Raw genomic sequence first — 123,242 nt, 5'->3', positions numbered from 1 at the left:
TTTGGTCTCCAGTCCTAATCAGGACACGAGTGGGAGGCAGCCAATCAATGTGTCTCACATCAATGCTTCTCTCTCTGTCTCTTCCCCTTCCCTTACACTCTCTCTGAAAATCAATGGAGCCCTGCCTTTGTGGCTCAGTGGTTGAAAGTTGACCTATGAACCAGGAGGTCACAGTTTGAAAGTTGTGGGCTCAATCCCCTGTAGGGGGTGTGCAGGAGGCAGACAATCAATGATTCTCTTTCACCATTGATGTTTCTATCTTCCTCTCCCTTCCTCTCTAAAATCAATAAAAATAAAAATGGGGGGGGGGAGGAAGAACCTAGAAAGATAAAATTAAGAGCTTTGATAAAAAGTATTTTTTATTTTTCTTATTACTTTATTTTTAAATAATTCTTTATTGTTGAAAATATTACATCTGTCCCCTTTTGTTCCCCCATTGACCCCCTCCAGCCAGCCCGCGCCCCCCTCACCCCAGACCCTCAACACCCCATTGTCTGTGTCCATGGGCCATGCACATATGCATACAAGGTCCTTGGTTGATTACCTCCCACCCACCCACCCTCCCCCGCCTTCCATCCAAGAGATGAAAAAATATATTTTTAAAAAATCAGCAGCCCTAACCGGTTTGGCTCAGTGGATAGAGCGTCGGCCTGTGGACTCAAGGGTCCCGGGTTCGATTCTGGTCAAGGGCATGTACCTTGGTTGCGGGCACATCCCCAGTGGGGAGTGTGCAGGAGGCAGCTGATCAGTGTTTCTCTCTCATCGATGTTTCTAACTCTCTATCCCTCCCCCATCTTCTCTGTAAAAAATCAATAAAATATATTTTTTAAAAAATCAACAAAAGATGCTCGGGTGAGGATTAACAACAAGAGAAAAGAAAAGGAAAGGAAGAAGTGGGCTCTGCTCTGCATCGCAGGCTTTTACTGGTTGGAGGTTTGACTTCCTTTTTTTGGAAGATCTGACAAATAAAAAGAATGTATACAACAGGAAAGGGGATGCGGAGTTAGTGTTGCTGTTGTTGTTATTTTTTTATTTTTTTTTATTTTTTTGTAGTTTCAGAGAGGAAGGGAGAGGGAGAGAGAGACAGAAACATCAATGATGAGAGAGAATAATTGATTGGCTGCCTCCTCCATGCCCCAGCACACAACCCGGGCATGTGCCCTGACCGGAATGAAACCGCCTCCTGGTTCATAGGTTTGGCCCCCCACCCCTGAGCCACGCCGGCCAGGTGGGAGTTAGTGTTTGAGGGGGACAGAGCTTTAGTTTGGGATGACAGCAAAGCTCTGGAGGTGAGTGATGACTGCACAGCAGTGTGAATGCACTTAATGCCACTGAACTGGACACTTAAAGATGATTAAAATGGCAATTGTATATATATATATTTTTTTTTTAATTAAATCTTATTGTTCAGATTATTACATTTGTTCCTCTTTTTTCCCCCCATAACTCGCCTCCTCCCAGTTCCCACCCCACCCTCCGCCCTCACTCCCCACCCACTGTCCTCATCCATAGGTGCACGATTTTTGTCCAGTCTCTTCCCGCATCCCCCACACCCCTTTCCCCCCAAGAATAGTCAGTCCATTCCCTTTCTATGTCCCTGATTCTATTATACTCACCAGTTCATTCTGTTCATCAGATTATTTATTCACTTGATTCTTAGATTCACTTGTTGATAGATGCGTATTTGTTGTTCATAATTTGTATCTTTACCTTTTTCTTCTTCTTCCTCTTCTTAAAGGATACCTTTCAGCATTTCATATAATCCTGGTTTGGTGGTGATGAACTCCTTTAGCTTTTCCTTATCTGTGAAGCTCTTTATCTGGCCTTCGATTCTGAATGATAGCTTTGCTGGATAAAGTAATCTTGGTTGTAGATTCTTGGTATTCATCACTTTGAATATTTCTTGCCACTCCCTTCTGGCCTGCAAAGTTTCTGTTGAGAAATCAGCTGACAGTCGTATGGGTACTCCCTTGTAGGTAACTGACTGTCTTTCTCTTGCTGCTTTTAAGATTCTCTCTTTGTCTTTTGCTCTTGGCATTTTAATTATGATGTGTCTTGGTGTGGTCCTCTTTGGATTCCTTTTGTTTGGGGCTCTCTGCGCTTCCTGGACTTGTAAGTCTATTTCTTTTGCCAGGTAGGGGAAGTTTTCTGTCATTATTTCTTCAAATAGGTTTTCAATATCTTGCTCTTTCTCTCATCTTCTGGCACCCCTATAATTTGGATGTTGGTATGCTTGAAGCTGTCCCAGAGGCTCCTTACACTATCTTCATATTTTCGGATTCTTTTTTCATTTTGCTTTTCTGGTTGGGTGTTTTTTGCTTCTTCGCATTTCGAATCTTTGACTTGATTCTTGTGCTCCTCTGGTCTGCTGTTGGGAGTCTGTATAATATTCTTTATTTCAGTCAGTGTATGCTTAATTTCTAGTTGGTCCTTTATCAAAACATCGAGGGTCTCATTAGATTTCTTGAGGATCTCACTATATTTATCAGCGGTCTCACCAGTCTTTTCAAGGGCCTTACTAAACTTATCGGCGGCTTCTAGACAGTTCTTGAGAGACCTTAAAAGTGTGGTTTTGAACTCCATATCCTCCATTTCTGTCATTTGTGTCCTGTTTCTTTGTCTCCACATTTTTTATGCTTTCTTGGTGCACCCCCTAGTGGTCTTTGTGCGCAGTCTTGTTGTAGTTAAGCCTTGATTGTTGTAGGTAACACTGGGGGGTATTTGACCTTCAGGCCAACTGGCTGTGAGCGGCAATTGTATATTGTATGTATATTTTACCACAATAAAAAATTTGTAAAAGGAGAGAAGATAAACATGAAATAAAGATATAAATGTAGTAAACCCCGTCTGAGTTCATCATAACCCCAATCACCTACTGAATTGGTCCTTTTTTTGAGATATAATTGACATGCAACATTATGGAAGTTTAAGGGTTACAACCTATTGATCTGAATCACCTACATTGCATTGTGTTGCCATTGTAGCTAACACCCTTATGGTCTCACATCATTGGAATTTCTTCTAATTTGGGAACAAGATCTAGTCTCTGAACAAGTTTAATGTTTATGGTACAGTTTTGCTGTAACTCCTGTGCTGAGTAATGAGTCCTGGGTCTTCAGGACTCATTTACCGAGTGGGTCCCTCTTCACTAAATTTGAGCTCATTGTTGTGTTCACTGAGTTAAGGTCCCATCAGCTGCCCCCAGCACTGAGCCCCGTCAACAGGGTTTTGGTGCAGCCAGGCTGGTACAAGTGCACAGGCCAGCCGAGTCCCCTGCCTGTGGGAAAGCAGGGAAGCAAGGGAAGAAGGAGCTATTATCGAGGACCTTAATTTGCACCCAGCAGTCTGAGGAGTGAAGCAGGAACCAAGCTGGGATTGGTCAAGGAGCAGCGAATGTCTGTCTCTGGCCGCTGCTGCTCTTGGGCAGTGCTCACGCTTCGCCTGTCAGACATGACGACGACTGGCCTTATTTTGTGTTGTTCCCCATGGTCACTGCGTGCCCTGTCCGCTGATGGCTGTGAAAGCACTGATGTCTGGCAGGAGCGGGAGAAGGCCAGGGCCTTGTTGTGACTGCCAGGCCAGCGCTCAGCAATGCCAAGGTCAGCGGGACCAGCAGGCCAGCTCCTATCTCCTTTTCAAAGGTCACGCTCAGCCCTAACCAGATGGTGGCGGACACTGGGCGGGCTGGGCAGGGTCTGCGAAGTTCACGGCTGTGCCCTTGGTGCCTGAGCAGGGCCAGGCACACAGGTGGCCAGGAACCCGTCGCTCAGGCAGGCTCTGCAGGCCCAGAGCTTGGCTTAGATATTTTTCTGGGGAGGAACAGTGTCTCCAGTTGGGGGCCGGGGGGACACCAACCCCTGCACCCTAGTTTTAAGCAAGGAGGGCTGTGATTGGGTGTGGGGATTAAAGAATCTCTGGGGTGTTGTGGGAAAGCAGGCCTGGGGGCAGCAGGGACTTGGGGTCCAGGTGAGAGATGGGGGTTCCTTATGGAGGGGGCTGTGGGCTGGGAAGAATTGGATGGGTTCAAGGGGTATTTTGGTGACTGTTGGGACATGGGTGGATCGTGTGTGGAGGGAAAGAGAAAGCATGGCGCCCAGGTCTCCTGTGGTGAGTGGCAGTGCGGCAGGAGGGCCGGGTAGCTGTGGGGCCTCCCTGGGATGGGGACATGGGAGAACAAGATGTGTGGGGATGACGCTGTGGTCAGTCTGGCACTTGCTGAGTGTGAGGGGGCTTGTAGGATGCACAGGGGAAATGTCCAGGTGGGAGCAGGAGACTGGTCAGGATCGGGGGAGGACGGGGAGAGGCCAGTGAAGGAGGCCAAGTCGTGGGAGCGGACAAGGCCTCCCAGGACAGCGTGTACAGCATGAGGAAGGGAGTGTGCACAGGCAGCTGAGCCCTGGAGGCGACACTTCCTGAGAGCTGGTTTGGGGCCAGGCTGTGGGGAGACAGCGGCCACCAAGACAGATACAAATCCCTGCCCTGGTGTAGTTCACAGTTGTTGAGGCGCGACAAGTAAGTAGACAACTAGCTAATGCAACAAAAATACAGTTGCACTTGATAGTGTTACAAGCTATCAGACGCAGGAAAGGTGGGTGGGAAGGGCGGCCCTGTGAGGGGGGGTCCTGGGAGAAGATGATGTTTGAGTAAATCTGAGGGGGAGGCCAGGGAGGGGCCAAGTGGGGCTCTGGAGGGCGAGCATTCCTCGCAGAGGGAACGGCCAGTGCAAAGATCCTGAGGCAGGATGTGCTGCAGCTTCAAGGAATAGGAACCAGGCAGTTGGGAAGGAGTGAGTGAGGCAGAACGAGTCATAGGAGTTGAAACCAAGAGGAAATATTTTGCAAAAGGCAATCAGTCAATATCATTAGTCATTAGGAAAAGGCAAAACAAAGTTACATTGAAATACCACTTCACATCCAGTAGAATGACTATAATAATAATTTTTAAGAAGCAAAATAAAAGTGTTGGCAAGATTGTGGAGAATTTTGTGCATCATTGGTGGGAATGTAAAATGGTACAGCCACTGTGGAAACCAATGTTTTAACTTTTCCTCAAAAAGTCAACCATAGCCCTAGCTCAATGGTTCTCAACCTTCCTAATGCTGTGACCCTTAAATACAGTTCCTCATATTGTGGTGACCCCCAACCATAAAATTATTTTCGTTGCTACTTCATAACTGTAATGTTGCTACTGTTATGAATCGTAATGTAAATATCTGATATGCGGGATGTATTTTCATTGTTACAAATTGAACATAATTAAAGCATAGTGAGTCATCACAAAAACAATATGTAATTATATATGTGTTTTCCGATGGTCTTAGGTGACCCCTGTGAAAGGGTCGTTGCGACCCACAGGTTGGCGACCCACAGGTTGAGAACCGCTGCCCTAGCTGGTTTGCTCAATGGATAGAGCAGGCCTGTGGACTGAAGAGTCTCCGGTTTGATTCCCGTCAACCGCACATGCTCAGGTTGTGGGCTCAATCCCCAGTAGGGGGCGTGCAGGAGGCAGCCAATCAATGATTCTCTCCCTCTCCCTCTCCCTTCCTTTCTGAGATCAATAAAAATATATTAAAGAAAAAGTCAATCGTAGCGTTACTGTATGATCTAGCAATTCCACTCTTAGGTCTCTACCCAACGGTACTGAAAGCAGGGACTTGGACAGGTACCTGCAGACTTACGTCCACCACAGCATTAGTCACAACAGCCAAGAAGAGGAAGCAGCCTCGGTGTCCATGAGCTAATCAACAGATAAGCAAGCGTGGCCCATCCGTAGGATGGAGTATTATCCGAAAGGAACGAAGCACCGCTATGAACTCCAGCCTGGGTTATCCTCAACAATACTCTGCTCAGTGAAGGAAGCCGGACTCAAATGGTCTCATACTGTGACTCCATTTATATGAGATGCCCAGAACAGGCGAATCCAGAGACAGAAAACAGATGGTGGGCCCAGGTGGGGAGGGGAGTGAGTGGCTGCCGGAGTGACACGCGTCCTTTCAGGGGGAGGAGAACGTTTCGTATTAGAAAGGAGTGCTGTTTATACAGCACATGAATGTGCTAACCGCCCTTGAACTGTACTTTTTAAAATGGAGACTTTTATTACAAAAAAAGTAAACAGGCTGTGTTAACTTTTTGAAAAAAAAAAGTATCTGACTTGCTGATGAGACAGTGCATGCATATTGCACAAAATTCCAAAGCTACAAAGTGGCACAAAAGTGGAAGTTTAATCTCCTCTTCCAGGCCGCCAGTCACTCGGGTTAGCAGATTCTTGTCTGCTCTCTGGCACGAACCTGCGCGTACTAACGTAAGCAGGAAATGCAGAAAGGGTGAAACAGCAACAAAAAAGCGCCTTGGATCCGAGCGAACAGGTTTGGGGATTTTGCTTGAAATAATTGTTCCCCGTGGGCAGAGGAGGCTGGTTACACCGCGCTGGGCCAGGGAAGGGGAGCCGCGTGGGGCGTCACGTGCGCGCCCGCGGGCAGAGGGCAGAGGCAGAGGGCAGAGGGCGCACAGCCCGCAGCAAACTCGGTTAGTCAAAGGGCGCTGGTCGGTGTGTTCAGTGGTTAGAGTGCGGGTTTGATTCCTGGTCAAGGGCACTACCTGGGCTGCAGGTTCACCCCCGCCCCTGGAGGCAACCAATCCACGTCTTCCGTCTGTGTTTCTCTGTCTGTCTGTCCCTCCCTTCCACGCTCTCTAAAAAGTAGGTGAAAGGTGAGGATTAACAAGAAGGAAAGAAAGGGCCGGTTCCGGGACAAAGGGCTGCGGCCGCGCCTGCGCAGAAGGTCCCGGGCAGCGGGGGAGGGCCCCCTGCGAGGTGACGGCGGGTTGCCATGGCGGCGCTGAGCGGCCTGGCGTCGGCGCTGGAGTCGTACCGCGGCCGCGACCGCCTGGTGAGGCTGGGACGGAGCGCAGCCGAGGCCCCGGGATCGGGCCCAACCGCAGACCCGGGAAGCGGAGGCCGCGGGCGGGATCCCCGTGCAGCGGGCCCTGCCCCGCGGGGCTCAGCCCGGCCGAGCGGCGACCTCCGGGCGGCCCCGGCCCCAGCAGCCCTTCGGGGCAGTGCCCGCCGACCTAGCGCCGGGCTGGGCGGACCCGACCGGACCGCCAAGTAGGGGGCGGGCCGGGCCGTCTCAGGACGCCCGGGGCGTGCGCTTCCACCGGCTCAGCCGCGGGGCGGCACCTGCCACCAGAGCCCGCGGACGTCCCGGGTCTGGCGCGGCCGCCAGCTGCCCGGTTGTCCGGGGAAATCTCGGGGATTCGGGGTCTGGATGTTGGCGATGGGCGCAGCCTCTCTGGTTGGGACTGCCTGACTCCCTCCAAGCCCCCATCACCCTTCCAGGGCCACACGGCCTCACGGGCCAGCAGAGGGCGCCCCGGGCGGGGCAGGCAGTTCACGCCCCACCCCTGCTGCTCAGCGAGGCGGTGTAAGACAGGGAGAAGCGGGTGGAATCGAGATGGAAGGTGGCGAGGCTGACCCGGTTCTCCACGCCCCACAGCACCGAGCGGGTTCCTTCTTGCGGAATAATTAATGCAGATCACCCTTTGTCCGCGGGCCGAGGCAGCCTCCCGTCCCCATCTCCCAGCCCAGCCCGGTTCGTCCCGGGTGGATGCAGATCCACGTGTCTGCCTCGTCCGTTGCCAGCGGGGAAGGGAGGCCCGGAGGTGGGAAGTGGGGTTCCCTTTTCTTGTCCCCATCACATCTGTCTCCGGAGGCCGTGGCCTCCTGCCATGAGCCAGCCCCTTGTTAGAGTCCGCGCAGTGCCTCTGGACAACGATGTCCTGTTTTTCCATTCGTCCTGCACGTTTCTTTTTGAACTTTCAGCTTTTATTGAAACCTTGTTGAGTTACCAGTGGTTCTCAACCTTCTGGCCCTTTAAATACAGTTCCTCATGTTGTGACCCAACCATAAAATTATTTTCGTTGCTACTTCATAACTGTAATGTTGCTACTGTTATGAATCGTAATGTAAATATCTGATATGCAGGATGGTCTTAGGCGACCCCTGTGAAAGGGTCGTTCGACTGCCAGAGGGGTCGCGACCCACAGGTTGAGAACCGCTGAGACTCTCCTGCCTGCTCACCTGCAGGCCCCCGCCAGGTGCCCCGCTCCGCCCAGGAGCAGAGCCTGCTGACAGTGTCTGCTTCCCCAGCTCCGGACCCTGGCGTACTGCTCCCAGCTGGTCGGCGGGGTCTTGGTGGAACAAGGCCCGGCCAGGGCAGACGTGGGGGCGCGCCTGCTGGCAGTGTCCTCCCAGCTCAGCGGCTGTAGGACCATCCTTCGCCTCTTCGATGACGTGGCCATGTTTGTGTACACGAAGCAGTATGGCCTGGGGGCAGAGGTAAGGGGTGCAGCCCGCAGGGACTTGTCTAAAGGCAACTGTGCAGCAGAGTCCTGCAGGTCCATGGCCTGAGGCGCGTCCCTATGAGTTGGGGCAGGTGGCAGCTCACCCTGAGCACCTCAGTTTGCCTGTTTGCCAGGATGGTGACTACCCCTCTGGTTTGGGAGAGGGACCCATCCTGCAGCCTGGAGTTACCACCCCCCCCCCCCCCCCAGCTCTGCCCCACCAGCTTCTCTGAGGAGTGCCTGCCTGCTTCCCTCCCAGGGTCCTGTGCAGGGAGCCTGTGGCAGGGCAGGAAGGCTGCGAGGCAGGGGGTCCCGAGTCATGGCTTTTCATGGCCTGGCCCGGGCCCCTAATATGGGCAGTGGGTAGGTCGGGCCCAGGCCCAGCTCCCTCTCCTGGTCCTGCAGGAGGAGGACATCTTGGTCCGCTGTGTGTCTGTCCTGGGCAACCTGGCCGACCAGCTGTACTACCCCTGCGAGCACATCGCCTGGGCTGCTGATGCCAAGATCCTCCACGTGGACGCCGCCCGGTGGTGGGTGCTGAGCACGGCCCTCTGGGGGCTCTCGCTGCTGCTGGGGATTGTCAGGTAGGCGTTGCCGCTGCTGCTGCTCCCTCGGGCTGGAGGGAGGGAGCGCTCATCGCTGGTGCGGTTGGCAGACAGGCGGGAGCCTGTCTTAGGGTTCTGGAGGCCAGAAGCCCAACATGGTCTCACTGGGCTAACCTCAGGCTGTGGGCAGGGCTGTGGCCCTCTGGAGGCTCTGGGAGAATGTTCCCGCCTTTTCCAGTTTCTAGAATTCCTTCCTGCATTCCTTAGCTCTGGGCCTTCCGTCTTTGAAGCACATCACCCCAGCCTCTGCTTCTGCTGCTGCGCCTCCCTCCTCTGAGGTCCCTGGTGTCGGCATTGGGCCCACCTGGATAATCTCCCAACTCAAGACCCTTCACTCAGTCCCATCTGCCACATAAGGGAACACACTCATGGATCCTGGGGATTAGGACGTGGGCATCCTTGGGGGCCATGATTGTGCCCACTGGGCTCAGGAAGAATAACTGTGGCCTGGAGAGGAGTGGCCAGCGTGGCTGCCTTCACCGGGCCCCTGGGTCCTGCTCCCGTCGCCATCGGCAAACAGCCCCAGGTGAAACAGCCAGGAGTTTCCTGCTGGCTGTGCTTCCGAAAGCCGTAAGGTTCCTAGAACTTTAAAATAACGGTTTCCTCCCAAACGTTTTCTTCTCTGCACATTGCTGAGCGGGTTTGTTCAGTCCCTTGGCCCAGAAAACACAGGGCGTGAAGGGCCTCCCGTGGCAGAATTTCATGCAGCAACAGTCTCTTGGGTCCCTGAAGGGAGGCAGCCGACCCCTGACCTTGGCCTGGGGGAGGCGGGCGTGTCCCTCGCCCTGGGCTAGGCCTGCCATCCAATAGCCCTGTTCTCCCCGTTACAGATGCTCTAGTTACACGTTCATCCCAGACAGTCTGGAAAACAAACGAACCCAAAGTGGAAGATTCCAATCACCCACAGGCCAGAGGGGACCCCGAGATCCCGCTGTTTAGACTCTGATGACTCTTCTATCCTTTGACCTCACACTCTGCGGACACATTTTCCTTGCTCTGATCTCCTCGTTACACGGACGGGGCTTGGTCTTGATCATGAGCTCTCCTCATGTTCATGGTCACTGTGTCTGTGACCTTCCCGTGGGCGTGGGGCCCCGACAGGGGCCTGGGCTCTGGATACTCCCGAGGCTGCAGATCCCAGGGGCCTGGCGACCTCTGCGCTGAGATCCACCATTCCTGTTTTAGGGGCGGCCTCTATTCCATTCATTTTAAAAAATAGACTATATTTTAGAGCAGTTTTAGGTTCACAGCAAAATTGAGCTGAAAGTAGAGTTCCCATGTCCCACCTGCCCCACACAGCCTCCCAGCCAACATGGCGTGAGAGAGGGACATCCGTTGCAGTCGATGAGCCTGCACCGACATGTCATCCTCACCCAGCCGTGGTCTACACTAGGGTCACTCTGCTGCACGGTCCCTGGGTCTGGTGAGATGTAACCCGACATCCACCATCACAGCATCACACAGAGCGGTTTCCCAGTCCTGACAATCCTGTGCTCTGCCTGATGCCACTCGTGTTTGGAGCATGTTGTTTTCCCAGGATTGTTCCGTATTTGGTGTTAGCAAGGGTGTGCAGTGGAGGAGCGTGTGTGCTCGTCATGACCAGGTGTCCTTAAGACCCCAGGATGCTGCAGAGTCACCTGGAAGGTTGGAGAGATGCCTGGGGCCAGAGGTTCTGATTCCACTGGTCTAGGGACCCAGCACCGAGAACTTGGTTTTGCCTTAGTTCCCCACTTACCTCACTGCAGGTGTGGCCCTGCGTCTCATACTCTCTGGATGGGCACACAGGGGCTGGGAGATGTGACCAGGACCTGGACCTCCCAATCGTGAAGTCTGGCTGGGTCAGCCCTCCCACGGGCAGGACTCAGCCACCTGCACTTACCCGGCCGCCCGCAGCCCAGGGTGCAGGGCCAGGTGGGCAGTCGGGCGGGCGCTCTGCAGGCCTGAGAGCCCTGGGGGGGCACCAGGGCTGCCTGCGGCCGGCTGCTTCCTCAGCCTGCAGATGCCGGCCCTCAGAGCCCAGAAAGTTGTCAGGACCACCTCCCACAGGCTGGTTGGAGCCATTTACGGCAGAGCTCAGCACCCGTTAGGGTAACCTGTGGCCGAGCAGCAGGTGGCAGAGCCTCCCCAGGGCCCGCACTGGGGATCGAACCCTGGCACGCACCCTGCTGCTCTTGCCCTCCGGCAGGGCCCCTCATCCTCTCTGGTGTTGCAGGTCCCTGTGGGTGGTCCTGAAGCTGAGACAGCAGCTGAGGAGCCCTGCAGCGGCCGTCACCAGGTATTTCCTGGGGAGAACGGCCAACTTCCCTCTCACAGGTCCCAGGAGTTTCCCCAGCCCCCGGGGGTGCTCTGAGTTGCCAGCATTATCAGCCCTGTCCCTGCACAAGGCCCGGGGGGGGGGGGAGGGGCGGTGCCTGGGTCACCGGGCTCACCACAGCCTCCAGGTGACAGTAGCACCCTCACTTGTGGGGACAGTGGGGCTTGCTCGAGGCCCACAGGCAGGACACAGCAGCCAGGACTCGGGCTGAGTCCTCACGCTGCACCCGCAGAGCAGGACCGGAGGACCAGGGCAGTGTCCCTTTCTCCTGGGAACCGCTGTGCCTGGCTCAGGCCTGGGACCTGCCCGGGGCCAGTCCTGCCCCATCCCTGACTGGTTCCCGGGGTCAGGACTGAGATGTGGATTTGAGACTTTCCACACAGGTCTGTGCCCTGGTCACGTGGGCTCCCTCTGGGGGTGGCAGGACTCCTCCTTGCTCACAAACAGGGTCTGTGGTCACTCCCCTCCCTGCCCGTCGGGCCAGCACGGGCACCCCTGGGCCTGCCCTGACGACTCCTCTTTGACCCCACAGCCAGCGGCCCCGGAGCACGCGGGGGGCCGTGGAGGCCCGGATCCAGTCGGAGCTCATGACTCTCCTGAGCAACCTGGCCGACCTGGCCAACGCCGTGCACTGGCTGCCCCCGGGTTTCCTGTGGGCCGGCCGCTTCCCCCCGTGGCTGGTGGGCCTCCTGGGCACCATCTCCTCCCTCCTCAGCGTGTTCCAGGCAGCCCGGGCCAGCGGCTGGGCGGACAAGGCCGCCTCCTGACTGGCCGGAGGTGCACGGACACCGCTGGAACCTGCTGAGGGCCTTCCACGGACAGGAACCACCGGGCAGGCGGCTGGGTCTCTGAGCAAACCAAGGCCAGATGCGGGAGCTGCCACCCAGAGAACACAGGGCGTGACCTGGGGCACGAGCTCAGTGAGGCAGGATGTGGTGGGCTGAGGTCCCTGGGCACTGGGGGTCTGGGCCCTTCCACCCAGGGCTCCCCCTCGCCCCGCCCACTTGGAGGTGGTGTCTCTCAGGGGCAGAGCAGAGGACCCGGGACTCCCATGTAGACGAAAAGGCCACAGCGGCCTAAACAGAGCCTCACTCCCGTCCCTGGCATCCTGTACCCAGATAGGCAGGCCAGGATGGTACATGCCAAACGGGCCTTCAGAAAGCTGACATGAGAATCAATTAAAACTGTGGTGCTGGTGCGAGGCCCAGGGTGTGTCCTTTTTCCTAAACTCGCCAGCTCCTTGCCCCTCCCATCGCAGGCCCACTCATTGCACGCCCTCTCCCTGCACCTTAGTTTAGGGAGGGCGTGCGGTGCCACCTCTGGACGTGACGGCCCATGTGCCTGGGTGGCTTCTCAGGGGACAGAGCTGCAGTGGGAGGCCACACCTCCCATGACCCTTTCTGGAACCCCTTTGGCCGGTGGTCCTATCCGGTGAAGGCTGCTGGGGCAGCAGGCTGTGCTGGCTGCCACCCACGCTGTCTCCTGCCAGGCCGTGCCCACATCACATCCTTCCTCCTGATCCCTGGGAGGTGCTTGTGGTCGAAGCAGCTGACACTCAGCCACCGCTCGGACCAGGGCTCATCCCTTCAGGCCAGTCCGGCACCTCGTAGGGTCCTCGCGGGCCGGCCCGTGTCTGAAGATGCCGTGGCGCTGCCTCCGCCTCAGGGAGGCGTTGGCGGGACCGGTGTGTTTGTTTTCAGTCTGACATCTGCGGCCGGAAGTGCGTGCATGTGGCATTGGTCGATGATGCCCAGCCTGCGCCTGCTGGGCGATCTCCATGTGTCCCGGGACCCTCCACCTTAGTCCCCGTGGGAAAAAGGGAATCAGGCTCTGCCTTACGTCCCCAAAGTGCCTGGAAGACTCACCAAGACCTGTGCTTGCAGTCTGAAGCCTCATGATTTCAGCCAGATGGCTCTTTTCTGGGAAGATAAGTGGCTGGGAACAGCAGGGATGGAGGGCTGCTCGGGGTAACATGGGTGCAGAAGGTGCCCACCCTACACTGGCTCATCTCCCCCTCCCTATTGCAAAGCCGAGCAGCTGGCATGTTCCGGCGCCCGAGGAACCAGCAAGACTAGGTGGGGTCAGAGCAGCACCGCCTGCCCGTCTGGAGACTCAGGGAGTACATTAGGCGCTGCACGAGTGGCCGAGCCACGTGGACACCTGGCTGTGCCACATCAGGCCCCGGGGCTCTGGCTGCTGGTCAGCCTGGGCGCCACCGCTGGCCAGGCTCAGGCACACTGCTGGGCAGCTGAGATGACCCTGCCTGCATGTGGCCACACCCCTGCCCACTGCTAGGTCCCTGGTGGGGGGTAAGGCGTCACTGGTCCTGGGAGCACGTCTGTGGCAAACGGCTCAGGGAGCAGGGGGCCGTCACCCTAGGGCCACAGGGCCAGGCTAGCCAGGGTGGGAGGGCGTGGCGGCATTCCCCAAAAGCTGACCTGCATTGGGGGGTTCATTCTGGGTCTTCTGCCTCTACCTCTGACTGTCCAAAAAGGATCGTGCGGGGACTTCTGAGAGGAACAGAGCAGGCTCCGCTCGCCACAGGCGTGGGGTACAGGCAGCTGGTCAGGCTAGTCTTGAGGCTGCCTCCCTGCACTCCCCGCCCCAGCTACAGGGCAGGAGTGGGGACAGCAGCCGAGGGGGCTCCTAGGGTGTTGTGGGCCCACTGGGAGGTGGGACATCAGACTCTGGTCCTCAGACTCCTGCAAGACCCTGGGTCTGGTCAGACCTCCCTCCAGTTTTCCTGCAGCACCTGGCGTGCGGCCCCGCTGGCGAGGTGAGCCTGGGGGAGCCCCACCAAGAGACGACCCTGCCGCAGTGAAGGACAGCTGCTCCGCCAGCTCGTCTTCAGACACCTTTATTGCTAGAATCGGGCTTGAGCTCTAAGGCAGTTCTGAAACATCCCGCATGAGGACATGCTGCGATCATAGCATCACTGGGTGGACCGAGATCATGTCAAAGTTACCAAAGATGTACCCAGATCCCACAGGAGTAACACTGCTCAGCCGCCAACTTTACAAATAAAACCGGGCCCTACCCAGGAGTCACCGCAGGCTACTGGCCAGAGCATGTGCCGAAGACCTGCCCGCTGCACGGCCTGAGTGGAGACCCCACCACATGCCGAGAAGCCTGGGACATCTCTTCCGAAGACCTGTGTGCCTGAGGCCCAGGAAAGCACTCGTCACAAAAGGACAGGAAGTAAAGGAGAATTCTCTAAAGTGCTCTGATTCGTCTCAGTACAAAAACACAAAACACTGATTACAGATCCAGCACAGACAGGCTCTCGTGTCCAGGGGATGGAGGACACGTCTCTTTGGTCCTTGCTGATGCTGCTGGTCCCGTAGGCAGAGTTGAGGGTCAGGGCCAGCGGGGGCCGGGGCCGGAGTGGTTCTGAACGGCTGCTGTCAGCTCGTCACTCACTGGCTGTGTCACCTTGACCCTGTGGTGCCCCAACTCCTAGGCAGCCCAGGACCCATCCTGCCAATGCTTCGGGAGGTCTGGGCTCTGGGCCGGTGGAGGGAGCCTGGGATGCAGAAAAGTATGTCATGTCCCCTTCCTGCACCAGCACCCGAGCTTGTGTTTGGCCAGAGGTGGGACGTGGCTCTGGCTCAGTCACCACCCTGACATGTGACACCACCCCAACACCCACAGCCTTGCGAGTGGACTGGTGGCCCTTGTCCTCTTCCAGGGATAAGGGGACAGTCCGCTACAGCGGCTCACTGGATGTGTGGGCCTGTGAGGTGGCCACCTGCCCACTGAGGTCTCCAGGCCACATGTGCTCCCAGTGTGTCACCTTCATTGGCAGTGCCACCGCTCTGCTCTGTGTTGTACCTGCATCAGCCCATCAGCACCGGACACCAGCCCTGGGACTTCCTCTTGGAGGCCCTGGGAACACCAGCTCATCTCATGGGGACTGAGGGCCCCTGCTGGGGGCTGGGGCTTTGGGGCGTGCTGGCCTGGCTAAAGCTCTTGAGTTGGCTTCCCCAGGCCGAGCACCTGGAGAGCCACGCAGACTCGGTGAGGTGCCTGGGAAAGCACGAAGATTGACTAGAGCAGGTTTTAAAAAACCCACTAAATTAACGCAGGTTCCAGTCAGACCCCTTCGAGATGAGTTCTGCCCTAAAGAACTCACTCGAGTACAACTGGCCATCCTTTCTAGCCACTCTGCCCTGGGGCCCTCTGTCCCTGGGGCTGTGTACGCCCTCGCCTTGCGGCTCACCATGAACCCATGTACATCTCGGCTTTGATTCTGCCAAGGGAGACAGCTGACACTACCCTGGCCCTTCTGCTGCCCTAATGACCAGTCCAGCTCCAGTGTCTCCTCCTCCTCATACCGAGGTCTGGCCCGTCGTCAGGCTCCGTGTGGGACCCCCAGTCTGTCACTACCTGGGAAAACTGCTTGGAGTGGGCCTCTCCCTACCCAAGCGGGGGCTGCCATTAAAATAGCTCCTCAGTTAGCTTAGGTTCAACCTTCAATTAAAAATGTTCCTTTTCGTATAAAAAAAGGCACCGCTGCTGATCAATCCTACAGCAAGAGCCTGGAGACGACAGGCGGCCCCGGCCCCGGCCAAAGCCTGGCCAGGTGGGCATCCACGGTGGTGTGCTGGGCAGGGGGAGGGCAGCCGGCGAGTCCCAGAGAGCACGGCACCTCAAGCCGCTGGCCCTAGAAGAAGATGACGTCTTCTTTGCTCACTTCTTCCTTGTCGAGTGGGGTAAGGGGCCGCGGCACGGGCAGGAAGGGGGGACACTCGGGGGACGTGTCCTCCACGGCTGGGCTGGGCGCCTGGCAGGAGAGGTCTGGAAGACAGAGGATGGCGGTGTCGGCAGCCACCAGGCATTGCGGAGGCCCTGTGCCTGGGTGGCTGGGCTCACCTTGGGGGGATGCGGAGCGGTGGCTGCTGCGCCGGACGGGACTCAGTGAGCTGTGGCTCCGAGAGGCGTACTCCTCCTTGCCCGTGAGTTTGCTGAAAAGCTGCTGCTGCTGCTTCAGGTCGAACGAAGCTGACAGAGGGAAGAGGGTGCAGCCTGGGTGCTCAGCCTGGCTCCCGCACGTGGCAGCCCCCACCCCTGCTCTTGAGCACTTCCCAGGACACTGTTCCAGGGGGACCCCGCTCAGACAGTAAGCCCCAAATGCAGTGACACAAAATGGGGAGAACAGCCCCCAGCCGACCCCAGGAAGCCCCTAGAATAAGCCAACCTCTGGACCCAGTCCTGGGACACAGGCCCTGCTCTGTAGGTCCCAGGAGGGCTCCCTGACCACACCTGTACCCTCACAGCACCTGAGGGAGCCCCGAAGCTGTGTCAGAGACCCCTGGCATCGTCACCAGTGTCCCTGAGTGACTAGGGTGCTCTGACTGCTGGCCTCTGGTGCCACCCACAAGGCCTGCCAGGCCCTTCTTTCTGAATTGCCAAGACACGCCCTTCCTGGTCCAGTTTGAGGACTGAGGTGGAATGGACCTGGGGTCTGCCAGGCCCATGTGGCTTCCAGAGGATAAACCTCCCCAGGGTGGGGGAGGGGCCTCAGCGCATGGCCAGCTGCATCTCCCGGAGGACGGCCGGTCCTGTGGTTCGTCCACAAGGAGGGGCTTTGGTGTCACTAATTGCCCCGACTGGATCTCCTAGTCCGGGAGGGGCTGGGCCGGCACTGGAGGCCACCGTCTCCCAGAGATCACCTAGACCACCTACTCCATAGAGGGAGCTGGGCCCCACCCGCCACACCCTCCCTCAGCACAGAGCTCACCTGAACTCTCGCTGCGCTGGGAGCCCCTGCTCTTGCCGCCCTTGTCCTTGCCGCCCTTGGTGAAGGCCGCCAGCTTGGTGGGGATCTGCTGCTGCACGGCCGCCTGCCTCTGGATCTGGTTGGTGGTGCTGAGCAGCTGGATAGGCACGTCGCTCCTGGCTGGCCGGCTCTCGGCTGGGGTGCTGTCCCGGCGAGCCACCTCCTGGCGCTCAGGGCCTTCCAGCCCCTCCCCGTTGAAGCTGGGGGAGTGGCTTGGGGGCTGGGCCTGGAAGAGGGACAGAGACACACCCCAGAGACGCTCCTCAGGGAAGCCCTTCCTGGGACAGAGGGGAGGTGCTCTCCTCAGCACCGCCCACTCCCAGGGCTTTGGGGAGAGCCTTGTCCACCCGCCCGGAACCTGGGCCCACAGCTTGCAGCCTCTTAGCTGGGCCGATGGAGCTGCCATTCGCTGCCTGTCCCCTACACACACACACACACACACACACACACACACACACAGAGCTCGCAGCCCCAACACGGGCACTTGCATGGTGACACTCACGCATGCGCTGCCGCCATGCACCCACACCGGCGGCTGCCCGCTCCCTTGCTCACCTCTGTGGGCAGCTCAGGTGGCAGCGCCCCGGGCGCTGTGTTCTGCTTCTTGAGCCTCTGCAGCAGCTCTAGCCGCTCCCGCTCGCGCTGCACGAGGCGCTGGGCCTCCCGAAGCCGCTCCAGGTCGTGCTGATAGGCCCGGCGCTGCTGCTCCAGCTCGGCGCGCTCCTGGGCCAGCTGCTCCTGCCGCCGCGCTGCCTCGCTCTGGCGCTGCTGCAGGTGGGCCGAGGCCAGGTCCAGCTCCTGCCGCTGCTGCTCCCGCTGGCGCTCCCAGCGCTGCTGCTCCAGCCGCAGCTGGCTCTGCAGCTTCTGCACGCCCGCCAGCTCCTCCCGCTGCTTCTCGAAGTTGCGCTGCCGCTCCTGCTCCAGCAGCAGGTTCCCGCGTGTCGACTGCAGCCGGAACTGCTTCTCGCGCTCCTGGATGGAGGCCCTCTGCATCTCCACGTAGCTGTCCTGCTGGGTGATGACCGCCTGGGGAAGTGGACTCATGAGGTGCTGGCCCTGCCCTCTCCCAGATCCCCGCCGCAAGCAGGAAAAGGGCAGTGCAGCCTGTCCCTGCCCACCACGCCTGTACCTGGAGGCTCAGGAGCAGCTGGGACAGTGTCTGGATTCGCTGGACCAGCTGTGGAGAGACAGAGTGCTGGCTTTCCGCCCGAAGCCCTCCCGGTGTGCGTGCCAGTCCCCGGGAGATGGGCGAGCCTGAGCCTACCTCCAACTCCAGGACAGTGGGCAGACGGGGGCCAGACTCAGTGCCTGGGGCCTCCACCTGTGGAAACAATGTCGGAGCACACAGCTGCTAAGGAAGCAAGCCAGACTCCGTGCTGACGAGACTGCCCCAGCACGGGCAGGCCTTCCTCACTGCCTGGACAGTGAGGGCGCAGGGTGGCTCCGGAGGCGGGAGGCAGCTGGCAGGGGCCTGGCCATGGCACTGGCCTCGGACTCAGCACGCCGCCCGGCCCTGCTCTCACCCGACGCTTGGCAAGGGTGGGTGTTCTGAGTCGAAGGGGAGGGAGCAGCCAGCATGATTGGCACCCGTGGCTGTGAGGACACTGACCGCTCATGGCCCCGCATGGTGCTCCTCACCTGTGGGGAGGCCACGGCTGCTGCCCTGAGCCCGCGGCTGCTGCCCTGAGCCCGCCCCCCCCCCAGTCTCCCACATGCCGGCCTGCAGGAGGATACATGAGGCTCACTAGCTGGTGTGCTGCCTGAGACAGGCTATTCCCCATGAAGCGAACAGTACATGCCGCTGGCCGTGAGGAGAGGCTGAGCAGTGACAAGAACTGGGCCGGCGCTGTCCTGAGCTCAGGACTGGCCCGAGGGAGCAACGTACCACCCACGGTGCTTCCTCAGAGGCGCCTGGGGTGTCGCCGAGCTTCGCATCTGCACTGCTCACAGGGTCTTGCCAGTCTCCTGGGCTGAGGTCACTGCTGCATACCTTCTTCCTACAACTGTCACCTAAAAGCCCAGGCCAGGCCCGTGAGGATGCTTGGGGTTCCGCAGGGTCTAGACCCTCCTCTCCCCCCGCCCGAACCCAGGCAGGAAATGGTGGCTGGGCTGCTGCCTTAGGCCTGTGCCGAACCGCGGCATCTGTGGCGCACAGATCGACAGGAGCAGGCCCAGCTGCTGTCAGACATGACCAACACTCAGACGGCCCCTGACCCTGACCATAGAGGGTTTACGAACGCCGACAGGAAGTAGCAGCAGAGACGCCAAACAGCACATGCCGGCTTTGCCAAGGACGTGAGCAAAGGGAACATCTGAGAAGCCCGAACCTGCTGCCGCTACTGGCCTTCCTTCCCGAGGGTCCCAGGGCCCAGCCCTTGGGGAGGAGGTACCACTCACTCTTGCCAGGGTCACTGGTGCTGTCGGAGCCTCCAAAGGCCTCTGCCCTCTGGTGTAGGCCCGCAGGGGCACCCCCCTCTGCCTGGCCACTGGTGCCGCCCAGCCGCCTGCAGATGAGGCTCTGGATGTCCTCGACTGTGGAAGGAGACAGGCGGGATGCAGTCACTCTGTGCAGTCACACTGTGCGTGTCAGGTGTGGTGCAGGGCCAGGGCAGAGCGCGGTGGGGACCAGCCCCACTGACCCTGTGCACTCCCTGCACAGGCGCTCTGCCCAGGTCAGGCCTCTCTGTGGCTAAAGGAGAGACCAGCCCCGTGGGGCAGCATGTGGTAAGGGCATCCTGGACCCTGGGCCTGAGGGTATGCTGGGTCCAGTAAGGAACTGTGTGGCCACTGCTTGTGTGGTGACAATCATCCAGAATGTTAGGGGTCATGGAGGGAGGACTTGGGGACACGGCTGGTCACACAAAGTGCTCTAGGACAAACAGGCTTTGCCCAGGTGAGGCGGTTGGCCGAGGCCCAGGACACAAGAGGCCTCAGGGGCCAAGAACAACAGCCACTGAAGAAATGGGAGGAACACTGCTACGGCTGCGGAAGCCAGACCGAATGGGGGCAGAGTCCATGGGAGCCCGTCTACTGTTACCTGCACTGTGAGGGGAGGGGATGTGTCTGCCTTGTTTGCTGCTGAAAGAGGGTGAATGAGCACGGCTGCGGGCCTGACGTGGGGGCTCAGGAGCTGCATGGAAGCTGCCTGGGCTCTGGCACGGACCCCGACTGCTCCGCGAAGCAGGCCTGGCAGGACGCGCACAGGGGCAGGCCACCCACCGGCCAGCGCCCTCCCCTGGCTGCTGGTGCATCTTCCCACCAGACCCTGGGCCAGCTCCTAGGAGGGCTGCTGGGTCCAGGAGCCCTCGGAAAGGACCATCAATGTGTACGTGTGCGTATTTCTGAATATATCACCATGACACACTACTCAGAAAGGAGAGTCACCTCTTGAATGTGGGGACTCGTCTCTGTCGACTTCAGATCCCTGGGGCCCAGAACAGTGCCTTGCATGTGGCAGGCACCGGGAGTGTCAAATGTGCGAGAAAGTGGTCTAAGTCCACAACCAGGGGCTTGCACTGGGTCTCGTCTAACAACCCTCTGGCTCTAACAGGTGCTGGGGAGGGTGCCCAGCTGCCCAGCCAGATAGAAGTGTGCCCCGGAGCGGGTGGCGAGTTGGCCACACCGGGCCAAGGAACTACCAGGCAGAATGGTGCTGGATAGGGAGGCGCTGTCCCATGAGGACCTTGGGGCAAGGCTACTTACTCTCGGTCATGGCTGACTTGAGGATCCACTCGCCCTGCAGGTTCTCTGAGAGGTCCCCTCCTCGGAAGAGGAGGCGCGGCTGAGCCGAGTCGTCCAGGCCACTCATCTCGGCCATCTCCAGGAAGATCTGCTGCTTCTCTCGCAGGCTCTGTGCGATCTGCTGGTCTTTCAGGCTCAGTCGTTCTGCGAAGCCACGGAGGTGGCCGTCAGGCTCTCTAGGATTGTTCCCCAGGAGTCGGCACTGGGGGGGCCTCACAGAGTGGGGCTGGCCTCCGGGGACCCCTGCTGATCCACCTCACCCCAAGGTCCACTGCTCCCTCCATCCAACCTTTGTGAGGCAGTGAGGGACTGGCCCTGCCTCTGATCGCTTCCCACAATCATAAATAGCAAACGGTGGGGTACGGTGAGACCATTAACAAGCCAATTTTGGGACAAACTGAGAGCCTTGTAAGATTTAGTTTTCTAATCTTGAACGTCCTCCTTCAGGCATTTAGGTCAAACTCCTTCCTACAAGTCTTCCTGTTTTATGCTTGTACGGCTGCCATCTCGGTGACTTATTGGATCAGACTTCCTCACTGGTGATTGTTAGTACATCTACATCAAATTCAGACTTATAAATCCCTCACTCTCTCATCAGTTCCAATCATTTTCCAGTTGATGCTATTGTATTTTGTAGCAAAATAATCATGTCACATGCAAAAACATCATTCTGCATATTTTAATACCATTTTTACACATGCTTTGATGAATCATTTCCTTCTGATTCTGGGTTTTTTTGTCATTCATACAAGGAACTTGCTCACTGCTATAAATTAAATATATTCACCCATTTTCTTAAAAAACAAATAAACAAACAAAACACACACACACACACACACACACACACACACAAAACCATAATTCTGTTGCCACCCTTCCAATCATGCCTTACTTCTGTCTCTCCCAACATTCCCTGGCTGGGACTGCCAAGGTGAAGATGATAATGGAGAGTGGATGGCTCCAGTTTTTTAAATCCTCACCTGCACTGTGAGGGAGGATATGTTTTTTAATTGATTTTAGAGAGAGCGCAAGGGAGAGAGGGAAAAATATTAATCGGCCTTACATACGCACCCTGACCAAAGATCAAACCCACAACCTAAGTGTGTGCCCTAACTGGGAATCGAACCTGCAATCTTTTGGTGTAGGGGACAATGCTCCAATCAACTGAGCCACCCAGCCAGGGCTGACTTCTGGTTTTGATGCGAGTGTCTCAAAGTTAAGGGTGAGTTCAGCTTTTGATTCAAAATGGGAAAGAATATCTTGATAAAAATATATAGTCCTAATTCGCTAAGAATCTTGGGAATGAGTGGTGAAGAGACATCACTGTGTGACTCCAGTCTCCATGCAGGACATATATTTCATTGCTATCCGAGAAAATTGTGAGTTAGAATGAGATGAAATGAATACTTTGCTAGGATTATACCCTCCAATGGGATTTCCTCCCCTTTCTTTTGGACATTTTAATTAATATATTTAAATGTGCACTTCCTCACAAAGAGAAATAAAATATATACTACCCAATTTTATGTACCTATTGCGTAAATGTTACTTTATTTAAAATAATGCCCTTAGTGAGCGGGAAGAGGGAAGAGGGAAGTTGATTGAGACCAGAGTACTAGGCACTGCTCTTGGCAATGACCTTGCTGAAATCTCACAGGAATTTGTTGAAACTGGGAGGAGAGTAAACAAGCACAATGCGTTACACTCACATAATGGAATATTCCTCAGACATAACAAGGAAGGAAATTCTGACACCTGCTGCAAAGTGATGGACCTTGAAAATATGCTAAGTGAAATAAGCAAGATGTAAAAGGAGAAATGCTTATAACTCCATTTATACAAGGTCCCTGGAATAGCCACATTCAGAGATAAGTGACTAGAACAGTAGTTCTCAACCTTCCTAATGCCGTGACCCTTTAATACAGTTCCTCATGTTGTGGTGACCCCCAACCATAAAATTATTTTTTTGCTACTTCATAACTATAATTTTGCTACTGTTATGAATTGTAATGTAAATATCTGATATGCAGGATGTATTTTCATTGTTACAAATTGAACATAAGTATAGCATAGTAATTAATCACAAAACAATATGTAATTATATATGTGTTTTCCAATGGTCTTAGGCGACCCCTGTGAAAGGGTCGTTCAACCCCCAAAGGGGTCGCAACCCTCAAGTTGAGAACCGCTGGACTAGAAGTTATCGAGCTGGGGGAGGAAGAGCAGAGAGTGACTGCTACCAGGGACAGGGTTTCTTTTGGGGTGATAAAAATGGTCTAAAATTAATTGTGGTGCCCTGGCTGGTTTGGCTCAGTGGGTACAACGTTGGCCTGCGGACTGCAGGGTCCCAGGTTCGATTCCAGTGAAGGGCATGTGCCCAGGCTTGATCCCCTGAGGGGGATGTGCAGGAGGCAGCCAATTAATGATTCTCTCTCATCACTGATGTTTCTAGCTCTCTTTCCCTTTCCCTTCCTCTCTGAAATCAATATATATTTAAAAAAAAAAATAATAAAATAAAATAAATTGTGGTGATGGCTGTGATGTGCTAAAAGCCATTGCATGGGACATTTTAAATGGGTGAATTATATGGTGTGAGAATTCTATCTCAATAAAGTAGTTTAAAAAATTAAAAGAGGGAGGAGAAAGCCAAGGTCCCCGGGCCAGGCTGTGGAAGGAGGCTGTGGGTCCTGCGCTAGTACAGGGCCGTGTGCTCCTTCGTACGTGACTTGGGACACTCACCGTGAACTCCCCTGAATGCGGACGGTGGGAGGGGGCCCTGTGTGGCAAAGCAGTCGTGTCCGGAAGGGGCTCTGGGACGCTGTGCCCCTCCTCCCTTCCCCACACCCCGGAGACCACTCTGCACCTCCTGACAAAGCTGCTGCAACAGCCCACAGGGCTGGACCCGAGGCGGCCACAGCAGAACCGGTCACTTGCGCAGTGATTCTCGTCATGGCCAATCCCAATGGGACAGAACAGAAATGCCACTGGTGGGCCCAGGCCTGCTGCCTAAGGAGTGCTCTGCAGGGCCATGTCACCACCATGTAGGGGGCACATCTGTGGGAATGGGCGCCCAGACTCCCTCCCTCTTACCTTGGAAGTCCCTCAGCCTCAGGGCGCGGGCCTCCACCACCTTCCTCTCCTCCTCAGCCTCGCTGAAGGGCCCTTCCTCCTCGTCAGGACAGCTGCGGGGAGGGGGACAGACGGCTGAGAATGCTCACGGGCGGACTGGCCTCGGAACGGGCCTGAGAAGTTTATCTCAGAACCAGCTGATAAGAGGATCTCATTTTGTGGTCGGGTTAGCTGGTCAATGTTGCAGAACAAGGACAGGGAAGAGCAAGACAGCCATTAGCATGAACCTAATCTCAGTGCTGGGATATCACCAGCCACAGGTTTTATTATTTATTTGTTTATTTAAAATGCCTTGAAAGCCATGCCACTGCTTTTTAAATTTTTAAAATTTGATTGATTTTGAGAGAGAAAGACACACATTAATTTGCTGTCCCACTTACTTATGCATTCATTGGTTAATTTTTGTATGTGTCTTGACCGGGGTTCAAACCCGAAACCTTAGTGGATCAGGACGATGCTCTAACCAACTGAACTACTGGGCCAGGACCAGCCACGTTTTAAATGCCGGCCACAGCGGGAGGAAGAGACTGGGGACAGCTCTTCCTAGGGCCCTGCCCCGCACGGAGGCTGCAAGGCTAGCAGGGCTGAGGCGAGGACGGAGCGAGCTCCCAACAGGCTAAGGCTTTGGGAGGTTTCCAGGCACTGAGAGAGGAAGCGGCAGGCTGCCTAGGTGTGGGGGCTGGGCCCCCTTTTCCTATCTGCTGGGTGGACCAGGAGCCAGGCATCACAGAGAACCGCAGGGCTGGGGTCCGAGGTTCCCTGGCCCGGGGAGGAAGGACAGAATGCCATGATCTGCTCCAAGAGGTCTGGCTCCAGACAGGGGCGGGGGCGGGGAGGTGGGTGGTGGTAGGATGGGGACAGCTTGTGTGTCAGGCTTGTGTCCCACCAGAACGGAAGTCAGAGCTGCCGGGCTCCACGTCCCCTGGCGAGACACACTGGGGCCTCTTTAGAGGGGTCGGAATGGTGGCATCTTTGAATGAAGGGGAGGAAAAAGCACAAGGTGGAGAGCGGAGAGGGGAAGCAAAGGTCTCTGTCCGCCTGTGGTTTCTGGTGCTCTCTAGGGCAGGTCAAGGTCACAGCCAAGGGCAAAATGGCCCACGTGGAACACACCGGCCCTGCTCACCTCTCAACGGCCCTTCGGATGTGGGCCATCCAGGCGTTTCTCTCCTCCTTGGAACTGGTGTAGATCTCGTACATCTCAGGCCCTTTCAGGGAGGCACTGATCAGAAACATGGCTTTTTCCTCGTTGGCTACTTCCCTCACAATGAGCTTTTGTAATGAGATGACGGGGCGCTTCGAGTCCTATGTGGGTGGAACAAGGTGGGAGGGTCACCTTTTACCTACTGCAGGGCGCCCCACTTATTTCCAAGCAATCCAAAGTAGAAATATTTTACCATCTGGGGGAAAAAGACACTATTGCTATGACATTCGTGTATCCTTTAATGCATCTGTTTAATGTGCTTAAACAAATGTGTTTTATAATCAGCTAGAGGCCCAGTACATGAATGTGTGCGCAGGTGGGGTCCGGCGGGGCTGTGGGTGGTGGTCGGCGGGCCCCACCCTCTGGTTGAACTGGTAGAACTCCCAGTTGAGGGGACAATTTGCATATTGGCCTCTTTTATTAGGATAACACATGCACACAGCACAAAACTAAACAACAACAACAACACAAACAGAAAAACAAGAGCAGATAGTAACTATGACAATAAATCTTCCTCCTGCCCTGGCCCTAAACACACAGGGCCAACCAGTACTCCCAGTGAGCAGTCCCGTAAGAAGATAGTAAAATACACATTTTCAGCTGGTTGTTTTGGGCTGAATGGTGTTCCCTCAAATTCATACGTTGAAGCCATCACCCCCTGCACTCAGAACGTGACTGCATTTGGAGATGGGCCTTCGCGTGGGTGATTAAGTTAAAATGAGGTCATTAAGGTGGGCCTGACCCAATCTGACTGGTGTCCCTATAAGAAGAGACAGACGCGCGCAGAGGGACAACCATGCGGGGACACAGGGAGCAGACACCAAGCAGACTGCAGCATCGCATCACCCTCAAGCGAGGGCACTGACAGCACACAGGCGTGCTGGAGCCAAGGGCAGACGAGGTTCCACCGAGCAGCCTGGCCCGTCCGCGTGCTGGGAAACCTGGGAGGCTTTCAAATCTGGGAAAGGTACGTGACTTCATAGTTGAGTCAGTGCTACCCTCCTCGTCAGGTGAACCTGGAGGCCTGGCGGGGGATCACGCCTCCCCCGCAGGGAGGTCTGTGCTGTTAGACCCTGAGGACGCGGGGCCCTGCAGGTGAGCGGAGGAGGAAGCAAGTCCCGGGGGCTGTGGGTGGGGAGGGTGACTGGCATCCCAGCCCGACCCCCAGCCCACCGGCTGAGCCCACCGGCTGCGCAGAGCCCGTGGCAGGCGTGGCTCCCACAGCAAGGGTCTCCTGGGGCCAGCCTGCTGTGGGATCAACACGGTCAAGCACAGGGTGGTGGCTGCCTGAGCGTGTTCTCCGCGTCCAGCCGGAAAGTCCCTGGGAAGGGCAGAGGGGCTTTCCTGGCAAGGCTGGGGCCGGTGAGGACCTGGGCGCTTTGACAGAAAGACACAGAATGCAGACAGAGGATGTCTGCGCGAGCCCTTGCAGCCTCGTCAGACCAACTAGACAGGACCCCTGTTCTGGGGAACTTCTACTCCTGCCTTCTGGAACCTTCTGGCCGTGGGAGGACCGGGGACAACACGTGACTTATGGATGGGCTTGTCCAGCCACCTCGCTCTGTGCTGTTCTCGTCTAGTTGTGGCTGCAGCCCGGCCACCCCTCCACCCAGCGCCTCCTGCGCAGCCAGCAGCCCTTCGTGTGAAGAGAGGGACACATACCACAGAAGCAAAGACGTACTTCTGATCCTTTTCTTGTAGCAGCAACAGCACATCGGTCAACAGGACGGCAAGGACATCTAAGGGGAGAGGACAGGAGGCAATGCACGGGGTGCCAGGAGACATGGACCCTGAGGAGGCCTTGGGCACCATGGGAGGGGCCTGGGCCACTCTCAGCCCCGAGCCATGATGCTTCTGCAGGAGCCTGAGGGTTTCCTTTCGACCTCACGCCCCCCCCCGCCCGCCCCCACCTGCCTGGGTTCCCACATTTCTGCCGCTGCACTGCCGGGGGCCCTGTGCCCCGACGCCCCCTGTTGTAACGGTGCCTGCTGGGTCTGGTCTTTGAGGTTCTCTCACTATGATTTCTCAAATGTGAACTCCGCCCCCTCCCTCCTTCTACCTGCCCCAGGCCACCTGGGACCTGAGGTGCTAGACCCCGGCTTCCTGCCTCCTCCTGCAGCAATGCACTCCCGTCCCCTCGTGGCCAGAGCCTCCTTCCCGGGGCAGCAGGTGGGTGTCTTGTCCCTGTGAGTACCTCTCACAGCACCCGAGCACGTGGTACGATCCTGAGTGTAGTTCCGACACGAGCACTCATGCCCGGGAGCACGGCTTCCTCAGGGAGAATCAGACACCCTCTCACCCCAGCCTCTGGCTTCCCCCAAAGCACTTACTACACTTCGCACTACGTTTCTGTTGACTGGTTTCGCTCTCTGCCCGCTGACGGGAGCCCCATAAGGGCAGGGGTCTTCTACCACCCACCTCAGGCCTGGCACACGGGAGGCACTAAACTAGTGGCTCTCAACCTTCCTAACGCCGCGACCCTTTAATACAGCTCCTCATGTTGTGGTGACCCCCAACCATAATATTATTTTCGTTGCTACTTCATAACTGTAATGTTGCTACTGTTATGAATCGTCATGTAAATATCTGATATGCAGGATGTATTTTCATTGTTCGCGACCCACAGGTTGAGAACCGCTGCAACTGTATCTACTGGACGCATGTCATGCAAAATACCACAGACACATTCCATCGTTTGACCACCTGAGGATTTTGCCACTCCCTTTAGGATCTTTACAGATGCTGATGCCAGTGGACAGGCCAGGATGCTTCCAGAGGCTCATGAACCTTGAGCGTGAGATCACGCCATGAATTCTGAAAGTTGGGCTCAGAGCACACCCTTAGCCGTGACTGGGGTGCCCGGGGACACTGAGGTCTGTGTGGTGTTTTCTACCCAAACCAGGCTCTTTGGTGGTTGGGCCACTGCAGGCGCACCCATGGCTTGTTTGGAAGTAACCTGGGCCTCACGAAGCTTTGGATTTCTATTCAAACGTCCATGAGTCCCATGCCCGCCTGGTGTGCATCCCACCATCTCAAATGTGGAGGGAGAGGGTGCTGGTGTGAGCATCTCATTCTCACTACACTCCTGGCTGCCTGTGCTCATCCCGACTCTGCACACAATCTCCCTTCAGCCACAAAGCAGCCAGACCGCAGTGGCTCTGGCCAGCGGCACCCACCAACCCCAAATGGTGCTCACTGACCCAGAGGGCACCCCCTCCTCCAAGATCGTGGCACCACTCCAAGTTGGCAGCACCAATTCAAGGTGGTACCAAACCAAGAAGGTGCCACCGGTCGAAGATGGAGCCACTACTCCTCGATGGCACCAGCAATGCAGAGGGTGCCCACCCCCTCGGACGGTGCTCCTACTCCAAAGCAGTGCCCAGCACCCCCAGAGCGCGCTGCACGCCGGGCAGGCTTTACCTTTCAGGCGCCCCGCCGTGGTCTTCCAGGCCAGAGTGCCTTCCAGGTGCAGCTGCCGCTGCAGCATGTCCTCCTTGCGGAAGGGCAGCCCGTTCTTGAGCTTGCTGGAGGACTTCAGGTCCATCCTCCCCGCGATCTCTCTGAGGCGCTGGCCTTTCTCGCACTCGCTGACCTGGGTGTCCACTTGTGAGATAACGTCTCTGATGAGGTTCAGGGCCTGGGTCAGGTCTTCGTAGTCCTTGGAGCCAGCTGCCACACACAGCAGAGTTAGTGCTTTCCTTCGTCTGCGCTCATGAACATGGCAGAGGTGGACATACTACGGGGTCTGTGAGCTGCATTCCCTGAGGCAGGACTGCTTAGAGGGCCCTCGAGAATCACCTCCCAACTTGAATTTCCCAAGACATCAATGCTTCTCCAAAATACATGCACTAGCCCAGCGCTGGGGTTTTGCCCAGAGTGTCTGTTGAAGTCAGGTGCACTGCCCTGGTAAGAGCAGCCCTGCACAGCTCCGTGGGCACTGCCTGGTCAACAGCCTCCCTGCACCCCTGCCATCGCCATGAGCTAGGGATACGGCTTTCATGGTGGGGAAACGTGCTCATTTTCCCACGCTTAAATCCCCTGGAGCTGAGGGAGCATGGCCAGCACTGCCCTGGCCTTCTCCTCTGCCCTCCATGTTGTAGGCAAGTCCCTCTCATGGCCCTGCCCCTGGACTCTGTGCCCGTCTGGATCACTCAGGAGTGACCTTAACGAGGGCACTTTCTCCATCATTCATCCACTCCCCAGATGCCTGTGCCAGGGGCAGGGGTAACAGCAGGCAAACGAGACTCAGTGCCCATCTTCCTTTGTTGGAAACCCCAGCACCCAACACAGTGGATTCGCATGGTGGCACCTGGCTCATGATCGCCACGCTCAGCTGAACCCAGAGAACCAGGGACAAATCCGAGGGGCACTTATCCAATCCGCTGCCCAGAGGGGCAGGCAGACAGACCCCAGCACCACGGGCAGGGCAGGGGTGGCTGCGCACCTTCCGTGTTCTGAAGGATGCGCTCCACCAGCACGGGGTACTTGGTTATGCGCTGAGCGACCAAAAGAACGCACTCCTGCACGCCAAGGCGTCTCACGATGGAAGAGCTGCCGATTTTCTATGAAATGGAAAGAAACCATGACACACTGACGTTTTATTCCTGCCAAATCAGTGAGTTTAACTGGATCGGATCCTGAGGCTGGGCGCGCCTTCCTCTCCTGGCTGGTGGGGACCTTTTCTCTGCACTTCACCAGGTATTTAAAAGCAGGGAGCCCCTCTGTTTGCGTAAAGGCAACAAAGGCCAAGACAGTCATGCCTGTTGTAAGAGGGCCCCCGAGAGACCAGCTGAGAAGAAACCAGACTCAGCCAGGGGCGGGTATGGGAACCACCTGGAGAGCTGCATGATGCACACACGCACCCTGCATGGGATCCCAACCCTGACTGACGGCTGCTGGAACCTTCCAGAATGACTGGGCTGGGGCCTCCTGAACCGCTCCCTGCTGGCGTCTGACGCACACCTCTGGTAAGAGCCCAAGAACTGGCCTTCAGAAGCCGTTCCTGGGTGGGGACTGAGAGCAGCTCTCCAGAGTGTACCAGCCCACTGTCCGCCTGCATCAGAAATGCCAGCACTGCAGAGAGGACCGGGAGTCCTGGTGGGATGCGTGTGACTCATCAGAACCTGCCCACTTCCCAGGTGTTTCTAGCCATGACGTCGGGTGGCCTGTCCCACTGCTCAGCACAGATGAATTCAGGCCCTGAAGTGCCCTCTCCCTTTCATGTCTATCCACTAGGATGGTAATGGAGTGAAGTGACCATTCGTTAGAGAATGTCACCTCAGGGTACAGGTGCAGGTGGTGGAACCCTCCTGGATCAGGTGGCAGGGGCTGCTGCAGAGCCACGCTGATGGAGCCCCGCAGCCTCAACCAGGTGTCCTGTCTAGAACATGGGAGGTGGGCCTTGCCCGACCCGGCTGACCCAGGCTGGGGACGTATTTTTAGTTCTGAGCTTGAGCGTCCACACACTGATAGGCAAAACATGGGTGTGGGTCATTCCACAGGCTATCAGGGAACAAATGGGGACGAGAGAGGGGAGGAGGCAAAGATTTAGAGTAAGGCACACCTTGCATCAGTCGGAGTGTCTGAAGCCACAACAGGTGACTCTGGAGGGGGTGGCTCCCAGGGAAGGGTGCCCCTTGAAACCACACTGTGTCACCTCAACATTTTGAGAAGGATGGTCAGCGGGCTCTATGCTGGGGCATCTCAGGGGCCACCGTGGTGTGTCGAGGAACAAAGCTCTAACTCTACTTTGCACCTGGGGATTCTCCAGAAGATTCCACTGACTTGTTCTGAATGTGTCATTAAGAATGAAATAACAACTTGAAAGTCATTGATTTATAACGGGCACCTTAATCAAAGGATCTCCAAACAGCTCTGTAGGGGAAAACCTACAGCAAAGAGGATATGTTTTTAATTAAAATTATAGTTCTTTTTACCTTGATCAAGTTTTGAAATTTCTTATTTTGCTGCAGCAACAATTTGTAATGACTGACTGCTTCGTTGTGTCCACTACAAAAGACACCGTATTTCTTTTTCATTCTCTCTCCATTTTCACCTGAAAACTGAAGAAAGACAGTGGAGATGTTAACCACCAGGGAAAGTTTTCTTCCAGCTCATCTGTTTTCTCCTAAAACAAATACTAAGTTCACTTGCAATTTAACTTTCTTCTCTAACACACTCTCAAACACAGCAATGCTTCATTACAGGTGTCTCACGGCAAGGTACAGAAAGGTAAAGTGCTCATGAGCTTTATGCCATTATAGGTGCTGTAACAACTTCCTGAAATCTGAGAAGAAAAAATATATTTAAGCCAAAGAATGTTAGAAAAATTTAAAAGCAAAAGGGGTATCTTCTAATTAATTCCCATGAGCTGACTCAGATCCTGGAGCACTCTGAGGTCAGATGAGGGGTAATGAGATCCTCTGTCAATCTTGGCCAAGACTCAGAGGTTGACTCTGAAGTCAATTCAGGGTCAGCACCCCCCTCCCCCATGAATGGCTTTGGGTAATCAATACGCTTCTAACAAAGAAACACAGCCACCAAGACAAAAAAAATAAAGGCCAGCCAATCAACCAAAGAAAAGCCCAGAATGCACTGCTGGACAGTGATTGCACAAGCGTGTTGCTATTTAGGCGTCTGTGGTTAGACCATTAGCTGCACACACAGCAGGAAGGGCCCCGGATCACTGTCTTCTAGAGAGGCAGGCTCTCAACCAATCGGGGGAAAGGGTTCCTGGGCCCAATTCCAATGTGGGGGCGGTCCCCTCCATAGTAATGATTCTCAGACAACAGCAGGGTCTGACACTGTCTACCTGGAGACAGCGTGAGATTCCACAGTTAAGGGTACAGTCCCTCAAAAGTATCCCTCCCCAGGACACCAGGTGTCACCCGAGCCCCTGACCGACTGGCTATAAACCAGAGGTCCCACCATCCCCTTCTTGGGTTAGATGAATTTGCTAGAGTGGCTCACAGAACGGAGAGAGACATGGTACTTGCTAGATCACTGGTTTGTTATAAAGGATGTAACTCAGGAACAGCCAGATGGAAGAGATGCGTGGGGCCAGGATGGGGAAAGGCGCAGAGCTTCTGTGACCTGCCCAGGCACCACTCCCCAAATCTCCATGTGTTCACAGCCTGCAAGGTCTCCAAACCATACTGGGTTTTTATGGAGGCTTCACTACACAGTTACTATTGATTAACTCAATGACCACTATCAATTGATTCAACCTCTACCCCCTCTTGTTGGGGGTGACGAAATTCCAACCCTCTCATCAATGGTCGGGTCCCCTGGCAATCAGCTCCCATCCTTAGGCTCTTCCTGACAGTTACCATTCACAGACCAGATGCCATTATGCTCTCAGCACTCAGGAAACCCCAGGGCTGGGAGCTGGGAGCCAGGAAGCTGGATGAAGACCACATGTATTTCTTATGAATTCCAATACTGCAGGGAGCCATGTTTTTGTGATTAGGAGGAACAGAGGGGGCGGGGCTTGTGCTGGCCTTGCCCACCTGCTGTACCAGGAGGTCCCCAATTTTCTGGATGATGTAATTCCGGTCGCTGCCCTCTTCCAGGGACTCCTGGCGGCGTTCCTTTAGCCGAGAGAGAAAGTGGCCATGCACCTCGAGCAGGTCGTCTGCACACGGGAAGAGGCGGCTGACGGCCTTGCTGCTGAACTGCAGCTCCTCCTGCAGGGCCCTGGAGTAGACCTTCAGCATGATCTTGAGCGTCCGCACGTGGTGCACCTCCGTCTGTATCAGCTCTGCGGAGACATGGACGACAGAACTTACCCCGAGTGGGAGCACACCCTGGCTTGGCTCCTCGTGTCCCACGGGGGCACTGTGTGTGCTGCCTGCCCACCACGCACCAGGCTGGCTTCTCCGTTCTCCACCCAAATCTTTGTCCCCGAGGCCTTACTGCCCAGGGGCCAGGCCTTCCGGCCCCAGTCCTGCAGGGCTCCCATCTTAAGGGAGCAGCGGGGGATGGAGTGACATCAGGACAGGGAGGACCCACGATGTGTACTGTCCTCAAATTCACAGGAGGGTGTTTTTGTTGTTGTTAATCCTGCCTGAGCATTTTTCGATTGACTCTTAGGGAGAGTGGAAGGGAGGGAGAGAGACAGAGAAAGAGAAATATTGATGTGTGAGACACACATCTACTGGCTGCTTCCCGACCGGGGCTGGGGATTGAGCCTGCAACCGAGATAGTGCTCTTGACAGGAATCGAACCCAGGACCCTTCAGTCCTTGGCCTAATGCTCTATCCACTGAGCCAAATCAGCTGGGGCCACAGGAGGGCTTTGTGCCTAGAGTCGAACAAAGACATTTCAAGGCTGTTTAAGCCAGAAGATTGGATAAACACCACTCCTTGGGGTGTGAAACTCACACATTTGTGCATGTCAATGGCCAGACTCAGACTAAGCCACCTGGCCAGGGCAAGTGAGATTTGAATTCATTGTAAAGGCAAAGAAAGGTCAGGTTTTGTGTTAGAGTTTTTCTGATATTCAAGACAAGGCCTTAAAGCTCTTCAAGATAAAACCAAGGTCAACAGGGCTGGGCCCCAGGTGTCCAGAGGGGCCGGAGGAGGGCTGGAAGCAGTCTGTGTTCGCCCAGCAGTATAGATCAGGTGGCAACTGGCTGCCCAGATGGAAGGGGGGATCTAGGCTGGTCCCCCTGTCCCTCTCTGCAGGATCTGTGGCCTGGCCCTGGACCCTGAGGGAAAGCATCCAAAAGGTTTTCCTCCACAGCCACACCCCACCTTACTCTGGGCCAGGCAGGGGGCTCAGCGTGTGAAACGCAGAAGGACGTGAGTGCCAGTGGACATTACCAAGTGGCACACGGGGGTCTCGGAGCTAGACCTGCCGTGTGGGATACCAAGAGAGAACCAGCATTTCCTCCCAGAATGCCATCAAGGAACAGCAAAGTGCCTCCTCAGGTGACACAATAGTCATTCTTGGGGGATGGTTCCCATGAAGAGAGGACCAGGAGAAGAGCCAGTAACAGCCCTGGCTGGGCTGCCCAGTTGGCTGGAACATCATCCTGTACACCGAAAGGTCGTGGGTTCGATTCCTGTCAGGACACATCCCTAGGTGTGGGTTCAGTCCTCGGTTGGGGTGCGTACGAGAGGCAACCAATCGATGCTTCTCTCTCCCACTGCTGTTTCTCTCCCTTTGGGCCTTTGTCACTCTGTTGAAAGGGGCTTGGAGGGCTAGGGCCCCCAGCACAGCTCTTGGCCTGGGAATGGCTCTGTGCCTTAGGAGCTGGGATTTTCATTGCAACCTACAACATCCCGTCTCAGGACAGTGGCTGCCCATGGCCTGGTTCTCTGACAGCCAGTGGGAAGGAGCGCCTACCAGGAAGCTGGTGCTACAGTCACATGGGGAGAAAGGGACATGCTTCCCAAACATGCCAATCACAGCCATGCTGAGGCCTTCCTTCTCTCTCAGGGTCACCAACAAGGTAAGATGAGTCAGGCCAGGGCATTCGGCCATCCTGACCCTTGGGGATGTTCCTGGCCACCTCTTCCCTGTCCTGGGGAGAGCAGTGAGCGGCTGAGAGTCTCAGGAGGCGTCAGCAGTGGAGCCCAGATTCCAGGTGGAAAAATTTGAAAAAAAGAAAAAAGGAAAGAAAAGAAGGAAATGCCAGTGTGGGGGCGTAGGATTTCTTACCATAAATCACATCCTGTCTCTTCGCCACCTCCTTCTTTTGTTCCTTTGCGTACGCCGGGTCCACAGACAGGCTCCAGGACTCGGCCTCGAACTCATGGGCGTCCGATTCGATCTCACTCCTCAGTGAGGCAGTGTAGGGGTCTGGGGGAAGGGCGGGAGGCCACTGCTTAGCACCTCAGCCTGACTGGCCTTCATCCCATGAACAAACTGACATGGGTCCCAGCATCCCCAGGGTGAGTGGGGACCACATGTCACCAGTGAAGGAATTGGGAAGACAGTACCTTCTACAAAAATGGACTCGGCATTCGAGGATGTAAGTGAAAGGGAGTCGTCAGCTACCTGCTTAAATTTCAAAAATACAGAGTCGGCTTCATCCATCTCTCCTATGACTGGTCTAAAAAAAAAAATCATAAAAACAATTATTTCAAAATATTGAATTAAATATGCACACCCCATCTTATGAAGGCAAATTAGACTGTTAATCAATCTGCTTAAATACGAGTGGAGAACTCTGTGGATTTTAGTATGAGCCTTTACTTTGTCACAAGTCACTTTTGAAAATTAGAAGACTGTCAACACAGCATCAGGACCTCTTCCAGCATAACGACCTTTACTGTTCAGACACAGTCGGGGTGCGGTAAGTGTAAGCTTCCTTTACTGGCCAGTGGCGCCCTCGCCCCCAAATTCCTTCAAGCGAGAGCTCAGAGTTCGTGGACAAAGCCTCACTCCGCGGGGGGTTGGGGGAGAACCCTTCAGAGAAAGCCGATCCAACAAGGATCACACGAAGACCTTTCGGCACGAGGCCTGCTCCCCCAGCACTGCTGAAAGCGGTATCAGATGAGCCACCGGGGAGGCCTGCAAACACTGCGGTGGGCATCAATAACAGGACGCAACCTCCACGGCGACCTCAGTGGGACTTTTAGCCTCGTCCTGAGTAAAGAAAGGGACCCCGGACGAGGGTCCTTCGAGAGCAAGAAGCAAAACCACAGCTTTTAAAAAGAGAAAGCAGTGGCTCTGAACCGGCGTTCCTGGAACCTCACCTCCTGGCCGGGTCTCCCTTCAGAGAGGCCGCCGGAGGGTCCCCTCCGACCGCCACCCCGAGCTCCCTCCCCCTCCGCACCCACAGCAGAGAGGGCCGCTTACCCGAGTCTTGCCCCTGTTCCCGCCTGGCTGGGTGCTGGCTGTGGACTGCCCTTCTGCGAGACGGTCATGCCGGCATTCCTGGAGAGGGCCAGGCTGCCGTCAGACAGGAGCGTGGGTCGCGGGGGCTCCTTCACGGCCGCTGTGACGGAGGCAAGGACAGAGTTGGTGCTGAGGAAGTGGGCAGGGTAGTGGAGGCGCCCCGTCTGGAAGCCCTGCTCTGACTGTGGCCGCAGCATGGACAGGATCTTGGAGGTTAGCAGCTCATTATTTAGAAAGACATTCTCGCCCCATCTCCTAGGAAAGGAGCCACAGAAGGACAGCTCGGGGCGGGGCGGCGCACTGGCCCTGCCGCTGCCTTTGGGATGCGCGTTCCCCATGCTCGCGGTTGGGGCTCCCGGACTCTAGCAGTTTTATGCCTCCGTGAGATCCTTCTGGAAATGTGAAGTGGCGCCTGCTCTTACTGTATTGGCCGCCGCCGCAGCTCTGGAAGCAGGAAATTGGTCCCTACTGTGACCGTTTAGGGTGCAAATCGCGCCACATTTTTTCCTTTGGCAGAATAACAGCAACAAAGCATCCTCCGTGTCAGCGGGAAGTCAAGAGCAGAGAGCAGGTCTGTTCACTGTAGAGAAGCTCAGATCATGAAAAGGGAGCTCCATGCTCGTGTGGCTGTGCTGACATCACACACACACACACACTGAGGCTCAGAGACCACCACGGTGAGGGGCATGCACTGCGGTTCATAAGAATTCTAGCAGAATCTAACCACCAAAGCAGACAGCAGGCTCTGAACCTATTCATAGGGTGACTGTAAACCAACCTAACATGCAACAGGGGACCAGAGGGCTGTCCACTCCCATCTGCTCATTAACTAAGAGCTGAGCTATTAGGAAGCACCTTCCCACTGATGGAAGCAACTCTGAGAACCAAGCTATCATTAACTAGGCTGGGTTCCCTTCCTATTTAACAGGTGAACCATTTAACTCAAGTAGGCTGCCTGGTTAATTTATTCTCAGGTGAAAGCCACATCTGAAAGCTTTGCTCCAAGACCAACAGCAGCATAAGAAGAAATCTGCCCGGTGGCCTTCCCGACCTGGCTCTGGGTCCCCCACCCTCCCATCCATCAAGGTTTCTGGAAGAAAGTGGCTGGAGCTCTGGTCTCAGAAGCAGGGAGACTGTCACCTGGGGGTGGGCACAGGGCTGGCCCTAGAGGAAACTACTTCTTTCAGGAGCTCTGGGGGGTTGGGGGTGGGGGTGGGGGGCCTCGGCATGCTGGGTGAGTTTTAATTTTGGTGGAAATTTAAGGAGCTTGCAAGTGTGCAGGTGGACATGTGTCCAGGGGAAATTTCTGGTAGAGGAGTAATGGAAAAGCTCGCAAACGGAAACTCCACATGCACAGAAAGCGTACTGTCCCACTACTCATTCTTTAACGAGCGTAGCATGGTGAGGATGCCACCTGGGCAGTGACCCCCAAACACAGTGACATCACCATCCATAGCGGCTAGCAATCGCCATGAAATCGAGGCCTTCGGGGTCCAGGGCAGGCATTGCCCGCCATTTCTGCACCACAGTAAACTCCACCCTGGCGATTAGGACCTTCTCGTAGAAATATGAGACAGGTCCCGAAATGCACCCTTTGCTGCACATCCTGGGAGGACTGACACATTGCTCCTGTGACGCCCAGCGTTGCCTGAAGCGGGATGGATTCTACCTTAACCAAACAGTCCACAGAAGAAAAACACTCTCTAAGAAGCACTGGTTCCAGAGGTTGTTCAAGGGTCAACTGTACTTATTTATTCTGATCTGAGTCGGTTTCCCCAACTGAATGGAGGACAGTGCCTCCTATAAAACAGGTCAAGGAACCACTTTTTCATGAAATGTTATTCAGTCGAAAAAAGGAAGGACATTCTAACACACCCTCCATCGACGAGCCTTCAGGCCTTTACGCTCCGTGAAATGAGCCAGCCACAAAAGGACAGTATTGCAGGATTCTACTCATCCGAGGTTCCTGGAGCAACAATTTTCCACCGGTGTGACCCAAGAGTTTTTAAAACATGCAATACCTGGCTATTTACTCAGGAGCACTGACTAAATAAAAAAGTGACAATAGCCAATACAATAGTTCCTATCTGGTGTGAACGAATCAAAACTAGACCTATTTTTTGGTCAGACTGGCAACATGTATGTTTTTTTGGTGTGCCACAGGATTACAGTAATTAGTTTATAATTACTAGGTATCAATTTGGGGGTTACAAATACATTTTAGCAAATAAGTGAATTCATAAATACAGAATATGCTAATAATAAGGATTGAGTATATTAGGTGTTAAATGAGAAGTTATTATATTTTAGAACACCTGTATTTGCTCAAACACACACCACAGAGCACTGGTTTCTTCCAAAAGTATATGAGATGGCCTTTTATTTTGGGGAACTTCTTACAGAAAACTTTAACGATGCCCATTTGGTGGCAATGTGACTTTACTGAAATAAATTCTTCTTCCTCTGCAACAGTCTAACCATCACACCACTCAAGCTACATAAGACTTTTAAAATAAGATACACAGCCACCAATCGAGTCTTTCTGTAACATATGCAGCCTTGGAAATAACGGCTTGATCAAGACATGAATCAGCACCTATGCCAAAGATCAGCGGTATGAAGCATGTCTTTCTGTTCTGTATTTTTGATGGTCTGACATCTGGGGCCCAGCTCACCTGGAAGGACTGCCCCCACTGCAAGGGCAGCCGGTTCCTGGAGATGGTGAGGACTCACCTGCAGGAGTTAAATTCATGAATAAGCAAAGCAGCCACCCAGAGCCCACCTCCCAACCACCTCCTTGGTGGAGCCTCACACTCAGGGTCACCAGCCACCTGCCTTAAGCTTATCACCCGGGCCTGTGCCCCAGATCCCCCTGGGACTGTTCGCAGGAGCCCATCCTCATGCCGTCAGCCCTGCCTCGCCCTTTCCTCCCCAGGGAATCCACAGGCAAGGCCCTGGCTCAGGTTTCCCCTCCCTTCTTCCTCACAGACCCTGGCGCTTCGCTGTGCGGCCCTGATACGGCTACGGTCAGGGTGGGCCTGGAAAGTGCGCGGAGGGAAAGGCCAGCCACAGACCACGCTTTCAGGGTTCCCTCCACAGGAAATGGGCAGAACAGGCGGATCCATGGAGGCAGGAAGTAGAGTAAGAGGTGCCCAGGTCGGGGGGAGACTGGAGGGTGGGTGTGGGGTTTCTTTTTTGGGTCCTAAAGTTAATTGCACTGACTCTGAATATACTAAAAGGCCCTGAACTGTACACTTAAATGGGTGAATTGGACGGAATGAGAATTCAACAGATAAACTCGGCAGGACCAGCCGGCCTTCTGCAGGAGAACAAGGCGTCTGGTTTGTAGTTCAACACACAGTACGCGTTGGGCATCGAGCTCGGGGCTGAGACAGAAACACGCACGCATCCTACCCAGACGCCACCCTGGGACAGCCCCGCGCGGACTTGGGCAGAGGCTGCCCCCACCGTCTGCACGGCCACAAACGCCCTCCAGGGCCTAATTAGCACTGTCTGCCCACCGCTGAGCGGCCATCGACTGGCACACAGGGCTCTTTCTAACGGACCGAGGAGCAGCAGGGAAAAAGCAGTGAACAGTGAAAATGGAGAAAGTTCTTTGCCTGGAGGAAAACAGCCCCCCAGCCCCCATTCTCAGCGACAAACACGGATGGCGGCCTGTTCCCATGATCTTTAGCCTGTTCTGTCTTAGTTTCTTGAACCAAAGAGGAGTCTCTGAGCAAATGTGACCAAGCTGCGTGATAGATGCCAGGGTCCTGCCTGACCAGGCTCCACACGTCCAGGCTCAGGGGCTACTTTCTAGTGCAGTTATGCTCCACCTGCATACACCTTCCTCTCTAATACACAAACACGACCCCATTAGCCTTTGCAGGAATTGTAAGGACCCACAAGGAAATTCTGTGAATGAGATTTAATAGCTACGAATCCTTTGAAAGTCATTTTCTGAGAAAGCTTAATATGGCATATCAAGTGATCATCTTAATTGCTTTTAAATTGTCTTTTATCATCTCAAAACACACTGGCTTCAAGAAAAATTGACTTTCAAGCAATAATTTTATATTCTAAATGGTAGATTCCTCCTGCTGTCTGATGGGGAAGCAGCTGGACCCTGGCACAGAGGTTCCTGCAGTTTTCTGCAAAAAGCCACACGAACGGGCCAGACCAGCAGCATGTTTCGGCAGGAACAGCCATGCCCAGCCCCGCAGCAGTTCCCAAGGCCTGGCTGCGAAATAACTGCTCCTTTCCTCACACTCAGTGAAGTCCTGCGTACCCTCCCTGCCCCCACTCTCTATCTCAGCAAACTTTCCTTTCAGGCTGACAGTGTCGCCCGCTCTGGAAAGTTCTAGCAAGCTCGAGCTATGAGCAAGTGTTAGAGAGACAATTAAAAAACTCTGACACAAGATGAAGTTTTCAGTTCACAGTTCCCGTCTTTTCTGACGCCTGAGAAGAGACTAAATCGATGCCAAGATGACTCATTGATTTCTCTGCCCTGCTTCATTTAGATGTCACACAAGCAAGATGGTATAACAAAGAATAAAACTACAGGAGGAGAAAAACACCATAGCCCCATGGTTTAGGGCACAAAGGAAAAAAGGTGTCTTGTGGCTTAGAAGATAACATGAGCCAGAAAGAACACTCTTTCTAAACCCGATCTTACCCCATAGAAAGTACACGAGCCCCCTACTCCCCAATTATCCAGGATAACATTTAAAACACTGTGGTGTCTGCTTGACTATGTGTGCAGAAAACTTAAAGACCACAGAAAGGTATAAAAGTAGAAATAATCCATAATGCCACCATCCACAGTTAACTGCTGCTAGTATAAATACTTTTATAAGTTGAGAAATAATGTTTAGTAATGATGATTGGGAATTTGTGTTGAAAAATCCTTCACAAATAGCAAAAGGATAATATTAATAGGAAACACATATTTTTTGCATAATCATCATACAGGACATGTGGGTATGCCATTCACTGAGCGATGTGGGGGTTAGGGGCACTGATCCCGGCAGTCAAAACTCTGCATGGAACTTTGGACTCCTCCAAAAGCTAACCACTAATAGCCTACTGTTGATAGTAGCTTCACTAATAACATGAGCAGGTGTGTAACACATACTTTATGTGTTCTATGTACTATATACTGTATTATCACAATAAAGCAAGCTAGAGAACAGATGTCATTAAGAAAATCAATGTAATAATCTGAACAATAAAGATTTAATAATTAAAAAAAATCCAAAAAAAAGAAAATCATAAAATACATTTCCAGTACTGCACTGTATTTATCAATACTATAAGTTTCTGTTGTCTGCTTATAAGATGAATGATCTGTCAGCACCTACATCAATATTGTCCTATGTGATACAGAAACACTGTAGATATTCTATGTATTACTAAGACTAGACCTGGAACATGAAAAGATATTGTGAAAAAGGCATTCATATTTATTTACATATGTAACGATTCAGGCATTGATAATGAAGCAGCAGCAGCAATATGATTGCTTTGTGTGGTCTAATGCAGCGGTCGCCAACCTTTCGGACCTCACGGTCCACTAGTGGTCCGCAGACCACCAATTGGCAACCGCTGGTCTAGTGTAATTGACACAATTGCTTCACGGTAGTAAGAAAATCTCAAAAATATTTTCCAATATATTGAAGTGTACCCATGCAGTCCAAACGCATATTGTTCAAGGGTCAACTGTACAATACCACAAAACCATATTCTGTATTACTCTATGGATAATTCTGGAAGTTAAAATAGAAAGAACAACGACGCCATGTCTGTAGGCATAAAAATAAATCTCAACCTAAACTTCTTGCTTTTCACAAAAATGAACTCAGAATGGACCACAGATTTATACGGAAAACGTAACACTATAAACCTCTCCAAAGATAACAGGGGACTACGGCTTGGATACTGAAGAGTTTTTGATGCGACGCCAAGAGCCCAGTCCACATTTTAAAAAATCTATAGATTGACTTCATCATAACTAAAAACGTTTGCTATGAAAACCCTGTGAAGAGGATAAAATGACAAGCTAGGGGAGGGAGGAAATATTTGCAAACCACCCCTCTGACAAAGAACTCTCAACACTTGAGAGTAAAAATACAAACAGCCCACTTAGAAAATGAGCAAAAGAGATGAAGATACATTTCCCTGATGTAAACAGATGTGTAGGAGGTGTTTCACATCATTGGCCATTAGAGAAATGCAAATTAAAACCACCCTGAGTTATCACTAACAGAACGACGAAAATAAAAACGACTCTAAATGCTGGCGAGGATGTGGAGAAACTGGGATATTCACATGTGTGAATATAAAATGGTACAGCCGCTTGGAAAACATTTGGGCAGTTTGTATAGAAAACGAAATAATTGCACCCCTCAGTATTAATCTCAGAAATGCAAAACTTGGGTCTAGACAAAAACCTGCACAACGACGGTTGGTAGCAGCCTTATTCTTTTTTCTGTTATATTTTTTTTACAGAGAAGAATGGAGAGGGATAGAGAGTTAGAAACATCGATGAGAGAGATCGATTAGCTGCCTCCTGCACGCCCCCCACTGGGGATGCTCCTGCAACCAAGGTACATGCCCTTGATTGGAATCGAACCTGGGACCCTTCAGTCTGCAGGCCGACGCTCTATCCACTGAGCCAAACCGGTTCGGCCAGCCTTATTCTTAATAGCCCCAAACTGGAACAACCTAGATGCCTTTCACTGGGCAAATGGTTAGACAAACTGTGGTCCATCGGTACTACATAACATGCAAAAAGTCACTGTATGATTCCATTTACAGAACATTCTTTTCTAAAAAATATACGTTTTTATTGGTTTTAGAGAGAGGGAGAGGGAGAAAAAACATTGATCGGCTGCCTCCTGCAAGCCCCCTTCTGGGGATAGAGGCTGCAACCTGGGCATGTGCCCTGGCAGGGAATCGAACCGGTGATCTCTCAGTGCACAGGACAAAGTTCAACCAACTGAGCCACACTGGCCTGGGCTGCAGAACATTCTTGAAATGAGAAAATGAAATCACAGAGATGGAGAACAGATAAGTGACTGCCTGGGGTTACTGATGGTGGGGAGCAGGTGTGACCATAGAGCGTAAGTTCAAGGGTGATCTTTGTAGTGATGGATAGTCCTGATCTTGACGGTGGTGGTGATGGGAACCTGCACATGCGATTGCATTTTGCACACAGAACTAGATTCACATTCACACACTGTGCCCGTGACAATTTGCTGGTTTTGATATCCTATATAGTTACCTAAGAAGTAAGTAATGGAGAGAACTGGGTGAAGGGGACATGCAACCCTTCTGTACCCACCTTTGCAATGAACTGTGAATCTATAGTGATTTTGAAAGGAAAAGTTTGAAATAAACCAAAGTACTACCAACAAAAAAAATAGAACACTCACGTCCACTGTCTTAGCTAGCTCTAGCTGCCATACAGTGGGTGGCTGAAGCAACAGAAATTTATTTCCTACAGCTCTGGAGGCTGAAATCCCAGATCAAAACTGGTTTGGTCCTTGGTGAGGACTCTCTTCCTGGCTTGCAGATGGCAGCCTTCTGGTTGTGTCCTCACATGGAGAAGAACAAGCTCTCTGCTGCCTTTTTCTAATGGAACTAGTCCAATCATGGGGCCCCTCCCTCATGACCTCACGTACCCTAATCACCTCCCAAAGGCCACAGCTCCAAATACATCACATTGGGGGTTAGGGCTTCAGTATGGGGAAGTGAGGGGGGGGGGGGGCACAATTCAGCCTATAGCACCCAACAATGAATAAAACCATGCGTCCTGAGAACTCATTTAAACCCAGAGCTTCTCTTATCGCTCACTAGATGGCTCAGCAGAAAGAGCAAGCAGTTTTCTACTTCCTGCCTTCCCTTCACCTCTCAGTGGGAAGACCAAAGGGCACGGCCTCTTAGGGACGATTACTGGAGAAGTGATGGACACATAGCTCAGACTTCGGGCAGATGTTCTCATGGCTAAGGAGGAGGGTCTGAGAATGATTCTTTGTGAGAACATTCAGAGAGGATTACCGAGCAAATGAGAAATGTCTGGGGACCTCACAGCAAAGTGCTTTAATATGGGGAGACAGCTAAGGCTGTGATGAGTATAAAAAGCCATGAGAAGCCATGGGGGGTAGCTCAGTTCGTTAAAACATTGACCCAATACACCAAGGTTGTGGGTTCAATTTCCGGTCAGGGCACATCCAAGAAGAACCAATGAATGCATAAATAAGTGGAACAACAAACTGATGTTTCTCTCTCTCCCCACCCCCTCTCTGTCTCTAAAATCAGTAATAAAAACAAAGCCATGAGAAAGCATGGTAAGATAAATTGAGCAATCCAGTAGGATGTGTGACTGCTTTTTCTTTTCTTTTTTTTCATTGTGGTAAATATGCATCATATTTATCATCTTGACTATTCATAAGTGTACAATCACTGGCATTAAATACATTCACTATATTGTGAAACCATCACCACTATCTTCTCCTAACCAAGACTTCTGCACCATACCCAACAGAACCTGTCCCCATTAAACACTAACTCTCCGTTCTCTCTGCACCAGGATGTGGTAACCACCTCCATGTACTCCGTCTTTATGAATTTGCCTCTTTTGCGCCCCTCCTCTAAGTGGCATCACACACATGAACCAAGCTCAGGAGGAAGCTCTCCGATGGAATGCCAAAGGGCTCTGTCCTCAGCGCTCCTGAGATGAGAACACAAAGGCTCTCATTAGATTCACAGATGACACGAAGCAGAGGCGCGGCCTTAAATGGTGTTTGGAAATGAAGACAGGGAGACGAGTTAACACAAAATGATCCTGACAGGTGACAGTGAAGAAAGTCTCCAGAGGCAGCAAAGATGGGCGGGGTAGGGGCCCCCCCGCAGGGCAGCACAGGTGAAGAAAACGGGGGTTGCTGGGAACCGGCCAGCAGACTCAGTCAGGCAACAGCACGGCGCACACAGGGCCGGTCACCTCAGGTCGTCAATACAGGGCAATTACAAGGCGCAGGGCAGCCCCGCTGCACGTGGTCAGGCCTGCCAGGGAGTTCCTAAAAAGGAGAACTGCGTTTGCAGCAGTGTATTTCCTTTGCTATTTGGAGTCATTAGGAAGAAACCTAGGGTCTAACCAGAGACATGGTGTTTTGTCTGGTATTGTTTTCTTCAGTTCTCAAAGATCTGTGAACAGTTATTTTCACCAAGTTGCCCATGTCAGCTCGGACCTCAGAGTCCCTGGTGCTGTGGCCCAGTTGCCCCTTGGCCTGGTTGGCTTTGGGATGAGGCCAGAATCCCTCGGGGCCACTCTCCCCTACTCCCCGCCCCCACAGCCTAGGCCAGCCTGCGTGCTTCCTTTACCCTGTCACCTGCTGACTTTAATTGCACTGCCTCACTGAACCTTGACCTTCTCGAGGGCAAGGGTCTGGTGCCACTCATCTGTGGGTGTTAGCATTGCCTTTGATCTATGTGCTCTGTCAGCCCGCTCCTGGGTACACAGGGAGGGCAGGGGGCACACAGAGAGGGATTAGGGAGGGCGTCCAAAGGTGAGGGTGTACGCCCAGTCTTGGCTATTTCACTTTAAAGACAATCTGCTATTTAAGGATTATTCTCATTGGTTAAAGAAAAAAAAAAAATCTCTACGTAACAGATGGTGTGGTTGCTGGACTCTGATGGAAGGTGGGGGTAGGAGATGGCCGGAAGTGGCTGCTAACCTTCATGGCTCACGTCTTAATGAACTTTACGCTGCGTGCTGACCCAGCTCCGCCCCTGTCCTGGGCACCCTGCAGGCTGACCTCTCTCAGCCCCCTCTTCTCCTTGGGTCTCGGGGTGGGGGCGGGGTTGCCTGCTGCCCTGGCTGATCTCACAAGGATAACCCTCCTCCGTATGTGCCCACAGACATCCCCACCCTCGGGGACACTGGTGGTGTCATCTGTAATCCCCAAGATCTCCCCGAGGCTCTCCAGCCCCAGAATTCTCTTGCGTTATCTTTCTTTGAGACTCAGAAGGCTCTTCAGAACTTTTCAATACTTCTAGGTGGCTTATGATTTTTTTAAAAAAGTTTTGCCCTAGCTGGCTTGGCTCAATGGTTAGAGTGTCGGCCGCTGGACTGAAGGGTCCCGGGCTCGATTACGATCAAGGGCATATGTACCTCGATTGCAGGCTCAGTCCTCACCCTGGTCGGGGCACATGCAGGAGGCAACCAATCAATATGTCTCTCACCCTCCCGTCCACTCTCTCTAAAAATCAATGGAAAAATATCCTTGGGTGAAGATTAACAACAAACACACACACAAAAAGTTTCGCCCTGGCTGATGTGGTTGTTAGTTGGAGTGTCGTCCCACGCACTGAAAGGTTGTGGTTCAATTCCCAGTCGGGGCATAACCTGGGTTGCAGGTTCGATCTCTGGTTGGGACACATACGGGAAGGTAACCAAGCCATGTTTCTCACATCAAGGTTTCTCTCTCTCTCTCTCCCCCTTCCCCTCTCTCTAAAATCAACATGCATACCCTCGGGTGAGGATTTAAAAAAATGTTGTGCCAGCACACACTAAGAACAAATTCGAGCTCCATGGTGAGAAACCGCACCGCTCCATGAAACCACCTGAAGTTGCTTTTCCTTCTGGAACATCTCGAAGTCAGAGACAATTCCTGGTAAAAAACATATGTGTTGCCAAATAGAATATTAATGTAAGACCTTTATCCTGGCAGAAACCATCCATTCTGTACCAATGTTCCCTCAAGCAGTCTACCATCATTTCGGTGACATGATGTGCAGAAAAATATTACTCTGATTCTGTGTAAGGAGAAAACTGAGGTGGAAATGGGAGAGTCGGGCAGAGAGCTAGATTTTAGTGCCCAACCCTCTAGATGTTGGTTAAGTATCTGGTATAATGCCCAGGAGTGGATTCTCATTTTTTTAAAAATATATTTTTATTGATTTGATAGAGGAAAGGAGAGGGAGAGAGAATCATTGATTGGCCGCCTCCTGCATGCCCCCTACTGGGGATCGAGCCAGCAACTCAGGCATGTGCACTTAACCAGAATCCAACCCAGGACCCTTTAGTCTGTAGGCTGACGCTCTATCCACTGAGCCAAACTGGCTAGGGCTGGATTCTTATTTTTAATAAACCTTAACTTCAAAGATGTTTGGGGGGGATGGGGGAGACTGCCCACTTAATTATTTTATTGGAAAATAAGGTATGTCTCTAAATTAATGTCTAATACTAAGATGGCATTTCTCTAAGTTATTCTTGTTTAATAAAGATAAGTGTGGCTCAGTGGCTGGGCGTTGTCCTGCGCCTCAAAGGGTTGGTGGTCCGATTCCTGGTCAGGGCACATACCCGGGTTGTGGGCTTGATCCCTGGTAGGGGGTATACAAGAGACAACTGATGAATGTTCTCTCTCACATAGATGTTTCTCTCTCTCTTTCTCCTCTCCTCTCTCTAAAAATCAATAAGAAATCTTTAAAAACTAAGGCAAACTGCTATAGGTGAGTCATCTTAGGAGGAAGAAAAGAACAAGGTGGAAGGAACATTCTTGGGCACAAGTCCAGCCAGCTGCGTGTTGCGGCACTGAAGTACAACTGCAGGCCCAACCGCTCACCTGCAGAGATTCCTGGCTGATGAGAAACGGGCCTCCTGAAACACTGATAAGAGCGCATGAAAACATGTCGCCTATGTCACCATTACCTGAATTTGATGCCTCTTGGTTAATACTAGTACAAGAGTGAACTTCAAATGTAAAAAAGGGAAACATTAAAATAAAATGAAAATTAACAGTATTCTTACCACCACTTCCTATGCCCCACTTGTATTTGCATGGGTGTGTGTTTATGATCACAGTGACCACACAAACGCAGGCCATGTTTCATGGTGCCACGGTCTTCGGAAGTACTGCTTAATCATTTGCTTTCCAATTACACACACGAGTCTCAGAGAGACAGAACTATGGAGGCAAAGGTCAGGTAAGCATCACCAGGCTGCATTTCCAAAGTACTGCACGAACTAGTACAGCATCTTGCAGGAAAACACGTACAAAGAAGGAAAATCCCAGAAGGTGACACAATAAAAAGACAGCTAATTGTAGTTGCATAGGATTATGGGTGTTTTCCCTTATTTTTTTATTTTCCTGCAATGGCTATATGACTTTCATAATTTAAAAAAGTTAACAGTAGGAGGAAGCTAGGTGTTGGGTTTATGGAAACTCTCTGCACAATCTTTTTTTAAAACTGTTCTGTAAACCTAAAATTATTTCAAAATAAAAGTCTGAGAAAAAGCTTGAAGCAGGTGGCAGCAATTTTTGGTGCCGCCGAAAGTCAACGCTGCTTCAGTGGTATAAGATCCACTACTTCAGTTTTTCCCCAGTGTGGGCTGTAGAATTAGGCACATTTTCTTAAAAATTGTTCCTCCAAGACAGAGTCAGGTGGACCAGGAGTTTGAATCTTGACTCTGCCACCTGCTATGACCATCTCTTTGGTCTGGGCCAATGACTTATCCCCCCCAGAGACTGTTCGGTCCTCTGGGCAGAACAATAAATGGAATCTACCTCCCAGGGCTCTTGGAGGATTACATGAAGAAATAAATGTAAAGAGTCTAGGAACAGAGCGAGTGGTAAACTGTTAGCTCCCTCTTGCCCAAGCTCATGAGAACACAGACGTTTTCCTGCAGACACGACCGTGGACCTGGGTTTAATACCAGAATACACCTAAAGCACTGGGGAACGGGGGGATGGGGCTGGCTCCTTCCAGCTGACCCCTGCCTGCACTGTCCAGGCTGTCACAGCTTATGAAAGAACTAGGTTTCCCCCCAAGTAATAATAATAATGTTTACAAATCTATTTTAAAAAACTTAAAACACATCTCTTTGTGGGAGTAATGGTATCCAAGTGAGATGGGTCCCCAGCCCAGCGGAGCCCAGGTGGTCAAGGTGGTGTCGTGGTAACAAATAAGGATGGGATTTCCGCTGGGAGTGAGAGTGTCCCAAGGAAGAAGGCAAGTAATTCTGCCTGCGGGTGAGGGAGGTGCCATGGCAGGGCCTCACCTGCACTGGATCTTGAAGGATGAGTAGGAGTCCTGAGGAGAAAGAAAAGGGGAAGGCCGTTCCACGGGAGCGCAATGAGCAGAAGCAGAGGCGACACACAGGGATGAGGGCCAGAGGACGAAGATGGTTAAGGCACAGGGGAGTGGGCGGGCAGAGAGAAGATAAGAAAGCAGGCTGGGCTAAGAGTGTGCCTCCCTAAAGCACTTTTACTTCCTGACCATGGGCCATGGGCCATGGGGCAGGTTGTAGGTCGAGGAGACACACAATCAGACCTGTGTTTTATGAAGGTACGGATGGTGGTACCGGTGAGCAATGAGACAGGGACAGAGAGAGACCACAAGCAGGAAACCAGGTCAGCAGTCTGAGCGCCAGGTGACCACGTGCTCAATGCAGGCAGAGGGTGGGAAGACAGAATGGGAGTCCAGAGGCAGGACCAGCAGGGCATGGCGCTCTCTTAAGATGGGCTGGATGGACGGACCAGGATGACGGGGACATCTGGTTTGGGCCTCTGGGCTCTGCTTTCAATGAGGTGAGACCAGATGAAGCACGGGAGATGGGGCAGAGGAAGACCCCAGAATTCTCACTTCCGACACGGTCACTCTGAATTGTCCCCAGGACACTGGTCACAGAAGTCCTGAAGGTGGCTGAAAGTACCTCTATAATGAGGGTAAAGGTCAACCTGGGGATACCTGGGGGCAACCTGTGTGTAGAAATAGCGTGAACAAACATCCTATATAATAAAAGTGTAGTATGTTGTAATATGTTAAGTGTCTGACTGACTGGTTGACCGTCTGGTCAACCGCTCAACCAGTCGCTATGACGCGCACTGACCACAAGGGGGCAGACGCTCCGACCGGGAAGTTAGCTTGCTGCTGGGGTCCAGCAGATTGGGACTGGGTGAGAGGGCTGGGCACACCCTGGAACCCTCCCCGGAGAACGGGCCCCCATTGGCCCCGATCGCCAGCCAGGCTGAGGGACCGCACCCGTGCAAGAATTCTAGGAGAGAGTAAGATGGAAAGATGGGTGCACCTCGCTCTATTGTACTTCACTGCATGCCCAGTGTCTATCAGCATCAGGGCAAGACCTCCACCAGCAAAAGTGGCAACTCACTGAAGGCTCAGAAGATGATAAGCATTTTTTAGCAATAAAGTATTTTTTAAAATATATTGTACTGATTTCTTACAGAGAGGAAGGGAGAGGAATAGAGAGTTAGAAACATCGATGAGAGAGAAACATCGATCAGCTGCCTCCTGCACACTCCCTACTGGGTATGTGCCTGCAACCAAGGTACATGCCCTTGACCAGAATCGAACCTGGGACCCTTGAATCTGCAGGCCGATGCTCTGTCCATTGAGCCAAACCGGTTAGGGCAGCAATAAAGTATTTTTTAAAAATATATTTTATTGATTTTCCACAGAGAGGAAGGGAGAGGGATAGAGAGAGTTAGAAACATCGATGAGAGAGAAACATCGATCAGCTGCCTCCTGCACACCCCCTACTGGGGATGTGCCCGCAACCAAGGTACATGTAATTGACCGGAATCAAACCTGGGACCCTTCAGTCCGCAGGCGGATGCTCTATTCACTGAGCCAAACCGGCTAGGGCAGCAATAAAGTATTTTTAAATTAAGATATCTATATTGCTGCCTAGCCAGTTCGATTCCCGGTCAGGGCACCACCTGTATTATAAGTCTGGGTTAAAGCAAGAGAAATGACAGGGACTTCCATTTTTAAAGGAAAGGCTGTTGCACCAAAAGATTGGAAAATAAAAATACATTTATCTACTTCTAGGTGAAATCATGTATTTAAAGCATATAACTTTTAAAAATAAAATAAACTGCTGGCTTTTTCCGATCAGTTGGTGATCTCTGAGTGCTCACAGGCTGCAGCCGTCCTGGGCTGGGCGGCCACCTGCCACAGGGCCTATGTGGTTCAAAGAGTGCAGCCGCCCAGCTCATACCCAACCCTGCTTTTACTAAGTACCATGCTCCAGACTCTCTGTCTTCCACTACAGGTCCCTACGGAGGTGCCTCAAAAAATTAATAGAATTGCCATATGATCCAGGTATTTCTTGTCTGGGCATTTATCCCAAAACTATGAAAACAGTAATTTGAAAAGGTATATGCACCCCATGTTCACTGTAGCCAAAATAAAACACTCTGAGTGTCCGTCGATGAATGAATGGATAAAGAAGAGGTGGTACATATACAATGGAACACTACTCAGCCATCAAGAGAAGGAAACCCTGCCATTTACAACATGGATGGACCTTGAGGGTGTGCTAAGTGAGAGAAGTCAGACAGAGAGACAAACCCCATGTGATTTCACTTATATGTGGAATCTACAAAACAAACAAAGGAACATCCAAACAAAATGAAAAAAACAAATGTATATGTCGAAACCGGTTTGGCTCAGTGGATAGAGCGTCGGCCTGCGGACTGAAAGGTCCCAGGTTCGATTCCGGTCAAGGGCATGCACCTGGGTTGCGGGCACATCCCCAGTGGGAGATGTGCAGGAGGCAGCTGATCGATGTTTCTCTCTCATCGATGTTCCTAACTCTCTATCTCTCTCCCTTCCTCTCTGTAAAAAATCAATAAAATGTTTAAAACAAAACAAAACAAAAAACAAATGTATAGATAAAGTGAACAGATTGGTGGTGGTGGGGCATGTGGGAAGAGGGTAGATCAGGGGTGGGCAAACTTTTTGACTCGAGGACCACAATGGGTTCTTAAACTGGACCGGAGGGCCGGAACAAAAGCATGGATGGAGTGTTTGTGTGAACTAATATAAATTCAAAGTAAACATCATTACATAAAAGGGTACGGTCTTTTTTTTTTTTTTAGTTTTATTCATTTCAAACGGGCTGGATCCGGCCCACGGGCCGTAGTTTGCCCACGGCTGGGGTAGATGAAAGGGGTAAAGGGGCTTTGGTAACAAGACTTTTTTGGGTGATTGCTTTGTTGTGCAGGCAGATGTTGAATTATAATGCTGCAAACAGAAACTTATAAAATTAAAATAAAACATACCAAAAACCAGCACTGAAATGGCGAGAGCCACTGGAGCAGGCTCAGGGATGGAAAGCCTGTGACCAGGGAGGCTAGGGAAAAGGGCCCTGCTCCAGACCTCCGGTACGGCTCACCGACGCCCCACACGTCTGTCCTGGCGCGGGCGGTCCAGGGCGTGTGGAAGCACCGGCCTCGGGCAGGCGCCGTGCAAGTGATGGGTTGCAAGCTGAAGTGGCTCCATGCGGTGGAATGATGAATCTCAAGGGAAAGGGTCTGGAGGGGGTGGATCGAAGAGGAAGACTAGGGAGATGCCAAAGGCAGTTAAAGGCAGCCTCCAAAGGGCATGCTCCTGAGACAGGCTGGGGACAAGGCGTCCTCTTCAAGCAGACAGGGCTCCCCAGCCGGGTGAAGGGACTGCAAGTGTGCCTGGGGTGCAGGGGACAAATGTGGGTTGAACAGAAGACATCCTCCAATGCAGAAGTGAAGGGGAAGGTGTGCCAGAAGGTGTAATCTCTCCATTCACTACTGCAGCAAAGATCCCTCCAAACAAGTACAGTTGCCCCTCGACTTACAATGGGGTTATGCCTGATAAATTCATTGTAAGTTACATCACAACTTAGCCCAGTCCTCTGGGCAAAGCCTCTCATTGCTGCTGCCCAGCACCACAGAGTGTATCAGACCATGCATGTATCACCAGATCCAAATTCAAAACTTGAAGTATGCATATTGCTTGTGCACCACTGTAAAGCTGAAAAATCATAAATGAAATCATGGTAAGTCAGGGACCATCTGTATTTGTGGAAACTCAAAAGAACTACCCCTCTCCACACTGTCTCTACTTCCTCTTTCCCCTCTTTCTCCCTTGAATCCACAAGGATCAGATGGCCCCTCCCCCATCTCCACATTTCTAAATCCCTCTCAGTCCTTACTTTACTGGCAAACAGTTCAAGGCAGTTCAGGGCAGCATTAGGAATACAGGAGCTGGAGCTAGACCCACTCAGATCCCATCCTATGAGATCCTGAACCAATGACCTAATTGCTCCCTGCCTCCATTTTCCCATCTATAGAATGGGTATAACAGAAGCACCCTCTTCAGAAGGTGGCTGTAATGGATGGAGAACATTTTGGAATAGGTCTGTCACGATGTAAGCATTGGTGTTGCCTATTTGTACTACTGCTCACTCCCAAGCAGCTGCCAGAATGATGCCGGTAACACCAAGCCAGTGGACTCCTCCTCTGATCAAGGGTCCGCCAGGGCTCCCATCTCCCTCAGGAGCCCTGTTTTACTACGGCCTCCAGGAGGGAACGACAAAATGTGGCCCAGGGCCAAATCCAGCACCTCTGTGAGCCAAGAATAGGTTTTACATGTTTAAAAGGCTGTAAAGAAAAGAAGAAAAAGAATATGTGACAGAGATGGACGTGGCCCACGAAGCCTAACCTATTTGCTATGAGGCCTTACAGACAGTCAGCTGGCCTCTGGGCCCACGGTCCTGCCATCTCCCTGCCCTCATCTCACCATCCTGGCTCCAGCCACCTCGCCATCCATGTCCCTCAGACACACAGCCCCCCCTCTAGGGCTTCTGCAGTCACTGTTCCTTCAGCCTGTCCCCCACTTCCTCAGAGGCCCCAGGAGCACGAGCCCAACACACACCCCCCCTCTGGTTTTATCTTCCTCCAGCACCACCCCCACGTGGATACTACGAACAGTCAGTGCTCATTATTTCCGTGGTTATGTCTATAAAGTTGCTGTGAGCACTGAACTGGCGAATACCGAGCCACTGCTCCTCGAGGGAATGCAAGGTCATGTTTTGGTCAACCACCAACACATCACGGTGTTGCGCGTGTTTTGGTTAAAGATGCCTCATTTAATATCTACTGTCGATTCATTAACACTGAACTGATGGCCGACAGCAGGGTAACTGAGACATGACTGAAGTTTGTCCGACACAAGTTTTCTCTGCAAGGCGCCCCTCAGCCTTCCAGTGCTCCAGAATAGAGCTTCGGCACTGTGCTTGGGCCATTTACAATGAAATCAACAAAAAGCACAACACGTGAAAAGTGCGGCCCCAAGTACACCGCAGGAGGGACCCTCGCTTACAGTTGGATCTGAAGCAAGGAGGGAGACGCCGCGCCCCCGCCCCTCTCCAGCTCCGCTGGGCATGGGCTTGTCCCGTGACTCAAACTTGGAGTTTATAGTTTACCAATGAAATGAAGCTACAGAAAGGTTTATGCGCAGGTATTAGATCAGATTTGCCTCTGGAAACAGTGGCTGCAGCGTGGGGAGTAGACTGGAAGGGGCTGCAGGTAGATGTAGGGAGACAGGACCGACACGGGTGACCTGGGAAGGGCAGACTCAGACTGGGAGATGGAGAGGTGGCGAGTCCCATTTCAGATCTAAGTCACCTAAGCGGCCCATGAGGACTCCAGGCCATGGCAGGTGGCAGCTGACATGGGAGTGCGGCGTGCAGGAGAGGGTGAGACGAGGGATGCCATTTGGGCATAGGAGGTCTGAGCCAAGGAGAAGCTGAGATTCTAGGGGTAGAGAGACTGGTGCAGAGCTGCCTGGGGACTGACTGAATGGGATAAGGCATGGAATAAAGTGTTCTTAGGGTCCCTGCTTGTTGCAAGTGGTCTTGGTACCAGAACAGCCTAACCGCATCCTTTTTAATTTTTATGTTTTGCGGGGGCGAGGGGAGGAGTTGGGGAGGACTGCTGTATCACAACCACTGGCTCAAACTATTATTATTGTTGTTATTATTATCAACTGAAATCTCTAAGTTGCTTTCTCATAGGCTGTCACTTGGTCCTATTTCATTATCTCACACTTACATAGCTGCTTTTTTAGACCTGTCATTCTCAACTGGGGGTGATTCTGTTCCCCAAGGGACATGTGGCAAAGCCTGGAAACATTTTTGATAGTTGCTATTGGGGGAATGCTGCTGGTATCGAATAGGTCTCCACGGAGCATGCTACTCAGCCACAGGATGGCCCCACCAGAGAACTGCCTGGTCCCAAATGTCCACAGGCCAAGGCTGGGAAACGCTGCCTCAGACCCAGGCAGGGAATGGAAACACCCACCACACTCAGTCCACCTTGCTGGCTGAAGCCAATATGCTCAGTCCCTGAGGCTTCTGGGTCCTCATTCTGTGACACTGAGAAGAAGGCCACCCCTCCGTTGCCAGCAGCTTTGAGACACTTCCTGCATCTCTGTCGAAGTTACACTGCCAACAGCCAGTGAGGACGAGCAGAGGATGGAACCCTGGGAGGTCTACCTCTAACCTGACGCTAGTACCCGAATTAACGCCCTGTGGGAACTTTCATCCAACTAAGTGGTGAGCCTGACTGAAGAATGATTAGCTCAGAATTACCTTAATATTTCTGTGGGCTTCTCCTCCTGCCCCGAGAACATTGTGGGGGACAATTTGGTGCTTCCCATTCCACATGTTCCACCTGTTTCCCTGATCTACGGGAGTAGAAGTTTACCGCCTGCCAGTAGAGGAAATGAGGGTGATGTGACATGATTTCTTCCTCGTGATTCATGCTGGTTTTAAAGCTCATGAACGCAGCTGCCTCTTTAATAACTTCATTCTTCAGGGTGACAGGAGGATGACAACAAGTGGGCGGTCTCTAGTTGGGAGACTGCACCCAATTCTGCCTCCTTCCTAGGCCTGGGACCACACACCGATGCCAGCTTTCTGGTGGTGTGCCTCGAGAGTCAAAGGTTGTAGGTATCTGAGACTTGTTTTTAAGTTCTTTCAAGACCCTATCATGTTAGATGCAACTAGTATAGATAATTAAAATATATATATATATTTATATATATTATAAGATAATATAAAATTGATTTCAGAGATGAAGGGAGAGGGAGAGAGAAACATCAATGATGAAAGGGAATCACTGATCAGCTGCCTCCGGCCCCCCCCCTCCCCCCCCAGGAGACTGAGCCCAAAACCTGGGCATGTGTCCTGACTGGGAATCAAACCATGACCTCCTGGCTCATAGGTCAACGCTCAAGCACTGAGCCACACAGCTGGGCTGAGTACTCTTACAATTTGAATTCAATGATAAAAAATAATCCAATTCAAAAATGAGTAAAGGGCTTGAACAGACATTTCTCCAAAGACATACAAATGGCCAAAAACATGTAAAAAGGTGCTAAACATTACAAATCATTAGGGAAATGCGCTCAAAACCACAATGAGATGCCACTTCACACCCACTAGCATGACACAATTTTTTTCTTTTAATTTTTATGTATTGATTTTAGAGAGGGAGAAGAAGGGAATGAGGAGGGAGGGAGGGAGGGAAGGTAGGAGAAAGAGAAAGATCGATTTGTTGTTCCACTTATTTATGCATTCACGGTTTGATTTTTATATGTGCCCTGACCAGGGATCAAATCCACTACTTTGGTGTATCCAGGTGATATAGTTTTAAAAAATGAGAAGTGTTGATGAAGATGTAGAGAAACTGGAATCCTCATATATTGCTGGTAGGCATGTAAAATGGTGCAGCTGTTGTGAAAAAGTTTGGTGATTCTGCAAAAAGTCAGACATGGGCCCTGGCTGGGCTTCTCAGTGGTTAGAGCATCAGCCTGTGGACCAAAGGGTCATGGGTTCAATTCTCGGTCAAGGGCATGTACCTCAGTTGTGGGTTTGATCCCCAGTCCTGGTCTGGGTGCATGCAGGAGGCAAACAAGCGATGTTTCTCTCTTTCCCCCTCCCTGTCTTCCCCGCTTGCACTCTGTCTGAAAATCAAAAATATCCTCGGGTGAGGATTTAAATTTAAATAAATACATGTCAAACATGGAACTACCGTACGACCCAGGAATTCCACTTTTGAGTGTAGACCCAAAAGAACTGAAAGCAGGGATTCAAAGATACTGGTACATCCATGTTCACAGAAGCATTATTCACAATAGCCCAAAAGGGGAAACAATCCAAGTGTCTATTGACGAACGAATGGATAAACAATGTGGTGTATAGGATTCAGCCTTAAAAAGGACATTCTGACACCTGCTGCAACATGGATGAACCTTGAAAATATTATGCTCAGTGAAATAAGCCAGTCACAAAGGAACAGATGTTGTGAGATTCCACTCATAGGAGGTCCCTAAAGGAGTCAAATTCATAGAGACAAAAAGTGGATGGGTGCCAGGGGCTGGGGATTGGGGGAGTCAGTATTTGCAGGGGACAGAGTTTCAGGTGGGGAAGATGAGAAAGTTCCAGAGATGGATGGTGGGGATGGATGTACAGCAATGTGAATGTACTTAATGCCACTGAACTACACTTAAAAATGGGGGGGGGGGGGGGAGGTACAAGCAATGCTGCAGGAGACTTGAACTTCAGAATGTCTACTCCTCAACCATGGTGGATTGAGACTTTTCCTTATTAACATACCTGACAAGGAACGTGCAGAAGAACAGACGCCCTGCACTGTTCAGGCTTGTCCCTGAGCTCACCTGCGGGCCCCTTGCTCGATTTCACACTATTTCCTGGTGTCAGAAAGGAGGCACCTTCAACATCATACACGGGCAGTTCAGACCCAGAAAAAGCACTTGCCTGTGAGTGTTTCTCGTGACTCTGGGTCCAAGGCCAGATGCCGAACTGCTGGGACCCAGCAAGGCATTCCTCGCTCCCCCCTGCAGCCTTGCTAGGAAGGGCGGCTGACTTTCCTTTCAGGCATTTAAAACATAATTATGTTAATTCAACTGACTATACACAAACCAAAATGACGTGGCTGAAAAACACTTTAACGAAAAGAAATGATTCTGAACAGACTAACTCAGCTACTATACATCTGAAATCTTCCCCAACTGGCCTTATTACCTTTTTTAAAAACCTCTGATGGGAGAAATAAAGAGCAAATGTTAGCAGAGGTGGCTGTAAGAAGGGCAGAGGAAATCAAACACTTGACAGAGGCCCATGGGTTTGTCTTTCAGCAGATAAAAAGCATTCAGTTAAAGGCGGAAGGCAGGAAAGACAAATATGCACAACAATGCCAGAAAAAACCTGTTTGCTTTCAATGGCCTGGGAAATTATTCAAGGGCAATGCATTTCTGTAAAAAGACAACTGAAATTGTACCAGTGTCCTTGGGGCTTAGAAAAGATCCTCCACAGGGAGCTCTAAGTGCTAACTCACACCTGTGCCCTTCACCTGTTTCTCACCAGCTTTACAAGGTCAGAGTCATGGCCCTAGAAACAGAACGGTAACAATCATGGGTTGTTATAGGGCAGTGGTTCTCAACCTTGGCTGCACATTAGAATCACCTGGGAATCTTTTTAAAATCCTGATTTCTGGGCCTCACCCTCCGGAAATTGTTTCTTTGTTACTAATGCTGTGGCCCCACCCCATAACAAAGAAACGGAATTTCCGGAGGATGAGGCCCAGAAACCAGGATTTTAAAAAGATTCCCAGGTGATTCTAATGTGCAGCCAAGGTTGAGAACCACTGTTATAGGGGCTGGCAACTGGGCTCTCGGCAAGCCACCTGTTTTGCAAATAAAGTTTTATGGGAACATAGCCACACCCACTTGTTTTTGTGTGGTCTGCAAAGTCTCACATATTTACTACTGGCTTTTTACAGAAAAAGTCTGCGGATCCCTCATAACTGTATCTAATTGGATTGTTCTGGAAGGAGGAACATTCCCAACAATCAAAATGCAGCCTGCTGGGCTCATGGGAAGCTCCCCCGTTTAATCCCTGGCATGCAGAAGAGAATGGAGTAAAGTGGTGACTGACCCTGTGAAGTCATTACTGGATTCCAGAGGCCCAAATACTGCACGCTGGTAGCAAACAGGTGCGAGGTGGTTTCTGCGCATCTCTAAATCCCGACAATCCTAAGGATGCTGGCTATAACTATTAAAGGAGACCAGCAACCAGCTCCTACATTAGGAAAATTCCAGAACGTTGCAAAGACCTTCATTAGTATTCTTTTTAGAACTGCAAAGGTGTGAACTTGAATTTATTTTACAACTCACATCTCAAGGTCAGGAAGAAAACAATGTCATGTGCAGGGCTAGACAGACGGAACACTCCCTCCCTCCCCCCTTAAAGTCTACAAAACTTTTGTATTTGGTGAAAGTGGTGTTTTAATGCACGGAGAAGGAATATATTCTAAAATGTAGAGTACAGGCAAACATTTGACAGGCATCTTTTTATACAGTCACATACCATATAATGGTTAATGACAGACCAAATACATGACCATGGGCTCGTATATAACAGAGTTGAAAAATTCCTATCACCTAGTGACACTGTAGCCATCATAATGTCATAGTGCAATGCATTACAAGTTTGTGGTGATGCTGGTGTAAACAAACCTACTGAGCTGCTTGTTGTATAAAGTACAGCACATGCAATTACGTACAGGACATAATACTTGTCTCTTGATGGTATCATTTTCTTTTGTGCTTGATTTAATCTCAGGTTGTTTTATAAACGTAAGGTAGCCTGCCCTAGCCAGTTTGGCTCAGTGGATAAAGCGTTGGCCTGCAGACCGAAGGGTCTGGTGTTCAATTCCGGTTAAGGGCACGTGCCCTGGTTGCAGGCTCCTCCCCGGCCCAAGCCCTGGTTGGGGTGCATGCAGGAGGCAACCAGTTGACGTGTTTCTCTCACACTGATGTTTCTCTCTGTCTTTCCCTCTCTCTAAAAATCAATGGAAAAATATCCTCGGGTGAGGATTAATACAAACGTAGTGTAGCCTAAGCGTAGTTTTTATAGTCCACAGTAGTGTGCAGTAGTGTCCTCGGCCTTCACACTCACTCGCCCTCACTCACCGATTCACTCAGAACCACTTCCAGGCCTGCAAGCTCCATTTGTGGTAAGTGCCCTTTACAGGTGCACCATTTTTTATCATTTATTTATTTATTTATTTATTTATTTATTTATTTAATTTATTTTTATTGATTTCAGAGAAGAAGGGAGGGAGTGAGATAGAAACATCAATGATGAGAGAAATATTGATCAGCTGCCTCCTGCATGCCTCACACTGGGGATCAAGCCCGAAATCCAGGCATATTTCCCGAGTTGGAATCAAACCAATCTCCTGGTTCATAGATCGATGCTCAACCACTGAGCCATGCTGGTTGGGCCCATTTTTTTTATCTTTTATACTGTATTTTTACTTTCCCTTACCTATGCTTAGGTCTGTTTAAATACACAAATACTTACCACGATGTTGCAACTGCCTACACCAGGGTTGGCAAACTGCGGCTCGGCAAACCGCGGCTCGCGAGCCACATGCAGCTCTTTGGCCCCTTGACTGTGGCTCTTCCACAAAATACCGACTTCGGCACACGGGCCATGAAGTTTCAATTGCACTGTACGTGCGCGCCCACAAGTGGTATTTTGTGGATGAGCCACACTCAAGGGGCCAAAGAGCCGCATGTGGCTCGCGAGCCGCGGTTGGCCGACCACGGGCCTACAGTATTTAGTACAGTAACATACAGTAGGCTGGAGCCTAGGAGCAGCAGGCTGTGCCAGTCTAGGCCTGTGGTGGGCTGCACACCTAGGTTTGTGTAAGTGCCCTCTGTGATGTTCGCACACGACATCGCCTAGCGACACATCAGGTTTAGAAGCTTTTCAAACAAGAAGCTAGTTCTTCTTAAGATCTTCTCCCCTTTCCTCTCTTGACTTACTGGGTTCCCAAGAGTAAGTCCAAGTTGAACACTTAATTTTAACTTTAAAATATGTGAAAAGAACTACATGTTGAAAAGAACCTAAGAGCCCTAGCTGGTTTTGGCTCAGTGGATAGAGCATCGGCCCTTGGACTGAAAGGTCCCACATTCAATTCCGATCAAGGGCACATGCTTGGGTTGTGGGCTCAATCCCCAGTGGGGGGCTTGCAGGAGGCAGCCGTTCAATGAGTCTCTCTCATCACTGATGTTTCTATCTCTCTCTCTGAAATCAGTAAGAATATATTTTAAAAAATAACCTAAGAAATGAGGACCAGTTACTTGTAAACTTGTTCTATTTATGAGTAACAAGACAGAAGATTCCTGAAGATATAGAAGATTCCTGGTGGGTTGAATAGGGTTCCCCCCAAATTTCAGAACCTCAGAATGTGGCCTTATTTGGAATTAGGGTCTCTGCAGAAGTATGAGGATTTCGAGATGAAATCACCCTGGATTTAGGGTGGGCCCTAGATCCAATGACTGGTGCGTCTGTAAGAGAAAAGAGAGAGAGTTTTGGACACAGACAGACACAAACACACAGAAGAGAAAGCCAAATGCATACAGAGGCAGAGACTACAGAGGAAGCCACAAGCCAAAGGAACAACGTCTAGGGCCACCTTCTAGAAGCCGGAAGAGGTAAGGGAGGATCTTCCCCAGAGCCTCCTGAGGGAATGTGGCCCTGCAGACACCTTGATGCCAGACTCCCGGGAGAATATGTTTCTCTGATTGAAAGCTACCCAGGGGGTAGCAATTTATTACAGCAGCCCTAGGAAACACAGACAAAGCTATTAATGGCAGTGCCAGCACTTACTTTTTTCTAAACATTTCCTACTGTATAGTGTGCTGGGATTCCGAGGCTGCATTTTGACATTGTAAACTGTGATCCATTAGTGAGTTGGAAAAAGTTTCTCACAAAATAAAATATAACAGAAAATACCAGTGTCTATCATGAGTAATGAAAATGAGTATTCTTTGGTAAAACTTTGGATGCCCTCATGTGTGCAGGGTCACTGGGTAAAGAATTAGTTTTCATTATGATCACAGTCAACGAAATACACCCATCTAAGGACTGTGCTACATAGAGTCCCAGAAGCCCCCATCTTTGGGCCCATCTATAAGGTGAACATTCTGACTATTGGGAAACAACCCTAGTTTTTAAAATCTCCGGGGACCAAGCTCCTCGGTGATTGGTTAGTTTTCCCATTTAGAAGGCCTTTACATTTCACCTTAACTGTGTTTCTGCTTCCCTTGACTGGTGATCAGTTGTCCAATTCACTAAGTGTTCATGGGACAGCATAGGTAGGACCCAGAGGCAGAGGCAGTGGCCATGACGCCCCTCAACCAAGGAGTCAGCATAGGAAACTAATCAACACCCATTAGAGGACACTGGGTCAGGTCAACTGATGGAACGACACTGCCCCTGGGGCTGACTGGGCCCACCCTGACATGTCCCATGTCATGTTGTTATGGATTTAAAAAAATCGTTAGATTGCTCCACTGTTGTGGTTCAATGGTTGAGCACCAACCCATGTACCATGAGGTCATGGTTTAATTCCAAGGCAGGGCACATGCCCGGGATGCAGGCTTGATCCCCAGTAGGGGGTGTGCAGGAGGCAGCCGATCAATAATTCTCTCCCATTATTGATGTTTCTATCTCTCGCTCCCTCTCCCTTGCTCTCTGAAATCAATAAAAATATATTTTAAAAAAATAGCTAGTTTCAGGCTACCATGTGGATGAACCCTGAAAACAGTAAAAGAAGCCACATGCAAAAAGCCACACACTGTAGAATTCCATTTATAGGAATTTGTTGGGATTAGGCAAATCTATAGAGATAGGAAGTAGACTCATGGTTGCCAGAGGCTTGGGGACAGGGAAGTGACTACTAATGTGTACAGGACTTCCTTTTGGGGTGATAAGAATGAAAAAACACACACACTGAATTATACACTTTAAAAGGGTGAATATTGCAGTATGTGAATTACAATATCCCAATTTTAAAAAGCAGAATGGCTAACCCTATGGACAGCAGGGCTCTCCTCAGCCAGAGGGCAAGCTGGAGGGCTTTCCCCTGAGGAGCTTTTAGAACATTCTAGAAGAGGGAGAAACACTAAAAGAAAAGTTTTAGCTTCCTGATAACAGGTCAGGTGGGGCTAATGACAACTTAAAAGCAGTAATTTACAAGATGTAACATATGATTATTCCTCAAATTTCAGGTTGCACTTCATTTTAAAATATATATATATATATATGTATATATTTATTGATTTCAGAGAGGAAGGGAGAGGAAGCAAGAGATAGAAACATCAATGATGAGAGAGAATCATTGATCGGCTGCCTACTGCACACCCACCACTGGGGATCGAGCCCACAACCCAGGCATGTGCCCTTGGCTGGAATCAAACCCGGGACTCTTCAGTAGGCAGGCCGACGCTCTATCCACCGAGCCAAACCAGCTAGGGCTGCACTTCATTTTTAAAATAAATTATTTTAATTTAGTTTGTACTTCATGAATAAAGTTATATTTTTCAAATAGGAAGAAAAAGCTACGTTTGTTTACTGTTGTAACCCTTGTACCTGACACACAGTAGAAGCCTGGTAATTATCTGGTGAATGAACAAACGAACACACCCAAACATTACTGAGTACTCCACAAGCAATAACCATCCGCTGTCATGCTTCTAATGTTACAGACAGGAAGCTGAGATTAGAGAGTGTAAGTAGCATCTCCAGTGACCTGAGCTCTCTGTTCACAGGCTCATGGGTTTGTGTGTGTGTGTGTGTGTGTGTGTGTGTGTGTGTGTGTATGTGTGTACGCGCACGTGTGTGTAGAAGCAGCCATGAACCCTTCCTTCACCTTCAAAGCCAACAGTGGAGCATCTTCTCTCTTTGACTCTGCTTCCATCCTCACATCTCCTCCTCAGACCTGGACCCTCCTCTCCCTCTCATAAGGATCCCTTGTGATGACACTGGGTCCACCTGGATAATCCAGGAGAGTCTCCCATCGCCAGATGCTTAACTTAATCAGAAACCAAAAGTCCCTTCTGCCCTGTAAGGTCACACATTCCAAGTTCTCAGTGGTTAGGAGGTAGGTCTCTGGGGAGCTGTTATTCTGCCAACCCACTGGTTATGACGTTTCACCAAATCAATGTGGTGGGAGAGGCCAAACATAAATTACGGGACAGAGGACAGAGGCAGATGTCCCTCGAGTCTGCAAAACCACGACTCCCCATGCACAGTGTGCTGTGCAGGGACTTGGGTGGCTGGTAACTGCTGGGAATGAACAAAAAAGCCCACAACTGCAAGGGCACGGACAGCGCTGGCTCCCAGGAGGCAGACTCCTGAAACTGTGGCCTCCGTTAAAAACGCATTAACCAGATCACTGCTCCACTGTCAGACTGACTCCATTTTCATTTCTGGTGGATTCTGCAATACTTAGCTGGCAGAATAAGTATTCTTATACTGAATAAGTATTCAATACTGCCACACTCCTTCTTCCCTCGACCACCAACCTCTAGAACAAACATGTCAAACATACGGCCCACAACGAATATTTTTGTGGCCCAGCCAATATAACGGTATGTAAGAAACATTTTAATAAAAGTTTCATAACTTAATTTTTACAATATCCTGTTATACATAATTATTAACAAACTACAACGTTCACTAATGACTGATGACTATAATCGTGTTGCATTCATTTCCCTTACGCGCCTTACGCGCAGGCGCACCATTTCTCTCCACTAATACTAGCAGCGAATATTTTAGCAGCTGATTGCCATGTCATTAATCTTGAACTGACTTGTTAGGTGTGTGCAACAGGAAATATTTCACTTTCAGAGAACAAGAAAAATAGGTTTATTTGTGTTACACTTATTAATTTGTGCAGTTATTCAGTGTCTGGTAAGTTAATGTTCAAGAAAAAATATGAATTTTTATTAAAATGTTCTATTATTTTATGTTAACAATGACTCATTTATTTCAGTTCTTTGTATTCAGCATGTCTCAATGGAAATAAACCTACGTTTTTATGAAAATTGAAGCTTTTGTTTTTTTGCGGCCCACATACACTTACACCCTGTTTATTTGGCCCGTGTGAGCCTTTGAGTTTGACAGGCTTGCTCTAAAAGGTAGTGGCTGCTTTTTAAACCTTGTACATAGCTTTCTGCCCTGCCCCTACTGCACCCAAAGCGCTACCCCCCTAGAGGCCTTGAAGGCCTATGAAGGGCTATGAAGGGCTACTCTTCCCTGTGCTTGAACCCAGAAAGACCTTGGGAAGAGGTGGGGGTAGTGGAAAAGAGACCCCAGATCTGAGGGCAGGGAACAGTTTCCCCTTCTCGACTGCAAGATAAATGTGAGAAGTGTGAACTGTCATCTACTAATGGGGGCCCACGCAGTACAAGAAAGAGTTCAACTAGCTGAGGACTCAGGGCCCATCACCTACCCGGTCGCCTCTGTCAAACACCTCCTCACACTGTCAACTAAGCCCCACACATCTATCTCCCAACAGACTGGCCTCTTTCCACACTGCCCAGATCCAAGTCACCTCCCAATACTGCTCCGCCTCCAGCCTCCGCCCTTGCCAAGCCCACTGATGGAACAGCCAGAAAGTCGCCTGTAGTAACATACCAGTCTGCAAAATGCTCGTGTCAGCTCTACCCAACCAACAGCATGCTGTCCGACTCAGCCTTCACACATGCTGTGCGCACGGTGCCGGTAGCTGCTGAGCATGGCGGACCGTCACTCCCCAGCACAGAGGGCTTTCCTGCCCACGCCGGGCTATGTCCAGGATGAAGTTCTGACCCCACATCTCTGTCTCAAGCCCTGTTACAATGGACGGCACAGAGGACTTTGTAACCATCTGCTACATGGCAGGGAGCCTATACTTGACTTTAGGAAAATGAGAATCTATTCATATCAATAATCCAGCTACAAATCATGATGTTGGCAAGCTGTCCCCTTTTCTTCAGAGCTGTCTGATCTTTGCCTCTCGGCCTCTAGTTTCCCCGTCTCAAACCATTTCTTACAATTCTGCCTGTGCCCATAGCCACTTCCACTGAGCTCTAGCTCTCCTGCCCCCTCTTATCTGACAGTGAGATGAACCCACATACCACGTAATCCACATTTTTAAAGTGCAGTCAACGGCTTTTAGCACATGCAGATTGTACATCCATACAATCAATTTTAGAACATTTTTTTAACATCCCCAAAAGACACCCTGTACCTCTTAGTTGTCACTCCCCACCTACCTCTCCCTCCAGTCCCATGCAACCACTAAGCTACTTTTTGTCTCTATGGATTTGCCTCTTCTAGATATTTCTCATAATTGGAATCAGACAATATGTGGCCTTTTGTGTCTGGCTTCTTTCACTTAGCATAATGTTTCCAAGGCTCACCCATGTTACAGCGTATATCGGAACTTCATTCCTTTTTGTGGGTGAACAATATTCCACTGCATGGACAGACCGCATCTTATTTCCACTCATCAGCTGATGGACATTTGGGTTGTTTCCACCTTTTGTCTACTGGGAACAATGCTCCTCCGGACATTTGTGGGCCGGTTTTTGTGCGGAGGACTTAGGTTTCCATTTCTCTTAGGCACGTACCTAGGAGTGGAATTGATGGACCTTATGGTAATTCTGTGTTGAACCTTTTGAGGAGCAGTCAGATTGTTTTCCAAAGTGGCCGTCCCACTCTACAGTCCCACCAATCGTGTTGAGGGCCTCACTGCTTCCATCTTCCCGTCTCTCGCTATAGTCTTGGATTAGGAGCCCCCAAATGGACACTGCAAAGGGTCACAAGAACCTGCCATTGATCACATCCTGGAATTCTGAAAGCCACAGAGCTGACGCCTTACTGCTCGGGACGCCCAACAACGCTGAGTCTTTTGCGCTACTTGTGTCTGGTCAGTCACTGTCCACTTCACTTAGCAGAGAGCACACGGACCTGCACCGTGGGTTTATTCTTCTTTCTAAATTCATTTTCACTTTGCAAAATAACCTCAGCAAATCAGTTATCCACACACAGCACATAACTGTCCTTGGGTGCAGCGTCCTGCCTGATTCCAGCCCTCCACCGCACGCTGCAGTGGAGAGGCAGCTGCCCACCACATCTCTGCTCTACCTTTCCTCCTCTGATACCCACCCCTAAGAATGACCAGCTGATAAAATGCTCTGGAGTTAGTGCTAACAGTTGTACAACTCTGTTCTGTACTAAAAACCACTGAGGGGCACATTTTAGAAGGATGGATTACATGGTGTGTGACTCAGTAAAACTGTTACGCTGAAAAAGAGCGACATGATTTTAACACAGAACCTCCCCACAATGTGTTAAATGTGCACGTAAACCTTTAGAATATTTTTTTTCAAAAGATGATGTAAATCAGTGAAGGTATTTGCTACTTTGAACATAACCAACTGCAACTTTATTCTCAGTGGAAACTAGGAACCTATCTAAGAACAAAAGCAGAGAAGCAAGCAAGTTGCGTTTAGTTTACACCCAAAGCAATTTTAACAAGAATGAGCAGAGCTGCAGGGGTCCTGACACGGAGCTCTCGGGAGGACACTGTTTTCCTCAGTGTGAACCTCCCCCATCACCCACTTCCCTCCTCCAAAGAGGCCCCACAGGCAGCACTGGAGCTGTGACGGCAATTATTTTGCACCTGGAGAGGGTTTTGAAAACGGCAGCTCTATGACTTTCAGGGGGAAAGTAAAGTGTAACTAACAACAAAGAAACCACAATTGCTTGAACTTACTAAGCTCTCCGGGCTTTAAGTTATTTTTGAAAAGCTGTGATGAAAATGTTCGAAAAGTCAGCTGGAACTTGAAGAAATGGAAATAGGCCCGGGGAGGAGTGAGGAAGAATGAAGGAGACTCTGACTTAAGGATCAGAAATATGCTGAACATGTGCAAGGTAAACACCCAGGGAGGCACGGCTGCTGACCACAGCCCTGGTCCCGGCGGCTGGGGACAAGGAAAATGGAAATTGCTACTGTGTGACGAGAATAAAAATTACATCCGGCTCTGCCAGAAGCAGTGTAGGCACAGGCAACTTTCAAAGTGGGGCATTCTCAAATCAGCTTAAGAAAAGAGAAAGGAATCACAGAACCGCTCTGCCTTTAACATATGGCATTTAAAAGTGAAAAGCTAATTGAAAGGAAAACAAAGTACCTTTACAACAGTGGTTCTCAACCTTCCTAATGCCGCGACCCTTTAATACAGTTCCTCATGTTGTGGTGACCCCCAACCATAAAATTATTTTCATTGCTACTTCATAACTGTAATGTTGCTACTGTTATGAATCGTAATGTAAATATCTGATATGCAGGATGTATTTTCATTGTTACAAATTGAACATAATGAAAGCATAGTGATTCATCACAAAAACAATATGTAATTATATATGTGTTTTCCGATGGTGTTAGGCGACCCCTGTGAAAGGGTCGTTCGACCCCCAAAGGGGTTGCGACCCACAGGTTGAGAACCACTGCTTTACAAGAACTAAGTTATTATGCCTTCTGGCTGCTTGCTCTTATTTGCTTTAAAACAACTTTTTTCCCCCTCTCTCTCTCAAGAGGACCTGACCGATAGAAACTGTAAACTCTTGATGAAGTGTAAACTCTGACCCAGTCCCAACAATCACCGAAATGCTCACATTTTCCAGACCGTGTGTTACCTGGAAGGGCAACCTAAAAATACAACCTAAAGATACAGGGCATGCGCATGTGCACAAAATAGACATTTATTGAGCATTCATCATTTGCCAGGCACTCTGCTACGCGTCTTGCACATATTATCACATCAAATCCTCAACTAGTCCTTATTCCCGGCTTAAAGATGGGGAGACCGGGGTTCGGCGAGGTTACAGGGCTAATTTGCGGCAGACACTGGGACCAGAACCAGGTTGTGATCTGTCACTCCAGCCTGTGCTCTTGACACTTCCCGTATAGCTCCAGGATTAATCACTCACCCGGATACATGCAAAATCACCCCCATAAATCGCCCTGGGCCACGGGGCTGTCGCCCTGTCCTGAACGCTCCCTAGGCAACCAGAAGAGAGGGTCCCTTAACCTGCCGGCTGGGGTTCCGCCCCCCCGAGGCCCGGGGGAGCCGTTTTCTTCCCTCCGTGGGTAACGCTCCAGGAGAACGTCGACCCTCGGGGTCAGGAATCTGAGCGCTTCGGTCTCAGCGGAGCGACAGGTGGGAAGAGCAGGTCGGCGACCACAGACCGCGCCCACGCCAAGGGCCTCTCCTGCTGCCCGCAACGAGAACGGCATCCACCGTCTCCATGCTCCCGCCAGACGCCGGGGGAGGAGCGAGGGGTGCGTGCGCCCACAGCCCATGCCCTTTCGGGGCTGGTTGCCCCCACGCGCGCGGCAGAGGACCTCTGCTCCGGGAGGTGAGCTCTCCGCGGAGGACTCCAGCCCCGGTGCTGGCTACGGTGACGGTTCGTATCGCTTCCCTGGTCCTGCCCCAGGTGCCCCTGGCCCTGGAGCGATGACCTTCCCCTCCCGATCGAGAGGACGGGGCACCGTCCAAGGGCCGGGGCACCGTCCAAGGGCCGGGGCTCGGAGGGCACCGGCGGGCATCGCCGCCACCTCTGCATTCGCCGCCAGCTCGGAGGCGGCCGCCCCAGTGCCCGACGGCGCCCGCGGGGCCGAGGCCTCCCCCCGGAGCGCCCGTCCAGCCGCCCTCACCTCGGCGCGGCCCCTCTCAAGCCGCTCGCGGGCCGCTGCACAGCCAGCCTCCCGGCGCCGCCGCCGCCCACCCTCGGTGCCGCCACAGCCGCTCGCTGCGCGGAGCCGGAAGCGGAAAGCCGCGCGGCGGAGTCGCGCAGGCGCGGCCCCGCCCCGGGGCAGGCAGAGGGTGTGGCCTTGGGGGGCGGGGCTCGCGGCTGAGCCTGGAACGCCGGGATTGGCCAGCCGCCTGTTCGTGGGGCGGGGTCTGCTGCGGAGGGCGGTCCTCGGGGGCGGGTCAGCGGGGCGGGGTCCACCGCAGCCCGGCAATTAGCTGGGCGGGTTCTGGGTGCGAGGACAGTAGGGCTGGCGGGCGATGGGGGGTGGATCGGGTGCTGGGAGGTCAGCGGGCGCCTGGGGACGTTGGCGGGTTGAGGGCGAGTCTGAAGGCAAGAAGAAGGGAGGGTACAAGAAACGGAGCGAATAGATCTGTCACCTATGAAGAAGGGTCGGTGTAGACTACAGACAGAAGTGCCTGAAAGTCAGGTGGTCCCAGACACCTTACCATAGGTCGCCCAGCGATCCCAAACATGCCAGGCAGACACCCAGGCAGGGGCCATCAGATACTTTCAGGCCAGACAACTGCTCAGACAACCCACCTAGGTCTGTTAGAGCCCCAATACTAGCATTCAGAATCTGAAAAACGTGCCAAATATCCCCAAAGTACCACACACCTTCATCCAGGAGCCATCAGATACCCCCAAACAGGCTTTCTGGCACCCAGAAACCTCTGAGACCCCACATAGCAACTTTTAGATCCTCTCCCAAAACACAAACCAGATTCCCTCAATACAGATCGAGCACATACTCTGAAACAGGTGTCCAGAGCCTGAAACACAGGCCAGGGACCCTCACACAGGTGTTCTTAGATATGCCTTCCCCAGTGCCAGCACCTGCTCAGGTACCATCAGACATCCTTGCCCTGAGGCTGCTGGTCCCATCCAGGTCCCTCACAGGTGGGGCCTTTGGGCGGTAACCAGGAGAGGAACCAAGTACCTCTCACCCAAGGTTCAAGCTGCTCCGCCAGGCCAAGCTTTCCCCAAATCAAATTCAATTCGACACATACGCACATATTCTGTGGTCAAGAGCCCTCACTTCAGAAACTGGGGGTGAGGGTGGGGGATCCTCAAATGACCTGCCTTCAGTTTAACTCTGGTCTTTGTGGTCGAGAGAAGAAGCATGCCGAGGGAACTGGAGAGTCCAGAAGTGCAAGGACACACTTCATCAGACACCCAACTCTGATGTAGGCCAGAAGCCCCAATTTGGGTCTTTTGAGGTCCTTATGGGTCGGTAAATGTTCACTGTCTGAATTGCTATGTCTTTTGGACTTTACCCTAAGGCACTGGGGAGCCATTGGAGATTTTAAGCAGAAAGAGTGGTATAACCCTTATTTCTGTAGCCATCTTGGTTATAGAAACCTTCAGGTGACATAGCTCTCCCTAAAGGTAGAAACTGACTTTTCAAAGAGCCTGGCAAGGAGAGATATCTCTTGTCTTTTACCCATCCAACCATTCTGTACCTACGGAGTCTTTATCATGGGCCATGGGCTTTTACTAAGAGCTAAGGAGACACAGAGAGCGTAAGTCTACAGCAGCATTTCTTAGTCTTAGCATTATCGACAATTGGGCTGGAAAAGTCTCTGTTGTGGGGGCTGCCTGTGCATTGGAGGATGTTAAACAGCATTCGTGGCCTCTACCCATCCTATCTAATAATAGACAAACATGGTAATTGACTGTACCTTTGCTACGTCTTCCATTAGCTAATCAGCATGATATGCAAATTAACCCAACCAAGATGGCGGCCAGCAGCCACACAGCTGAAGCGAGCAGGAGGCTTGCTTGCTCCAGTGATGGAGGAAGCCAAGGCTCCCCGCCTGCTGCGGCCTGGCTCTGAGCTCTGAAAGCAACAAAGTTTCAATTATAGAAGCTAAACAAACCCCAGATACCTGCTTTCAGCAGGCCGTGTCCTCAGAGCTAGAGCAAGCAGGAGCCAGCTCTCAGCTCCAGTGATGGCAATAAAGTTTCAATTATAGAAGGTAAATAAATCCCAGAATAAAAAAGAAAGAAAAAAAAAAGAGAGGCTGGGAGCTTCTGTCACCGGCCAGCCTGAAAACAGCCCTCAGCCCCTCACCCAGACTGGCCAGGCACCCCAGTGAGGACCCCCACCCTGAAGGGGGTGTGACCAGCTGCAAACAGCCATCAAACCCTCACCCAGGCTGGCCAGGCACCCAAGCGGAACCCCCACCCTGATCCGGGACACCCTTCAAGGCAAACCAGCCAGCCCCCACCTGTGCACCAGGCCTCTATCCTATATAGTAAAAGGGTAATATGCAAACTGACCCTAACAGCAGAACAACTGGGAATGACTGGTCACTATGGCACACACTGACCACCAGGGGGCAGATGCTCAATGCAGGAGCTGCCCTCTGGTGATCAGTGCGCTCCCACATGGGGGAGCTCTGCTCAGCCACAAGCCAGGCTGATGGCTGCCAGTACAGCGGTGGTGGTGGGAGCCTCTCCTGCCTCATCAGCAGTGCTAAGGATGTCCGACTGCAGCTAAGGCCTGCTCCCTGCTGGCAAGTGGACATCCCCCGAGGGCTGCCGGGCTGCCAGAGGGATGTCTGATTGCCAGCTTAGGCCCAATCCCTCGGGGAGCAGGCCTAAGCCAGCAGCTGGTCTTCCCCCGAGGGATCCCAGACTGCGAGAGGGCACAGGCCGGGCTGAGGGACTCCCCCTCCCCGAGTGCACAAATTTTTGTGCACCGGACCTCTAGTTAGATATAAGTAGCACTCCCAGGCCTGACCATCAAAAATGCCTGCAGGCATTGTCAAATGTCCCCTGGAGGACAGAATGACCTTCAGCTGACAGCAACTGCCCTAAGAGACACTCAGACACATACAGTCACCTGATGCAGGCTTCACAGTGGAAGTGGATCTGCACTATGTTTTAAAAGGTGAGTAAGAGTTAGGTGGCCCAGGGAGTTCCAGGAACAGCACTGAATGAGCAAGCACTCTGCATGGGCAGCCACAAGACTCCAGGATGGCTGGGCTTTGGAGCCAAGGTGGCTGAATAGTGGGAGAGAAGGGTGGAGGGGTAGGCGGGGTCAGACCATGAAGAGCCTCAAAGGCCAAGGCCAGGAACAGGACTGTCTGGAATGGTATTCCTTTAGAGGGTTGGTCTCTGGGAAAGCATGTCAGCTTTACCCTGGAGACCCACCTTCTGTAATTACCTGGAGAGTGAGTCATTCCCTATTCTGTTTCACTTACTGTGGGGCCGTTTCCTCTAGGGGACAGAGAGGGATGTGTGGCTTTGAATGTCTCCCATGGTAGATAAGCTTGTGGTGAGTTATACCTGGAGGTGCCTGCTCTCAGCCTGTAGGAAGTGAGACACGGCTGTTCTGGCTTCCTGTGCCTCTTTAGACAGGTGTGTGGGGCTGTGGTAAAAGCCTAGGCTTAGGGTCTATGCTTTAGATGCTAGTTTTGTCCTCACACAACAACAAATAGTGATGGTGATGATGATGATGATGATGACGATGATGATGGTGATGATAGACCCTACTATTGCCCTTCCATACCAGGCACCATGCTAAGTGCTACCTACCTACATAATTTCTTTCACACAAACTCAAATCTTCCCTAAGCTCAAAGGGTTATTTTGAAAATCAAATATCTCCAAGAGCTGGAGCTTGATTTCTTCCAACCTGAGAGTAGACCCAACTGAGTGACTGGCTTCTAACCAATAGAGTAGGAAGAGGGAAAAATAGCAACCTGGCAGACGTTACTTAAACTAGGGCATGAAGGTTAACATCCCCAGGAATGTCATGATCATAGCACTTGCCCTCTGATATGATGAGGCAAGAGGTTCCTCAAACCATAACCCTTGTGTCTAATTATGAGGACACATCAGACAAACCTAGACTGGAGGACACTGTACAAGGCACATGGCTAACACTTCTCAAGACTGTCACAGTCATGAACAATAAGAAGAGACTGAGAAACCGTCACAGACCAGAGAGACGGGAGGCAGGATGATTAAAGATAATGTGTCCTGAGTTGGATCCGAAAATAGGAAAAGCACCCTAACGGAAACAACAAAACAACAACAACAACCCGGTGAAATCTGAAGTTGGAGTTTGGTAAGTAGTATTGTTCCAACGTTGGTTGCTAAATTGTGACCAATGTACTGTGGTCAGCTATAATAATAAAAGGGTAATATGCTAATTAGACCGGACATCTTCCAGATGTCATCCCAGACGTCCTTCCTCACGAAGCCAGGGCCAGAGGGAAGCCAGCCCAGGCCAGCCGCGGGAAGGGAAGCCTACTCTTGCACGGATTTTCGTGCATCAGCCTCTAGTACTAGTATAAGAGGTTAACATTGGGGGAAGCTGAGTGAAAGGTATACGGGAACCCTCTTTATTCTTTTTGCACCTTTCTTTAAATCTAAAATTAAAAGTTTAGGGGAAAGAAGGGAGTCCCCCATGGAGGGATAGGAGGAGCTAGTTTCGTTAAGCATCCTAAGATAGTTGTATACTCTTAAGTTGGGGTATATTGCCAAAATGCAGCATAATATTCCAGCTACAAGTTATAGTTGGGTCATTTTGAAACCTGACCTGTTGGTTTGTTGTAATGTTGAAATCTCTGCATAGGAGCTAGTTCCTCTGGAGTATATACTTAGTGCTGATTTTTCCTGTAACAAAATAAAACATTAAGGTATGGCTCCTGCCCTGCCTTGCATTGTATTCTAGACTTGGTGGCTCAATGGTTTCTGTTAGCCACACAAAGCAATCAATGACAGTGTCATGCTTGTACCAAAGAATTAAATCTGATCCTTAATATCTAGTATTTCACCAGTAAGTCTACTGGTAAGAGATTATAGGTAGCCAGTCATAAAATTTGAAAATAAACTCTAGTCTCTCCTTAGCTATTTTAGGCTTTTATAGAAAGCAAGAACTCATTGCAAAACATTTTTACAAGTTTGAATGCTTATAATTGATCCAGGCAAAACATTTTTGCCTGGTTTAGAATTACTGGTAGCTTATTTTATTTATTTACTTATTTATTTTAGAGAGAATGGAAGGGAGGGTGAGAGACAGAGAGAGAAACATCGATGTGAGAGACACATTGATTGGTTGCCTCCAGCCCCAACTGGGGCTGAAGCCTGCAACCAAGGTACTTGTACTGACCCCTTTGACCGGAATCAAACCGGGGACCTTTCAGTCCCCAGGCCCATGCTCTAACTGCTGTGCCAAACTGACTAGGGCACTGGTAGCTTATTTTAAAGCAAAAGCAAAACAATTATGAGTTCACTGTCTTCAGAACAGTTTGAGAAAATATGGTATAAAGGTGTTTACAATTTCCTGTTATTTTAAATGTTATTATACAGAGTTATTATTAATATCGTTTTGGTGGGAAAACCTTAAAAATTGCCCCAAACATTGATGATAAAGCACATCAAAGAACAAAATGCTTTGACATATTAAACTTCTGCTCTTCATGCAGCTGTAATTAAATTTTCTTTTTTTTCTCCATGTCTTTTTTTTTTTTTTTTTTAATTGAGGTATTTATTTTCTTTTAAAATATAAAATTTCGGTTTTGGTAGAACTAAAAAAATTAAAAGATTATTTTATTATTATTAAAAATTGAATGGCGTGATGTGACAGTGGATTGGTGACCAGGGCTGGGCTCTGGGCTGGAATGCGGCCTGTGTGACCCTGGGCAAACGCTCAACTGCTTTGGGCCTCTCTTCCCTCACCTGTCGAAGGGGAAGCACAGTGGTGAGGGCTATGAGGAATCCGCTGAACGCACAGGGTGTTCGGGGGAGTGTAAGCGCCCAGTGATGTAATGTTACCCATTATTTCTATTATTTGTGCAAAATCTGTGATTGTAAAGTGGCCTTCAGGAGATTAGTCCCTGTTGGAACCCTCCTCTTTCAAGATCACCCTGGTAAGGGGTTTATTGATCTGCTGGCCAGGGTAAGTCTTCTTGGGTCTTCCTTGCTACAGAGTAAGTTAGTTCAAGGGCCAGCAACCGTTTCTGTCAAGAGCCCCACGGCAAAGATTTTCACCTTTGGGATCGATCCTGCTGCAGAATACTCCAGCTCGCCCCTGTAGCATGAAAGCAGCCGCTCCCTTATGTCCGTCTATGGATGGTTCTAGAGCTCACCCTTCTTTCTGCTGACTCACCAACTCCTTGAGTCAGATGCCTGAGACAGGGCTCCTGTGATCCAGGCCCTCCAGGAAGGCCCCCTGCAGAGCAGGGGAGTCAGCAGACCAGGAAATCACCTGCTGCTTAGAAGCACTTCAAGACCAGAAGTTGTCAGTGCATTTTGCACTTGCAAAGCCCATGCCAGCCTCAGCCAAAGACAGGTTGTGTGTCAGAAAGGGGCCGGAGCGCCTTCGATGGACAAACAGTTCAAAACCGCGCACTCCTGACCACCGCACCAGCAGCAGGACACCCAGGGCTCCACACGAGGCGGGAATGAGGAAGAAGGAACTAACGCTCCAACGTGTGGAGCCAGGAAAGGCAAGAAGTTAAAATCCACCCTAAGCTGCTCTGAGGGTGGAGGTGTAATTTCTAGGTCCTGCTCTCCATCTCTCTGGCCCCTGATTCTCACCCAGGGCAATCCTATCCTCCAGGGAACATGTGGCCATGTCTGGGGCCATTTTTGGTTGTCCTGACTCATGGGAGGGATGCTGGCATCTCGTGGGTGGGGGTCAGGTATGCGGTTCAACATCCTGCCGTGGCAGAGGCCATTCGCTCAGAAAAGTGCCTTCTTCCCGAGCCCAGGCCCCTGCTGGCCACGCCCAGGATTTAACAAGACCCGACTTGTGCCTGGCCAATCGGCAGGGCCCACAGCCGGCTCCCTTCCCCTCACTATTCTCACGGGGGGCACTCGGTTTCCGGTCGCTGCGGCGACTGGAGGCCCGGGTCGGGTTAGCTAACTCAATAAAGGACCTTCTGCTTTTGCATCGGACTGACTCCCTGGCATGGTTTCTTGGGGATCTTGAATTCTGGGCATAACATTTTGGGGGCTCGTCCGGGATCCCCAACACCATTGAGGGGACTCCCAGTCCGGAGGGCCTGACTGACCGCGGTAGGTCTTGTTTTGTTTGTGTCGTGTCGCGTGTTTTTTGTTTTGTTTGTGTCGCGTGTTTTGTTTTGTATCTATCCGGTGTGAGCTCACTTCTGAAATCTGTAAATGCCTGTAAATGCCTGTAATAATGATCTGAGTGGATGCACGGGATCAATAGGCGGGAGGAGCCGGGGGACTTCCCGATCTTCCATCTGAAGGGGTATAGCTTTGCTTCCGCGGAGTCGGAAGGTCTGTAGGAACCCCTCAATCTGAGAAAAGGCGGGTCGCTCCTGCTGGTTGGCGCGCAGCCATCGTCTAGCTTTCGGTTTTTGCTTCCATGGAGTTGGAAGGCTGTACTTTTTTGGGCCCTTTAGTTGTTTGTGTTTCCGTTTTATTTTGTGGACTTGCTGGATTAATAATTTCAAGGAGATTGGGGGAGGCTTTAGAGCTCCCTCAGGAATGGGGAAGTTGTTAGGAATTGAATGGATTGTTTAAACTCTGAATAAATGTCTGGTGAAAGTGTGTGAGTGTGGAGGGAGGGGGACTGCCCTCCCCCCTCCTTTGTGTGGCGGTAGGGCGGCCGCCTGAGTGAGGGTCTGTGTAAACAGGACACCCCCTCCCCAAGTAAATGCGTCTGGGATTTCTATGCACGTGTAAGGAGAAAAGCTGGCTTAAAACTAATGTGCGCACCATCCGATTTTGGATAGGGTTTTGGGCTAGCGTCTCCTTTCAAATGTGCAGGATAAATCCCAAGCCTAACCCATAATAAAGAACAGTTTTTCCAAAGAGGGAAAAAAAAAACAAAAACACAAAAACTGGTCCTTTGTTAATTAAGAAAGCTTTTCTTAATGGAGGGAGGAGATAGTCGCCTCCTGCCTGCAGGAAAATCTTAAAGAATGTCGTCAATTTACATCTGAAAAGACCAGGGAGGCCAAAAACCTGTCTTGCAAGGCTCGAATGTGGTTCTCCAGAGCCGCTTGAAAGTAAAAAGTAATTTGCCTCATGAAAAATCTAGAAGACAGAATTAAATCTGTTGGTTAAGTATTGAGAAATGAAATCTAGAAAACCCTGCTTTCCTTAAACTAAGGACAATTAAAGGTTATGTCAAAGTCTTTAAAAGGATTTCAGGTAGAAACTGTGGTTTCATACTGATCTTAAAGGGCTCCAGTTACCTTGCCAACTCAGTGTTTGGGAGACCCAGGATATGCCTAAGTTTAACCTAGGTTCTAGATAATGTGTTTACTTAAATATGTATCTTTGTTGTTTAAAATTGTTTAACTAGTGCTAATCACCTAAAAATTAAGGCTAAAAGTTCTAGCTACCTGGAAAGCATGGCCTTGGTGTGATAGGAGGAAAAAGAAATGTTAAATGGATGGTAGACCAGTGAGCTGGGACTGGTCACTAATGGTGAATTGTGAGAAGGGCTGAACGTGGCCTAACTTCTCTTTCCTTGGTACCCCTGAAACGTCAGAGGGTACTTCTGGCCTTGGTTTTCCAATGTGTTTAATCTGTCAATTTTGTTGTTTAGCCGAAATCCTCTTGAATGACATTGAATGATTCTTTCCTTCCTCTTTAACTTTTGGGGGATTGTGTGAATGGATTAATGGCTTCTAGATGGCATTCACCATCTCTGAGACTTCCAGAGAGAAGTCAAAACTCGAACTGGCTACACAACTGAAACTGATTTGTTGGTATTTTGTGGTATAAATGTGGACCGTTTCTATCTGGATGAGACATAGGTCAAAAGTCCTGTCCTAGGATGTGAGAAAGGGAGGCCTCCACATCTGTTCCTGTCTGCTCAAGATCCCAAGACTGTAAAGGTACTTGTTCACTAAAAGGGTGTAAATGTTTATTTGATGTTTGTATGTCTACTTGGGTATAATTATTTGTTCATATAAATGTGGAAGTATATTCTGTGCTAGGTTGGGATTTTGGAATTCTGGGGTAGATTTAAAAGGTATTTGTGGCTTTTCTAATCTGATTGGGACATTTAAGGGTGGGGCTCACAGTTCCTCAGGGCAGAGATTCCATGGGCCCTTCCCCCTGCCTGTGCTGAATTAAATAATGCAGGCCAGTGTCATTTAGCTTGCTGGTTAAAGGCCTTAGAATCTGTAAAGGTGGGCGGGAATGAAGCTGGTCTAATGTACTGAAAGGGTTTGGTACCTGTTGCTGCTAGCAAAGGAGGGGCTGATACCCACTTCTAGCACACTCCCTTGAAAGAGGCCTGGTTGCTGCTCTGCCAAAAAGGGAACTGGTAGAAAGACAAGAAAGCAGAGCCCTGTAACTGATAAACAGGGTTCCATCAGGACTTTGAAGTTCTCCAAGAGAGGAGGACTCTTTCCTTGAGAGGGCTCCAGAGGGCGCACGAGGACATTTGGTCGCGCCTCCGCGCCATCTATGGGACCAGCCCAACCCCAACTCCTCATCAGCACAGACCAGGAGATTGGGTCTACATCAGAAGGTACTGCTGGGAGACCCTAGAGCCACGTTGGAAGGGTGTGGTGCTGAAGACCCCCACCGCTCTCAAGGTAGACGGCGTCATGACCTGGGTCCATCCGGAAAGACTTCATCACCAAATAGAGCGTCGATCGAGATCCACGCAACCCGCTCAAGCTCAAGCTACGGCGTGCTCGACCTGCGTGATGCTGGTAACATTAAATAGATTTAGATAATGCCTGCGCCTTCATGGACACGGCTCCAAAATGACAAGGACAATTCATAGGATCACATGTCTAGTATCATGTTTTATTGTATTGATATGTTATATTGACCTTTAATTCTCTTGCAGGCTTGAGTGTGTGTTGGCTGTCCTGGAAGGGAACTGTGGGGGGTGACCCCCAAAAGCAAAGGATGCTCATCAGGTTTTGGGTCTCTGTTAAAAGACAGTTGACAGTTGGCAGCCTGTGTACTGCTTGCAGGCCTGAGTCATCATGCCCATGTCAGGGTTAGTAAAGCTGGGAAAGGCCTGTTTAGATAAACAGTCTAGAGCATGATTATACATAGAAAGAAAGTTTAATGCCAATAGTTGCTGTTTTGTTTAAAATCCATGAAAAGAAATTAGCAAGGAAAGTCAGAAAATCTTAGAGTAAATCAGTATGTTTTTCTCCTTATGTAATTCCTCCAAAATCTGGCTATGCTAAGTAAGTACGTTTCTTTGCATAGATTCAGTAAGACTGGTGCCTAGTAGTGGTTTTATTAACGGAAAACTTTGACTGGAGTATCATGTTTTAAAGAGCCCTATCTGAGCTCTAAAGACTTGAAGCCACTAAGAATGCCACGAAGAAAGCCTGGTATCCTGCCTGGGAGCCCTGAAGACGGCTGGCGCTGGAGCGTCAGGCCCATGCCCTACCATCACTGGCGGTTGGTAAGAGTAGAAGGGGAGCAGTAAAGATGCCTCTGCATCCCTGCAGAACCCCCACACACTCTGGGCCGCAACGAGTAGGAGGGCTACTGAGATGGGCCTTAAAGCCTGGAGCATGGGCTCAGGTGGAGTTGCTACAGGTGAGGGATTCACCTAACTCAGCAGATACTGCAGGCAGGCCTGATGGCAGCTGGATGGCTTGGCTTCCTGGCCCTAGGGGGCACATTAAGGTTCAACCATGAAATTCCAGCAAAGGTAGTCAGTTACCATTCTTGTTGTGTTTATGCAAACATCAGGACAGTAAATAAATTAATCTTGATTTGGCTTTTTAATAGCCATGGAGGAATTTTAAGAAGAAAAATCCTATTTCAATAGAAGTTGTTAAAGCTAAAATGGTTTCTTTCCCTTCCACCGGACCATTTGTTAAGTGTATAAAATAGCTCAGTTGATAGTTCTGTGTGCTCACTACGGGCCCCTAGCGACGGTGAAATAAAAGTGCAGTCCGTCTCATGATTGAGCCGGAAGTTCCAAGACAAGGGGGGAATGATGGGGCAGAGGCCATTCGCTCAGAAAAGTGCCTTCTTCCCGAGCCCAGGCCCCTGCTGGCCACGCCCAGGATTTAACAAGACCCGACTTGCGCCTGGCCAATCGGCAGGGCCCACAGCCGGCTCCCTTCCCCTCACTATTCTCACGGGGGGCACTCGGTTTCCGGTCGCTGCGGGGACTGGAGGCCCGGGTCGGGTTAGCTAACTCAATAAAGGACCTTCTGCTTTTGCATCGGACTGACTCCCTGGCATGGTTTCTTGGGGATCTTGAATTCTGGGCATAACACCCCCCACAATGGGGGTGTGACTGGGAGAACAGATGTGTGGAACACGTGGAAAACACCCCTCCTGCCATTGTCATCTCCCTGGTACTCAAGAAGCCCATTTGCAGCCTCCAAACCAGCCCTTGGAAGATAAAATAGCAGAAGAAATAGAAGCTGATGGGACCCTGTGTTCCTGCAGCAGTTCTGGCCTGCATCTTGCCTGCTCTGGGGGTGGGCGGGGGGATGGGGGGGAAAGGAGAGGGTTGTCACTCTTGCCCCTCTCTCTCCTGTCCTGGTCCATTTCCTGTCAGCCTTGCACTGCTGGCGGCCAGGTGCACAGAATCCGACAGTGGGCTCCCAGTGATCGCTGGCTCCTGATCCCCGGGGCGGGGGGGGGGGGGGGGGGGGACTGAAGAGTGGCTCCCCAGCGTCTTTAAGCGCTGGGAGGGGACTGAAACCCCGGCTTTAAGCCGGGGACTTAGGAAAAGGCTCACAGCCCAAATGTGAAGAGCCCGGGGCACACACTCGCTATTCTTTGAAATTTACCCCTGGGGTGTGAAACCCCAAGCGCCCCCCCACCCCCACCCCAGCCTGCTTAGGCCCAGGAGGGGCAGTCAGACCCTGTGCTCCTAGCCTGGGACTTACGGTGGCCCGCAGCCCCCTGTGAGTTCCCCAGCCAAGGCACCCCTCGGACCTCCTGGCTGGACACCAGGGGTTGCGGGAGGAGGCAACAGAGAATTCCTGGACAGAGAAAAGTCACCCAGAAAAGCTGCCCCCGCAGTGTAGCCTGCCCTCTGCCCTGTTGCTGCGGGCGGAGCCGGGAGCTGCAGTTCTGCTCGGGCTGCCTTGCTGGGTGGGAAGTCCTGCCCTAGCCCACAGCTAGCTTGGGAGTAATTCTCACAAACGTGACTGCCTGTCATTACTGCTTCTCCCACAGGTACAGCAGATAGAGAACAGCCTCAAAGGCACAGGTGCTCAGAGAAATAAAAGGGTTTGTAACCTGATCTTGGAAACTTGCTGGAAATAGAATTTGAACCCAGAAATGCCGGCTGGGCTCTTTTCTTTCTTAAGGGACGCGGTCTCACGCTACCAAGCCTCTTAAGACACCGAGGCTGTTAGTAAAATATGACAGGGACAGGTTACTGGCCCAACTGTGAGAAGCCAGTTAAAAGGCCAGACTGTCTACCCACGACAGACACGGGGTGAAAGCCTCCCAGAAGGTCAGAGGCCTCAGAATCTGCCCGGGGTCCAAGGCCCCGCACCTGGACAGCTGTCTTACCGTTTTGGGAGGAGTCTCTATCTCGAAGTCTCAAGACAAATGACCCAACACATGCTCTTCCTCGGGGAGCAGCCGCCGCCGCCACCCCCTCTCCCCTCCTTCCCCACTTCTTCCCCCACAGGCGTGCATCTCCGAAACTCTAAGGGGCCCCACGAGACTTGCAACCTGGGGAGCAATGGGCAGCAGCAGCTCGCCCCGGGCTAATCCCCGAACCTGTCCCCAAGGCCCCCTTTTCTCTGACTTCCCAGAGAGCCAGGGCGGCCCAGTCTAGGCTCTCTGTTGCTCCCTCTACGCTAAGCCCTTTGTCTCACTGCCCCCAGCGTTAATAAACGCTCCCTCATCATCACCTGGACTCCTGTTGTGAAATATTTCCTGCACGAAGTCAAGAACCCACACAGTACCAGCTGGCCCTAGGCAGACCCACTCAGAGCCGGTCCCCTTTCTGGTAACACCCCGCCATTCATAGGTTGCAGTCCTGATCCCCCCAGTATCTCAGAAGGTGGCCTTATTTGGAAATGGGGTCATTGCTGACGTAGTTAGTTCAGATGAGGTCACACTAGTGCAATACAGCTGACTAGTGTCCTTATCAGAAAGGGCACATTGGGAAACAAACACGCACACAGGGGAGACACCACATGAGGCCTGCAGTTCTGCAGCCACAGGCCAAGTAACCGCCAGACGCGAGGAGAGAGACCTGGACTGGCCCGTGCCCAGTGCCCTCAGAAGGAGCTGTGAGAGACATATGCCCAAGTCCACATTTTGCTAGAGGATTTTGCAACGACAAAAGTGAAACTTAAAAGGGAATTTTTTGGGCCCCTCGCTAACCAAATGGCCCCTGTCCCTGGGGATCGGTCCTGGTGCTCTCCAGGGAGCCAAGGCCAGCCCGCCCTTGGCTAGGGCGAAATCGGACAAGAGTGCAAAGAGCGAAGGCGGCCACAAGCGCGATTGGAAAAGTAGAGAAAGTGGCCACCATCCAAGGGGACAGGCTGGGCCACCTACTTACCAGAGCTGAGAAAGGGCTTGCTGCACAGGGGGCAGTGGGAGTGGCCAGAGACGGCTCCTCGCGGCAGCTGGTGGCCAGTGACACATTCCTTTCTCTCTCGAGCATCCTGATCCTTGTCCTTCAGCTGGACGGGGCTTTTCCCCTGTGGGGGACAGAGGAGGCACTTAGGATGCCTGTGTATCCAGGCCTACCTGGAACCACAGGGCTGCAGGGCCAGGGGCACTCTGACATGCCGAGGAGAGGAAGGCAGAGGGGGCCCGTGTCCTACCCCTCACCTTGTCCTTGTGCCTGGTGACTCGACTGCGCAGGGAGCTGAGTCTGCACTTCGCCCTGATGGTGCCCCTGTCACTCCTCTCCATCTTGCTGGCTCCATCCTCGCTCCTGAGGGGTGGGAAGATGGATGAGGGCGGGCAGCAGGGTCAGAGGCCGTTCTGAGCCAGGCCTGCACGCTGCTCCTGGAATCTACCTGCATCCATCTCCCTGTGGCCTCCTCCTCCTGCTTCACCTCTTCTATGGTCCTCAACTCTCTCCCTCCTTCTCTCACTCATCAAACATTTGAGTGTTTTGCTGTTTGCAATGTTCCAGGAACCGTAGGGATTGGGTTTGCAGGGGTCAAGCGACATGGTCTCAAGCTTGAGGTCCCTTGATGGGCCTGGGCTGGAAATCTTGGCTCTGCCATCTCTGCCTCCTCCCTCTGATCCACCCCTCCCCACCTCCAGATCGAATGAGCCTATAAATCCTGCCCATTCTTCCTGCGGGATTTCTTCAAACCCAGCTCTCCTTCCCTCCCCGCATCACTGCCATGGCCCCCCTGATTACAGGCACATCTTTATTTAATAAATACTTGTTAGGTCAGTAACAAACAAGCCCAGCTGGGCAGAACCTATTCCCTGGAGGGGATTCTGCACCTCCAGTCTGCACCCTGCCTGCCCCAGTCATCTGTGCGCACCATCCTCAGTCACTAGGCAGCTATGGCCTTAGCTTAGCAGAGGTGACCTGGTCCTGCTGACTTCCTCCACTGTCCCTCCTCCCAGCCCCACCTGACACCGGTCCCCAGTCCAGAAGGCACTGTTCTCCTTTCCCATCCTCTGATCCGGGGACTGGCGAACCCTGCCCTTCCCCCAGAACCCAGTTCAAGCTGTCACCTCCTCCAGGAAGCCCCCCCCCCCCCCGCAGGTGCATGAGGAGCCCCACCCTCACCCCTGCTGTTGCCCTTGGTGGTTCCAGTGAGAGGCGGGGGACCCAGCTCCTGCCCCCAGCCCAGGCCAGGCACGGAGGGCCGCAGGACACGCTGTGCAAACCCAGGGCTGGGCTCCCCCTGCCCCGCCCGCAGCCCTGCCTGCAGCAGCTCTGCTACTCACTGGGACAGGAACTCAAACCAGGTGAGGTTTGAGGGGGCTTCTCTGGGGCTGGCGGACAAGTGAGCCCTCTGCTGAGCCCTGCAGGACCAGAGGGGCAGACATGGGGTCAGCAGCCCCCCCTCCAGCAGCCCCTCCCCCTCAGGTGTCTGTGGTTGGTGTGCGCCCGCCACCATGGCCCGAGAGCCCACCCTTCCTCCACATGTGGGCCGGCATGTGTGGCCACTGGGGCATATGTTCCGACAGGAGGCAGGCCACGCCCGGGAGGCAGTGTTTGTGGGAGATGCATCTGTTCCCATCGCACGGAGGCTTCATGGGCCAGCGCGGCTCCCTCCTCCCCAGGGTGGCCCTGCTCTCTTCCCCTCCCACCGCCTCCCTCCCCTGTCCTGTCCCCATTCCTCCCCGTCTTCTCTGCAGCCTGTTTCCCACACCTGCTTACTCCCACATCTGGCCTCTCATACCTGTCCCTCCACATCTGTCCTCCAACCTCTTCCTCCAAACCTGTGTTCCCCACACTTCTCCACAACCATCCACTACGTCTGTCCTTCCCCACACTTGTCCCCCACACCTGTCCTCCCACCCCTGTCCCCTGCCGGTCTCCCTTCCACTTACCCATGGTACTGTCGAAGTTCCTGCAGTACCTGCTGGACCATCAGCCTGGGGCGGGAATAAAATAGCCCACAGTCGTCCCAGATTACAGACCCATCCCCGAGGAGCGGGGATGGCCGCACCTGCCTTGGGTCCTGAAGCAGACCCTAGCCAGGAGCCCGGCCCCCTCCTGAGGCCAGTGGGAACCTCTCTGAGGGGCCTGGGTCCCTCCGCTGGGAGAAGGAGGGGTGGGGGAGAAGGTGAGGTCACAGGGGACTGAGAGGCACCGTGGCTGCCAGGTCACTTACGGCCGGCAATGCTGAAACCTGCACACCGCCTCCCACAGCCTGGGCCCCTCGGTGGCCACCGGGCTTCCTCCCCGCGCGGGGCAGACACTCACACATGCTCTGGTTCCACGTGGTCCTTTCCCAGACCCTCCAGCACTGGTGGCTCCAGGCCTGGAAGTAGCCCGGCATCAGGAAGCACAGGTGTGAGGAGCCCCGCCCGCTCCCTGCAGAGACTGCGGAGCCGCCCTGCAGTGGGCTCCCTGGGACCCTCCCCTGCAGACCTGAGGTCGGCCAGAGGGCCTCGCCACCCTCAGGAGGAGAGGCGGGGAGAGGGAAGAGAGCAGGGGGGAGGCATCCCCAGCTTTTCACAAGAGCTTAGGATGTGCTAAGTGCCGTGTGTGTGTGTGTGTGTGTGTGTGTGTGTGTGTGTGTGTGTGAACCCCCAGTGGCCCTAAGGAGGGACACTATGTCTCAGTTTATGCAGAAGGCTGCAGGGGCTGAGGCTGGTCAGAAAGTGGTGGGTCTGGGTGTAGCCTGCAGGTCTGCCTGACACCAGAGAGACACACTCTCAGGACCCAGAGTTTGTCTGAGGCCGGCAGGGAGGCAACGAAAGAGACAGAGTCAGAACGAGAAGGGAGGCGAGGCCATGGCAGTGGTGGGGGCTCCAGACCCCTGGGGGAGGGGGTGGAGGAGGGGCAGATGCTGGAGGCTCTCCCGCTCTCTGGAACCCCTCCCCCAGGACCTCCACAAGCCCCACTGCCCTGCTTGGCCCGAGAGGGAAACCCTAGGCCGGGCTACCTTGGGCAGCTTGAGTGGGCACCTCCAAAGCCCGAGAGCTTTCCAGGGCGCTGACCTCATCCAAGGTCACGGGAACCGACTGGGACCTCACTCTCTCCTCCAGGCCGTCACCTTCCTGCAGGGAACAAGCAGAATGAGCAGTTCAGCTCGCTAAACCGGCCCAGAGGCTGCAGGAAGGTTCCCGATCAAGGGCTCGGCCCCAGCCTCTAGCACATGCAGGCACCCCAGGCACAGGGCAGGGGTCTCCCTGCAGCCAGAGGCTGGAGCCTCACCCTCCCAGAGATGCGTGGCAGCTCCCCTGCCGGGCCGTGGGCCGGGCCCTGAAACTGTGAGTGCAGGTTCCAGTACCAGTAGGTCTGCAGGTCAGAGTCAGAGCAAAGGGGCCAGGCTTCTCTCCCGGCTGTGGGCTGGAGTCCCAGACTCCCATCACAGACAGGCCTCCCTTCCGCTGCAAGGGCTCCGAGGAGTCCCCCCCGCCCCTGCCAACTGGCTGCACTTCTGGCCAAGGATCCGCTGCTGTGGGCCCTCCTCAGGGAGGAACTCGGGCCTGGGCTGCGACCTCAGGGCTGAGACTCCCCCGTCGTGGGCTCCAGCACCGGCCGCCCAGCCATGGCAGGTCAGTCCATGGGCGAGGCCCCCTTCCCGCCGCAGCACGGCTCCTGGGCCTGGAGCGTTGTGTCCAGGTGGCCGCAGGCTGCACCCACCTTGCCTGGGTGCTTCGCTGGGGTCCTGCCCCCAGAGAGACACTCTTTAGTCCAGGCCTGCAGACTCTCCCCAGGAAGGTTCAGGGCAAGGGTCGCCAGCGCCCGAGGGAGACACGGCTCCTCACTCACAGCGGAGGAGTCGAGGCTGAACCTGGGGGGAGTAGGGCGGGATTCAGGGCTCAGCAGGTCTCCACCTGCTGCCACTCCACCAGCTCCAGAATCTGGGGGTTTGGGAGGACCCGCAGATGACCCCTCTGGGCCATAGAGAGGGGTCCAATCTTCCTGTATCGGAGAGGGAGGGGGAGGGGGAAGGGGATGGAGAGGGGGAGGGGGAAGGGGAGGAGGAGGGGGGAACCAGGTTGGTGGATTTGCTGAAGCTGCCTGTGCATCACAGACCCCCCCCCCCCATTTTTACATGGACTGGCTTTCTGTTTGGGGTGAGAGGGCTGGAGGGGCTGGGTGGGGGTGGCTAAAGCACCCGCCTCCACTCTTTAGGGCTGCCACTGTGGGTGTGTGGAGTCGAGCACTCCTATGTGTCTTTAAAAAAAAATTATTATTGATTTCAGAGAGAAAGGGAGAGGGAGAGAGAGAGAGAATCAATGATGAGAGAGAATCATTGATTGGCTGCCTCCTGCACACCCCACACTGGGGATGGAGCCCACAGCCCGGGCATGTGCCCTTGACTGGAATCGAACCTGGGACTCTTCAGTCTGCAGACTCTATCCACTGAGCCAAACCGGCTAGGGCAATATGTGTCTTGATTCCAAGCGCATCTGTGGCTTTGAGCATGCATGTGCCACTGCCCTGCAAGTCGGACATGTAGGCCTATAGGTGTGGGTCAGAGTGAGTGAATGTGCGAGCCTGGGGGTGACGTGGGCAGCGGTGCACCCAGTGTGCTTGGGCAAGTGTGCACACCTGGGATCGCACCTTCCTGCGGTGTGTATGTACAGTGTGCTTTGGGGCTTGTACACACTTAGCACGTGTTTTCCATGCACGTGGGTCTGTGTGTGGGCATGCATGTGTGTCTTGGGAGGGGCTGCCTCTGCCGGTGCGGACACCCCTGGTCCTGGGAGGGTGTCATGGGAGGCCCAGTGGCGGCACCAACCTCTGCCAGCCGTCCGAGCAGCTGCGGGACCTCGCCCAGCTGCATCTCCGAGGCAGGCCCTGGGGTCCAGCTGAACTGGAGCAGGATGAACCACTTCCTGCTGCTTCGCTTGGGGGGTCACTGTCCCTGGCCGCTCCAGGCTGGCGGTGGGCAGGGGCCTCAAGGCCCAGGTCCTGGAGATACTCGCTGCCTTGAAGGGCCCCCCAGTCCAGGCTGAGGTCCTCTGTGCTTTCCCCGAGCTGCCCAGGACCAGCTTCCTCCTGCAGGTGGTGGGAGAAGAGCACATTGGCTGAAGGCAGCAGAGGCCCAAGACCCAGACCTGCCCATACCCCTCCTGTCCCACTTGAGCTCAGCACCTTCTCAGGGCGGGTGGGCTGGGATGGAGGCAGTCCCTCAGGCCTCTGTCTCACCTGGGCCTTCAAGCTTTATTCCCCCCAAAAGGGGCCGGAAGCCTGGGCTTCCACCTCCCTCTGAGTTCCCGTTGGACCCATTGTCTTCAGTAGCCCTGCCCTGCCTGCTCACCCCGCTCACTGTAAGGCTCAGGGAAGACCAAGGCTGCAAATGCCGCCTGGCAAGCGCCACGCAGAGGAGGGCTGCCCTTGCTGCGGGTGCCGGCTCCTCGCTGCAGGGCTGTTTGGGCTCACACTTCTCCTGGACCCTAAATCTCCCTGCCAAGCTGGCACTAGCCCAGGGGCGGGCAAGCTTTTTGACCCGAGGGCCACAGTGGGTTCTTAAACTGGACCGGAGGCCGGAACAAAAGCATGGATGGAGTGTTTGTGTGAACTAATATACATTCAAAGTAAACATCATTACATAAAAGGGTACGGTCTTTTTTTTTTTTTTTTAGTTTTATTCATTTCAAACGGGCCGGATCCGGCCCGCGGGCCCTAGTTTGCCCACGGCTGGCCTGGGGTGAGGCAAGCGAGGCATCTGCCTCAGGCACAGAACTGAAGGGGGAGGGGGGGCAAAACTCAGGAATCAAGATAATATTTTAATGTAATTGTTAAAGCAACTCAAAAGTAATGCAAGGAGATTCATGAACAAATTCTCAACATTTAAGGAATCACAGTACTAGACCCTGCACCCTCCTCGCTCAGCTCCCCATTTCTGCCCCCTCCTACCAGAGAGGACTCGGGGACATCTGAGCGGTCAGTCCTCCACTGCCGTTTCCTCCCCAACAGCCCCTCAGCGCAGTACGAAAGGCTCCAGGGTCAGCGCCTGCTGCTTCTGGCCCCTGGGTAGCCTCAGGTTCCCTCCCCCGCAGGAGGCAGCAAATGCCAGGCAGGGTTAGACACCAGACACGCAGATGTGTATCCCACAGCAGCTCCACCAGGGGGCAGTATTTTCCGGGTCAGGAGACAAAGCGGCAGGGAGGAGAAAGGACTAACCCAGAGCCGCGCAGTCCATAAATAGTCCAGCTAGGCTCAGACTCAGGTCTGTCTGGATCCAGGCCCTCTGTTCCTTCTTTACTCGCTGCTCTCTACTCCTTTCCCCCCACTTCCTTTGCCCTGCTCTCCCTCCTCCCAGTCATTCTGTTTGTCAATTTTCCCAGCCAGGACACCTGCCTTTTCTTCTTCTTGGAGACCCTTTTCTCCCAGCCCACTTAGAGTCAGCCTGGTAAACTCCTATTCATCCTTCAAAACCCAATTTTGGCACACCCTCCAGCCTATTATCCCGACCCCTTGAGGTTAGGTAAGGTGTCCCTCTGTCCCTTTCCCGGCCTTTGTTAGGACTGTCTCCAGGTCAGTGTTTGGTATCTCAGGAAGCCCTTGATGGACTGCCCCAATGGGTGGCCTGAAGGTGTCCCTCTGCATGAATTCTGCAAGAGGGCCCTAGGATAGGATTACTAGATAAAATACAGGATACCTGGTTAAATTTGAATTGTAGGTAAACAACAAATACATTTTTAGTATAGGTAGACCCCAGATGTTGCAATGGTTGATATTTAAATCCAACTGGGTGTCCTGTAATTTTATTTGTGCAACCTTGCAACCCTACCCCTGGACCATTTGGCACGGCCTGTCTTTTTACCAGGTAAGGGAGAACAGAGGGATTGCTGCTGAGTCTTGGTGTGGGGACGTTTCCAATTTGAAGTGGAAAAATACCCGCTAACCGAAAGCCAGGCTCTTGGTCAGCTGAGGATCTTGGCTGCAGGAGGCAGCGGCGGTGGCCACACTGGCCTTGGAATAAGGGAGAGTCCTGCAGGCCTGGCCTTGTCTCCTGACTGCAGCCACTTGGAGCTCTCTACAGTCTGACCTCTCCCTTGTCATTCTTTGTATTATGGCAAAATATACACAGGAAAATTTACCACTTTTTACCATTTGTAAGTTTACAGTTCAGTGGGATTAAGTGCGTTCACATCATGTCACCACCGTCCTTCTCCAGAGCTTTCATCCTCCCGAATAGAAACCCTGTCTCCATCCAACACTAACACCCCTTCCCCGCTCGCCCCTCCCGACCCCTGGGGACCTTTACTCCCCCGTCTCTGTGGCTCGGACTCCTCTAGGGACCTCCTATAAGTGAAGCCACATGACACTTATCCTTTTGTGTCTGATTTATTTCCTCTAACCTAATGTTTTCCAGGTGTATCTGTATTCTAGCATGTGCCAGAATTCCACTCCTTTTTAAGGCTGAGTAACAGTCTGCTGTATGGAGGGACCACGCGGTACGGGTGTAAACAGAGCACATGGTGCACATCCATCATCCGCTGGGGGGAACTTGGGCTTCTCCACGTTGTGGCTGTGGAGGATAATGCTGCTTTGAACACGGGTGTGCCAATATGTTTGAGCCCCTGCTTTCACTATTTTTGGGTAGGTATTCAGAAGTGGACTTGCTGGGGCACGTGGTCATTGCATTTTTGGTTTTTCAAGGACCTGCCACACTATTTCCCAGGCCTCCTTTCTTCCGGCATCTCTCCTTTGTGCCCATGTCTGCCTCCCTCCCACCTCCCCAGCTGCTCCTTCTCTTCTGCCCTCTGTCCTGTGCACACCAGGGTCCCTTCTGTAGTCTCTGTCCGAATGCCTGGGCCTCCTGGGACCTGGGCAGCGGCCTCCTTTCAGACCCCCAGTCCCATCCCTGCGCCTGCACAGCCTCTGTGATCGCCTTCCTCCTCGCCCACTGCCCCAAACGTGTCCCTGTGGCTCTGGCCTTCATCCTCCTATAAATATAAACACGCCAGGACAGCCTCTTGGCCTGGGCTGGGACTCTCCCTCTCTCGCAGCTGGTGTCCCTCACAGGAGGCAGCAGCGGGCAGCCGGCCAGAGCTGGGGGTGGCGGGCTGGGGCACAGGGTGCCCGCTCCCTGCAGCAGGTACACTGCTAGAGGAACAGGCAGGGGCTTCACTAGGGACGTACACCTTTCCTCCAACATTTCCTGGGTGAGAACAAGTGTGAGCTGGCCCCAGGGGGCCTTTCCAGGCCTCTGACTAACACTGTAACGGGCTCAGGCTTCCGCTCTCTGGACCACGGAAAGCCTTGGGGAATGGGCTCCCCATTCAGACCTGGAGGAGAGATACCCCCGGGACCCCCTGCAGACGGGCTTACTGCGTGCAGATTAAACAGTGCACCGACACACATGTCTTTAACAATGTACGGAGTTGTTTTCTGCTTTTCTATTAGGGAAAGGAGCACACCAAAGCGACTTAGTGCATTTTGTGTCCCTTGTACCATCTCACTGTGGCAAAAGGGAATCGGTTTTAAATAAAATAGCAAACAAATACCAGGGCAGATGGTTCTTGCACGGCAGCCTGGTAGATAGGTCTTACTCCAGGTCTGCAGTCCTGGCATGGCTCTCTTAGCTGGCTCAGTGTCCCCACGGCCAATTCCTATGGACCTCAGTTTTCTCATCTCTAAAATGGATAGAATGTTGCCTTCTAGTCAGATGGCTCTGCAGGTAACATGAGATGAGGTTTACACATTGCAAGTGCTCCATTAATGGAAGCAGGTACTAGGTTGGTTACTGTTTTTATATTCCAAGTTTTATATTTCAGGAGTCAGGGCCCTTTCTCTGGGCAAGTCACACTGTCCCTGGCTGCCTGGAGTGGACTGGGGAACACTGGGGATTAAATCCAGCAATTATAATCTGTGATGTTCCAGGAAGTGGGCTGGGGAAGGACTGAAGGGAGCCCCCTGACCCAGTCTGGAGGAGCAGGAATTCTAGATTGGAATTTTACTTAGAAAAATCTCTTTTTAAAAAGTGCAAACCCCAGGGTAATCATTGGCGTGAAGACCTACTAACTGCAACTTAGTTAAAAAAAGTTAGATAATCTTGAGACAGCTTCCATAGCCAAAACTAAACCAAAAAACCCTAGTTCCAACCACATAAAATAGTCTCCACGTGACATATAAATTATTTCTTTAACTGACCATATCAGTCAAGTTTCATACATTTTATTTACTTACCTATTTTTTTTTAAATTGACTTTTAGAGAGAGAGGAAGGGAGGGAGAGAGAGGGAAACATCAATGTGTGAGAGAGAAACATCAATTGGTTGCCTCCTGTGAACCCACAACCTGGGCATATACCCTGACCAGGAATCGAACAGGCAACCCTTTGATACAGGGGACAACACCAACCAACTGAGCCACACCGGCCAGGACCAAGTTTCATATATCTTAAAATGAGCTACATCTTATCAGTTCACAGAGTGTCAATAAGAAGTCCTACAAAATGTAAAAATTCAATCAATCAATCAAGGCCAGCTTTCTAGAGGAAATGACAGCCAGTGAAGCCCTGAGGAATGAACAGGAGTTGGGTAGGCAGAGGCTGTGGTGAGGGCATTTCAGGCAGCAAAACCCAGGACGTTCAGAAGCCCACAGCCTGAGAGCTCACAGTACCTCCCAACAACTGGCCAGAGAAGTGTTCCTGATGGCTGGAGGTGTGGAGGGAGGGGGATGGGGCTGCACCAGGAGGCCTGGTAGGCCAACTAAGGATTTAATCTTTAAGCTCCAACCAGTGGTGGTAGGGAGGCTATGGGTTACGATTGCTTTTGGAAAGATCATGCAAGATGCAGAGCCAAGATGGGCTTGGCAGGGGGTATAAGGGCGCAAGACAGAAGCTGGTGGAGCAGTGAGGACACCTGTGCAGATCACCTGGGAGAGTGGTTATGGCGACCTCTGCCAGGGGCCTGGAGAAGGAGGGAGAGATGTGGACAGAACTGAGGGCTGTGCAGTGCAGCACTCACAGGGCTGGGACTGGCAGGATGGGAAGGAGGGGCAAGGACAATAGCTTCCCTTGCCTCCAGCTATGGTGATTGAGTGCCAATGGCTGAGACACAGGGGAAGGGGTTTATTTGGAGGTGTTGGGTGCAGAGCCTCCCTGCAATGCTGAGTGCTCACTGTTCCCCCAGGCACACAGTTTCTCCCTCACCATCTTGTTGGCCTGACTGCAGCCCATGGCTCCTACTCAAGAGGTCCAAAATCCTGGAAGGAGCCATAACTCAATTTGCATCTCTGTCCTACTTTTGTTTATCCTATATCATCCCTGACTCTTGGGCCAAATAGTTCCCTGCTTGGCCCTGGTGTTCTTTTACATAAAACTAGAGGCCCAGTGCATGAATTCGTGCATGGGTGGGGGCCAGCCAGCCGGTCTGGATGGGGGCTGATTGGGGTGGGGCTGGTGGGGGGGAGGGGATGCAGGAGGTTGGCCCCACCCCCTGGTGGAACGCCCGGTCGAACTCTTGGTCGAGGGGACAATTTGCATATTAGGCTTTTATTATATAGGACTAGAGGCCCAGTGCACAAAAATTTGTGCACTTGGGGGCGTCCCTCAGCCCAGCCTATGCTCTCTCACAGTCTGGGACCCCTCGGGGGATGTCCACCTGCTGGCTTAAGCCCGCTCCCCGGGGGATCGGGCCTAAGCTGGCAGTCAGACATCCCTCTGGCAGCCCGGCAGCCCTCGGGGGATGTCCACTTGCCAGCGGGGAGCAGGCCTTAGCTGCAGTCGGACATCCTTAGCACTGCTGAGGAGGCAGGAGAGGCTCCCACCACCACTGCTGTGCTGGCAGCCATCAGCCTTGCTTGTGGCTGAGCAGAGTGCCCTCTGTGGGAGCGCACTGACCACCAGGGGGCAGCTCCTGCACTGAGCATCTGCCCCCTGGTGGTCAGTGCATGTCATAGTGACCAGTCATTCCCAGTCATTCTGCTGTTAGGGTCAATATGCATATTACCCTTTTATTATATAGGATAAAGGCCTGGTGCGTGGGTGGGGGCCGGCTGGTTTGCCCTGAAGGGTGTCCTGGATCAGGGTGGGGGTCCCGCTGGGGTGCTTGGCCAGCCTGGGTGAGGGGCTGATGGCTGTTTGCAGGCTGGTCAAGCCCCCCAGTGAGGACCCTCACCCCATGGGGGTTTGGCCAGCCTGGGTGAGGGGCTGATGGCTGTTTTCAGGCTGGTCACACCCCCAGGCTGGAAGCAGGTATCTGGGATTTATTTATCGTCTATAATTGAAACTTTGTAGCCTTGAGCGGAGCTCAGGGGCGGCAGGGCAGGCGGGAAGCTTGGCTTCCTCCATTGCTCTGGGCAACCCAAACCTCCTGCTCGCTCCAGCTCCATGGCCATCTTAGTTGGGTTAATTTGCATATTTGCTCCTGATTGGCTGGTGGGTGTGGCTTGTGGGTGTAGCAGAGCTACGGTCAATTTGCATGTTTCTCTTTTATTAGATAAGATGAGGGAGGTGGATACATAGAATGCCCTTCCTTAGAGTAGTGGGCAGTGTAAAATGCCACCCAGATCCCCCTTCAGTGAGGACATGCTGCCCCAGATGTTGTGGAGACTGTCAGTAGATGGCTGCCGGCTGTCAGCCTCTGGGAAGTCACACCCTTTCCTGAGAAGCCCACAGGCTACAACTGATTGATGTGTGATTGTAGTAACTTGGCCATCTCAGCCCGGCTTGAGACCACTCTGCAGGGCTGCTCTAGCTCGGAGCTCCCATGTGAGCTTTTTCTTCCCTTTACATCCATCCTTCTGCATACCCACTCACCCATCTAATCACCCATCCATCCATCCATCCATCCATCCATCCATCCATACATACATACATACCTTGTCTATCTGTCCTTCCTTCCTTCCTTCCTTCCCCCACTTCCTACCCTTCCCTCCCCCTCCATCCCTTCCTTCCTTCCTTCCTTCCTTCCTTCCTTCCTTCCTTCCTTCCTTCCTTCATACTTTGTCTTTCTTTCTTTCTTTCTTTCTTTCTTTCTTTCTTTCTTTCTTTCTTTCTTCCTTCCTTCCTTCCTTCCTTCCTTCCTTCCTTTCTTTCTTCCTTCCTTACCTCCCCTCTCCCTCCCTCCTTTCTTTTTTTCCTTCCTTCCTTTCTTCCTTCCATACATTGTCCATCTGTCCATCCACCCATTCATCTCTCTGTCCACCTTTCCTCCCTCCCATCCTTCCCTTTCCCTCTTGTTCCAGAAATGATTCCAGTTTTCCCATCTGCAACATGGGATAATAACTAATTTGCCAAGGTGTAATGAGGTCTCCTGAGATAATGCACACAAAGTGCCTGGTGACATGCAGGTGATAAATGAAGTGTACTTGCTGGTCCTGGTGCCTTTGCTTCCGCCTGTCTCAGTGGTCAGACACCTGCCTGCTCATCTGCCATGGTGGAGAAGAACTCCAGGTGCTTAGGTCTCCAGGATCCACTGCTGCTGTTGGTGGTCAAGGCTGCAGCCCCAGGGTCAAAAGGCTGGACACATGGCTTGGACTCAGAGCCTGTGGAGAAAGGCAGGACGAGGGGTCAGGGCTGAGCTGGGAGGTCTGAGGAGCCCTGAATTCTGCATCTGCCATGGCTCTCCACAGGCCTCAGTTTCCTTATCTCTGAAATGGGATGGTGGTTTTTAGAGAGGAGGAGAGAAAATGGCGGCCCAAATAGGCAGTTGTGTCGGATACCTCGTCCTGGGGCCAGACTAGTAAAACAACTAAATCGCAGAACATCTACCTGGAATTAACAAATTAGACACAGCGGAGAAGACAATTTACAAGGAAGGGCAGAGGACACTCGGAGAATGGTAGGAACGGGGATCTGGGCTAGAGAGGGACAGCTGGCCAGCAGGCCGAGAGGGTGAGGAGGAAGCTAGCTGCATTGCACCAAAGCCACATCCCTTGGCCACAGGCATAACTTCCAACTGTGGAAAGGAAAAGCCACAGGGTTGCTGGTGGCTGGGGGATCTGTACCTAAGACCACAGTTGCGAAAGGCTGCCCCTCGAATGGTGGTCCGAAAGGCAGCCCAAGCAGTGAAATGCTGGGGAGAGAGAAATCCACAGTTTCGTGGTTGTTTTGTCCTTGCTTTTATTCGCTAAACCCCAAACACAGGACTTTTCGATTGCAAACACGCCCCCGAGGCTTCAGCACAGGGGAAGAGGCAAAAGGCACAGACTTGAGATGCCTGAGGAGAGGCTGGGGAGGGAAGTAGGGCGGGAGACGTGGCCAAGAATCCTGCATTGGGACATTCTCAAGCTTCCAAACCTGAGTGGCCATTTCTCCCCAGAAGAGCTAGCCCCTCCCAGTAGCCTCAAGGCAGGTACAGCCTGCCACACCCTGCCTGTATGTTGAGCTATGCCAAGGAAACAAAGGCTCTGAATAGCCCCAAAGAGCCCTCAGTGACTGGATGGAAGAGGGGCTGAATGCCCTGCTATTCCAGGAACCAGACTGATAAAAACTCCAGGTGGCCAGCCAGCCCCATTGGTCTCCATACAAGGATCTCTGACCAACTGAGGCCAGAGTAATATTTTGGGCCACTCATGGAGGAGGAGCTGTGGGCCAGGGAAAAATTCCCATCTTACTCCCTGAAAGCGAAACAGCACCAACCCCACCTGAAGCCCTGTCAGAAACAGACACCTGAGTGACTAAGACTGACAGCTGGCAGACAGGCAGAGGGCAGATTGGCCTCACCTGCTTGCAGCAAGGCCTGGGGGACAGACATAAGAGAGGACCCCTGGATCGCTTGGAGCTTCAACAGGGTGCTAAAGGCCAAAAGGAAGTGACTGACAGGGGCCAGCACCTAAGTACCCAACAGGGAGCCCAGAATCAGCAGACAGAACAGAAGAGTGGGGTCCTATACCAGCTCCCGCGGGGCATTACAACTCGGCAAAGCGAATGACACTCACTTTCTTATTTTTAAATTTTTATTATTAAAATTTTTTTATATTTCATTTTATCTTATTTTATATTTTACTTTTTTGCACCATTTTTCTTCCTCATTTCTCTTTCTTTCCTCCTGTGTTTCTTCTCCTATCCCCATTTTAGTATTTCTCTTTCTTTTCCACCCCTTTTAAAAATGGGAAGTCTTTATCTACTTTATTGATGTCTTAGTATTCTAGTGTCTGTTGGTTTATTCGTATATCTAATTTCCTCTTCCCTGCTCCTACTCCATTTCCCCTTCTCTTTCTTTTCACTAATCAATTTTTTCCTTTATTTTCTCTTCTCTTGCTCTTTTCTTCTCTAATTTTTAACTTGTTTCACTTCCTAAATATAGGCTTATCTGCTCTCTCCTCTATTCTCCTTTTCAAAAAGAGAGAAAAAAGAAAAATTTTTAAATTTTTTCTTCTTGTCTTCTCATTTCTTTTCTCCCTTCTCTATTCTAAATAGGTCCTTGCTCTATTCATCCAAGTCCTCAACCTTGTTTTCTCTATTTAAGCTCTGCATCTATGGATTCTGACCCCCCTTTTTTCTGGGTGTTTTTCGGTTTATTTGTTTGTTTTGTTGTGTTCACAACCCATAGCCTTTTCTTTTCTTCTTGCTATCATTCTTTCTCTCTTTCCTATTTCCAAACTCTTTTCTGTGGTGGTCCCTTTATTGGGGTTATAGATGTCTTGTCTACATTTGTGTTCTGTTCCTTCTGTATCGTGTCTTGTCATATCGTATTTTGTGTTGTTCAGTCAGCACCTCCACAACGGTTGGCATGATGTGGTAGGGAGCGAGCCACATAATCAGATACCCTGAGAGGAGACTGCATCCATGAACAGGAAAATAACATTCCAGACCCAATTCCATCAGGAGAACCTAAATATCTCAAGTAGGAGACCTGAGAGACTGCACCACTGGGTCACACAAAACATCTACTACAAGCATGTCAAACTCATGGCCCACAGGCCACAAGTGGCCCACAACAAATATTTTTGCAGCCCAGCCAATATAAGGGGATGTAAGAAACGTTTTAATAAAAATTTTGTAGCTTAATTTTTATAACATCCTGTTACATAATTATTAATAACAAACTACAACATTCATTAATGACTGATTACTATAATCGTGTTGCATTCATTTCCCTTACGCACCTCACACACAGGTGCACCATTTTTCTCCACTAATAGTAGCAGAGAATATTTTAGTAGCCGACTGCCACTTCACTAGGCTTGTACTGACTTGTTTGGTGTGTGCAACAGGAAATATTTTGCTTTCGAAGAACAAGAAAATTGGTTTATTTGTGTTATGCTTATTAATTTGTGCAATTATTCAGTGTCTGGTAAGTTAATGTTCAAGGAAAATATGAATTTTTATTAAAATGTTCTATTATTTTATGTTAACAATCACTCATTTATTTCAGCTCTTTGTGTTCAGCATGACTCTATTGAAATAAACCTAAGTTTCTATGAAAATTGAAGCTTTTGTTTTTTTGCGGCCCACATAAACTTACACCTTATTTATTTGGCCCATGTTAGCCTTTGAGTTTGGCATGCTTGTTCTACTACATGAGACCAATTCAAAAAATCTGGGTGGCATAGCAGTGTAACCTAATACACAGAACAATTACAAAGGAACAGCAAAAATGGGGAGACAAAGAAACAATCCCCAAATGAAAGAAAAGGAAGAATCACCAGAAAAGGAAATAAATGAAATAGAGGCAAGCAATTTGTCAGAGAAAGAATTCAGAGTAATGGTTATAAGCATGCTCAAACGTCTGGGTAAGAGTCACCAAGTGTAAGAATCAAGAGGAAATGAAGAATGACATAGCTGCAATAAAGAACACGATGGAAGGTTTCAACAGTAGAAGAAGCTAAGGACTGAATCAATGAGTTAGAAGACAAGATAAAAAAAAACACTGAAGCATAGCAGCAACTGGAAAAAAGAATTAAAAAGCAGGAGGAGAGTCTGAGAGAGCTCTGGGACAACACAAAAGGAAACAGCATCTGCATAATAGTGGAACCAGAAGGAGAGAAGTGGAGCAAGGAATAGAAAACCTGTTTGAAGAAATAATGACAGAAAACTTCCCTGACTTTGGGAAGAAAAAAGTCACACAAGTCCAGAAGCACACAGAGTCCCAAACAAGATGAACCCAAAAAGACTGACACCAAGACACAACATAATTAAATTGACAAATGTCAAATGACAAAGTAAGAATCTTAAAGGCTGCCACAGAGAGACAGAAAGTTATCTACAAGGGATCTCCCATTAGACTATCAACTGATTTCTCAACAGAAACACATCAGGCCAGAAGGGAATGGAATGAAGTATACAAAGTGATTCAAAACAAGAGACTGAATCCAAGAATACTCTATCCAGCAAGGATATCATTCAAAATAGAAGGTGAAATCAGGAGCTTCACAGACAAAATAAGAAAAAGCTATGGGAGTTTATGACCACCAAGCCAGCAATGCAAGAAATGCGAAAGGGTCTGCTATAAAAAGGAGAACTAGAAAGGGAAGAAGGCACAGAGGCATAAAGAATTAAAATGGTGACAAACAAGTGCCTATCGATAATAACCTTAAATGTAAATGGGTTAAACGCGCCAATCAAAAAACATAGAGTTGCTGAATGGATAAGAAAAATGACTCCTATATATGCTGTCTACAAGAGACCCACTTCAGAACAAAGGATTCACACAGACTAAAGTAAAGAGATGGGAAAAAATTTTTCTAGGAAAAAAATAGCTGGGGAAGCAATACTTATATCTGACAAAATTGACCTCAAAGTGAAGGCCATAACAAGAGATAAGGAGGGGCACTTCATAATACTAAAGGGATAGATTCAACAAGAGAATATAACTCTGATAAACATATGCACCCAATATAGGAGCACCCAAATACATTAAAAAAAAATCTAGATGATATCAAGGGAGAGATTAATAGCAATACAATCCTCATAGTAGGGGACTTTAAAACCCCATTGACATCACTGGATAAATCTTCTAGTCAAAAAATCAGCAAAGAAACAGCAATCCTAAATGACTCACTAAATCAGATGGAACTAATTGACATCTTCAGAACTTTTCACCTGAAAGCTATGGAATATACATTCTTCTCAAGTGCACATGGGACATTTTCAAAGATAGACCACATATTAGGACACAGGATAAGTCTGTACAAATTCAAGAAGATTGAAAACATATCAATCATCTTCTCAGACACAATGGCATACAGTTAGAAATAAACTCCAATAAAAACAATAAAAACAAACACATGGAGGCTAAATAGCATGCTATTAAACAATGAATGGGTTACCAAAGAGATCAAAGCAGAAATTAAAAAATACCCTTGAGACAAATGACAATGAAAACACAATAATTCAAAATCTATGGGACACAGTGAAAGCAGTACTGAGAAGGAACTGCATAGCATTACAGGCATACCTCAGAAAACAAGAAAAACGTAATAAGTTATCTAAGCCTACAACTTAAAGAACTAGAAAGAGAGCAACAAGAAAAGCCCAGAAAAGTACAAGGAAGGAAATAATAAAGATCAGATGGGAAATAAATGACATAGAGACTAAAAAAAAATTTACAAAAGGTCAATAGAACCAAGAGCTGGTTCTTTGAAAGGATAAATAAGATTGATGAACCTCTAGCCAGGCTCACCAGGAAATAAAGAGAGAGGACCCTGCGGGGAGCGGGCCTAAGCTGGCAGGTGGACATCCCCCAAGGGACTGCGAGAGGGTGCCGGCCAGGCTGAGGGACACTGCCCCCCCCCCCCAGGGCCTCTAGTATAAAATAAGATTCTAAGGCTAATGTCCCAGTCTATCTTTTTTGTGAGAACTCATTCATTTACTGTAGGGGCTTTTTATTTCTGTTTTTAAGATCTCTCCTTATATACAAGATTTCATATTGTTAGTCTACTCAAAAAGAAAAAAATATGGAAAATAATTATTTAAATCCCCCAAGTATTCATCCTAAAGGACTGGAGCTACAAAAGTGCCCTTGAATAGGCTGCAGAATGGCAGCAGTGGGGTAGGTGGCGGCGGGGGGGGGGGGGGGGGGAGCACTCTCCTTGTTAAAAAAAAAAATGATACTTTTACACTAAAGCCATTAGAGGCCCAGGAGTTACTGCAGTCCTGGGAACAAACCCCAGAACCTGCTATCTCCCCACATACACACCCACCCTTTCTCCAGCCTCCTGAGAGTTGTCAAGGTCATATTATCTCTGTTATGCTTCTTAAAGATATAAGTATATTTTCCATTGGAAAAATCCTATTTCTAAAAGTAAGGGAGAAAAAAAGTTTTTTCTTGAATTTCCCTAAGAAGCAAAGATTTTATATATATACTAGTATCCCGGTGCACGAAATTTGTGCACTGGGGTAGGCGGGGGAAAGGGGTCCCTCAGTCTGGCCTTCACCCTCTCCCATCTGAGACCCCTCAGGGAATGTCCAACTACCTGTTTGTGCCCACACTTTTAACAGATAACAGCTCCATTGTTGTTTCTTTCTTATGCTTAAAACCATTGGAATTAGTAGGTATTCAAAGTGTGTATACATTTTGGGGGGACACCTGTATATCTCTAGTCAGCAGTGAAAGAAACCAACAGCAGATTTGGAACCCCCAGACAGGGAACCTCGCTCACTCCCCACATGTCTCCCCACTTCACTTTCCACCTTCATGGGCAGCAGGAGAATCAACGTTTTCTCTCATTAATTCGGAAAAGCACGTCCTGTCACCCGCTGCCTGGCAGGAGTGTGCTAGGCCCCAAGCAAGAGAGGCTCAGTCAGGGCAGCCTTCGCTCATGGGTGCTGGCACCCAAAGTGCACATTCCTCCTCTACAGTCGCCCCGACTATCCTACTGTTTCACTGAGAGGATGGAATTCCTCTCCACCTCTGGGTTCTTGATCTTGAACGCTGACTGAAGGCACCTCAGCAAGGGCCGCCCGCGCCCACCAGGTGTGTCTGTCTGCACCTGCTCCTGCCTCAGCACCTGCATTAACCCCCCAGAGGTGATCTCTTAGCTGCACTGGCCTCCGTGGGAACAGGGCATCACCACTCCGCCCTCTCACTGTCATCTCACAGGCGCCCACCCTCAGCACCCAGAACACCCAGACACTCTCCAAAGGATGTGAGTGCATCAGAGGGGATGTGTGCACATCCATGCTGGGTTGATGGAAGTGCGGTGGAGAGGCGGGGGGAACTTGGTTAGCAACTGTTGCAGGCGTGGGAGGGTGACAGTGTGCTGGGGGATGTTCAAATGCCAGTGGGGGATGTGCACACCGGAGGCCTCTGGCTTTGCAGATCCGCAAACCCCTGTGGTACGGCCAGGAGGATGTCAGTCTGGCCCGCCACGGTGGCTGTCCCTGCGATCCTGCACCTTCTGGCCAGGAGGCGGATCTTGCGCAGCCACTCCTGGGCGCTGATGGCCTGCAGGCACTACTTCAGCTCAGCCTGCAGGCTCCGCTTGGCGTGCTCACAGCTGTCACCACCGCCATTTGGGGAGTACAGGCCACCCTCCGCCGGCCTGCCTCCCCTGTCCAGAGGCTCCTGCGCTGCTCACCTGCCCAGAGTGACTGGGGCTGGGCAGAAGCCAGGCATCCTGCCCTGCCCAACCCCGGCTAATCTGCCCCTGTGCAAGCTGCCGCCCTGCCAGGAAGGGTCACGGATCTGGGTACCGGGACTGCGGACAGCCTCAAGCACTGCCCCGCCCCCCCTGCCCGCCAGGTCACAGATCTGGGTTCGGACTGCGGACAGCCTTGCCTGCTGCAGCCCGCCTTCAGTATGCAAATTAGCCGCCATCTTGTTGCTTCAGGGTGGGGGTCCCCACTGGGGTGCCTGGTCAGCCTGGATGAGGGGATGATGGCTGTTTGCAACTGGTCACACCCCCTTCAGGGTGGGGGTCCCCACTGGGGTGCCTGGCCAGCCTGGATGAGGGGGTGATGGCTGTTTGCAGCTGGTCACACCCCCTTCAGGGTGGGGGTCCCCACTGGGGTGCCTGGCCAGTCTGGGTGAGGGGCTGAGGGCCGTTTTCAGGCTGGCGTGCAACTGAAGCTCCCAACCTCTCCTTTTTTTCTTTTCTTTTTTATTCTGGGATTTATTTACCTTCTATGGCTGTCACTGGAGCTGAGAGCCGGCTTTAGCTCTGAGGCTCGGCTCCAGCTCTGAGACCTCGGCTGCTGAAAACAGGTTTCTGGGGTTTCTTTGGGTTCTATAATTGAAACACTGTTGCGGTCCTGCTTGCTCCAGCTCTGACGGCTGAAAGCAGGTTTCTGGAGTTTGTTTAGCTTCTATAATTGCAACATTGTTTCTTAGAGTGCAAACTCAGAGGCCGACAGTGGCAGGCGGGGAACGTTGGCTTCCTCCATCACTGGAGCAAGCAAGCCTCATGTTCGCTTCAGCTTCCTGGCTGCCGGCCGCCATCTTGGTTGGCAGTTAATTTGCATATTGCCCTGATTAGGCAATGGGAAGCATGTTGGAGGTATGGTTAATTACCATGTTTGTCTATTATTAGATAGGACTAGCGGCCCAGTGTGTGAAATCGTGCAAGGCGCCCCGCCTCCTGCTACACTGTGCAAGGTGCCCCACCTCCTGCCTGCGCCCTGCCTCCCGCTGTGCCGTGAGAGGCACCTTGTACCCCGCCATGCCGCAGGAGGCGCCACACCCACCACGCTGCAAGAGCTGCTGCTCATGGGCCGGGGGAGGGACCAAGAGGTGCTCCATGCACCTCCTGGTGACAGGTCGTTTGGTCATTATGGCGTTACGGTGTTATGGCCACTGGCCTTTTATAATATAGATTATTAAAATAATTATGTTATGTTAATAAAAACGTAATTACTTTAAATAAATTACTTAATACTGTTTAATAATAATAATCTATATATATAAAAGCCTAAGCGACCGTTATGACCAAACGACCGGTTGGCCAGTCACTATGACATGCACTGACCACCAGGGGGCATATGCCCAATGCAGGAGCTGCCCCCTGGTGGTCAATGCACTCCTACAGCCAACCTCCCTTGGCCCCTCCCACCACCAGCCAATCTCCTGTGGTCCCTCCCTTTGGCTGCCGCGCCCCCCCCCCCCCCCCGCCATAGGACTCAATTGCTGGCCAGGCCGAGGGACCCCACCCATGCATGAATTTGTACACCAGGCCTCTAGTAATATATAATATATTTGACTACCTTCCCAGGATTTAAATTTTAAAATTTACTTTCCTCATAAAGAAAATTTTATACTTAAGGTATATGGGAAATTCTGTCAAATGAGAAAATATAATTATATTCTATTTATATATGCATATTAAATAAATTCTAATATACTTTCATTTATAACTAATTGTTATAAGTTATATTATTGTAGAATATTCCATTTTGTAGAAAGGACAAGATTCCATGTCATTTACATTACTCTATAAAGTATCTAAATTTATAGAAATACTAATAGAAAAAAATCAGGAGAAACAACAATCCTATCTAATAAAAGAGAAACATGGTAATTAGCCATATGTCTGCTACCCTTCCCATTGGCTAATCAGGGCAATATGCAAATTAACTGCCAACCAAGATGGCGGCCGGCAGCCAGGCAGCTTGAAGCTAACATGAGGCTTGCTTGCTTCAGTGACAGAGGAAACCAATGTTCCCCGCCTGCCGCTGCTGGCCTCTGAGCTTGCAGTTTGAAACATTGTTACAAATATAGAAGCTAAACAAAACCTCAGAAACCTGCTTTTAGCCCGCCAGGATCTCAGAGCTGGAGTTGATACAGTGTTTCGATTATAGAACTGAAACAAAGCAGCAGAGGCCTCAGAGCTGGAGCCAGAGCTAAAGCTGGCCCAGAATAAAAAGAAAAAAGAAAAAAAGGAGCAGTTGGGAGCTTCAGTCACCCGCCGGCCTGAAAACAGCCTTCAGCCCCTCACCCAGACTGGCCAGGCACCCCAGTGGGGACCCCCACCCTGAAGGGTGTGTGACCAGCTGCAAACAGCCATCATCCCCTCACCCAGGCTGGCCAGGCACCCCAGTGGGGACCCCCACCCTGATCCAGGACACCCTTCAGGGCAAACCAGCCGGCCCCCACCGGTGCACCAGGCCTCTATCCTATATAGTAAAAGGGTAATATGCCTCCCAGCACCAGGATCAGCAGAGCCACGAGGCCTCCCGGCACTGGGATCAGCGTGACAGGGGGCAGCGCCCAAACCCCCTGATCGCCCTGCGGCTCTGTGTGTGACAGGGGGTGGGGCCACAACCTCCATATCCGCCCTGCTCTGTTTGTGACAGGGGAAGGCGCCCCAACCCCCTGATCACCCTGCAGCTCTGTGTGTGACAGGGTTCAGCGTCCCAACACCCCCCCGCCCTCGGGCCCTGCTCTGTGTGTGACGGGGTAGAGCCATAACCTCCCCATTGGCCCTGCCCTGAGTGTGAGAGTGGCGGCACCCCAACCCCCTGATGGGCCCTGCTCTGTGCGTGACAGAGTACGGAGCCCCAACCCCCCTGATGGGCCCTGCTCTGTGAGTGACAGGGGGCAGCGCCCCAACCCCCTGATTGGCCCTGCTCTGTGCGTGACAGGGGGTGGTGCCTCAACCTCCCCATCGACCCTGCCTTGAGTGTGACAGGGGGCGGTGCCCCAACCCCCCAATCGGCCCTACCCTGAGCGTGACTGAGGGTGGCATTGCAACCTCCCAATCTGCCCTGCTCTGTGCATGACAAGGGAAGGCACCCCAACTCCCCAATCGGCCCTGCTCTGAGCCCGACCAGGGACTGCACCTAGGGATTGGGCCTGCCCTCTGCCACCCGGGAGCAGGCCTAAGCCAGCAGGTTGTTATCTCCCGAGGGGTCCTAGGCTGCGAGAGGGCACAGGCTGGGCTGAGGGACCCCCCCACCCCCCCAAGTGCACAAATTTTTGTGCACTGGGCCTCTAGTTTTATTATAAAACTAAACAAAAAGAAAATGATTATATAGTTTTTGTAACTTTTATTGAAAGTATTACTAATTCTTAAACTTTCTGTTTTTCAGATGTAAGGAAGCATTTTTAAAGCTATTTGGTAAATTAACTATTTCTCTCAGCAGGCAGTCTGGCCTGTGGTAATCTGACCAATGCTACTGTGCCCCCCATCCCACCGTGCAAGCAAAATAAGCGGTGGGACCCCTCTGCTTAGGCATTCCTTGGGAAGTTGGTAGAGGAATCATGCCCATTTGACGGTCCTAGGGGACCAACAGGTTATAGATTGAAGCCCACATGCTCATTTGCAAGCCAGCCACACTGACACTCTGGTACACCGTGCCCCTAATGCTAGTTACATGGGTTATGCAGGCACGCCTGAGGTGTGGACTGGGGGAGGGATGAGTTCCCCATGACCTCAAGTACTAGGCTTGCTAGTTCAGGAAACTTTATTGAGATTAGGCCATGTTTTTAGCCCTTTGAAATTGTGGCACGGTGACTGTCAGAACCCCTCTGGCCACTACAGTATAACTTTTACTAATAATCTTACTGACAATAGTCTGATTTGCACCACTCACCCCTTTGTCTTTGTTACGGGCCCCGATCTACTAATCAGCCATAGTTCATCTTTTCTAGTACAGGTTAGAGAAGGAGCTCATTTTCCACCCTGTATTACCACCCAGAATATTACCTCATTGGCCATCAGAACTATTATGGTGCTTAGAAGACAAGCAGAAATCCTAATACCTGTTGATCTCACCAGGAAATAGCAAGGCTTGTCAGCTATCGAAGTCTTAGAAGGGGCATTGAGCCACTTATGGCCCAGAAGATTTTGGGGGATGCTCACTGCAGCCATCATCTAGGCTGTTGTTATTCTTACTACTGCCAGTGTTGCCATGGTGGGTCTTTCTGAATCTGTGCAGACGGCCACATTTGTGGACAATATGGCATATAACGTAACTAGGGAATTCACTATACAGCAGCACATAGATTAAAAAAATTAGCTAGACTACAGGCAGCAGAGGCAGCCATTGACTATCTGGGGGAAAGACAGGGCGCTATAGCAAACAGGCCAGTGCTTACTTGCGATTGGGAGCATAAGCACATATGTGTCACCCCTTTGAAATGGAACAGTCGTCACCATCAGTGGATTGATGCTCAAAAGCATCATAGGGAGTCTTTCATGATAACCTGACTGAAGAAGTAAACATGTGTCAAAGGCAAGTTAGAGTCCTTACTTGCTATCAATAAGCATGAAAAACAGACTTCTGCTTGGAATACGGTACAGGAGCATTTGGAGTGGCTAGACCCCACCACATAGTAACCTAAAATCAATTGGTACCTGACCGGACTAACCATTGCTGTCTTTGTAATTCTCTTTGTTTTTCTTATAGTCTACAAAATCAGAACTCGAGCAGTGAACGCGCTTCACGGACCCTGACCTTCCAAAGCAGAAAGTTCGCCGCCTCCCTCTGTCTTCTGCAGCCAGAAAACGAAAAGCGGGGAGACGTGGGGAAGCACGGGGTGTGGTTGGAATGTCTGTGAGGAGGATTCTCTGGAAGGTCGGGGGCCTCTGAGGGGACCTTGCCGAAGGCAGCAGCCCCTGCCTTGACTTTTCCAAACAAGTCCGATCCCCCGGGGGTGGGTGTTGCTAGAATCTCTCTGTTTAGTCTTTAAGACCCGACCTTGTAGAAGCATGTGCTTTCTCAAGGATACTTACCCTTCGGGTTGTATCTAGAGGCTAATTTTAGTTCAAGCTGTTGTGACAATAAAAAGCCAATGAGGCAGGCAATCAGGGCTACTTACTCCTAAAGTAAACTAGTGCCTTAGCCTCTCTTTCACAGAAACGTGCGTTGGAGTAACCTGTTCATTGGCCGCTCAGGCATCAAGTTATTAGTATACTCCAAAGCCACTGTTCTCAAAACTGCCGGGTACTGGCACAAGAACAGACATATAGACCAATGGAACAGAACAGAGAACTCAGAAATCGACCCAAACAGCTATGCTCAATTAATATTTGACAAAGGAGGCAGGAACATACAATGGAGTCAAGACAGTCTCTTCAATAAATGGTGTTGGGAAAATTGGACAGGTACATGCAAAAAAAATGAAACTAGACCACCAACTTACACCATACAGAAGAATAAACTCAAAATGGATAAAAGACTTAACTGTAAGACAGGAAACCATAAAAATCCTAGAAGAATTCATAGGCAGCAAAATATCAGACATATGTCATAGCAATACATTTAATGATACATGGAAACTAAGGAAAAAATAAACAAATGGGACTACATAAAAATAAAAAGCTTCTGCACAGCAAAAGAAACCATCAACAAAGCAACAAGAGAGCCCACTGTATGGGAGAACATAGTTGCATATGATACATGTGATAAAGGGTTTATCTCCAAAATTTATAGGGAACTCATACAACTTAACAAAAGGAAGATAAACAATCCAATTAAAAAATGGGCAAAGGACCTAAATAGACACTTTTTGAAAGTGGACATACAGAAGGCCAAGAGGAATATGAAAACATGCTCAAAGTCACCAATCATCGGAGAGATGCAAATCAAAATGATAATGAGGTACCATCTCACACCTGTCAGAATGGCTATCATCAACAATTCAACAAACGACAAGTGCTGGAGAGGATGTGGAGAAAAAGGAACACTTGTGCACTGCTGGTGGGAATGCAGACTGGTGCAGCCACTATGGACGACAGTATGGAGTTTCCTCAAAAAACTAAAAATGGAACTCCCATTTCACCCAGTGATCCCACTTCTAGGAATATATCCCAAGAAAACAGAAACACCAATCAGGAAGGACATATGCACCCCTGTGTTCATAGCAGCACAACTCACCATAGCTAAGACCTGGAAACAGCCTAAGTGCCCCTCAGTGGGTGAGTGGGGGTGAGGATATCCCTCTGTATTCCAATGTGCGGTGAGCAGAGAGGGGGATAGCACAGGGCTGTCAATAACCACTAATTCCCTCTCCTCCCAGTTGCATAATGCCCCAAGTTGTGGGGGGTGGGGGGGCTGAAGTTTATACAATTTGGGGAGGCCTCCTTTGAGAAAAAGAATACAAAATTATGAATACAAAATTGCTGGGGCCTTTGGGAGGTAGCAAAAATGGCAAAAAATAGTCAAGGCAGAATTAAACACATTTGATGAATAAATGAACGAAAAGGGTTGACATATACACATACATGTGTGCAACCCCCATTCCCCGCAAAAACTATACAGAAAACTAGGAAGACTGGAAAACATCTTGGCAGTTCCTCTAGAGGTTAAGCATATGACCCAGATATTCCACCCGAGCTGTCTACCCAAGAGAAATAAACTCATATGTATTTCTACTCCAAGACTTGTACTCAGCTGTTTATATCAGCGTTATTTTTAAGAGCCAAAAGGTGGAAATAGCCCCAAATATGCATCAATGGATAAATGAATACACAAAGCGTGCTCCATCCATACAATGGAATATTACTCAGCCATAAAAATGAGTGACGCACTGACACACACTACAACATGGACGGACCTTGAAAACATTAAGTCAAAAAAGCCAGTCACAAAAGACCACATGCTATGTGTTGCACTTGTGTGAAATGCCCACAATAGGTGAATCTATAGGGTCTAAGAACGTAGATTAGTGGTTGCCCCAGGCTGGGGTGGGGGAAGGGGGGATTGTGGGCTGATAGGTAAAGGAAACAGTTTTTTTGGCGGGGGGGCGGGGGGGGGGGGGGAGCGGGGCGGGCGGTGATGGAAATGTTCTAAAATTGCAACAGCTACACAACGCTGTGAATATACTAAAAGCCATTGACTTGTACACATAAAGTGGGTGACTTACATGGTGTATGAATTATATGTCTATGAAGCTGTAACCAGAAAAATGTGTTGAGGCCCCTTTTGGAGTTATGACGGGGCAGGCCCACAGGGCTTCAGCTCCACTGCTTCCAGGTAGGTGAGCCGTGATGCCCTCGGCCTGCCACAGGTGTGACCATGTCACAGTTTCCATCATCACAGCCTCCCCAGCTACCTACCCCTCAGGCTGATTGAGGGACGCTGGTCTGCTGCCCTCATTAAGCCTGCATCGAGCCCCTCCCCCAACCTGAAGCCAGGGCAACATCTGTGACTCGGGAAGGTTGGAATAAAACAAGCAGGCTGAAGGATGAGAAAAAGCAGATGTGGAGGTGGGTCCTGGAGGCTGATGGGAGCTTGGGAGGGAGAGGCAGACCCATCTCTGGGCCAAGTCCTCCAGGGGCTGTACTCGGCAGGGGTTCATGGAGGCCGAAGCCTTCCACAGCCTGTAGAGGCCAAAGACAGAAGCTCATGCCTGGCATTTGCCCCCTGCAGGTCTGCCGTCCAAAGGCTAAAGGTGAAAGGTCAGGGATGAATTTAGGCTTTTGACAGAAATTTCTGAGCCCGGAACAGGCTGAGCTCGATTCTGATGACAGACTCAACTCTGATCCTGGTATCGCATGTTGAGCACGAATCTTTGTGTCATAGAGTCATAGACTGACCCTTGAGCTACAGTCTGTGACACCGGGATGAATGTCAGCCCTCTCAACCGCCCCCAACCCACACTCAGTGTTCTCCCGCCTGCCTCTGTGCTGCCCTCACCACCCGTCCCGCCCCCGCTCCTGCCTGACAATCGAGGACTCTGATCCTCTGCTGTGAGTCTTGGCCAGAGAACTTTGAGTTGCTCTGCACCCTTTCCCGACACCCGGCTGTGGTGTCGTTGGTTTATTTGTGCCCTTCTACACCAGGGGTTCCAAGATACAACTATGGCTCCAAGCCTACAGCCATGCCCACTTTATGACAGCTTTCATTCTGCAACAGCAAAATTCAATAGTTGTACCAGAGTTCACATGACCTTCAAAGCCAAATATATGTAGTCTCTGGCCCTTTACAGAAAGTTTGCTGACCCCTGCTCCAGACCATGTGCTCCATAAGGGCAGGTTCTGTATCTGATTCACTGTCATGTCTCCAAGCCCCACGTAGAATCTTAAGCTGTTTTTTTAATCCTCACCTGATGATATTTTTCCATTGATTTTTAGAGAGAGTGGGAGGGAGAGAGAGAGAAACAAACATTGATGTGAGAGAGACGCATCTATTGGTTTCCTCCCACATGCACCCCTTGACCAGAATTGAACCCGGGACCCTTCAGTCTGCAGGCCAACACTCTATCCACTGAGCCAAACCAGCTGGGGTGTAAAACTTCATGTGTAGTAGTCAGCTCCTATGTGCCCGGGCTATTGCTGAGGCCATCACATAATTGCATTTTTCTATCCTCACAGCAACCCTCTGAGTCCCCACTATACAGAAGGGGACCCCAACGAGGCTCAGAGAGATGCACTGATTTTCTCAAGGTCACACCAGGCTGGTAAGGGCAAGAGCTGGATGTAAACCTAGGTATTTCCAACTCAAAGCAATACTTATAAGCAACAGGCCATTCTGTGGTGAGCTGATGAGTGGATAGATGGGTGAATAAATGTTAGATGGATGAATGAGTGGGTGGTTGGATGGGTAAATGGATTGTTAAATGGGTGGATGGTTAGATAAATGGGATGGTTAGATGGATGGATGGTTGGATAGTTGGCTATCTGATTGGATGGTTAGATGCATAGATAGTTGGCTGGCTGGTTGGTTGGACAGATGAATGGGTGAATGAGTGGATAGATGGTTAGATGGATGGATGCTCAGGTGTATGTATGTATGTATGTATGTATGTATGTTAGATGAATGGATGGTTAGGTAGATGATGTTTAGATGGGTAGACAGATGAACAGATGAATGGATGGATAGTTAGGTGGATGGATAAAGAACAGTTGGCTGGTTGAATGGAAGATAGTTGGTTAGATGGATGGATGGATGGTGAGATGGGTGAATAGATGGAAGATGGAAGGATGGATAGTTGGGGGTGGGGGTTAGGTGATGTGGCAGGGCCCAGAGGCAGTGATGAATTACATCAGGAGATGGCATTCTTAGGGGATGAGCCGGTGAGAGGTATAGATGGAATGGGGTCAGAATCATGACAGAGAATCCAGAGAAGAAAGAAACCAAGTTGAGGCTCAGGATGCACTAATTATGTATGTACTTACTATATTTTGGGGAATGAATGAAAAAGTATGGCCAGAAGGGGTAACTGGAACAACGGAGAAGGGGTAGTGCAGTCCTGCCACAGGAACCTCCCTGGAGGTCCCCACCCCATCTCCCTGGCTTGTCTGCCTCCTTAAACCCAGCTCCACCATTTTCTTTTCTTTTTTTTTAATTTATTGATTTTTTTTTACAGAGAGGAAGGGAGAGGGATAGAGAGTTAGACACATCGATGAGAGAGAAACATCGATCAGCTGCCTCCTGCACACCCCCCCTACTGGGGATGTGCCCGCAACCAAGGTACATGCCCTTGACCGGAATAGAAGCTGTGACCCTTCAGTCTGCAGGCCGATGCTCTATCCACTGAGCCAAACCAGTTAGGGCCCAACGCTACCATTTTCCCAGGAAGTTCCAGGCAGCTAGTTCCAGAGCTTAAGAGGGACACAAACAGGACATTCTCCCTATGCCCTCCAGGGCTAAAGACAGAAGGACGCTGGTGGGGAGTCACTCTGCTCCCCTCATCCCCCCTCAAGATCCTCTTGAAGAAGCTATCAGCCTGGATTCAGGTCCCAGGCAGCCTATTCCACCAGCAGTATCTGCAGCACCAGCCACAAAATGGTTTAAGAGTCACCACAGGTTCCCACAGCTCACTCTCTCATCTGCTGCCTATAAATCACAGCCTCAACCTACCCAGACAGGGAGACTGGCTGGGCTGGGTGACCAGGAGCTGGTAGGCCTTTGCAAGGACCTGGGTCACAGACTGTTGCCTTGCTGATCCGCAGCTGATGCATTAAATTCTCCAGCATTGCCACCCACTGGTGGATTTAAAAACCCTCCCAGCCCTCCAGCTGCCCACACTGGTAGCTTTGTTCATTGGGTAAAACACCTCAAAGGTGGCCTTGGAACAGAACCGGTTTAAAATGCTGGTTCCTCTAGCTTGTCCTTGCTGTGTGACCTTGTGCAAGTCACTCAACCTCTCTGAGTCTAATTGCATGAGACTTAACAACGGGCAGCAATTCCCATCATTGTGATTGCTCTTCAGTTGCCACCCTCTCTCCCCAGCCCCACCCCCAGGTCCCTTGATATTGCTATCTCCCCCAGCAGGGTGCCCAGCACACAATCGGCCCTCAGAGAGAGTCTGTAGATAAAAGAACTAATGAATCTTCTCATTGCCCCTCAAATGGACATTCGTTGCCACCTTGAACAAGTACGCAGCTCTCACAAGTAATGGGCGCCAGAATCGGATGAGGCTGAGCAGAGGGGCTGGCCTGCCTCGGAGATGCTTGTGGAAAGGTCGTGGGAACGGTGTGCGGGCTGCTAGCACAGTGTTACCACACCATGTCCCTGACACCATCTGGCTTATCTTCAAGGGCTAAATTCCTCCTGAGATTTAAGAAGTATCTTTTTGCAAAAGCAATTCACCCAGGCGGGGGGGATATAATACAAGGGCCTCTCTAGCCACCACAGAGGTAAACTGAGGCCCAGGACGGGGTGGGTGTCATTGTCCAGTTGTGTGTGTGTGTGTGTGTGTGTGTGTGTGTGTGTGTGTGTGTTCAAGGAAGGTACCTATCAGAACCCCTGGGGTCTCAGCCCTGCTCTTTCTTGCTGAGCCTCTGCCCTACAGCCAGCCAGAGCTCACAGTGTCAGGGGCCCCAGGAAGCTACCAGGCTGCCCCGAGGGAACTACAAGGTGAATCCTCTCTTTCTGCAAATTTACCCCCTGAGACAAGTTACTGCGGAGTCTGGGAAGATGTCTCCTCCTGGGCAAGGGGGACCCACAGTCTGGGATGTGCCATGGGGTCCCGGGATGTGGAATTGGGGGTTGGCTCAGGCACTCTGTGCCCCTGGCCAAGGAGAGCTCGAGGTGGGGCGGTGGGCAAGTTGTCCAGGGAACCCTGTGTGCTGGCCTGTGCCCGCTGCTCGCGGCCTGCCCTCTTACCTCTCTTGAAGGCCCACCGCTTCAGCCACAGCTTAGAGAAGGCTGGCCAGGAGTGGTTGAGCCCTGGGTCAGCCATGGGGCAGGCTTGCACGAGTGAGTGCAGCTGGGATGGAGCAGAGCTCAGCCGGGAATCCTTGCCAGGATGGGGCTGCCAGCAAGAGGGGCGGGGACTGCTGCAAAGGGCTGCCAGATGCAGCAGCTGGTGGGATCGTGGGGCTGGCGTTCTGCTATGGGGGCCCCTGGACTCCAGTCTGGGGGGAGGCCAAGCTCTAGCAGCATCCCCACCCCCAGCCCTATCGGCCTCTTACCTGGGCTGGACAAGACATTCCAAGAGGAGCTGAAGAGCGCGGGAGGAGTGGTGACGGTGGGTCCTGGGGAAACAGGCTAGACTGAGTCCTGAGTGTCTGAGTGTCTGTGTGCCCCGTCCCTGTTTAACGGGGCGTTTGTGTTGGTGCATAGTGCGTGTGCTGTCAGGTGAGTGTTTGAGTGCAAGTCTTGAGTGTCCACGTGTGTGTTCACACTCAGCATCTAGTGCAGAGGTTCTCAACCTGTGGGTCGCGACCCCTTTGGGCGGTAACGACCCTTTCTCAGGGGTCGCCTAAGACCATCCTGCATATCAGATATTTACAGTACGATTCATCACAGTAGCAACATGACAGTGATGAAGTAGCAACGAAAATAATGTTATGGCTGGGTCACAGCATGAGGGGCTGTATTAAAGGGCCGGAAGGTGGAGAGCCGCTGCTCTAGTGGGTTTCCCTGCGGCGTTGGAGATGTAACGGGCATACAGCGCTGCGCCCCTTTACGGTGTGCAGCAGTTACAGCCTCAGGGCGTAGCCGTCTGTAACTGGGAGTTGCTATGTTTTGACCACCTTTACCCATTCCCCCACCCCCAGCAATCACAAATCTGATGTTTTTTACGATAAGTTTTTTTAAAAAAATTAGATTCCACATATAAGTGGGCTCATATAGTATTTGTTTCTCTTACTTTATTTATAGTATTTGTCTGGTTTACCTTATTTAGCATAATGCCCTCAAAGGTCACCCATGTTGTTGTAAATGACAAGATTTCCTTCTTTTTGAGGCTGAATGATATTATCTATGTGCTTTTTCAAACGTCTGGGATTGTGTATGTGTGTATGAGCGTGTGTAATGTGTGTGTGTGTGAGTGTGTGTGAGTATATGAGTGTGTGTGTATGTGTGAGTGTGTGTGTGAGTGTGTGTATGTGAGTGTGTGTATGTGGGTGTGTGTGAGTATATGAGTGTGTGTATATGAGTGTGTGTATATGAGTGTGTGTGTGTGTGAGTGTGTGTAGTGAGTGTGTGTGAGTGTGTGTGTATGTGAGTGTGTGTGAGTATATGAGTGTGTGTATATGAGTGTGTGTATGTGAGTGTGTGTGTGAGTGTATGTGTGTGTGAGGGTGTGTATGTGAGTGTGTGTGTATGAGTGTGTGTGAGTGTGTGTATGTGGGTGTGTGTGAGTATATGAGTGTGTGTGTATGAGTGTGTGTATGTGAGTGTGTGTGTGAGTGTGAGTGTGTGTAGTGAGTGTGTGTGAGTGTGTGTGAGTGTGTGTGTGTATGTGCGTGAGTGTGTGTGTGTGCACATGTGTGTGAAGGCCATTAGTATCTGAGGGGTGGGACCTGCCTTGTCCTCTAGGCCTGAGGGAGACCTGCTCTGGCATCTGTGAGGGCTCTGCTGCTTGCCTGGGCTCTGTGTCTGCGTGTCTGCGGGATCTGGGTGTACCCAGTGCTGTGGCTGTGTGCGCACCTCCAGCGGCCAAGTGCTGCCTCCTAACTGGTGTTTTCATTCTTCTCTGAAAAATTCCTGGCTGTCTGGCGACTTCTTAGGCTCTTCCCTCCCTTCTCAGAGAGTTCTCCACACGCCCGTCTTTGCCCCTGCACGCCGCCCAATTGCACAGCCACTGCAGTCTCCTAGCTCTCTCTGAGGCTAAATCCAAAGGACACTTCCCCGACTCACCTCGACTGGCTACCTCTGGCCACATCCCCCTAGAAATTCATTCCTCCTATGATGCAACAGGCTGAATTGATGAATGATGAGAGAGAATCACAGACTGGCTGCCTCCTACATGCCCCCCTCCAGGGATCAAGCCTGCAACCTGGGCATGCACCCTGATGGGGAATTAAACCATGACTTCCTGTTCATGGGTTGACGCTCAACCACTGAACCACACCAGCTGGCCTAATCTTCCCTTTTTTGCCTGACCTTTAAACTCTGTGTTCCCAGGGCTCTGTCCTGGTCACTTCCTGCTCTCCTACCGGCCCTGGTGATCCCCCCTGCCCCTCCCTCATTGCTATCATAAGTAGGTGGCCCCGAAATCTTTCAGTCACACAAAGACACAAAAACACACACTCTATATACTAATACCTGTGGACAATGGCAGACACACACACACACACGCATAGACAGACACAGACACATACAATTATACACAGTCAGACACATACATAGAACCCAGAGAACAGCTCGTGGACATTTAAAAAGCACCTCATCTGCTGTGCTCCAGGTTTGAATTCTTTATCTCCCACCACACATGTTTCCCAACAGGCTACCAACGCCTCGGGGACCCCTTGGTCCCTGGGCGGAGGGCAGATGTGAGAACTTCGGGAACACCTAGGGCAGTGAGAAGCCAGGAAGAGCCCCCATCAAGCCCCTGGCACCAAAGGCAGGAGCCCAGGAGGCCAGAACCAGGGGAACGCGAGGTTAGAGTGCAGTAGGCAGTGAGGTTTTAGAAAAATCTTACATTACAAATCCGACAAGGACACCCTTTCTAACAGTGCAAGCTCGCTCATTGTAGAAAGACACAAAACACACGCTGTCCACCAACATCCAGCACCATAGGCGGCTTAAAAAGAACAGCCCCCAAAGCTGGACAAAACTGGAGGGGAATCCCCGCCCGCAACTGGGAGGCACTGGCACTGGGGCTTGAGGGGTCAGGCCCCGGAGGGCAGGAAGCTAGTGACGTGAGGCAGGCACGATGCCATGTTTTTTCTCACGGGAGTTTCTGGATATGAATGTGGTTTGTACGTGACTGGGAAGCAGACCAGAAAGAGGCCCAAGGATACGGCTGTCCTCTCTGTCTAGTCCTTTCTCAGGAGCCCACCCTGCAAACTCAGTAACGACTGGACCACCATCAGGTTCTCCTTCCAGGGTGGCCCAGAAGCTGCTAAGGATGCACACAGGTTGCCTGGCAGGGACTGCTCAGGGAAGCAAGGTTGGGGGACAGGGACAGGGACAGGGTGAAGGAACAGGAACGTCTGACCACGTTTTCTGAGCTCCTACTGCGTGGGGGCCTGTGCTCTGATCTTACTTGTAAGGGCTAGGACAGCTCTTTAATGGAGGAACGGAGGGAGGGCCAGCGTGGTGAAGTCACTTGCCCATGGCTGCCCAGAGGCAGGGGAGCGGGATTTGAACCCACAGCAGGCTGACACGACCATCCTGTCATCTGTATGATACTGAGTGTGGCAGGCGTCCAGCACCGTGTCAGGGCTGGGAGTCAGGGTGTGCGAAGACGGCCGAGACAAGACATGCTGATGGGTTTGCCATTGACATTCCATGGTGCTTCCAGGTCCAGTGAAAAGCCTGCCTCTGCCCAGAAGCCCTCCCAGAGAGGCCCGGGACCATGGCAAGGGGGCTCAAAGGCGGGCAGTCCTCCCTTGATCTTGCTTGGTTGTCGAACCTTCTTAGAACTGTAGGAGCCTGGGCCAGTGGGATCAGCCACCTGAGTGGCCCTGGAGGCCTTCTCTGATGTGCCCCAGCCTCACTCACCAGCTCCCGGGTCACCTTCCCGGACCCCAGAGTGCCTGAACCTGCCTGGTGGCCGTGTGGCCTTGGGGGCTGGGAGGAAGCAGAGGCTTGGGTGTGCCCTGAACGAAACCACAGCCTTCCTCCCTACTGCACCCCACCCCAGGCAGCCTGGGGTGGGAAGCTCCCCGAGGTGGGCCATGGTGGGAGCCAGGAGCACCTCCTTGGGGGAAGGGGAGCTGGAGGGCTGCCCGGTGGAGGGTTCTCCTCCTTGGGTGAGCTAGCCAGCTTGGGGAGCAACCGTTCTCAGGCCTGGCTCTCACATATCAGCCTGAAGCAGAAGTGTTTGTTTTGAAAGTCAGACACCCCAGCCTCAACTTTCAGATTCTGTTTCAGGGAGGTCCATGGGGTGTGGGTGTGTGTGTTCCAAAATCTCCAGTTTAAAAAGCGAAGCATGCCTGGCGACTCTGCTGCAGGAAACCCAAGACCCTCCCCCTAGCATCCACTGTCTCTCTTCCCCAGACTTTGGCCACAAGGGGCTCCATCCTCCTGTTGTACCTTGTGGTCTGTCATGGACCCCAGCCCCTGGAGAGACCTCTTAGGACCACAGACTTTTGCAGGACAAACAAGCAGGTCAAACCACCTCGCCCGCTCACTTGAAAACAGGCTGACCAGAGGGTCGAGAGAAATAGGATGGGCTGTCTGTCCACTGCCCCTCAGGCTACACCAGGCCTTGCTGCCAATCTGTCCCTGTTGGTCCATCTGTCCCTCCACTCCCACGCCCCCAGGATGGTCACTCACCACATGGAGACTTGTCCTCACTGCTGCAGGCACACAGTCCGGCTCCTGCAGCCCCCACTACCCATGGCCAAGGCCTCCAGCCTGTCCAGGGGGAACATCAGTGGGTCAGAGTCCAGAGTAACTGCAGGGTGACCTCAACTTCCTTTTCCTTAATTGCCCGACTGCTTGGTCCCTCTGTCCCCAGCTGTGGGCTGAGGTGGGGGTCTGAGTACAGCATAGGCTTGGGGTTCTAGAAGCAGGGTACTCACTTCCACCACTCAGCCCTGTGGGTGCAGGTGTCCTGAAGAGATGAGTGGGGGATGGGGGAAGCCTCAGCACCCTCACCCCCACCCCAACAGCTTCCTGTAGAACCAACTGCCAAAGAGGAACAGGGCTCTGGGCCTCGCATGGGTACACAGGCAGAGACTCATGGGAACACAAAGTCACGTGTATCCAGAGACATAGTTGCTCAGACACGCTTATGACCATGCACTGGTATGTGGGTACACACTTGGTTACATCGGGCATGGAGGCACCTGGGCCCCATGGTCTGCTGATAAATCGTTAATAACCACCTCTCTGACCAAAATAAGAAAATAAAAGAAATAAAGAAAATGAAACCCTGGTACTTAGCATCTGCTGATTCCCATGGTACAAATACTCCCATCATAGCTGGTTTCATCTGCCAACCTGATGTCACTGAGTGTGGAGTTAGGAGGAAGTGCTCAGTGTGGCTCCAGCACATCACTGGAGTGGGGCTCAGGCACGTGGGCTCAGGCACACAGGATGCTGGCACACAGGTGTGTGGACACCTGTGGGTCCAGGGCCACACGGTGGTGTGCAGACAGGGCAGTCTACCCACAGAGACAGCTGGGAGCATGCAAGGCACACACAGCTTATGCATGGTGCCATGTGGAGCCGCACACCGGCACACGGGAGCACACACCGGCACACGGGAGCACACACCTGGACTCTGAGGGTAGGGGGAGCCTGTGAGGAGACACAAAGACAGGCTCAGCCATCTTGAGTCAGCTTACAGAGCCAGTTGTTAAACGTTCAGGGATTTTGCAAGCTGTTGTTAAATGCAGCTGTCATCAAAATTTAATTATATAAATTGGCAGTTAAATAAATTATGTTAAGAACAAAAGTAATAACCACTTAAATCTATCACCAGGTACTTAATGCAGCTAAACTATAAAAATGGTTGAAGTGGGGTTCTAAGATGGCTGAGGAGTAGGTGAAAGCAACGCACACCTCCTTCCGGCATCAAACCAGGTTAACAGCTAACATTTAGAGCAATCAACCTGAATAAACAACAGAAGGACACCTGGACAGGAGTATGGTATCCAAGGATCGAAAAAGGAAGCTACTGGTAAGAAGGAAGAGACTGGTAAGAAGGGCGGAGAGGCAGAGAAGGCTGGTCCCTGAACCCAGAGACAGTGACTGAGAAGCTAGAGAAATATCACAACTGCACCAGTCCCCTCAAGGAAAGTGGGGTCTCAACCCTATGCCAGGACCCCCAACCCAGCACCAGTGCTGGGAAGAAGAGCCTGCACAGCATCTGGCAGCAAAAATCAGTGGGGACTTTGTCTGCTGGAAAGAGGAGGGAGTCTGCTAGAATCCCAGGTGCTCTACTTAAGGGCCAACACACAAGGGCTTCTCTTGGCACTCACCTGGGCCTCTGGTAGAGGGAAGGAGACTCAGGCATATGGAAGCCATAAAGGGAAGATCTGGGTGGCACAGCTCTGGAGATCTGGAAGGTAGGCTACTGAGGTCCTGGTCCTGAGTCAACATCCCCCCGGCCCTCAGGCACCATCTCCCAGGGTCGATCACTTCTGTTCTTACAGCACCAGCTGGAGAAAGTGTACTAACCCCGTCCTCCAAACACTGGAGACACCACCCTGAAACCTCCAGTCTGGCATAAAAGACTGTTGTCTGCACTCAACAGGGACCCGAATGCACTCTTCCTGGAGAAACTATAGACAGACTCTTAGATGATCATTGAACTGAGTGGCTCTGGAACAAGGGCCAAGCTTTCCCCCTTCCACAGGTGAGGCAGGTGCCACACCAACCCACCGGAAGATGCCCTTGTTAAGGTCTCAGGCAGCAGTCAGCTGTGGAGCTAGGGGGAGGCGTGCACTTGCACCCCTCCTGTAGCCCTACACCACCCCCAACAAAGGACTACTTAGATATGCATCCCCAAATCTGCTGGCACCAGCCTGCCGGTGCAGTTCCACAGGGGGAAGGAAGCACAATGCAGAACTGGGACATTTGGCACAACCCACTTGGAGCCTCCTGTTAGGTTCACTAGCAGGACACCACCAGGCTAGGAGAAGGTAGCTAGCTTCCCTCCTGAGGGCCAAGGGCCCACATTACCTCAATCAAAGGGTGGATTGGATTTGCATTCCCCATCTGCTGGCCCCATCTGCTAAACTCATATCTGCGGGGGGCAGGGCTCACAACCCAGAGCTGAGACATTTGATGCAACCCCCTCAGAACATTCTGTTAGGGTCTCTGGCAGTCACTGCAGAGATAGATGGAGGTGAGTAGCTCTCTCCCCTCCCAAGGGCTGGCACCACCCCAAGGGGAGGGCCACCTTGACCTCCAAACCCTGCAGGGGTTGGGGAGGGAGCAGGGAAAGCCCAGCTGGCCCCATCCTGCTAGGCTCAGTTTTGAGGGGGGAAGGAGGCTCTGCTCAGAGTAGGGACATTCAGAGTGCATCTACCTCAGAGGCTCCAGTCCAGGGCTTGAGCGGGTGTGGCTACAGAGCTAAAAGGAGAAGTGCCATTTCCCCCCTCCTCTGGCACATTTTGTACCACCCCCAAAAGAAGGCTTTCTCAAACTGTTTGCCCTCCTGCAGTGAGGGCAGCTGCCTACACCTAACCCTGTGGTGCACTCCTCCTGGGGGAGTTAGAGTTGGAGACTCTGGCAGAGTCTAAATGGTATGGCTGTGGAGTCAGGACCACATTCTCCCCATTGAGTGCCAGACCAAACTAGGGCATCCACTAATCCTGTCTGCCTGACCTGGTAACCCCCACCTACCAAGCCTGAGCCCTGTGGAAGGGTCAGTGGGCATGGCCAGCTGGTTCTCACTCTATAGCCTTCCTGCATAAGACACTGGAGGAAATCCAGGCAACCTGGAAGGGGAGCAGAGTAGCCAACAGGTGGATGCCAACCTTAGGGAGTCTAGGTCTTTTATTCATCTGACTCCAGCTCAGAGCTCCAGGAAGCTGACCCACCTGCACAGATTGGCCCTTCCCATGCACACCCAGGTTCAACAGATGGAGACATTAACAGTGAACACTGTGGGAGCTTCAGACAGGTAGCCCTAAACTGGTTACAAAAAATGTCCAAACCCCACTCAAGTGGACCCAAACCAATAAAACTAGTGGTGGGCTTTAGATCACATCAGAACTTGATCTCACCAGCCACACAAGCAACACACCTAAAGGAAGAATCTGGTAGGCACCAGACACTACTGGGAACAACTCCACAATATTGCATACCTGGTGATCAAGGTTTACCCTCATAGCCACCCAGCCAGAAGGGTTAACTCCACCCAAGAAAGGGCCAACAGCATTCATCAAGAGGCAACTAAAGCAGGGGGTGCACGTAACCCATAAGAAACATCCCTGGAGCAAGGAGCACAGGTGATCTGGAAGGTTGTGCTACTGAGTCCAACCAGACACCCTCAGGCTGCACTTGCAGAGCAGCTTGCACTCTGTGGTCAGGTTGAACCTCAGCCAGCCAGCCTGAGCATTAATTTCACCCACAAAACAGGCCAATAGCAGTCAAGATCCACATAACCTACACAAGGGACATTCCTAGAGCATCTGGCTCAGGGGATTGCATCACTGGTTCCCTCAGTACACTTACTATATAAGGCCTCACCATGAATAGTGGGAGTCATAACAGTTCTATCTAATACATAGAAACAAATACAAAGAGACAGCTAAAATGGGAGGACAAAGAAACAACCCTCAAATGAAAGAAAGGAAGAATCTCCAGAAAAACAACAACAAAATAAAATGGAGGCAAGCAATTTATCAGACAAAATGTTCAAAGTAACTGTTATAAGGATGCTCAAACAACTCAGTGAGAACTACAAGGAACTTAATGGAAACTACAAGGAACTTTTGGGGGGGGGCTGCGGGGGGAAACTATAGTCTATTTTAATTCTGACAAAATAGACTTAAAAACAAAGGCCATAAAAGAGATAAAGAGGTCACTACATAATACTAAAGAGACTGATCCAACAAGAGGATATAATCCTTATCCTATATAATAAATAGCTGATATGCTAATTAGACCAGAAGACATATGAAAAAAGATATAGAAACCATGGATAAGAACTAGTCAGAAAGAAGAATAACCAATCTGACATCAAGACTACATTGGAAGGAATTAAAAGTAGGCTGGATGAAGCAGAGAATCAATTGTTCAAATTGGCAATTTGGAACAGAAGGTAGGAAAAAAAACACCCAATCAGAGTAACACATAGAAAAAGAATTATGAAGAATGAGAATAGCTTAAGGGAACTCCAGGACAACACGAAACATAATATCTGTATCATAGGGGTCCCAGAAGGAGAAGAAAGCGAGCAAGGGAGGGGGAATCTGTTTGAAGTAATAATGACAGAAAACTTCCCTAAACGGGTGAAAGAAAAAGTCACACAAGCTTAAGAAGCACAGGGAGCCCCAATCAAGATGAATCCAAAGAGATAAATGCCAAGGCACATCATAATTAAAATGACCAAGGTTAAAGATAAAGAAAGACTCTTAAAGGCATTAAAAGAGAGAGACGGTTAAGGGAGCTCCCAGAAAGCT

At 51.5% G+C, this 123,242-nt stretch overlaps 2 protein-coding genes across 6 annotated transcripts; one reads left to right on the top strand and one right to left on the bottom strand.

Annotated features, from left to right (window-relative positions):
- Positions 1–6,723: 6,723 nt before the first annotated feature.
- PEX11G (peroxisomal biogenesis factor 11 gamma) lies at positions 6,724–12,462 on the top strand. 3 transcript variants are annotated; one of them, XM_036312372.1, is made up of 5 exons: positions 6,727–6,886; positions 8,146–8,334; positions 8,745–8,923; positions 11,157–11,219; positions 11,791–12,462. In XM_036312372.1, exons 1-5 carry the CDS (start codon positions 6,827–6,829, stop codon positions 12,023–12,025), a joined length of 726 nt encoding a protein of 241 aa, XP_036168265.1. In that variant the 5' UTR covers positions 6,727–6,826; the 3' UTR covers positions 12,026–12,462. The 3 variants fall into 3 exon arrangements, with proteins under 3 accessions (XP_036168266.1, XP_036168265.1, XP_036168267.1); XM_036312374.1 differs by having other exon boundaries at positions 6,772–6,886; positions 8,083–8,334; XM_036312373.1 differs by lacking the exon at positions 11,157–11,219 and having other exon boundaries at positions 6,724–6,886.
- Positions 12,463–14,099: 1,637 nt separating this feature from the next.
- Positions 14,100–118,794, bottom strand: ARHGEF18 (Rho/Rac guanine nucleotide exchange factor 18). Of its 3 annotated transcripts, XM_036312369.1 has the most exons (30): positions 118,686–118,794; positions 118,438–118,518; positions 95,359–95,483; positions 87,782–88,041; positions 86,677–86,827; positions 85,973–86,087; positions 85,288–85,345; positions 84,912–84,956; positions 84,303–84,380; positions 83,217–83,322; positions 82,942–83,083; positions 35,915–36,053; positions 35,053–35,165; positions 34,772–34,912; positions 32,617–32,867; positions 31,045–31,170; positions 29,553–29,670; positions 28,529–28,777; positions 26,771–26,847; positions 25,031–25,209; positions 23,869–23,960; positions 20,740–20,922; positions 19,435–19,569; positions 18,923–19,047; positions 18,302–18,358; positions 18,167–18,214; positions 17,593–18,063; positions 16,999–17,263; positions 16,131–16,259; positions 14,100–16,055 (listed from the first exon to the last, which is right to left on the bottom strand). In XM_036312369.1, the coding sequence occupies exons 3-30, from the start codon at positions 95,371–95,373 to the stop codon at positions 15,922–15,924; spliced, it is 4,002 nt and encodes a 1,333-aa protein (XP_036168262.1). In that variant the 5' UTR covers positions 95,374–95,483; positions 118,438–118,518; positions 118,686–118,794; the 3' UTR covers positions 14,100–15,921. The 3 variants fall into 3 exon arrangements, with proteins under 3 accessions (XP_036168262.1, XP_036168264.1, XP_036168263.1); XM_036312371.1 differs by lacking the exons at positions 82,942–83,083; positions 83,217–83,322; positions 84,303–84,380; ... (6 more) ...; positions 118,438–118,518; positions 118,686–118,794 and adding exons at positions 38,629–38,686; positions 69,382–69,483; XM_036312370.1 differs by lacking the exons at positions 82,942–83,083; positions 83,217–83,322; positions 84,303–84,380; ... (6 more) ...; positions 118,438–118,518; positions 118,686–118,794 and adding an exon at positions 69,382–69,505.
- Positions 118,795–123,242: the final 4,448 nt, after the last annotated feature.

Source organism: Myotis myotis, unplaced genomic scaffold, assembly GCF_014108235.1.
Source record: "Myotis myotis isolate mMyoMyo1 unplaced genomic scaffold, mMyoMyo1.p scaffold_m19_p_6, whole genome shotgun sequence".
Lineage (NCBI taxonomy): Eukaryota > Metazoa > Chordata > Mammalia > Chiroptera > Vespertilionidae > Myotis > Myotis myotis.
Note: the sequence above shows the minus strand (reverse complement) of the source record. Positions and strands in the feature narration are given on the sequence as shown.

Bases quoted from the DNA above. Each gene is read 5' to 3' on its own strand.
- ARHGEF18 (XM_036312369.1), bottom strand. The intron at 86,828-87,781 runs GTTGGTGCCGCC...TACTCCCCCCAG, and splicing joins TGCTCGGACGGCTGGCAGAG to GTTCAGCCTCGACTCCTCCG. The intron at 18,215-18,301 runs GTAGGCTCAGGC...GTCTCTCCACAG, and splicing joins CCACTGTCCTGGAGTTGGAG to CTGGTCCAGCGAATCCAGAC.
- PEX11G (XM_036312372.1), top strand. From the start codon at position 6,827: ATGGCGGCGCTGAGCGGCCTGGCGTCGGCGCTGGAGTCGTACCGCGGC. The intron at 8,924-11,156 runs GTAGGCGTTGCC...CTGGTGTTGCAG, and splicing joins CTGCTGCTGGGGATTGTCAG to GTCCCTGTGGGTGGTCCTGA. The intron at 11,220-11,790 runs GTATTTCCTGGG...TTGACCCCACAG, and splicing joins CCTGCAGCGGCCGTCACCAG to CCAGCGGCCCCGGAGCACGC.